The 121896-nt window shown below is 44.1% G+C and overlaps 1 protein-coding gene across 1 annotated transcript; it reads left to right on the top strand.

The window, feature by feature from the left end:
* Nucleotides 1-1128: 1128 nt before the first annotated feature.
* Nucleotides 1129-82671, top strand: Plpp3 (phospholipid phosphatase 3). Its single transcript, XM_027944993.2, has 6 exons — nucleotides 1129-1938; nucleotides 41512-41669; nucleotides 55351-55631; nucleotides 56042-56099; nucleotides 67038-67214; nucleotides 80862-82671. Exons 1-6 carry the CDS (start codon nucleotides 1800-1802, stop codon nucleotides 80985-80987), a joined length of 939 nt encoding a protein of 312 aa, XP_027800794.1. The 5' UTR covers nucleotides 1129-1799; the 3' UTR covers nucleotides 80988-82671.
* The last annotated feature ends 39225 nt before the right edge of the window (nucleotides 82672-121896 follow it).

Genomic DNA, 121896 nt, shown 5'->3' with positions numbered 1-121896 from the left:
GGTATATATGAGCCAAGATGTAGGAAAGCAGGCGTGTGGAGTGTGAAAGGACTGTTTTCAAGAAATGGAAGTAGTTGCTTGATGGTTAGATGTAGGTTAATGAACCCCCTAACAAGTCAATGTAAGGAAGAAGATATAATGCATCAAAAAGGCACACTTATTTCTATTTCTGGATCACAAAAAGAGACTCTCGGAAGAAATGTCTAGTTATTGCCTTCCATGTTTTCAGTTTGGTTCTTCTAGATACTACAGAAGATGTAAAAGAAGGCCTTTTCCCTAGAAATCTTCATTATCTAGAAGGAGAAGGAGAAGAAGAAGAACTCATACAAAATAAGTAAAAACAATATGGCAGCCTCCAGAGAAACTCATTAGATTGCTTGAAACTGGAGCCCCACAGCATTCCTGTTGTCCTGGAATTCCCCTTGGTGGCACACAGAGCTGGAAACCAGCACAGCTTGCAGCCAGCTCGACTGGCAGCTACTGGAAAAGCTTGGGAATCCTCTGCCCTAGAATCAGGAATAAAAGTAATGACTAACCTTCACAGAGTACTTCCTGTGTAAGAGACACTATCCCAGGAGCATGTATGGATTAAATTTATGCATATGCTAATTAAATTTCTAATGTTGTTGTGTTGTGTTTGGGAGAAACAGTTATCATCTGTAGTTTACAAGGGGGGAAACAGGCACAGAGACCCAGCCAGCTTTCAGGTCCAGGTATGTGGCTCCAGGGTCCGGAAGTCTTTTTCACCATAGTTTCCTCCTAATCAAGGCACTCAGGACCTGGCACCGAATGAGAAGATCTTGAAAACAAACAAACAAACAAACAAGCACAAACAAACCCAACTAGTTTCTTTTAAAACTGTAATACTCTAATTCAAGTCAAAATAAAGACTTGGAAATCCCAAATTCATAAATAAGGAGCAGTGCATTTTGGTAGTACAATCCTAACTTTTGTATCACCCAAGGCCAGCAAGAAAATGTTTCTTTTTATTTATATATTTTTTCCTTTTGTGACAATTTGGTGTTTCTGAACGCTAGGGGCTCCCGGATTCTCTGGTTTGAGAGTAACTTTTCCTTTTAGGATTTTTTTTTTTTTTGGAGGGGGTGGGGGAAAATGTGGCCTTAATTATCCTACGTTTTAGGCAGCTTAGGAAGGGGCTGTGCTTTCGGAGTCCCATCAGAGCCAAGTAAGGAGGGCCCTCTCTCTCTCTCTCTGCCTCTTTTTAAAGGAGCTCGTGAAATAAAAGTGCAGAAAACAAACCGAGCGATCACAGCAGCAGCCGCAGCGACAGCAGCAGCAGCAGAAGGAGGAGGAGGAGGAGGAGGAGAAAGAGGAGGAGGAGGAGGCAAAGTTGGAGTGGGGCAGGCGCTGCGGAGTTGCAGGGCTCCGCGCAGCTCCCATTCATTAAGTAGCCAGCTGCGGAGGAAGGTGGCCGGGCGCCCGCGCTGCCCACTCGCTACCTCGCGCGCGCACACACACATACGCCAGACCCGCGCTCTCCGAGCAGCGCCGCTCTGCAAAAGTTCCTGCTCGGGATTTGGCTCTCTTCCCTCTTGGACTTTCGAACGACTTGGGAGTTGAGAGAGGAAAGCAGAGGCGCCCAGGGGGAGCAGAAAACACCACCGTGTGCAGCTGGAAACAGGCAGCCGGGCTGCACTCTTTGCCGCCGCTCCCCGAACCCTGCCGATCCGCCACTCTCCGGAGCAGCCCTGCCAGAAAGGCGACCCGGGCGTCTGAGTGTGTGGCTGAAGTCGTGGGGTGTCTTCACGGGGCTGGAGGCTCGCGCCGCAGCCAGCGCCATGCAAAACTACAAGTACGACAAGGCGATCGTCCCGGAGAGCAAGAACGGCGGCAGCCCGGCGCTCAACAACAGCCAGAGGAAGAGCGGCAGCAAGCGGGTGCTGCTCATCTGCCTCGACCTCTTCTGCCTCTTCATGGGTGAGCTCAGCCCCGCTGCCCCTCGGCCCTCGGCGCGCGTCCTAGTCCCTCCCGCGGCCGCGTCCCAGGGCCGCGCCGCGCTGTCAGCAGTGGGGCCCCGCAGCCCTCCTGGGCGCCCGGGCTGCTCTGGCCCACGGTCCCGCCCTCCGCGATCCCACCAACCTCCCGGCCTGTGGATTAGTGTGTTTGGGCATGCTGTGCGCTCGCGGGCCACGGTAAACCGGCCCCTTAAGAGCATGTCTTCTTCTGGAGCCCGGGCACAACCCCACCGGAGGGGTGGGCTCCATCTCTAGCAGAGGGGAAGGTGGTTGAACCGTGATCCAGAGCCAGCATATACTTGTCGCCCTTCATCCAAGTCAAATGGATCTCTGGGCGAGCCGGGCTCCTGCCTGGAGCCGCGCTGCCTGGCCCCGGCTGTATGTAAACATCCAGCCCTTCCGCCGCCGCTGCCTCGCCAGGCCAGATTTGCAAGCTCAACTTTTCACTTGCTGTTCTCTTGAATGCCCCAGGGTTGGGACAGTGCTCTCCCCGGGCTTGTTGCTGGGTTCCATTCAGTAAGCACCTCTTGTGTGCCTACTGTGTGCCAGGTGGTAGGCAGTTTCGCTGGCATCCGTTTTAACTAACCCTTTCTCTGACTTGGTGCCATAGGGGCCAGGAACCCCATTTGGGACCACAATTTAATCGCACTCCCGGAAAGTAGAGGAGATGCTCCATTTTTGTTGGGAGTCGTTGGAAGCTACCCCTTAAAGGGCGGTGGGAGTTAAAGGAATTGGGAGTGGGAGGGGGTGGAGGATTTATGGACTCTGTTGGGGGAGGGAAAAGCTCTTAACGCGAATCTATAGGAGTTCCAAGGTTGAAGTCAGCGTAGGATTTTTATTTTTTTTTAAGCGAATTATAGTGTAATGGAAAGTGCATAGGACTTGTCATCAGAACACTGCCACTCTGCCACTTGCTGGGTGTGCCACCTAACTGCCTCTTTGGCCTCAGTTTCCTCCTTAGTTGAATGAGTGAGTTGAAGTAGATGCTCTCCGAGGCCCCTTCTTGCATTAAGAACTCGGATTTGGTCCAGGAGCTGTTCTGCCAGCTCTGCTAACTGAAGAAACATCTGTGTTCCCAGTTCAGTTCCCTTAAAATAGAACTCCTGCATGGAGACTTAAGTCCCCTTTGAAATGGATTTGTCCATGCAGATGGTGCAGACCAGAGACTTCTTAGGCAGGAGTTCTACTCCCTTGTGTTCAGGACTCAGTGTAGAGAGTATAGCAGTGTAGGGAGTATACAGTGTCCTCTAATCCTTGGCTTGGCTGCCTGTGTAAAATCTGAGAACCAAAGAAAGATGGCATTTTTAAAGTTTAAAAATAAGAATAGCCCTCTTCAGATAGGGAGAGACCTTAGAAAGTAAAACTGTGCTCTGCAGGCAGGGAGAAAGGTCATCACAGTTCAGGTGGCATATCTCATTTCCAGCTCTCTTAGTATTAATTCAACATTAGAATGCTATGTAAAGGAATTGTCACTGGGGGGCCTACCTTCCTGGTGGCAGTTGTCTTATTATCATGCACAGTGGGACAGATTAGTACCTACCATCTTGTAACCAAGCTATTGAATTTTTAAAAGACCTTCCCAGGTCCTGGGGGAGTACACTGGCCCTAAACAAGTTGAAGCTGTTCCCTGTAAACTTGCCTGGGGCTTCCCAGTGTTCACTCTGGCTCTCGCTGGTGGTAGGGTAAAATCTAGGCTGCTTGTGCAGGGTCCCCCTCCTGCCTCCCACTTGGTGATAAGGAAAGCCCAGCTAGAACATGCCTGACAGCCTTCCTACAGTTTCATTGTTCTCCTCCCTTCCGCTCTTCCAATTTCAGAAGGCTATCCCAAGACATGGCATATTCCTGTTAAATGAAAAAGAAAAAAGTATGAAGGAATTTGGGAAAAGACATACCCTCCAGCTATAGTTTAGCCGGGAACACAGAGGTATTCTGTTAAGCATTCAAGGTGCAGGTAAAGGGTGTGTAGGTGTTTTAGTTCTTCATTGGCTACAACGTTCCCCAAGCTAATATTGTAGACCTGTTTATTGTGTTTATTCACAGTTGGTCTTATGTTTGAATAGATGATTTTGTTTACTTAAAAAATGCAGCCAGATGTCAGGACCATGGGTTTTATTATAAAAGACACATATCTACCTTTTCAAGGTCTTATTATTAAAACCATGGCAATAAAGTCATTATTGTGTTTCCACCTAAGCAGAAACCAAATTACATTTTTCACTAATTCAATGTCTTCGTAATACCTTTAATAGAAAAACTGTAAGATAAACAAATATCTTGAGATATACTTATGCAAGAGAAATCTATTTGGTTTCCAAAGAAAAATGAATAACACAACATGTGATTTTAATATTCCACATACTACAGTCCTAAAAAAAAATTGTTTCTACTTAGTTGCCTTTCTGCCTAAGACTGTCAATATGATTTAATTTTTATATAGTTTACAGATCATATGGTCTGGATTACAGGGCACTAATATATTAAGAAGAGAGACAGTTTTCTGTTTATTCTCCCATAGGATTATATACCAAGCTTCATCTCCTAGTATCTGGAAAAAATAAAAGCTGATGTGCTATGTAAATGTTATGTAAGTGAAAATATGCAAGTAGTTTAACTTGTTTCACATACCTTTTGGAATATTAAATTCTGGGTGATAAAACAAAAATCGCCCTCTTATTTGAAGGCTGAAAGAAAGAATTTGGTGTTAGAAAAGCCCAATGGGAGTTTACTTGCTATTTAACAGCTATCTTTGCCAACTGAGTACTTTTAAATATAATTCTGAATCTTTGCATGGTGGCTTTTCTGAAATTCATTTTGTTTTTGTTTTAGTTAGGTAACCTGTATCCCCTACTGTTTTTTTTTGTTTGTTTGTTTGTTTGTGTGTGTGTGTGTGTGTGTGTGTGTTGGTTCTTGTGTATAAGGTTCTATGAGAGTGGCAGAGAAGATTCCCAGGCAAAAAACTGGAGCCCACCTACTGTTTTTCTAGGCTCTATTATTAGTCTCTTTTCAAAATATAGAATAATTTATATATTCTTAAGTATGACTCCTATGACAATATTATCTCCATTTTATAGACCAGAAAACCAAGTCTCAAGGATGGGGAAGACAGATTCACACTGAGGTTCATTTCTAATTCTCAGCTTAGCACAAGTGGAGTCTTTTCCTCATCTGGACCCCGAAGCTCAGATTGCAGGAAGTCCTGTCTGTTTGTCCACATTTCTTGGTTTCTCATTTGCACCACAACAGATGGATAAAAGAGGTTGATTCTCCTGAACACTGGATACAGAATTTAGGTGGACAGCAATCATGATATTTAATTTGGTTGGAATGTTTTTTGGACACTTTTTAAATTTGCAATGAAATGGTTGAGATAAACTTTCAGAGCTGGTTCCATATGTGGGATATATAGAGTCATCATGAATAATATGAGATTACTTAATAACGAGAGAGGGGCAGTGTATAGAGGAGTGAACAGGTGACTTGGAATCAGGAGTTAGGTTCCAGGCTGGCCAGCGGCCAGGAGCTAGTTGTGTGATTATGGACAAGTTGGTTTTCTGTGGGTTTCAATTTTTTCTATCAGCTAAATGGCTAGTTGAGTGGAATTATGTCTAATGTCTCAGGCCCCCATGAAGCATGCTAATAGAAAGGAAGGATGCAGCGTCTGAAGTCTACCTTATATATGCATGCTCTTCACATACATTAGCTCTGGGAACTATCACAACAACGAGGCGCCCAGGGGCCTGGGTTCCAGTCTTGTCCTGACATTACATTGCTATGTGATTTGGGGAAAATTCATTTGAACTTTCTGGACTTTGATTTCCCGATTATTGTAGTGAAGGGTGGAGCCTGGATCATCTGTCAGTGTTCCAACCCTTTAACAACTTCACCAGTCTATGTTAATAGATATGTAGGAACTCAGTCATTGTTTCTTAGGGATCATTTATCATTAATCAAACTGTTATGTGTTTGCCCGAAGAATTAATGTTGGAAATTACCCTACATTGGTGTTAATTCCAGAGGGAAGGTTAAGTATTGCTTTTATGAGTTAATCCAGTCTGCTGAGGAACTGGCTAGATTTGTCTTTGGTCCAGTGAGTTCTTTTCACCTGCCCCCTGAAATTTATAATAATCACAAGCAAGCAAGTAAGCAAGCACAAGAGGCCTTTCCCCTTTTCTTTGCTCAGTTATCACATTTACTCAGTATGTGCTTTTAATAACACAGTAGGTTTTGATAACTTAATCTACCATTGAATCACAGAACATAGAAACAGATTTTCATTAATCAACTGTTGAGCTGCCCACCCAAATACCTTGCAGGGATTGCAATAAATATGAAGGGAACTTGCACTTAGTTTGTAAGTTCTGCTGGATTTCCTAAGGATGGTGGGAAAAACCTCCATTTTCTTATTGTCCAAAAATTGCTAGTCTCCCCCACCCTTCCTCTTATCTGTTTCCTTTTTCTTTCTTTACATTTTCTTATCTTTGGAGATACACCATCCACCTTCTGTGGGAGACTGCAACAACTCTGCTAGATCCAGAGTTGGTGGCCTTTTTCCACTTTTAGCCCTTTTGAGTGTCAATTTTGGATTTTTTCTTGACCCCTTCCTGTGAGGTTGTTTGGGCTGGCAGGCCCAGTTGGTCACAGCATGATGCTAATGAGACTGTAGTCAAAGGCTTCTTCCCTGCGCAGGCAGTTATATTTATGGAGAGACCGACCTTGTGTGTGGCAGCTCAACTGGATACACATTATTTGAGGAGTAACCGTTAATTTTTTTTGGGGGGGCGGTAGGTGCTACCTATTATGTCAAGATTTCATAAACTTACCTAATAATAGAACCATGTGGTATGAAATACAGATTCTTAGACTCCTTCTCAGGAAATCCCAATTCAGTAAGCTTTGAGCCAGGGCCGAGGATTCTATTCTGTATTTTATAAAATCTTTGGCTGATTCTTATCAGACCAATTTTAGAATCACTACATTGTGTAATAGCTGATGTCTTAAGGGCGACTGAATTATGTAGTGGGTTTTTTTTTTTTATTTTTATTTTTTTTGCCCTGCACTGAATGTTCTAGCACTTTTTGCATTGTTAGGTTGTCTGTACTTTTTTTTTTTTTTTTTGGCCAATGCAACTGTCTTTTTCAGTAAGGAAAAATCAAACTTGCTAGAATTATTTCCAAAGGAAATAATACCTCTGCTACAGTGCTGGAAGTTTCCTTTTGGTTTTCAGTGTGAGGACTTGGTGGTGTCTCTGAAGTCTGACAGGCTAGATTCCTTATTTTCTGGTTCTAAACTGAGTTCTGTGTAGTCAAAGTTGCCAGCCAAGTGACTACTTTGGGAAAATGAGATGTTAACTCTGATTTTATATGTATGTATGTACATATGGATGGATGGATAGTTAGATAGATACATATAAATAGATAATGAAGTTTGTGCCTGAGCAAAGAGTGAAGTGGGAATAAACAGAGTCTTTAATAGATCAAAGTTAGTTTGGCACAGTGTTGTAGGAACGACACAGAATTTGGACTAAACCCAGTTCTGGGTTCAAATCCTGCAGTGAAGCTATGTTAGGACACATAGAGATCAATCAAGGATCGCACTGGGCAGTGAAGAAGACAGACTTATCATGGATAATCGTGAAATAGTTTAAAATGTGATGGATAAGCCTCTCTGTGGACCTAAGAAAGGTGTAACTTGGGCAAAAATTGTTGAGCCTCTCAGGCTTGTCTCCCCATTTATAAACTAGCAAATCTGGAAACACCCTTGTGTTGTGTAGCCCGGGAAGGCGAGGCGATGAGTCTGAAAGCACTCTGAAAAGTGGAGGGCACTTGGTCGTAATTCACAGTCATAGTATTTTCAGTTCCTTCCCAGTTTCCTTACTGCTCAACGATTATATGAAATCCTCTTTCATTTTTTGGCAGCAAAGTTTCCTGAAATATATCAAGGGGAAAAATAACATCAGAGGAGAATCCTAAGAAAACCAGGCAGAGTGGACACAAGTGTTTTCCATTAACTGGAGAAACGCAGCAGCAGGTTCCTGACCCTGTCTGGGAAGGTCGGAGTGCAGGAACCCAGTCATCTTCGGTGGCTCCTTCTTCCTCTTTGAAAGGGGACAGCCAGATCAGGTCATCCTGTGGGAAGGCACAGACGGAGGCAAACAACACCTTAGGCAAGGGTGGGGAGAATTTGGGCCATCTCTTGTCTGTCATGTGACTGACTGCCCAGGTGGAAGACCTAAACTAAAAAAGAATGGTAGTAATTGGAAATGACCCAAATGCTCCTTATCCAGGACATTCTTATTCATTAAGGAAGGGTACTGCTATGCTCCATGTATTTATTATTCAAGCCAATCATGTGGCTTATTTGTTTTTGTGTGTGGTACGAGGGATTCCACTGAGGGTCTCAGGCATGCTGGGCAAGCCCTCTACCACTGAGATACACCCTCAGCCCTTTGAATATTTTATTTTGAGATAGGGTCTCACTAAATTGCCCAGGTTGGCCTCAAACTGGGGAGCTTCCTGCCTCAGCCTTCCAAGTAGGTGGGATTACAGATGTTCACCACTGTGCCTGGCCAGATGAGGAAACTGCAGCTCAGAGAAGTTAAAATAATTAATGCAAGTGTACTTAGCTTGTAAATAGTCAGTGAGTTTTCCACAGCTCTTGTCGTTTACCTCGTTGTCCACTCTTCAGTGCAAATAATGCAATGAAAACTTACTCTATTCCATTCCTTTTCACAAATTTCAATTTTATTGAGTCCATGTATATACACTGTGGTCTACAGGGTCCAATGTAGGACATAGACTTAACACAAATACTTGTGAAATGGTTTAAAATGTGATGAATAATGTAGACATAAGAAAGAAAATACCATTAGAGTAGTTCTTTATTGTCTAGATTCATGGAATCTTTAGAATTTCAGTATCAACAATATGAAGGTTTTTTTCCTTTTCTTTTTTTAACAATCTCAGTCAAAAAACACACCATTTTGGGGGTGGTGGTACCGAGGATTGAACTTAGGGGCACTTGACCACTGAGCCACATCCCCAGCCCTATTTTGAATTTTATTTAGAGACAGGGTCTCAGTGAGCTGCATAGCACCTCACTTTTGCTGAGGCTGTCTTTGAACTTTGTCTCATGATCCTCCTGTCTCAGACTCCCAAGCTGCTGGCATGCAACACCAAGCCTGGCAAAAAAAAAAAAAAAGAAAAACAAACAAACAATAAACAGACCTTTTTGAGTGAGTGGAGGAGGCTGGGAGGTATGAGAGGAAAGGCACAGGCTTTGGAGACATAAGCGCTTACTCGTGTTACCTAATCCCACTGAGGGCGCAGTTTTCTTATTTGTAAAATGGGATAATACACACATGTGTGTGCAGTTTTGAGGACTTCCCTGGTATGGTGCAGACATATATACCTAACAGATGGTGGTTGCTGCCATCATTGATTGCATCCTGGCCAAGGCCCTTGGTGCCCAGATGGGGACCTGAGGCCTAGAGAGAGCAGACCTAGAACCAGGGTCTTACCTTGCCATTTGGCTTTTCTGATGTTTACTTGGCAGTTTGGAATCAAATATCACTCACGCGGTACAGCTCTTCTGAGAGCGTCCTCTTTTCTTTCCTTTGGCGGTGTCAATGAGCAGAGGAACAAGATGAACAGGTTTCACTTTTAATCTAAATCAGTGGATTTCAGCTGTGAGACCAGGGATGCATGGGGAAATAGGAAGGACTAGGCAGTCTTTGATATGTTCCTTCAAATGGGTTCTTGTTCTAGAAAGTGCTTATTACCTAAGGTCACTGCAAACTGATTTCAGTTTGAATAGGCACCACCTTTTAAAAATATATCTATCCTAGGAGAGAAGAAAGAAAAACCTTTGTTTTCAAAGGTTTTGCTTTTTTAAAGCCTCTCAACAACTCTTGAGGTAGAAATTATTCTGGTCTGCTGAGAACAAAACTGAATCCCACTTTAAATAATTTCTTAAGGTCATGCATTACTTGGTGGTTCTTACACTCCAAAGAAGGCTAGCCAGGATCTTGAACATCCTTGTGAAATTATTTCTTCCCGTAGGTCCAGGTTAAACTACAAATTATGTTCTGCTCTAAAATCTCCAAATTTAAACCCAAACCAAACGGAACAACACATGTAGGACTCAGTTGGAAACCTTTGAAAGGAACTTGCTGATTCCTCTGTGCTTTAAAAGTATACATTGCAATCAGGGTATCGGTGGTGGTTACGTGTGTTTTTGAGGTTTGTCACAAATTAACAAAATTATATGCCTAGAGAGTTTTGCAGAGAAATGCAAATCAATGTAAGCGCCTTATCATAATAAACAGCAGCCTTTGGTTCCTGTTTATGTATCCTTAAAGCACATGATTACATTGACACGAAGGAAGCTATCCTCATTGATGTTTTCTTTGTATCTGGCCCCCAAATTAGTTTGTGGCATCAGTATAATTTCTAGAGAGTATATTTAATTAAGTCTATGTTTGTATCTGTCTTTCAAGTGTGAGTCTTGTCTTCCTCAGATGTTTCTGGAATACCTACTGTGTGCTACAGCCCCAGGTTTGCTCTGGAGGAATTCCTAGGCTGGTGGATGGGAGACAGACTTTTGCTGGTGATCTGTGCTCTAAGGGATGACTGGGGAGCCTGCAGGGGGTGGATAGCCACACAGGAAAGAGTAATGGAGGGACAGGCATGGAGCTGGATCTTGCAAGATAAATAACAGCTCCAGACCCAGGAAAGGGGAGGATGTTGGAGGCTAGAGCTGAACCTGGGTCCTGGGGATGGAGAGGAGAAGGAGGGTGGGAAAGGCGTCATAGGTCATTCCTGATCTCCTGGTTGGAAGCCCAGGGTCTGTGATGACGCCATTCCCTCCCAAACACTTAAATGTGGTATTTATGGAAGACTTAGGAAACTCATGTGATAAGATTAATAGATGCTTCTTTATGTGCATAGCCTGATTACAAAGATGAAGTTTAAGTTATCTCTTTTAAAAACTGTTTAAATTTAAATATTTAAATTCCTCAAATGCCCCCTAAAATAAGTGGACTGGAAACCTTGGTTTAGAGAAAGGGTTGTTCTTGGGTCGTAATCGTGTATTTTTCAACAGCTTTATTGAGATGTGATTCACTTACCATACAATACATCCCTTTGAAGTGTGCGATTCACTGGTTTTGGGTATATTCACAAGTTTGGAAAAGTATCACCACAAATAATTTTTAGAATGTTTTTATTACTTCAAAAAGAAACTGTGCCCTTTGGTACTCAGTCTCCATTCCCATCCACCTCCCCCATCCCATGACAAGCCACTAATTGACCTTCGTTCTCTACAGATTTGCCTCTGCTAGACATTTCATATAAATGGAATCATTACATAATGTGTCTTTCTGTGACTAGTTTATTTCACTCAGTATAATATTTTCAAGGTTCATTCATATTGTCCGATGTATCAGTACTTCATTTCTTTTTATTGCCAAATAATATTTCACTGTATGGATATACTGCATTTAGTTTATACATTTAATACTCAATGAGTCTTTGGGTTATTTGGGGGCTATTATAAAGAGTGCTGCTGTAAACATCCAGATACATATGTTTTCAATTCTCTTAGGTCTGTATATTTCAGATTGGAATGGCTGGATCATATGATAACTACATTGAACTGTTTGAGGAGCCTGTAAACTGTTCTCTATGGTGGCTGCACCATTTTAGAAATATCTTAAGATTAAAGTATGTAAGAAAAAATACAGAAGTTTTACTGAAGATCTTTGGAATTAACATATTCATGAAACCACTATGGTGTTACTTTGTTCTTAGAGGTATTTTGCACAAAGAAACAAAATTTTTAATCAGTTTAGTAGTGTCACTGCTTTTAAAAGGAGTGCACAGAGAACAATAAACTAAGAAACACATGCTGGGTGGTCAGCTAGACCCGTGGAGTCACACTGCCACAGAGGGAGGCATGACACAGAAATGAAAAAAGAAAAAGGATCTTCACTGTACCTTAAAAACTGCATATATATATAAAATACATATATATAAAAATGTAAATGTTAATGCATATACCTCTCCCTACCCCCTCTCTCCTTCTCTCTCTCTCTCTCATATATATATATATATATATATATATATATATATATATATATATATATAAAACCTGTGTTACTTATTCCTAGGATATATTTTAAAATAATTTTTAAGTCCATGCAATAGAAATCTTTCTATTTAGTTCCTGCCAAGATTGATGATTCATCCTTTTCTCTCTCCCAGGATGCATGGCTGTATGTATAATTATCATCTCAGGAGTTAAAATTATTATGTATCTTTTAGACTTCTGTACTGAATGTCAGGACATATTAAAGGGTGTAAGACAAGCACACATATTTAGAAATTAGTTTGATCACCAAGCTAAATTGCACTAAAAATCAAGCCTAAGTGTGTACCAAATTAAATGACAAGCACTAAGAGAGAGTGAAGAAAGAGCACTTACTTTTATTATTAGATGCTTTACATAATATCACGCTTAATTTTTCCAATAGCAGAATAAGCCAAATGCTAATAATGGTTTTGTGGCTCAGAGAGGGTGAATGATCTGGCCAAGTTCACATAGCTTATATGTTTGGGGCGGGGATTTGGGTTGAAGCCTGCCCATGTAATGACTATTGCTTAGGTTTATTGAATGCTACCTCTCATCAGGTTAAGCACTGTGCATACATTCTCTTATTTAATCCTTTAAGAAGCCAATGAAGTGCTGATCACTATTATCTCCACTTTACAGAGTTAAGGTTCAGAGAGGTTAAAAATAACAAAGGTTGTGCAGCAAGTGATTGAGAGCTGGGATCCCCAGTCTGTCTTGTGAGGCCATTCTTAACCACCAGGCTCCTGCTTGTGTTATCAGAGTGTTTCTGAGGCCTAGACATTTCCCTACTTCCCCATGCTGGTTTTCACAGCAACAGCAAGTGAAGAGTTGTCCCAATTGAGTTAGACTTGTCATTCCCACCTGGGTTCTCTGGACCTAAATAGGTCTATTAGGGTAATCCTGGAGCATCCTATGCTATTTTCAGTGCTTCAAAAATATCTAATGGGCTGGGCTATAGCTCAGTGGTAGAGGCTTGCCTAGCATATGTGAGACACTGGGTTCGATCCTCCACATAAAAATAAATAAATAGATAGATAGATAAATAAATAAATAAAGGTATTATGTCCATGTACAACTAAAAAAATATTAAAAAACGTATCTAATGTTTACTTTTACTAGTGATTATCTTGCCAAGATTAACTCAGAGCATCACCATCTGCCAAAGCATGGGTATTCTGCATTTGTGACTGCATGACATTAGTCATCATCAGACTCTATTGATCTTGCTCACTATTTTTGCTAATCAGGAGATGTGCTTGGCACTTTCTCTGTCGTTTTTTTTTTTTTTTTTTGTGTGTGTGTGTGGTGCTGGGGATTGAACCCAGGGCCTTGTGCATGCAAGGCAAGCACTCAACCAACTGAGCTATATCCCCAGCCCACGCACTTGCCACCTTCTAAGCTTTGATTACTAAAAGTGGAGAAGTAATACTGGGTGCAGTGACGCTTGTCTGTAATCTCAGTGGCTCAGGAGGCTGTGGCAGGAGGATCACAAGTTCAAAGCCAGCTTCAGCAGAAGTGAGGTGCTAAGCAACTCAGTGAGACCCCATCTCTAAATAAAATATTAAAAAAGTGTGGGGTAGGGTGTGCTGGGGATGTGGCTCAGTGGCTAAGTGTCCCTGGGTTCAATCCCTGGTACCAAAAACAAAAACAGAAACAAACCTCAAAACAAGCAAACAAAAAATAGAGGGCTTTCAATCCTAAGGGAATGTCTTGGTTTTAGTTTTAATTTGTCCAAGACCATGAGGAACCTTTAATTATAATTTTTGCCTTAACTTGTTTACAACTGTGCTTGTCCCAGCTTGTGAAATCCAAGAATTTATTATTAATTATCCCTTCCATTGAACAATTGTACCAAATGATAATGTGTGCATTTGAGAGTTTGAATTTCAAATTTCTTTCTTGTCTCAAATAATTTTTCTCATTGTAGATCTTCCTAACCCTAAAAAGCAAACAAAGCTGCAAACCCACCACACCCAGAATTAGCACTCTGCAGGCAACTGGGAAAACTGAGAAAAGGCTGGGAAATGAACATTTTTGAACACTTACACTATTGTCAGGCACATTCACAAATCCCATTGAATCTTACAACCCTGAAGGAGTGGTACCCCCCTAACTGATGTCACAGATGAGGCCATCACCTTTCAGAGAGTTTGAGTGACTGGCAAAAACTGAGGAGCTCCTGGATATGAAACTGAGGAGCTTCTAGATATGAACCAGCCAACACTGGTGCTCTTTCCTCCAAAATGAAGATTACCATTTGAATTTTCACTGATTACCAATTTTTTTTTTTTTTTAACCAAGGATTAATCTCAGGGGCACTTAATCACTGAGCCGAATCCCCAGCTCTTTTTTTGTATTTTGATAGGATCTCACTGAGTTGCTTAGCACCTTGCTTTTGCTGAGGCTGGCTTTGAACTCATGATCCTCCTGCCTCAGCCTCCTGAGCTGCTGGGATTACAGGCACGCGCCTGCGCACCCAGCGGATAACCATTTTTAATAATGAGCATATAAAGCAAGCAAGTGAGCTAGAATGTTTTAAAAAGAAATGATCAAGTATTGTAGAGTATTTAAGTTTGATTTGGGGTTTAAAGCCTTTTGACTGTATCAGTATTTCCTGTTTTTCTGTAAATTCTTAGGGGACAGAGGTTAGACTCAAGATCTTTAGGCTGGAAGGGAAGGGCGTGAACTTTGCAGGATACTTCCTACGTGGCAGGCAGTGAGCTGAGCATTTCATGCATTATTAACTTACTTGAATTTCACAACAACCCTATGAAAGAGGAGGTTGGAGTTCATTTCAGTTTTCTCAGAAGCTGGTCAGCAATGCCTGTCTCAGTTCTTACAGGTGGGTGGTGACCCATTGCATTAATAATTCAACTAGTTAATCTCCAGCAGAGATCATTTACTACGCTTCCAGGGAAAGTGCTTCTCTAGAATCTGCCTTGAGCAGGTCATTGGACCCTATATCTTCTTTTATTGCAAGTATCTCGGCTTCAATTTTGTAGAGCCTTTGAGGAAAAGTATAGAAGCCATGATAGGAGAACACTTTGCAAGTGTCATCCAGGAATGGAATGGCTTTCCTGCAGAGGGATAGCAATTTCAGATTGTATTGTTGATTTTTATCAGTTTTCTCCAAAGGAGTTAAAAAGCCAGGGGTATGAAATGGCCTGAGCAAGGACCCTGAACTTTGGAAAAGGCTCCATGCATTTCCCAGGCTATTGTAGGGCTCCTATTCAACTGAGATTTCAATGGTGGTGTGATTAGCATGAGACCATGTGTATAAAATAGGTCTTTTTCCCTTTTCCTAAAAGAAGTTTTGTGGCATTTCTTTTTCTGACAGAGTTGGCATGAAGCTTTGACAAACACAGACTCATGGAAAAGTTAAATAGGACTTACAGCAGGCCCATTTTGCAAAGACCCTTCATGCTTAGAATGCAGAGCAGCGAAGCCACTAGCAGGAGGTGTCTTGGGCAGTAGGAATTTTAGCAAGGCTGTTCCTGCACCCTGGCCCCTGGATGAATAGAAAATACCCACAAGGCTACCAGGAAAGTGGATTCCAGGCTGTTGACCATTCCTGTTGTCAGACAACCACAGAGAACATTCCTGAGAGTTGGCTGTCTATCTTCTCTTTCTCTCTCTCTCTCTCAGTATTTTATTGAGCTAAATACAAAGTGCTGAGGAAGATATAAAGAAATATTCAATAGGTGGATCCTGCCCTCAAGGAGCAAGTGAGAAGATGGGCACTTGAACATTTGTTGGAAAAAAACAAAGTCAGATGTCTTGAGCTGATAATTAAATGAGATTATGAAAACATAGAGTCTAAGAGGTAGCTCATTGCTGATCTGGGCTCTGGTCCCAGTTTTTCCTGTGCAAGCTGGGTGACCTTGGGCAATGCTGCCACTTCACGCATTATAAAATCAGAATAATTAGTTCCCTGCCTACCTCACAGAGCTGTTGAGACCCAGTGGTGTGGTATCCCATATGCAGAGGAAAATACTTTGTAACTGTAAACTCTTATTTGCATAATTGAATAGCAGTGTGCTCTCTTCATTCTCCCCAGAAGCTTGCTGTCACTCACGCAGATCTGAGAATTTTCTTTGCAGATTCTTTTTCTCAGGTGATAATCTCTGCCTCTCCCATATAACCTTTGTGCAATTAGTATACAGGAGTCACTTCTCAAAACTGCAACTCTGAGCACATAGGCACTTCTTCAGAATAGGATTTTTATGAGCCCTGGTTGACTATGCAACACGTTGTCAGTATATTCAAGAACCTTCAGAATAGGGCTCCAATCAGCACTCTGTCTTCCGTCTCTTTTTTCTCCTATCCCCTTCCTTCCCATCTGTCCTCCCTCAAGCCACACCTTTGCCCCAGACATCTCCACTGTAGCTCTTCTAGATGGTTCCCTGCCATGTTCTTTACCTTTGCTTGGTCCGTGCTGTGCTGCTCAATTCTTGTTGACCACTCCGGGTGCTACTGGAGCCTCTCTGAAGCCTTTCCTGGTTTCCTCTGTGAGGAATCAGCTCTTCTTTGGGCTCCACACTATTTTGTGTTGACCTTTCTAATGTCAAAATTTTCGACGTCTTTTATAGTTTTGTACAGTTCTATTTTGCTAGATTTTGTGTTCCTAGTATATTATGGGTGTTCAAAATTTTTTTTTTGTTGAAAGTAAAAAGTCTTTTAGAAGTACAGACAAAAAGCAAAAATAATATTAATAATAAATTTTTTGTTGCTTATAATCCCATAATCTTGAGGTAGCCACTGGTAGAATATCTCTTCTTTGTATACATAGCTGAGTAGTAATAACTAGGCATAGTTATGGAGCTAAAAACTAGGTATATCATTAAGTCCGTGTGATGAAAATGGGAAAAAATCTTTACTTGCTAGAGTTTGTGATAGCCCCTAATAAAGTATTAATAAACTTGAAAGAATTGGGAATATGCAACTAACTTAAGGGCATCTAATTATTTTAAATTCAATTTTGCATTCATATAGTGTTTTGAACTTGGTCAACAAATTGAATTCATGCCAACCATGATGGCTTCCATTAAATTTTTTTTTTTTAACTACCTTCCAGGTTAGGGCAGTATTTAGGAGTGATATTTTTCATCTGAGTCTTGCCTCATAGAGGATTCTGAATGGATAGAGAGAGAGAGAGAGAGAGAGAGAGAGAGAGAGCATGCACTGCGCAGGAAAACCTCCAGTAGAGGGTGGATATCCAAGCTGGGAGGCAAGAAATCTTGTTTTATGTCCTAACTGTTGCTAATTGCTGGGCCACCCTGGCCAAGTAACATTCCCTCTCTGTGACTATTGAATCAGCTGTGAAATGTGACAGTTAAATCTTCCAGCGTGAAGAATTCTCTAGTTCTCTTGCCCAAATAGGGGGGCGGTGTGTGTTCTTCCTCCCACAATCCTGTTCCTTAAAATAATGTGAGGGTCACACTAGGAGGGAGGAGGAAGGGGGATAATTTTCTCCTTCACTTTCCTCTGTTGGACTGTATTGTCATGCTTGTCCTTACTTCTGTCACTTTGAAAGGGTTTATTGCTTTTTGGCCATTAGAAAGCCCTTTAAAAATGATCCTGTAGTGTAAACCTTTGTTATATTTGCCTTTTTTACTTATTTGGGTCAGCCTTGCTTCTTGAGAGGACCGAGACTAAAATACTCCAGTATCTGACTCAGAAAAGAACTCAGGCCACAGAGCATCTCCTGGGTTCCCAGTGCTTCATGCTGTTTTATCCGATCCGTGCTGTACCCTGGTGGAATGGGCGTATTCCTCTGCTTTTACAGATGACAAAACTGAGACATAGCAGATTATTAGGAACGACCTTGGGGCTATATTTATTTCAAAGCTTAGGTTTCATTATTACTTAATCAATATCCACCCCCCCGCCCCCCATGTAGGGCACAGCTCCACAAAACCATCTTCAGGGGTTCTTTAATATCGAACCCCTGCTTCATACTTCTGAGAGGTCATGTTCATTCCTTGCAGGCAGTTCTAATTGTTCAAAAAAAGGTTATGGTGACCGAAAATCAGGCTTCTATGATTTTAACCCAGCCTCTGTGGTTTGGTAGGGTATCAATTGGTAAAGTAATTATTAGCCTCAATAATATTATCAGTCCATTTATCATTAAAAGGGCCTGAATTAGTGGTGGTGATGAGCCGCTTCAATAAACATGCACTGAGAACCCTGAGTCTTCCGGAGCAGATGCTAGACCACTGCAGGTGTAGAAAGACAATGAGCACTCTGTGCGCAGGAGCAGCGTGTCGGGGGTGGCTGTCGGAGAAAGGCTTCTGAAGGCAGCAGTGGCAGTTAGGCACCATCGTCAAGGAAGGGGCTGTAGTGAAGGATCCGTTTTAGCAGAGTGATCTTCCTGCCTCTGATCTGCCCCATACCAGTGACCAGTCTTTAGAACAATCTTAGAATGCAGGAGGTGGAGGGCCCAACCATCCAGAATCCTCCCCTCTCCACCTTACTTAACAGATAAGAAAACTAGGCTCAGAGATATTAATTGTCTTAGCAACTGGGGAGAATCCAGAGGAAATACACTCTTCTCTTGTACAGGTTCGATTTCAATTCAAGAAAAACATAGCGTCCCTTTACACTAAGGAGATGGTCATTCTGTAAATCAGATGTAGTCCACAAAACCTTTTAAACCCTAATAAAACATCATAAAGCACAGTAGTATATTATTGTCAAAAATATTCCAAAAATATTTTAGAAGGGAATCACCCTCGTGCACCATCCTTTCACATCCCACAACCCCAGGCACATCTATTTTAAGAGTTTTGTGGTTCTGAGTGGGCTCATTTGGAGTAACGGGCATTCTCATTGACATCCACCTTCGTCCACACTAGGCTCATTACTTCCTGGAGATAGCACATCTGGCCTTTGTTCACATTCTCTCCCCTTCTTCCCCATGGGAAGGCAACCTGTTTGTTCTTAAAGTTCGTTTCTGTTCACCCTGCCTCTCACTATTTCAATGCAGAGTCCTTTCACCTACTGATCTCAAGCCATTACAACTCTAGTGCTAGTTAGTGACCCTAAAAAAGTCACTTGCACTCTGTTGACCTAAATTTCCTTTCCTAAATAAGGGGAAGTTGAGTAACGAGGTCTTTGATATCTGCAGAGGTTGTTAGGGAGTCACAGCAGCATGCTTGGGGGCACTGCCTGTTTCTTGGAGGTCTTGATGTGTTGAATTGCCGAATGCTGTCACTGGGCACTGCCCAGAACAGAGGACAAGGTTGACCATAGTCTACTCACAATGTTAACCACACTCACAGAGTTCTAAACGATGTGCCCCAATGGAAAGATGGGTCTTAGAAAGTCAGTTCAGTTCTGGGTTCCTTTGATAGCTTATCACTTGAGGCAAGTGCTGTGACCTTCTCAACTTGAGTTTCCTCATCTGTAAAGTGGGGGCAGCAATTCCTATTTTACAGGTTGTCTGGAGATCGGGAGGTGCCTGGCAGACAGCAGGCTCTTTGACATTATTACACCCTGGCCCCTAAGTGTTTGGAAACTGTTATCTGTCATAGATAATTGGCAAGCTTCGGGACAAATGAGTGCCTAAGAGAGCTGCTACCTGGATTTACGGCTTGTGTGTGGTATACAAAGTTTGGATTAGACACGGTTTATCTGATCTTTGAAAAGTGACTCTGGAGTCCTTCCAGAGAATCAGGCGGTGGCTGCCCAGATGTTGTTACCTTTCCAGCTGCGTTTTGCTGAAGGTGTTTTCCAATTGGGAGGGGAACATGTTGGAAATTTGTCTTTAATGCATTCCAGCGTTCTGAGGCAGAACCTGCCTGAGAGATTGAGCAGAGCGTATTAACCAATATCATTTAAAGTTGATTAAAACTATCATCTTAATTAAACACAAGAGAACAAGAAGTTCTCAGTCTTCTGGTAGCAATTAAAGACTAAAGAGTCAATTCGAAGTTGTTTTTGCAACTCTTAAAATAATACTCCCTCCCCTCCCTCCCATGAAAAGAGTTTCTTAGCCATAGACATGCCCTCACATTGAGGCTTGTGAAAGCTGTTAAGGACCACAGACCTGCTGGCAAAGACCTTGCTGCCAAGGCATCTGAATGCTCAAAAGCTAGGGGTTCAAGCTCAGGATACGCTGGTTGGAAAAGAGAGCTCAAACAAAGGGCCTTTTGAGGCAGGAAACTGGGCTTTGGCTTCAACACAGAGCAATGTGGGATTGGAAAAGTGCCCTGGGACTTGCTGAGGAGAAGAGGGACTACGAGATCGATGGAGGAAGTATAAAGTTTCCCCATAGAGTGAAGGGTTATATTTCAAAACCTTCGAAAGTTGGTTTCAGAAGGAGCTATCTCTTCGCCTGTCAGCCTAATCAGCATGCCTGTAAAACGTGGGTTTGACAACGTAGGTCTTCCAGCAGAAAAGGGGACTGATCCATGAAGACACAGAGACATGACCTTTCTAATAAGGACGTCTGACCTGAAGAGCAGTGGTTTTGATACAAAGCCCGAAGCAGCTCCCGTAATCCCTGCATTCATCCGCCCACTTTAGCTGCAACGTGTATTGATTGCGTGCTCTCTGCTAGCTTGACGCTGCTGTGGGATTAAAAAGATACAGTTCCTACTCAAGGAGCTCAAAATCTAGGTAACCAGAAGGTGGGGACTGGAAGGGCAGGAGATGGCCCTGTGGGATGAGCTCTTCATTCTGCAGTCACAAACACACGACCCTCTTCCCTCCACCTCCCTAACTGGTTATTAGAAGTCAAACTTCTAATCCTCGTATTCTAAACAGCAGCAAATTGACCATCTAGAGGAGGCCAGCAGGGAGACAAGGGCTAGCTACAGGGGAAAAGACTCCATTGCACAACTTTTTTTTTTTTTTTTTGGCACTGCTGGGGATCAAACCCAGGGCTTGGTGCATGCGATGCAAGCACTCTACCATCCTATATCCCCAGCCCTCCATTACACAACTCAAGGGGGAGAAAATAAATCCTGGTGGATTCTACTTTTTAAAATATATTTTAATATAAAAAATTCTATATTTTTATATGTCTAAATTTCACTTATCATGCAGAGACTTCCTGCCAACTGCTTGGTAAGATGGGGATGGGGGAACAATAGGGATGGCAAGGAGAAGAGTGACTTTGGCAGAACCATTAACAGTGTGAGAGGGCACAGGTCAACTCAGCATTGTCCCTAAAGAAGAGCAGTGATGTCGGGTAACATATTTGAAAATTGATCCCTCTGAACAGATGGGGCTCAGGAGATATGAGGCAGGGAGGGACATCTTATCATAAATTAGTGATGTTACACGTTTGCTCTGTGCCTCAAGAATATTTCCTCCAATGAATGCACCTGCATTTCAGGTTCCTGGGCCTTCTTGAATCTGCAAACAGATGGCTTAACAAGTTTGATTTGTCATGAGATGCAGGGATGGCTTTTCTCTTAGCTAGGACTCATAAAATGCAGATAGCATTTTTAATGACTATATCTAATCAGAGAAGACAATGTTGATTGGTTTATTGAATAATAATTTGGAAGAAAAGTTTCTAATGTGTTTGTATAGATTTAACATAACTTTTTTGTGGTGCTAAGGGCTTCATCCATGCTAGGCAACTTCTGTACCACTGAGCTACATCCCCAGACCCCACACAGTTGAATTAGAGTATTTGTATAATTAAAATTTGGAGAAAATGTTACGTTTGGATATTTGAAGGGACATAGATAATAAGTATGGGTCTATGTAGAACAGTGTAATCTGAAGCAGGGAACTCAGTTTTTTACTATATTTGTAGTGCCTAACATGAGGCCTAGCACATATACATTTTTCAATGAAAACTGAACAAAATTTAGAAATTCAAGTCATTTTGATGCTAGTATATATACATAGTGTGTATGGGTACATATGTGTATGTATGTTTATGTGTACATATATGTGTGTGTGTGTGTGTGTGTGTGTGTATATATATATGCCTTTTTTTCCTAAAAGGTAAATTCATTTTCTGTTAATTGGTGCTTTAAACTTATTTACTCAAGATCTGGAAAAGATGGGGAAAAATCACATAGATCACACTTGATCTACTGCTTACTGCAAACACTATTGCTATTTTTAGTGTATTCCTTTTTATTATTTTTATTTTATTTCCTTTATTTAGGTATATATGATTTTCTAGTTGCTAGTAGTCATAATTAAAATTATTTTTACTTGATCAAATAACTCTTTTTTCCCTTTCTTTAGGACCAGAGATTGAATTTAGGGGCACTTAACCACTGAGCCACATCCTCAGCCCTTTTCATTTTGACAGAAGGTCATGCTAAGTTGCTTAGGGCCTTGCTAAATTGCTGAGGCTGGCTTTGAACTTGTGATCCTCCTGCCTCAGCCTCCCGAGTTACTGGCTTGTGCCACCACACCTGGTATCTAAATAACTCTTTAACATCATTTAGAATTAAGCATCACCCTTTATTTTACTTCCTTCGCTGTATTCTCCCAAATCAAGTCTTTAAGTGGATACTCTTGCTTCTTATATTAGTTTGCTAGAGCGGCTACAATAAAACAGCATGGCTTAACAGAAATCGGTATCTCCCAGTTCTAGAGGATTAGAAGTTCTAAATCAAGGGGATGCAAGGAGATTCCTTCTGGGGTCTGTGAGGGAAACCTGTGTTCCAGGCTTCTCACCTTGACTTGTAGATGGCTGCCTTCATACCTACATAGTGTTCTCCCTGTTGCCCTTTATATATGCCCTGTGTTCAGTTCCTGATGACATCATACCCGTTCATGAGGATGCCAATCACTTTGGATTAGGGTCTACCCTAATGACATCGTTTTAACCCTGTAAAGACCGTATCTCAAAATAAGTTCATACTCTGAGGTACTGAGAGTTAGGACTTGGGCATATGAATTTGGTGAGGGGACAACACAATTCAACCCATTAACCCCCACCCCCTGCCATTTATATGTGAGGAAATTGAAGCCCAAGCTAAGTTGCTTGAGACTGGAATTTAGGCCAATGAGGAAATGCTACATTTTCATCTCATCCTGTTTCCTGCTCATCATTGAAAACACTATGAGCAGGGGAGAGAGAGAGAGAGGTCTCCCTTGACCTGAGTTTGCTTAGCGTGAAACAATGTTTGGTGGTTATTAGCTGCTAAATTTAATTGAGTTTGACCAGTTGAGACTTACATTTTGATGTTATTTAAAAACCAAATCTTGGGGCTGGAATTGTGGCTTAGTGGTAGAGCACTTGCCTGGCATGTGTGAGCCCCTGGGTTCGATCCTCAGCGCCTCATATAAATAAAATAAAAGATCCATTTACAGCTAAAAATATTTTAAAATAAATTAAAAACCACATTTTATCTAACTAAACTTCATTGCCATAAAGCTTCTTTTAAGCCAGTTGGACCAATTGTTCCATCGGTATTTGGAAGTTCGTAAAGGCTAATTGGGATCAGTAACTCCTTGGATATACAGCCATATTCCATAGTTAGTCAATGTTAGATATTGAGCATTGATTTCCTTCTTCTCTCTCTCTCTCTCTCTCTCTTTGGCAAATTGCTTATTGTAGCTTTTAGTTTCCTTCTCTTGCTAAGTGACAATAGCTAACTACATTCATATTATGCACACGCATGCACACACACATATGGATCCCAGCAGCCCCAGGGAAGGCTAGAACCAGTATGGCAATAACCAGTAAATGTAGTCAGCCAGTCCCTGGTCCTTGGGCTGACCTTGTTCCCAAGGAAGACAAAGGCCCTGCCAAAGCTGTTGAGCAAAAGGCGCTAGATGGTGCCTGCTCAGCCTTCTCCATTATGGGGGAGTGGGAGTGGTGTTATTCTTCATTTTAGACCTAGCTAGAATTGAAGCCTGGGAATAGCACCTTCCAAGCTGTGCTGTTTGAGATCACTGGTGTCCCCTTCCCACTGAATACCTTCAGGCGAATCACCACTCCTCTTTCCTTACATGAATAAAAAAATGAAGGGTTCGAACTATGATTGCTCCATGTCCCCCATTGAGTCTATGCTCCATTCGTTGTAAATGCTTAATAGATACTTATTGGGGAAAAAAAATGAATGAAGAGAGAGTGAACCAATGCATTATGGGACAGAGATGGAAACTGATGATATGAAGTGGACCAGGGAAGTTCCAGAGGACATTCCATTCAAACCAGCATGAAGTGCTAAGAAAAGCCCCAGTTATTTCCCTTTGGCTGGAAATAATCCAACATTAAAGAGGCTTTTTCTTTTTAAGTTCCATGTATACTATTGCTTTTGTCTGCTTTAAAGGTTCTGTTTCGCTCTCCCTGGGGGACATCTTTCTTCTTTCTAGTGTATTTTGTATGGAAGACCATGAGCAATAACAGTAGTGCCCATGAACTGAGAGCGCTCTACATATGGCATTGCGACGTTAAGCTTCACAGTTACCCTTCAACATTAGTTGTATTAGCTTTGTTTTCCCTGCAGCCTAGAGACGTAAGAAACTTGCTCAATGACACAGGACTAAAGAGAGGCAGATCCAGGCTTCAAGCGTGAATCTCCTTCACCCCAAAACCTGTGCTAGTTCTGATCTCTCTCTGTTCAGTCACTCCCTCAAGACCCACAAAATAGCCAAAGGCTGTGGACTTTCATAAAACATATTCAGTAATTATCTGTGAAATAAAATAATGGATCTCTTTATGGGGCAAGATAACACTTGTGTCTCCTTATCTCCTCGTGCCATCCCAGATTCATAAAAGCAACAGTAACCAAGTGTTTTCTGTGGGCCAGGGATTGTTCATAGCCTCTCCACATACTCTTTCTTATTCCTCCCATGTCGGGGTGAGAGGCTAGGTGACTTGTTTAAGGTACAGACTAGGACCTAGGTGTGTCAGGTACATCATGCCACAGTTTCCCTTTCTGCCCCGTTAGCCCCTCAGTTCTACTCTAGACCTAGGTACACTCTGGCATTGTGCTGTTAGGGTTACCTGGGGAGTGTGCCTAGGGAGATTGCACAGTCAGTTTAGACGGGTGTTTGCAACCCTGAAGGAGTCAGCCCCAGATGCTCCTGGAGAGCAGACATTATTTGAGTTGTGCTGTTCAGGACCTAGTGTGGCGTCACAGCTGGGAGAGGCCCGAACACATCTCATTCAGGGTGGATGGGGATGTGTCTAGGAATGTAGAAGGCTGCTTGCTCCTCAGTTAGCAGGAACCAGCTGACTGCTGCAGCCCATCTCTCACAGGATCACCAGAGTGACCTTGCTCAACATGACCTGGCTGGGCCACTCCTTTCCCCAGGCATATCCACATTTTGAGTGTCTTCTGTGTACCCAGCACTGTTGAGAGGATAAATATTAAACACTGGCCCTTCCGGCTAGGGAATCGGTCATGTTTGAAAGCTGCACACACAAAACAGAATTTTAGAACTGATTAGAGATTGCTGAGCCTGGCTTTTCTTACAGAATGTTCTGGATAATCCAAGTTCTTCTGGGTTGGTCATCTCCCTGGTGAAACTGGCCGTTGAACTTTGATGGAGGCCTCAGGGGAGATGTTTGTGCTGAACTTGCTCTGGTGTGTGGCCAACTAGTCCAGCCTCCTCTCCTTACTGGACAAGGAGCCTCAGAGAAAAAAACGGGACTTTCTTAAATCACCAAAGGGTCCAGTGTTGGGCTCTCAAGCCCCAGCCAGGGCTTTTCCTGCTGTGCAGAGGGCTTTCCAGTGTTTCTCCCCACCCTCGATTTGTCTGAAGAGCTGATAGTCCTAAGGCACGTATTTGCTCTTACATCTTGAATTCATGCGATTCCCAGACTTTCCCTCCTGAGACAGGTCTCTGATGTCTGGCATCTGAAGTCATCTGATTTTCTTTCTTCAAGTTGTTCTGACAGAGATATTGGAAAACTATGTTCACGATGAGGGAGAAGAGAAAGAGTGAGGGGAACCGCAGGCTCAAGACCTCATGTTCCTTATGGGCTTTTCCTTGGATGGGGAACTCTTTGAGGGCAGGAACACCCTGCTTTGCTCATCTTAGTATTTCCCCCCCCCAGCACACATCAGGTGCTCATTAAACATTTGATATTCATTGTGGCTTAAAATTTTGTTGGTTTTGCTGTATACCTATGCAATTTCATGACGTGCATAATACATATCAGTGTTTTAAATAACCTTTTCTTTCAGAAGTGAAGTTTTTACATTTTAGAGTAGGGATTCCCAAATCACCTTGAGATAGAATCACTGAAGATTTTACTAAAAACGAGAATTCTTGGGTTGGGGATGTACCTCTTCTTGCCCAGCATGCTCAAAGTCAAGGGTTTGATCTCCAGCACTGCAGAAGAAGAAGAAAAAGAATTTCTGAGCCCTCCCTGGAAATTCTAATGGAGGGAACCTGAAAATCAAGGTCCAGAGGAGAAACTCGTTCAATTCCAAATTTTACCCTTTAAGGCTGACATGAAAATAAGCACTAGCCTTCAGGTCTGGAATCTTAACACAAACAAACAAAATACAGTCTGTATAGAAATATAGCAAAGATCTATCCAGAACAATTGGCCAGTATACCTTGTGTCAGATTGCAAAGGGTGATGGAGAGAAATGATTCGCAAGCCTAATTAGACCTGCTCCCCAGTTCTCAAACAGCAACTCTAAGCCTCCTGCTAATTGGCAGTCCCTTAATAGATTAGGACTTGGCATCAGGTTTGCATGTTATTATAAACCACACACAGAAAAACCCAGTGGCTGAGGAACTCCTGCCAAACCCAGGCCTGGGTTTTTGTGAGGCTTTTGAAGTGCACTGGTCTTTCAGTGTTTTGTATAGCCAGTGTACTGAAAGGCATCAAACCATTCCTTTGGATGGGATTTGTGAAGGGCAAGTTTGTTGAATAATTAATTCCCCAAGACCCATTCTGTCATCTTGATGGACAAGCTGCAGCCCACATATGCAGCCTCACTCTCAGCAGTCCCTGGAGTATGACAGAGAGATTATTTCTCACGGATATTGTCCTATTCCTAGGAATCACCCCCTGCCCCTTTGTGCTTTTGGGGGGAGAAGGAAGCAACAGTAGCACGTACCTGCTGTGTGTGTGGCAGGCTGTTGGACACACTGCGTCAGGGAATCTTCAGGGCAGCCTTACAAGACTGCAGGATCTGTTTTGCAGACAAGGAAGCTGAGGTCCAGAGAATTCACTAGTCGAGAGTCGCACTGCCATGGCTTGGGCAGAGGTGGGAGGGACGTGTCTGCTAATTCCACACTGCCACAAAACCAAATCAAACCCAGGAAACCATCCTTGATTTTCTTTCTTGGAGCTCAGTGGAAGAATACAGGCTGTGACACCACTTTGTGTGATTCCCATCTTGCACTGTTTGCATCTGGGATAAGCTGTGTGCTATGCATTCCCATTTCCTCACCTTGTTAGATAGCAGAGCCCCTATTTCCAAGGTGGGGCTGTCCAGGACTGAGTAGAATATCACGCAGAGGGACAGAGAGGAGTTGGGGGATGTTGATTTGCAAGTGATCCCAAGGCCTTTTGGCTCCCAAAGGCACATCAACTCTTCTTCAGCCTTCGAGCGGTCTCTTCCCTGTTGTCCTTCCAGTTAGGTTCCACTTGGGAATCCTTCCATTTCATTTTAAGTCCACTTCCAACAAAAGGGGAGCTGTAGTGGAGGCTGAGATTTCCATGAAAACCTTGCATTTCTCAAGCAAACATACCAGGCAGCTCTCATGGCAATGCCATGGTGAAGGGGAATAATGTTATTTGGCATTTTGCCCTTTAAAAAAGTGTATGTATGGGGGTGGGGTGGGAGGAGGAGGATGGGCAGAGGGAACAGTGGGAGCTTTGTAATTGGCTGCAATAGAGGGGTCAGGTGGGCAGGGTCACCAGGGGAAGGAGGGATAGTGAAGGCTTCAACATCCCCCCCGCCCCAGGGCCTCAAAATCCTCTCCCCACCACTCTGCCTGATTCACATAGTTTGAGAGGTGGTAAAGGGGAGTTAGGGAGATTTTATGTTTTTGATTTGGAAGAAGGGCTCTAGATATTCTGTCCCTCTGGGGGGAAGATGGCCTCTTGCTGCTTTGCAAAGATTAAGGACCTGGCTTCCAGAACCATTGGAGAATGTCCTAGGAACTACCTTTTCTCTCAACAGCTGAAAAATGATCACAGTACAGTGGCTTCCTGAGGAGCTCTGGCATGAGAACCCAGCTTTGGAACAATGGGGTCCCTATAGCAAGCCACCTAGGAGTTATGGACTGCACCAGCTCTCCCTGGTGCATCCTAATGCCTACATTTTGTTGTCCCCATCATGGTGGGGGAGGGGCCACGTGTCAGAGCAGCTAAGAGTAGCCCCAGAGCATCTGGATTTCTATCTGCAGGAAGAGGGCTGCCCGTTGCTGAGAAGCACCCCTCCCAGTTCCACTTGGGAATCCTTCCAAAGAGCCTCTTAACGATGAAAAATGTGGAGGTGCCCACTTCTGTGGAAGATCAGCTGGACCCTGCCGCCGCCTGCACTGCTGCTCTGGGACCTTTGCCTCTGACCCTGTTTGGGCTCTTGTGAAATCAAGCTCCTCCTAATCACCTGAGAAGGATTATTGGGAGAGATAAAGGGACACCACCTACATACCAGGTGGAACAGTGTCACAGTTGTAGCAGGGGCTCCCTATGATCCCCCTCCCCATTTTTTTTTTTAATGATGCCTCCTACTTTGACAGAGCCCAGTGCTGCAGATTTATTTAAATTTTATCTGAAAGTCTGAAGACAGGGTGTTTTCTGGAGCTGTTCTTTAGGAATGAACATCTTTGAACTCTGGAGGTCTCTGCTTGGCATCTGTGTTCGCAAATGGAAAAGAAAACTGTGTGTTCTGTTACCTCAGCTGGGATCAGGGTGGGTGGTGAAGTCCTCCTGCTTCATAGAAATGCCCTGGGAACCCCACACCTCGAATTAAGATGAAAACCCCTAAAATAGAAAAGCCCATGAGACACCTGGTGAGACCGGGTACCCCTTTCATTTTACACATGAAGAAAAGGAACCTGAGACAGCAGAAGTGAAAACACAGTCCTGTGATCACGCTGTTGGTTCTCAGGAGAATGAAGACTGAGAAACACAGTTATTTATTTTTTTTATCAATTATTGTTGATGACTATTTATTTATTTTTCAGTCCTGGGGATTGAACCCAAGGATGCCCTACCATTGAGCCACATCCCTAGCCCTATTTTATTTTGAGATAGTGTCTCGATAAATTGCTCAGGCTGGCCTTAAACTTGGAATCCTCCTGCCTCAGCTTCCTGAATAGATAAGATAACAGGCGTATACCAGGGTACCTGGTGCCTACTTCTTAAGATACATTGGCAACAAAAACTTCACTCCTATTTTCAGACTTACTGTGTAATCTTCTGGATGTCAAGATATTTCTTCTACTCAACCAAAAACTGGTGTTGGGTGATTTTTTTTTACCCTCTAGAATATTGATTAAGCTGACTCCTTGCTCAGACCCCTAAAGACCCCCTATACTCAGAGGTTGAAAGGCTGACTAATTTTCTAGACTAGACACAACTTAGAATGACTGCAGCACATCTACTTGGCTTCAACTTATTTCATTTTAATGTAATCCTGGTGGTGATTAAAATAGAAACTAAGAAAATTCTTCTGGATTTAAGAACATTTTAAACTGCTTTTTTTAAAAAATAAAATTACTGTGCATTTTTTTAGATGTTTCAGATGTTTATGTTTTAGGAACTAGATGAGCTCCCTCAAATTCCTCCCCCCCACTCCCCGCTTCAGGGAGAAAAGTTGGGTGGGGGCGATGAGAATGGAATAGCAGTTTGTTAACTTCTTGTGAAGAACACTTTTCTGATTCTGAATTTTTCTTTCTTCACTTTATATAGCTTTGAAGCTGAATGTGGTGGCATTTTTTATGCTTCGAGCTACTCTGGAGGCTGAACGGGGAGGATCCCAAGTTCAAGGCTAGTCTGGGTGACTTAGGAAGACTCTGTCTCAAAATAAAATAAAAAAGATTGGGGTGTAACTCACTTGCCTAGAGTGTACAAGGCCCTGGGTTCGATTCCCAGTATCTCAAAAAAAAAAAAAAAAAAGGATGTGTGGGTGCACCCTGAGTACATTGTTGATATATCTAATGACAGCAAGAGATTTTTAAAATATATTTATTGGGCTGCTGGTCATTTTCTGATGGGTGTTCTCATGCTGCCACTTGAGTAATGCCACTGTAGACGTTCCTCTCTCCTTGCTTATGGGTCTCCGTCCCCAGAGTATGCATTTTTAGAGAGCAGGGCTGAATCTTATTAATGTCTGTACCCATAATTTTCTCAGTGAGGAGTTTTTCTCCTTCAAAGCAACTCTTTTGCTCTCCCCTCCTTTCTTGCTCACCCAGTGACATTTGGAAAACTCAGTGAGGCACGGACCAAGATTTAGCTGTCTGGGAAAGAAGTTTGAGTTGTACTTTAATCAGGTGTCTTGTAATGCCATGCACTCCCTGGATACTTCTAAAATGAAAATTTAACCTTTCAGGACAGCACATAGAGAGGAAATCAACTGCAAATTAAAAAGTAATTAGTGAGCATTTAGGCAGAAGGTCAAAGGGATTATTTTGGACTTCAAACTTTTCAGCTTTCAGGCTGTATTCAGTTACAAAATTACATCCCCGAATTATTTGTGCAGGTGGCTGCTGTCAGATTCGAAGAAGGTTTACTGTATTTCACAAAAGGAACATTGACAGGGCTGGGAATGGGAGTGTGCTCCTGGGTGAGGGTTGTCTTCTCCGCAGCACCCTGGAATGGCTCCAGTCTTGCTCAATGCAAGTGACAGTCCCTGTCCAGGTTAGTCCAGCCACCTTACTGAGGAAACCAGTTAAGCCAGTTGATTGACATCTCGTAAACAGAGGGATAGTAGATTTTCAGGACTGGGAGGGAAGAGAACTAACCTTTGTTAAATACCTACCATAAGGTATTTCACCTCATGGTTCTTCGGAGTGGGTATTGGCATTCTTTTTACAGTTGAGGCTCAGAGAGGTTAAGCAACTTGCCGAAGATCACAGAGATTACAAGTGGCAAAACTGGTTTGCAAAAGCAGGTCTAAATTACTTTCTCAACATCTGTGATCTTCCTCTTACTTGGAGCTTTCTTCCAGGGTGGTGAGTCCTAAGAGAGTCTTAGCAAATGGGTTTGGGGTGTGCAGAGATGGATCCCTCAGCCCTCGGGGCAGCTGAGTCAGATCTTCAATTTGCCTCTCAGAGGCTACAAAGCCTTTGCCATAGTTTTACGGTGTAAAAGGGACTTGGAAGCTGAAGGTGAAGAGTTTCAAAGGTCATCCAATCTGAAACCTGAACCTGGTTAGGTTCCTCACCACTAATCCCTGACTAGCGTGCAGTGTGTTGTTTGCAGGGATTGAGCCTTTGAGATGTGAGCGATATCAGATTAAAATTCAGAACAGGAAAGAAAGGATCCACAGATCACAGAACGTATTTTATGGGGAGCCACATTTTCTGAATTTTGAGTTGTTTCCTAAACATTTATTCAACACGTTGGTTGAGCACCTACTAAGTGCTAGAAATTACTCTCTCTGCTGAGGATCCAGTTGTGAATAACAGGAGTTCTTTTCTGAAGAAACACTTACAGTGCTTGGGTGGTGGGTCTCTGTCTTCCCATCTAGTAAATGGAGTAATGACCTCTAAGATCTCTTGTGCTTCCAAAATTTTATCATCGTATTCCTGTTATATATATGCCTAACTATTTAGAGTAAGATTTGTAATGCCAACAGACATCTTATGGACTTTCATCCCTTCTCACCTGGCTTTTATTCTCTAGGATTAATGATCTTCTCTCTGGAGGCTGGTTTTTATTATTTTAGATAACTAGTGCCTTTAAAAATAGAGCTCTGTGCTAACACCACTTAGTGTTACATAGAGAGCTATAAGTTGGGTCTGCTCATGTTTTCTGAAGCAGAGCCATGCAATGTATGAGGATGCACAGTGCTTTCCTGGCCAGTAAAGCAGGTGTTCTGCTGGCCCCACCACCAGGCGCATGTAGTACATGTTCTAAGGGTTTTATAGTTTCTATAAGACTTAACTTTAGATCCTTGTTCATTTTACTAACTGTGGGACCCTTGGCAATTCATTTAGCCTCAGTTTCCCCATATCTAAAATGTAAAAATTTAACTGCCTCCCACTGGTGACTAGACTTAATTCTTGGATTTAGAATTGAAAACATAGTTAAGGGGCTCAGTCTTGAGTTACCATCAAGACATAAACACATTGCACACACATGCCTGTGCACACACTCACACGTCTAATGTGACCATTATTCACTATGGAAGATATTGTTGCATCAAGAGTTACAGTTATTTGTGCCGGGCGTGGTGCCGCAAGCCTGTAATCCCCGTGGCTCCTGAGGCTAAGGCAGGAGGATCATGAGTTCAAAGCCAGCCTCAGCAAAAGTGAGACACTAAGCAACTCAGCAAGACTGTGTCTTTAAATAAAATACAAAATAGGGCTGGGGATGTGGCTCAGTGGTTGAGTGTCCCTAAGTTCAATCCCCAGTACCCACCCCCACCAAAAGAGATAATTATTTGTATAGTTCATCAAAATACTCCTGTATTTTCTAGTGCAGGGATCAAAAAGTCAAATGTCTATAGAGCCAGGTCCTTAAATGACCAAAGTGACAGGGTGGGAGAAAATTGACAGTTTAGGCTCCATGGGAAAGGCCAGCAAAACACAGTCTTAGTGTCAGGGAGACTCTGGAGACTGGTGGCCTTTTGGGGGCATGTGCTTCATTTGAAGGAATGGCCCTGGTTACCACTGCCCACATCACTACAGTCACTAGAGCTGGTTAAGAAGCCTCGATATAGGGGCTGGGGTTGTGGCTCAGTGGTAGAGCACTTGCCTAGCATATGTGAGGCACTGGGTTCGATTCTCAGCACCACATATAAATAAATAAAATAAAGGTCCATCAACAACTAAAAAATATTAAAAAAAAAAAAAAAAAAGAAAAAGCTGGATAGTCTGTGAGGCTGCTGCTATTAAGTGTTAATTACTAATTTAAAAAGTTTAGACATTTAGACATCTTGGCCCTTGGATGGGCCAAGCAGAACATCTCTGTAGGCCAGATTTGGCTGTGGGCTGCCTGTTTGTGACCTTGACCCCAAGCTTGAGCACGTAGTTGATAGGTACCTTGGAGTGCCCTGACACCTGGGCTGCCTACTCGCATGGTTTTGTTTCTTCCAATAAGACATCAGCGCTTCATTTTTGGCACCACATCTGGCTCCAGTCTGGCCTTTGGACTGTCTTGAGCTCTGGCCTTTGCAGGTGTCTGATGTCCTGCCAGTCCATGGGCTGTTTGTTCTCCTGTCATGTGACCGGGTGGCTTTGTGTACACCTGGGTGGCATGGCTTGGGTGGGAGGTGCTGACGAATGCATATTTACTTGTTGGAGAAATTAAAAAAAAAAATGTTGTTTCTTCACTTTTATTATGGCCTCTCTTAAAGCCTCATCATTTTTTGACAATACGTGGCCTGATTCCCGTTAGGATGCTGCTTCCCTGGATCAGAGGGCGGATCCTGCTAACCACTGTCAAAGGCCCATCTGTTTACCCAATCCTAAGAAGTCCCCAGAATTACAGGATTTTATGATCATGTTTTCCCCTTGGGATCAGATTGCACTTGGGAAGTAGCCAGTGGCTCTATGGCTGCTTGAATGAACTTTGGACAAAACTCTGCTCACCTCCTGACCCAGCTTAAACCTCTCAGTGGTTTTGTCATGTCTAGTTGCAAAAAATAACACATTTACTAATATTTACTATATATTTTATAAACTATCTCAGTCTTCACGATCAGCTGTGTATCCTGAGAACTATTATAGAAAGTCCTGTTGGGTGATAATAAAAATGAAGTTCAGAGCGGTAAAGCAACCTGCCCAAAGTCATACAGCAAACATGTCAGGGGAGAGAAATGGGGTATGAAAGCCCATTTGCCTGATTCCAAAGTTCATGGTTAAACCAGGAAAAAAATGAGCAACTAACCCTGCCGGAGTGGATCACGTGGCTAAGTGGATCCTCTATCAAAGAGATACTTAAGGTCTTAAAAGATAAGTAGGAGTTTACCAGCGGTACTTTAATACAAATGTTGGGAACAGTGCAGAGTTGTTAGGAAGACTGAATGTGATTGTTTGTGTGGGAGCTAGGACATGCTGTGCACACATGTGATTCTTGCAGTGTCCTGGTTCTGGGTAGCCATGCTATGAACAAATACCCTTGGTTCCTAAGGGAGACCAAGGCAGTGAGAGCAAGTGGGCCTGTAGAACTCCATCTCAACATCCGAGGAGGAAGTGTATTATTTGTTCAAGGTTAAATGCACTTGGAAGAGCTCTGTAGTTGACTTTTTAGATTGGTAAAGCGTGCACAGGCATTGCTCGTGTGTACTCAGCAAGAAAGGCTAACTGTTTGTCCCCATCTCTGAATGAACTTTAGAGTCAGATGGTTCTATTACTATTCTAACGGTTCCTCTTTTCAGCAGAGTGAACACAGAAATTGCAACTTCTCTGACTCTTTGTTCTCGGATGTGTTCTAGCAATTAAGTTAGAAGATTGTATTGTATTAAGAGTTAAATCAGCTAATATAGCCAAAGGTCCTAGCACATAGTAGGTGCTCAATGAATGCAAATTCATGCCCAGCCTTGAAAAAGAAGAAGGAAATCTCGGGAAGAGACTCAGCTTTACTAGAGTGGAGGTGTTACCAATCCTGTTGCCGTGGTAGTTGCATATTACTAGAAATAAAATATTTTATTTGTGACATCTTTAATGGAGACAAAGAGGTCTGGGGCTCTCTCAATGAGAGGCATGGACTAGGTCAGTTGCTGATCAGTTCATTCTATTTCCAGGTATATGTGATAATCCTTTTAAAAATCTTAACTGAAAAGGTCCAAACAGCCAAAGCTAGAGATTTCAAGAAAACTGATATTATTTTAAAGCATAAAATGTTTTCATTGAAATCACTTTCAAATAAAAAAAAAAAAAAAGTTCTTCACAACCATGAGAAGACTAAAGGCAAGTTTCTCTTTGTCACGGAACCTGAGGCTTCCTGAAGGTGGGAGACGCAAAAGCAGTGTGGGGTCTTGGTCCTCTTTGTCCCCAGCACCTAATGCAGCGCCCACCTTTTGTAGATTGTCCACGTTTGCTCACCGAATTGAACTAAAGGAGTCAGGAAACCTAAGCACCAGGTTAGCTTGGATCTGCTGGCAGTTCCTTCCTTTGTACCATGTAACTGCTGTTGGTTTCGACAGTCTTCTTTTTGTGAGAAAGGGCCTGGACTTTCTAGCATTGAAGAATGAGCATTTGTCAAGGAAAATCTCTAGCCCCAGAATATTCCTGTTCACACCAGCCAGCAGCAAGTGTTTTTCATGGCAGTCTGTTTCAAAGGTGAAGAAATGCCTTCATAGGAAACTTCATCTTGGCTGCTCTGGATTGTGTCCAGTCTAAAAATCTGGACAAATATTGTAAACCAAAGAAAGTTTGCACTCTTCTAAGACCAGTAGCAATTAATTACTTTAAATAGAAGCGCTGTCACTTACAAGCAACATAAATATTTGTATTTTGAACCTCTAAGTAGTAGCTGGGTTGACCATTCTGACCTTAAGTGATTAAAAAAAAAAAAAAAAGGCAATTGGTCATATTTGAACAAGGAATACATTTATAAAGAAAGGGGAAGGTCAGGTCAGGGAGGAAGAAAACATGCACCAAAAGAGAGGCAGACCTGGGTTCAAATCCCAGTGACCCATTTACCCATTTGGGGACTTTGGAGAAATTTATAAAGTTGCTGCCTTCAGTATTCTGTTGGGTACAAATGAAAACAACGGTCTACAACTTCTTGTAGCTATTATAGAAATTAAATAAATCAATTCCTAACTAGACTTGAAAGTAGAACTCCAGTGTCTTCTGTCTGTATTTCTGATTTTGACCTTAATTGGTGCTATTTGCTTGCTCTGCATTTTAGTTGACCTGCTTGATCTTTCTGATCCTCGGTTTTTCCATTTGCTAAATGGGTGGAACTGCACCTTCTCATTACTCTGCGCTGTAGGTAAAACATGTAAAGTTCCAGTCATGGAGTCCGACTAGCGGCCTAATTTGAGCAATTATGCTGTACCAGATGCCTGCACATGTACTCTGTATCCTGTATTATTTTGTGGGTAGGTACATAGGCTTTCTGCAGATGTTAGTTTAATTATTGCTCTTGCAGATCCTAGACTTTGCTCATTTTAAGGTACCTACAGATTGGTTTAAGTGGAAAATTGGAGAACTCTCAGAAAAGGCACTTGAAAGACTGGGTACACAGGAAGGATGGGAAGCCCCCTCTCTGTCGCTCTCTGACTTTGGTCGTGCAAAGACTGGAATCATTTCTCTTCATTCTCTCCCATTCTCCCCTCTCTTTTCGACCTCACCGAGGGCTTTCTAAACAGCACCTTGAGAGAAGGAGGCTGTGTTTAATTTTGTGCAAATGTGAAGCTGTGGCTGCAGGGAGTAGGGCTCGGGGCTGGGTCACTCTGGTAACACTTCCCACATGACTTTATCAATGGGTGGGCCACGAAAACTTAGCCTGTGTTTTCTTACACCCCACCCCCAAACCACCCAACCTGCCCAAGTGTTAGTTTTTCAAAGCCAGAGAAGTTTCAAAGGCCTGAACCCAACACAGGGGCCTTTCTTCCTGCTTTGATTTTCTGCCCATTAAGTGTTTGTCAGTGAGTTCGTATTTCGCCTCCTCTGCAGCCTACACATCCCAAGAAGTCCCTGGAGGTATAGGAAGTTAATTGATCTTGATTAAAAGAAGAAGAAAATGCTTGAGTCTGGTTTTAGGATCACCATATTATTATTATTTATCTATCTCTCTCTCTCTGTCTCTCTTTCTGGCCCTGCTCTGCAAAAAGCTCGTAATGCACAGTTTATTATCAATAAATCTAAAGTCTAGGATATTGGCTTCAGAGTTTTGATTGGATTAGATGTGTGTGTGTCTAATCAGCATGTGTGTGGTGCACGGCAGTGAACGTCAGCACGTGTTATTGCCTTGATGGTTCCAAAACATTTTCTTTTTCTTTTTTTCCTTCACAGGCCATGAGAGTTAACTGAGCTTCAGTTAATTTATGAACACTCAGGTGCCTCCTGCTCTCTGGTTTTAGTGACTCACTTTAGAAAGTATTCGACATTTAGAGTCGGATCATTTGAACCTCATCCAGCTCCATCGCTTACTCTGGAAAGTCACTTTAATCTCTTTTTGAACCTTAGGGTAGCTTAATGTATTAGTTTTTATGACAGTTTCTCCTATTATCCTTTGGGCCACTGGAAGGTTGGGACTTGGCATCTTTTCATCTTGGTAGCTCAGCCAGTGCCTAGGACATAGGCATAGCCAGGTTTGTCCGACTTGCAGTGGTTTATGTGGGGACCCTCAACACCGTGTAGGCAGAGAATAGTTGTCAAGTAAGTGCTGGCTGTTGGGAGTCTTGGTGCTCTTCTTCCCTGGCTTTCCTTCGTTTTCTATTTGTATTTCTCCTCCACCCCTGGAGCAGAGTCTAAACTTGTATTATAAAAACCATCCGTTTTGTGGTTGCCAGTATTGGAATCCTTAAACTGCATGGATTTTTTTCGAGCATTCTTAGTCCATAGCTCCCAGAAACCTCTCTGATTCACGTCAGGGTCAACTCAAGCCTCCCATTCCTTGTGGGACACCTTTGCTGATCCTGGTAGACTGGACTTAGTGCCCTTGCTGCAGTCTACACAGTGGTCTTTCCTCATACTGGAGAGATTTGAGTGCACTTATTCTGTGACTTTGTCACACCACCACCACTTCTCCAGAGTAGCTGCTGTGACAAGTCACCTTCAGCATCCCCAGTCCAGCACTGGAGATTTTCTTTAGGCAAAATGGCAAACGACTGTAGTGATGGATAATAAAGATGGTACCCGTGTCGGAAATGGAGACTCTGCTTTGGAAAAGGACAACTTGTTTTTCTGTGTCCTCAAAGCAAAGCATGGGCTTGTGTCTCTTGAGGACTGCCCAGTTGGGGACTGTTTATGCATGGCCTGTCAACTGAAGGCAATCTGAGGTTACCGCTTTCTGGAGGGAAGTCAAGATTTGACTGGCATCACTCCCCCCACCCCCTGTAATACTGCAAGTTTGGAGGGGAGGCAGAAAAAGCCTTTGGGTTTTCTAAATGCTATCTCCATGCCTTTCAAGCAAATAGGCAGAATATGTTCAGATCCAGCTTCTTCTCCGTTTGTGGTCATCATCCACATAATCAGAACCGGAACCTCTCCCCAGCCATAGGCAAAGAAAGAAAAGGATTTGGATTGTTCCAAAGAGAAGGCAAAGGAACTGAGAGGACAGATTTTTTTTTTTTCTAGCCATCTCTGCGGGACTTTTTTCTCTTCTCCTTTTTTAACATTTATTCACTGTCCTTGTTAGGTCTCAGACTTGGTATTGACATGACCCAGTGTCATTCCCTTGAATTTCTTCCACCTAAAATTTCCTGACTGGTTTTGATGATGTCTTCCAGCCTGGACTGTAAGCTCCCTGAGGCCGGGGTCTGGGTCATGTTTGTATTCCATAACTTAATACACACAGTTAAGGGTCAATGAATATGTGTTGAGTAAGTAGATCCATGAATAAATGAACCCATCAGCTTATCATCTCAATAGTCCTAAAGTTGGATTTCATCCTTCCCATGGAGCATGTGGGAAGGGGAGACTTGGAGGTGGGAAATCATTTGCTCAAGTAATAGGGAACAGAACTGAGACCATTAACTGAGTTCTGTCAACTCCAAAGCTCCTTACACGTGTTTTATTGTCCTTAGAAACATATGTTTTACAGGCCTATCATGTGAACACTATTAAAAATAGAAGCTGGAGGCCTAGAGCATAACACAAGGGTAAGAAACTCAGAGTCTATTCCCTCCCTGAGTTTATTAGCAACGCTTTGGCTCCCAGACACCATGGAGGCTGCAGCCGGCTCGGACTCGAAGCTAAGCTTTTTTTTTTTTTTTTTTATCATGATGTGTGGAACTTTAAAAGTGGACTATTAATATCATACGGCTGGCTTCTCAGCTACTTTTCATAGCCAGTTGGGTCACATTTCAAAATGTTTGGGCTGTGGATTGAAGATGGGGTTTGGGCCCATATGTTATCTCTTCCCAGGCCCCCCCTGGACCCAAAATGGTCTGCTGACTCCTGTCACTTTTGAGCCAGAGCATTCCTCCTTTGCCGCCCCCCTCCTCTGCTTTGCGGCACAGAGTTCCAAGAGCTAATGGTTATTGCCTTTCAGGGCCCCTCCGTGTTTACTTTGAGAAGGTCAGGCACAATACTGTGGTGTGTCGCTGTTCTTTCTTTTCAAAGCACCAGTATGAATTTGATAAAGTAAATTGTTGTTCTAGCAGGAAGCAGTTAGGGGTCACAAAATAAATAGCTGTAGAATTCAAATAAATCCAAAGAATAAAACCAAATAAATCCATGTGCGTATGCATGGTGATACATAAATACACTTTTAAGAAAGTGAGCATTTTTATCACTGCCGGTCTGGACCAAAGTAATTGAAAAATTGTGGAGTTCATGGTACATTTTTTTTTTTTTTTTTGGAGGCGGTCAGGGGCTTTAGCAACGTGGCATGAATTTAGTTCTTTTAAGTAAGTGCTTATCTCGAGATTTTTTTTTCAGCTAATGAATTTCACATTTGGATGAAACCAATTTGCAAAGTTAAATTAGGGATTTAGGCATTTAGTAAGGTGGACTGAGGAACCCTAAATGAGCTAACCATTCTGAGTCTCTGTTCTTTTCACCTGGAGATGGGAGAGACTAGTGCTTAAATGGTGCTTTAAAATGACCTTTCAGGGTTATTGAAAGAGTCAATGTGAAAACACTTATAAAGTGTCTAACACACTATTGGTGATCAGTCAATGATGGTTGTTATCACCAAGATAGTTTTTGTGGTCTTTTTAGTCCTGAGGTTCAGTAAAACCCCTAGTCCTCTTACTTTGTGAGGTGGCGTTGGAACCTGGTGTTGAACTTGGGCAGTAGGAGAGCAAGAAATATTTCAGTGTAGAGAACAGCAAGAACCAAGATGGTCACTGGGTGTTCTCTGAGGGGTGTGTGTGTGTGTGTGTGTGTGTGTGTGTGTGTGTGAAGTGGGTGGAAGAGGAGAGGAAAGGAGGGGAGAGGAAACTACGAAGCTGAAGAGGAGGTTCAGGTCATGGGCAACTCCTGAGGTCAGGCTTAGGGAATTTATCTCACCCTGGGCAATGAGGAGCCCTTGAAGATACTCGTGGTCAGAGCCCTTCAGGAAGTAAACTAGTGGATATGTAGGAGACATTAGGAGCCAGGAAACCAATTTGGAGACTGCATTAGTGACCTCAGAGTTATTATGGGCATGTACCTTTTGCTTCAGGGTTTTGAGGGACTTTTCTGGGCCGATATTAGAATCCATTGGCCATGACCTTGGAGAGAATGGCATCTGAGCTGGCCACTGATTACCAGCAGCAGCTGCAAGAGCCACCTGATTTTCCAGTGCCCTTGGGCTCCTCTCCAGGACTGCAGACGATGAGGCTGAGCTAGACTCTGCTGTCTTGTCAATGACTCTGAGCATTGAAAGAAAAGACTTGAAAATAGCATTCATTGAGCAGCTACCCTGTACCCGACACTGTGCTAGAGCTTTTATGTGTGTGATCTCATTTAATCATTGTCACAACTCATTTAATAACTGTGAGGAAACTGAGGCTCATGGAGATGGAGTGAGGGCTAGAGGTTGCACCCACCACAAGGAAGTGGTGGATTTGAGATTCACATCTAGGTTATCTGATTGCAAGGCAATTAGCCTTAGGGTGAGCTGCCCAAGGGGAAGTGGGTAAGAGCAAAGAAATGATGCCTTTGGAGGCATAGTGGGCATCACAAGGTTTGACTGTATTAGTAATTATTGATCCTTAGGCTGGGAATATAGTTCAGTTGGTAGTGTGCTTGCCTCGCATACACAAGGCCCTGGGTTCGATCCCCAGCATTACAAAAAAAAAAAAAAAAAAAAAAAAAGGTAATCATTGATCCTTAATAATTAATGCTGGTCATTATCACCAAGACAATTTTGTGGACTTTTTAGTCCAGAGGTTCAGTAAAACTCCTAGTCCTCTTACTTTATGAGGACCATTAATTAATCCTTAATAATTAATTGACCTTTAACTGTTAGCAGGGTGTTGTGGAGCAGGGTTGTGGAAGAACCTGCCCTGGTTCTTCCAATACCCTCCTCTGAGTTTGGGGGGTAAGAAAAGAGGATGATCCCTATCATGGAATCTTCTTATAGCCCATGGATTGCTGCAAATGAAAGGAATTAACATTGCTATCAGTGTCATTTGGAGAGGTTTCTGCTGTCCTTGTTCCTCTTTGCTACCTTGCACTGATTCTTCTTTTTCCCCCTTTCCTGTTCTTGTTTTTCCCTGTATGTGCGTGGTTGCAGCGGGACTGCCCTTCATCATCATCGAGACAAGCACCATCCAGCCTTACCACCGAGGGTTTTATTGCAGTGATGAGAGCATCAAGTACCCACTGAAAACCGGAGAGACGATAAATGACGCCGTGCTCTGTGCAGTGGGGATTGTCATTGCCATCCTTGCGGTAAGTGTCGGGTCTCCACCAGGTCCACCTTGTCTTGACACTTTCCTGTGTTATAGTATTATAGGACGTCTGCGCCAACAGAGATGTGTATACCAAGCCAAGGGAGACTTCCTCCAAGTACAAGCCAACAAAACCAATGGAGAATTCTCCCAAGTAGAATTTTACTGAATGCTGTTTATTGCCTGCCATTGATATTATTACTAAAAGCCCACATTTACTGTGCAATATACACTATGCACCCTTTTAAAATATTTTTCACACATTATCCTCAACAATCCAGTGGAGTCTAAATATTATTCTTATTTTTCTTCTGCAAATTAAGAAACTAAGGTCCACTGAGTAAGACTAATTTGCTCAAGATCACTTGGTTAATAAGTTGTAGAGTTGAGATTTGAACCTAGTTATCTCTTACACAGATATGAGCTCTGGGCCACTGTGCGGGAAGTACCTTACCAGCTCTCTCGGATGTTTTCTGTGTTCTTTCCATGCTTTTTCTGCACTTAGCTTCAGTGACTATGCCACTGGTGTGCTCTGGCATAGTGTTTAGTTTTCCTGCCAGTGGCTGTGGCACCAATGTAATAGGATTTGGAGCCCAGACAAATAGCTTCTAAACCTGGTCCCCCGATAACAAGTCATAGACCTCTAAAACCAGCAATGACCATCTTGCATCATGGTGCTGCAGTAAGGTATAAAAGGGATTATGAAAATTGAAACACTTTACAAACTCTTAATTGCTGAGCAGGTTACTTGCGTGCAGGTGTAAAGTCCAGGCTTACAGGTCCAGGGCCTCCAATAAAGGGTGCAGTCCTCATTGAGGACGTTACAGAAATGAGCCGTGGACTTTGACAAGATGCAGAGTTATTTTGAGCCATGGTGACCCCACGAGAATAGGGGTATGGCCCACATGGGCCCTACTTGGAAGGTCACCACCCTATTTTAGTGTGTCCATTTAAGGCAGAAAAGGAGGAGGATAATTGAAATCCAGTCTTGTGATTTGCAAGTCCTACATTGTCACAGCTTCCAGAATTTCCTAAGCTTGTTTTCTGCCCTTGAGCCCTGGCCATGTGGGTGAAAGGGATAAGTGACACATCCATCAGGTTTATAAATCCCTTTTGCAGATCTTTCGAATCACGTTACTGTTGAGCATAGTGTGGTAACTCAACTTTGGCCTGTATTAGAAAGCTAAGCATGAAGAGAGATAATATTTAGAACACTAAATGTGAAATAAAGGCTCTTGTCCTCATTATGGAGATGGAAAATCCAAAGCTTAGAGGGATTCTGTGGCTTAAAGTCTGTAGTCAGAAAAAAATCTGGTTCAAGCCTATGCTTGGCTTATTTCAAAGCCTCTTTCCATCATGAAGACTTACATTCAAGATGGCTGCCCAACCCTAATGAGCTGCTCCAGGGGATAGGCGGTTGGCTTATCTTGCCTACTCTAGATCAGATGTACTCTGCTGATATTACAGGAACCACATTGCATGAAGTTTTTCTCCGGACTTGCCCACTCTGGGGGTTGGTTGTAAACTTTTGAGACCCCTCTTTGTTTTTTAATAACATCGTAAACCAGGCGCACAACCAACAGTTTGAATTTGGGGAAGGGGAAGGGGCCTAGTAGAATTCTTTCCAACCTTTAAAAAGAAAAACAGTCCATTTGGCAACTGTAGTAGTTTCTCAAAGGTGGACTAAGGATCTTTGTTGTGTTCAAAAGCTGAAAAATGAAAGGTTTGATTTTACCATTTGTTCCAAATTGGTGGCTATGGAGTTGGGCTCTTTAGGAAGAATGGCTGTTCCCGAAAAAGGTGTTTGTGGTGGAAGGCAAATAATTGCACAGTATCTTGGGATCAGTTTGAACAGGTGCTTTTGACAGCTGGAGGATCAGTTAATTGAATGCTTCAAAGGAGCACGTTAGACTCCAGGAGTGTCCTGAGGTAAGAGCAGCACCAGGATGGCTCTGTCACATGTCTTCCTATCTCTACCTGGTCGTGTTCCAATCTTGCCTAGTGGTCTGCTTCCAGGCACATCGCAGTGGAGAGGTAAATTAGGAGGCTTTCTTAATCCGAATTAGGTGACTCATTGGTGCCCCTGACCCTCAGTTTTCTCATCTGTGAAGTGGGTGTGGTGTTGGTAGTCCGGAGGGGAACTGGGTTGCTGAAAGAATTCATGCAATAATGCCTGGAGACACACAGGTAGCCACGTGCTACCTGGAATGTGTGTGGGGAGGTGTGGTTCTGGGTTCTCACCTGACCCCAGCATGGGCAAAGGAAATGTTAAAGGAGCTCCTTTGAGGGCCACGTCTCTCTTCCCATCTTTCCTTAATCCCCAAGCAAAGGTCCCAGTCAACAGCTCCTCACCTGAGGCTTGTCAAGGCCAGTCTCCACCTCCTCCAGTGACACCAGTAGGTCTAAGAAAAAAAAAAATCTGCTTTTCAGAGCTCAGCTGTACCTGTCCTCTTCCCTCATGTCATGTTGATGTTTTAATTAAAATGCTGTCTGAGGCTGGGGATGTGGTTCAAACGGTAGCGCGCTCACCTGGCATGCGCGGGGCACTGGGTTTGATCCTCAGCACCACATACAAATAAAAATAAAGATGTTGTGCCCACCGAAAACTAAAATATAAATATTAAGAAAATAGATAAATAAATAAAAAATAAAATGCTGTCTGAATTCTCGGGTTTCCTTGAAGCAGACCTGTGCTCTGGGCCTTGGTTATAGGACAAGCAGAGGCATTGCTTCCTTATTCTATGTGAGATCAGCACGATGGTTTGATGGTTTTTCTACACCTTGGGGAGACACCAGGCAAGACAATGCCACACTAATTGCTTTCCCTTGTTGAGTTCTGCTGTGTGCCCTGGACTATGTCCATGCATTTCACCCTGGAAGAGACCCCAAAAGCCAGGTATTGTTACGTTTAGCGTGGGGCAAAGGACATACAATCCAGGTCTGATCTGAGCTCTTGTCCTATGGGACATGTGTCAAGTTCATGAATTTCTTCGAGCCTCCGTAGACTTATCTGTTAAATGGAGAGAGTATGTCTACGGACTAAGGTTTTGAGAATAAAATGAGCTCCTGTCTATAAAGTGACTCAGTGCCTGGCATATACAGTCTACCCAGTAAATATTAACTATCTTTATCGTAAATGAGTAAACAGACTCAAAAAGTGAGGCGACTTAGCCACAGCAATATATCTGAGAAGAAGAGACAGAAAAAGTCCCAATCTTTCCTTGGAGTTACTGAATTAGAACCCAGGTCATTTGAGTCTCCCTCCTTTGCAGTAGGACTTTTGCCTCCTGATCTAGCTGCAGTTGCATGTCAGCTGGAGGCATGGGTGGACCGTGGCCCCTGATGATGTCAACTAGCCTGCTTTCCTGCCCTGCCTACCAGGAGAAAAATGCATGCAGAGGCCTCAGAGGCCAAGTGCAGAATTTGCTTTGGTTTGCTCAACTCTGGAAAAGCTATACAACTTAACAACAGCGACACCACATTTCCCACTTTTCCATCCTGGCCGTAAGAGCCTGGCTGGCTTCATCCAGAACCGGCTTCTGATCAGAGGACATGAGTGACCCTCATAGTGGGGGCAGGTTGCGGGGCTGGGAATCTCATCATCTCGCTACCTGCTGTCCTGGGCCTTCTGCTGCCGAATGTCAGGTCTGTTTGAAGCAGCAGGAGAAGACTTGCCTGATTTGGAGGTTGTGGATCCAGGGTGAACAGCCCCCACAACAAAGGAACGGAATGGCAGCGGAGGCCAGGGTGGTGCAGAGATGCAAATCATCAGAAGTTATAGGGAAAGCAGACACCTTTCTGTGGCAGGACTTATGGAAAAACCCGGTCATTTTGACCTCTTTTTCAGATGTATCTCAGATTCTGGAATTATAGCATAATAGGAATTCCTTCCAAATCCACAAAGCAATGGTTCCTATCCCTGCTTTGCAAAAGCTTAATGACTCTAGCAGCAGCGAGATTAGAAGCAAGCAATAAAATCCCACCTCCTATCTAGCCTCCCTTCAGTTGTGCCTTGCACTGTGTTATGAAGATTATTCTAAGCAAAGTTTTTAATATGGCAAAAATGCTCAGTATTCTTTTTAAATAAACACGGGCTCAGTACTTGCTTTGGTCAGACCCCAGAAGGGATTTATATAGATTCTTAATACCTAGGAATTGATGCATGGGTGAGTCATGGATGAATCCCCTTCTCCTTCTCGCCATAAAAATGCTACTTTCCCTCCAGGACCCCTCGGCCCCTTGAAACTGACTTCTGTAATTATTTTCCTAACTAAAGAAAAAATCTCAGGCTTTGGCATCATCCGACTGAGGCTCAAGTCCCAACTTCTGTGCTTACTAATTCTTTTACTTAGCCTCAGGGCAACCATTGACCCACCACCACCACTCCCCCACCTTGGAGCTACATTTTTTCCTTTTCTCTAAATTCGTGGCAGAGTTCATTTTGGTCCATCAAACGGATGATATTATATATGTGAGATCGGTGAGACCCATCCTTTCTTTTTGGAATATAGCCGTTTGCAAAGTGCACACTCTCTTATTTGCACCTGGAAGTCATTCTGAGAGGTGGATTGTTAGAGCTGAGACATCTGGGACTCTAGGTTATTCAGTGACTCTCCCATAACTGGCAAGGCCAGACCAGGAATCCTCTGATTCATAAGCCAATGCTTTTTAAATAATGGTGCCACTGCTGCCCTCTAAGCCAGCTCTTGACTAGGCATCTGTGGCATGCTAGATACTGGGAACACAGTGGTGAGGCTTAGTCCAATAAACTGCATGTTGTCTTGTGGCCCTAAACCCCATCTCAGCAGGCAAGTAGCACCTGTAATAGGGTGTCTTGTGATGCATTCCTGCCCAGGTCTTGTCTCCCCAGCTAGATGACAGTTCCTAGGAGACAGAGGCCAGTCTTTTCCTCTGGCACACGGTAGGAGCTAAATAAAAACCAAGTAGACATCTTGAGGAAGCATTCTGCTGCCTCCTCCCAGGCTTCTGAAGATTGTGGAGAACCCTGGGCCCACCTCTATTCTTGGCAGTGTCTGTGCTGAATTGTCTTATCTGTTTACTGGTCTATTTCCTGCCCATCCTGTTAGCTGCACAGGGTAGGGATTGATCTGATTTGATTTTTATTGCTAGTGCAAGACAAAGGCCATGGTACTCAATATCATGTTTGCGAAAATCACCAAAGAGGCCTAAAATTATGGGCCAAAAACCAAAAGCATTTGGCCACATGGATGTCAGAGGCTCTGTGGAGCAGGGGCAGGTATCCTGTTTGCTTCCTGAAAAATCTTAAATAGGTTCCATGAGGTGCATGGGAATACACTCTGTGCCACATGCAAATTTCTTGCTGGAGAGACAAGAAGAAGAGCTTAATACCTCCAGGACTTGTTTATTCAGGATCAGGCTTCGGTTTGCCCACATCTGGAGTTCATTAGTCCCCCACCCCCATCTCCCTTTATCTGCAACAACTCTGCCAAGAAAACAAGGCTCCCCAACATTGCCTCCTCATTAAAGGCTGGTCGATTTTCAACTCTGCAAAAAGTGAAGTTGTGCTGGCCCAGCAGTGTGTTAGTGGGAGACCCAGTCCCCTGGTTTACAATCCACTACATCTGTGCAATTACCAAGACCACCAACAGAGAGAGGCCACATGAATCCTTCAACTATGTTGTCCCCTGATCAGATGGCTATGAGTTCTTCTGAGACCTTCTCCCTGGGGGATGCTGGGAGGGACATCTATTTGGGATTTAACAAACACAGGCATTGAGGTTGTACTGTCTGGGATCTCGTGTGTTCCTTTTCCTGCCACCCACACTCACTCCTATCCCTGGGAAGAGGTGACACTGGCAGCGATTCTTAGTTATGTACAGCTTTTAGGGGTTCATGACTTTTGGGAAAATGTGTCTAGTACCAAGATAACAATAGTCTCTATTTCAATTGATAATACTCATGAGGCTGGGAAATATGTTGTGTGAGTCAGTGTGTGTTGGGGAAAGGGGTAGACCATCCGATTGATGGACCAAAGACTAGTTTACCTTATCATAAATCCTCTCAACAGCTATGCAAGGTAGGTATTATATTTATTTCATTTTATAAATGAGAGAGGACACTGGAGCTTGAAAAAGCAAAGAGATTAGTCCAGGATTACTCTGCTTACAGAAAGAGGGACCAGGAATCAAAACTCAGGTCTGTCCTGCTTTGAAGTCCATGCGTTTTGATGGACAGTTATTGAAGACCCATGCTGTGCAGAGTGCTCATTATTTAGTTAGCTGTAAAGCTTTTTGTTCCTTGGGTGGGGAGGGTTCAATGTATGGAGGAAGACAAATCATACACAATACTGGCAGACGACCACCAGAGATGGACAGTGTGGTGCTATCTGCGATTTGTACAGAAGGTGAACCTGTGGTGAACAGCTCCCTCCTAACAAGCTGATGTAAAATATATAGAATTGTCCTTGGAGCTTAGGGTCCAAAGGGGATGCAAGGCAAGACTAAACAAGACAAGCTGCACTATTAGACCTTCAAGAAGAGGAAAGAATTGGTCAGCAAATAAAGACAGGAGGAGGAAATGCACAGCAGGGGGTCACAGGGAGGGAGAGTTTCAGAACGTTGAAACTTCTTTCCTTTGGGTTTGAGAAACAAGCTGAGAAAAAAATGATTCTCCTTGTAAGATCCTTCATCCCCACATGGTGTCACGTGAGAATACAGTGCTGTTGGGAGTTCAGAGGAAGAATGCTTAAGGCTGTTTTCATCTAAAGAGGCCCGCATCAGTCATTGTTTAGTGAGAACTTGCCTCATTCAGTTATCACAGCAACCCTTATGCTCCTGATACTGGTATCAACCCCATCTTATGGATAAACAACTGGAGGCTTGAGAGCTCAATCGTCCAAGAGTCATAACTGGAAAAACCAGAACCCTACCCCGGCAGAGTGCTCCAGTACCCTGGTTAGACTTGAACTCTGCTTTGAAGAAGGGGTGGCATTTTCTCGAGAGATCCTGATATTCCAGGCAGAGGGGATTGCTCCACCAGTGGGAGAGACTTGGCAGCAATAGTGCTTGCAGGAAAACTGTCAAGCAGACCCGGAAGTGCACAGTATAAGGGAACTGACAAAGTCCAGGCAAGGAAAAAAAGATGGAAGTAAGATTGTGGAAGTCTTTGAATGCTGAGGATTTTTTACTCCACTTAATTGCTAGATAATGATTAGAGTATTATTTCAAGCTATTGTGCTTGGTTTTCTAATGATTGTAAGACTGAGACCTGAGCCACGAAGGTAGGAATGTGGGGTAGGCTGGAGCTAGAGAAACAGAGAGGGAGAAGGAGGCATCTTTTGGAGGTCATCTTCCCAGAAGGAATAATTGAAGGTATTTCAAGAGGCTGAGATCGAAGCAGAAAGCCAGGGGCACAACTTCAGGGAAGAGTCACATTTATGGGGTGGAAGCCAGATGTGGAAACTCAAGAAGAAGGAGAAATTAGTTTAGAAATAACAATAACAACAACAAAAAGAGCAATATTAAGGAAGCTGAGCAAATTCAATGTGAAAAAAGGAGTACAAAGTTGTGAGCAGGCAATGTCACAGAAAGAACAGCCAGGAGACTCTCGCACGGACTACAGAGCTGGTCACCCAGGAGCCTACGGCTCTGAGTCCCTGAAAATATTAATGGAAAATAATAATGCTCCATGCTTCAAACTGTTTTCTTCATAAGACTTGTGTGATCAAGTCAGCCGTTGCTGATTCCAGACATAAATATTTTCTGAAGATTCTGTCTGGCCTCTTGCTGCCCATGTTCTAGATGGTGGTCTCTTGTCATTATCTACAGAGCCCAGAAACTCCTCTGATGGCCTTGGACAAATCTATGTCCTCATTACCTTTCCCAGGCACTGATCTCCTGCCAAGAGGCTGAAGATGACCAATTGAGAGAGGAATCAAAGATTAAATTTCTAATCGATTTCCAGTTACAGATGAGACTGTACTGCATTGCCCTCAGTAGAGCAGTCAGCTTCAGAGAAAATGTAGCTATGCTTCTGTCTCCAGGCTTAGGAGCAGAACCTTGAGACTGAGAAAGAAACTGAGATGATTCTTCATCATCAAAGATTTGTCGAACGACTCTCTTATGGGTGGAAGGAACTTCATCCGCCTACGTAACTGAGATGTGAAAAATAACTCGGCTCTTTGTGGTCAGCAAGGCCTTAGGTGTGCAAGGTCATCTATGTCTGTCTGTCTCTGGAGACTCTGCTGCCTGCCAGGGCATCTAGGAGACAGCCAGCTTGGCACAAGCAGTTAGAACCTTTTCTTTTTCTTTCTTTCTTTTTTTTTTCTTTGAGTACTGGGGATTTAACCCAGGGGGGATTTAACCCACGGGGGCTCTGCCCCTGAGCTGCATCCCTGACCCTTTTTATCTTTTATTTTGAGACAGTGTCTTGTCAAGATGCTTAGGGCCTCCTGTGATCTTCCTGCCTCAGCCTCCAGAGCCATTGGGATTATAGGTCTGGGCCACCATGCCCTGCCATGCCTTGTTTTTGATTGAGGGTGACTCACTGGCCTCTCTGTTCTAACTTATAAAGTGTCAGTAATAATTTAGTAGTTCATAGGGTTTTGTGAGAAGCAAACACAGTAGATATAAAAGTGCTTTGTATTAAAGCAGATTAGAATATAGGGAAGCTTGTCCCTCAAACTCAGCAAGGGAAGAAGATGAGTTCTCAGAGAGAAATTGTTGGGACACTGCAAAAACGTTACCTTTCTTGGGGTACTTTCTAAATAGAGTAGAAAGTCAAAAATAAAACAAGATGGTAGTGTGGGTTATCCTTTCTGCTTTGGCTTTCTTTCCATCTGTTTAGTTCCCCTGAAAAAGACATCCTAGATGAAATGGTCAAAACTCTGCATCATCTGCAGGATGTGGTGGCGCATGCCTGTAATCCAGTGGTTTGGGAGACTGAGGCAGGAGGATCGTGAGTTCAAAGCCAGCCTCAGCAGTGAGGCCCTAAGCAACTCAGCGATACCCTGTCTTTAAATAAAATATTATAAAAAAGGGCTGGGGATGTGGCTCAGTGATTAAGTGCCCCTAGGTTCAATCCCCACTACCAAAAAACAAAAACAAACAAACAAAAAACCCAAAACAGTATTATATCATCCATACACACTATGTGCTTCTACCCTGGAGGAGCAACACTTCCAAACTCTTCAGTTTGGAATGCTCTCTTTCAAGGAACTCTTGGAAGTATCTTGGAAGAGATATTCCCTAGGAAGTACATGTTAGATTTTGTTTTGTTTTTCTTTCTTTCTTTTGTTTAAGAGAGGGAGAGAGAGAATATTTTTAATATTTATTTTTCAGTTTTCGGTGGACACAACATCTTTATTTTATTTTTATGTGGTGCTGAGGATCAGACCCAGCGCCCCGAGCATGCCAGGCGAGCACGTTACCGCTTGAGCCTCATCTTCAGCCCTGTTTTGTTTTTCTTGTCTCCAGTGGAAGGAGGAAAAAAAACACACACACACACACAGTTTTGGAAGGTGTTAGGTGCCAGGCAGTTGGCATATCACCTTATTGAAGATGCAGTCCTGCTAGGCAGATATTGTTAATCTTATTTTATAGGTAGGGTCCCCTAAACCCAGAGAGGTGAAGTCACTTGGCCTAAAGTAAGAGATGGGACTCAGACAGATTTTTCTTTCCCAAATCAGTGCTTCTCTCACCATCCCATGTTCTGTCCTTTCCAAAAAAATCGCTCCTAAGTTTCTTCAAATTTCCTTTCCAGAACAGTTGAGTATTTGTAAATATGTGGGCAGCTGAACTCTCTTTCACCAGAAGAGACAGGAAGAGCAGCTCCTCACTCCAGGAGACAGGGTCCCCACCAACTGCAGCCGCTGGCAGGCAAGGACGGGTCCCGTTCTGTCCCCTCCTAGCTGAACTGCTGTGCTTCCCCACTTTATGAGTTTCCAGCCTCTGTGCCAAGGGCTTTAACAGGCAGGTAGGGAGAAGCCCCGCTCGCCTGGCAGCCTGCCACCACCCCCAGATCTGTGGCTGGCTGTTCCTGAAAGGCCTCCACATTGAAGGCATTTTTCTCTGCAGTGAAATTTACATATCAGAGCCTTGCTGACTGAGGCAGAAATGAGGGCCCTGGGGGGTGGGGACAGAGCCTTTGGAGGGGGCAGAGGAGGGAAGAGTTCATTTTATGACCCAGGAATAAAAACATTGTGAGTAATGAATAAAGTCCGAAAGCTATAAATCTGGGACTCCAGCGTTCAGTGTGTAACGTGTCGGAGAACAATTTAAGCCCTCGCCTCTCCTGTAGGCTAGGTGCGGTGTTTGGGCTGCCTTTCACAGCCCGAATTTCATTAAATGGGCTTTTAAAGGTTAGGATTACAAGAAGCCAAGTCCGGCTGGTTCATAATGATGATTTATGGCTGTGTTGCCGACTCCCCGACCCTTCTGTACAAGGGGATAGAGAAAATACATAATTTGTTGCTCATTAACTCCAAAATCTGTCAGGGCTGCCCCAGAAGCCATGTGGTCCTGGAGTCATGTGTCTGCTAAATGGCTTCAGCCTGGCCCTGTCCTCAAACGCAATTGCTGTTCTTCCCGTGGAAAATGGTTTTAAAACATTAGAAATAATAAACTTCTCTTGATGGAGACTGCTGGGGATCTTTGCATCTGAGAGACAGACAATACCTGGACTTTTCCTCTTAACTCCACCATTGACAAGCCTCACATCCTTCAGATCTACCCAAGCGCTTAGAATAGATTTATCTTCTTCGCAGAGTTGCAGACCAGATGAAACTCAAGTGCAGAAGAACTGTAATAAGAGACTGCTATCAATGTCCTTAGGAACCCGAGGTGCCAGGAAATGCACTCCTTTTTACCTCTTTATCTCCCCAGGAGAGGAGAAAGGGTTTTAATTCACAATTTACTATTGAAGACTGAGGCTGTGATGAGGGAAGTTGTAGAATGATGGGAGTTTAGAGCTGGGGACAGCCCTTGAATTGTCATTGATCCCTCCTCCCTGAGGTGACTGAAGCGGAAAAGTGACTCATCTGAGATTAATCATAAGTGCATGTGAGATGTCAAGGTGCCATATAAACCCACGTGTCCTCTCTCAGCATCAAGCTGGAAATCATGCTGGTGGCTGCTCAAGCAAGCCGCTTAGAAACAGTTCCTTCATCTGAGCCAGCAGCTTGGTTCTGGGAACTCGGGAGCAATCCTGGGGCAGGGGTGGTGTCCGGGCTGTGGTTCTGTTTTCCTGCCTGTGCTGTTATTCATAAGCAACCTTCCTCTGCTGTGGTATCACCTTTGCCTGGTTGGGAAGCTCGTGGTGGAGGGAGGCCCGGAGAGTTGAGAATAAATGTCACTGCGGTGATGAGGGGGATAAGTCATGGAATCCAGTGCCATGATCCTGCAAATGAAGGACCTGATACCCTGAATTCACTCAAGGAGTGGGGACACCACCCCTGGCCACTTGACTCCTTCAGGGTTCTTGCCTGCATATAAGACACGCGAGGATGATTTATAAATAAAGAAGAATGAGAAGGTAGGGGAACATGATTGTGGAAATCAACATCTGGAACTCGTTAGCCTGTAAGGTTACATAGGGTAAAAGTGTAAACAGGTTCAAAAGGGGGTTAGATCATGAACGGTAGGAAAGAATGCTGGACAGGGAGTCAGTGCACCTGGGTCTAATCTTTAGATGTGAGTTAATTTGGACCTCAGTTTCTTCTGAACATAATGGTCCCTTTCATTTCTGACTTGCCATGCTTCTCGGATTTTAATCTTTGCAACGTGTTATCAAAGGGCCCTTGGTAACGTTCAGAGGATATTTCCAGTTTCTCAGGGAGGAGCTCTGGGACTCCTCTCCTGCTCCCCTTTCATTCGCTCCTTCAGTGACAGTCTGTGAGCACTTTGTAGGGTTAGATATTAGTTGTCCTGTCTTAGGGGATGGCTAGGCCAGGATGCTGGTTGGACTGGCCTCTGCCCATGTGCCCATCATAGAGAATCACACTCAACGTGACCTGGGAAAACAAAGTGGCGCTTACAGATACCACCCATGTATCAACACAGCCTCTCTGTGCCAGCATTTGCAGTGGCAGTTACTGTTCTCACTTCTGCACCTGCTGGTCCCTGGGACCAGCTGGTGTTTCCGTCCTACATGCTGCTTTCTTTCCACAGACTTTGGGGCCCTTGAAGGCCTTGATCAGACCTCATGACACCTTCCCTCAGTGTGAAAACCTAACGGGAGCCTTTGCAAAGGAGTGCCCGGATATGCCAGTCTATTGCTTCCCTTGTGGTCATGAGCGGCTCTCTGCTGGCTGAAAGGGCAAGTGTGGCCCTGGGAGGAAGTGGGAAAGGATCTCTTGTGGTGAGTGATGAGTTGACCAGTGCTGTCCTCAGGCTGTGGTTGCAACCAGGAAGTGGCCACAGCTGTGCTGTGGAGTTAAGACCAAGGGAGCAGGCTGTGTGGTGTGCATCAGCAACGTCAAATAGGTCCTCTGATATACAGACCTATGCACATTCACCTTACTGAGCAGAGCTGCCCCGGTGTTGCACGGAAGACCAGGCGGTTTCAGGCAAGTAGCAGACACCGTGGGACGGAGGAAGGTGTGCAAATTTAGACACACTTGCTGACCTTTGCGACCTGAGGAGACAACACAGGCTGACTCAGAGACATTCATGAGCATCAAAGGCATTATACTGAAAGTCTCTTGATTTTTAGACTGGTGTTCCTTTTGCCATACCATACTTCTGAAAAGTAAAATAAAAGCATCTCTTTCTATAACTTGGTGCATTTCCCATCCATATTATTATTAACCCATTGTTATTGTGAACCTACTGCTCTGCAAAGGTGAGAAGCATCCTCTCATGGAGAAGGATTGAGGTTCAGTGAGGTTAAGTTAGTGCTAAGGACACCAGGCAGGTGGCGGAGCCTGGATTCAGACTCAGGACCTGCCTGTGGGGTACTCACTGCTGTGTGCAGAAACCCCCACCACAGTATAATGTTGCCACTGGGGCTCAGGCCCTCAGCAGAGTCAGTGCTGTTGGTGACACTTTACCCCATATCTCAGAGACCTCCGATCTGTAGGTCCCCTGACATTCTGGCCACCCTGAACCATGTCCTTGATTCTTCATTTACTTCTTTTTTTTTTTTTTTCTGTAGCAGAGCCTTGTCTCTCTCTCTCTCTCTCTCTCTCTCTCTCTCTCTCTCACACACACACACACACACACACACACACACACACACAATTTTCCTGCCTTAACCTCCTGAGTCATTGAGATTTTCTCAAATACATATTTGATTATAAATCTTTTCTTGTTACAAAGTATTATGTGACCATGTAGGACTTTATATTTTTTAGGTGTTTTTATTAGTTATTGATGGATCTTCATTTATTTATTTGTTTATATGTGGTTCTGAGAATCAAACCCAGTGCCTCACACATGCTAGGCAAGTGCTCTACCACTGAGCCCCAACCCCAGCCCCACGTAGAACTTTTTTTAAAAAAAGAAATAATGATTGTGTTATCAGTATGATTTTTCCTCTGGTGCATATTTGTGTCTATATACTTCTTACGTAGAAAATTGGACTTTTATAGATTATAACGGGTATGTAAATACTGAATATTCTCCTATGTCATTTAATACTCTTTACACCATCCGTTTTGAAGATGGGTCTTGATACTGCCTAAACTGCTTCTTGTTTCCCTTTAGATCATCACAGGAGAATTCTACCGGATCTATTACCTGAAGGAGAAGTCTCGGTCAGCAGTTCAGAATCCCTACGTGGCAGCCCTCTATAAGCAAGTGGGCTGCTTCCTCTTTGGCTGTGCCATCAGCCAGTCCTTCACGGACATTGCCAAAGTGTCCATAGGACGTCTGCGCCCTCACTTCTTGAGTGTCTGCAATCCCGACTTCAGCCAGATCAACTGCTCCGAGGGCTACATTCAGAACTACAGATGCAGAGGCGATGACAGCAAGGTGCAGGAAGCCAGGTGAGGCGCCACCTCAGCACTTCCCAGTGGCCACAGCGTGCACCCCCTTCAATGCAGAGCAGTTCACAGAGCACCCACTGAGCACCTGTAGTGCTGGGCTCTGGTTTCAATGGGTAAATAAGGGCCCAGACCCTATTCTTGCAGGATTCAAGATTGAGTCACATGATTGAGACAGATATGTAAAGAAACCATTATGATACAGCATTGCTAAGTCCATTCATTTATTCTTTCTTTTATTTATTCATGCATGCCTGCTATGTTCCAGGCATGTGTCCAAAGCACCACCACAGATGCAAGAATGAACAAGACACAGTGCCTGCTCTCAAGGTCACAGTCTAGGGAGGGAAGACAGACAAGCGAGTATCAGGGATGTGAATATGCCCTTTCATGGCCCTTTCTTGCTCTTGCAGGAAGTCCTTCTTCTCTGGCCACGCCTCCTTCTCCATGTACACTATGCTGTATCTGGTGGTAAGTACCTACCCTCTGATTAGCACCGAGTCCAGTCCTGGCTTGAATCCCTCAGAATCATTAGGGACAGACTTCACTGTGAAGTCCTGGAAAGAGAGGTTTGCTAACAAAGTTAGGTTTTATTCTGGGCCTGGCCACTGCCTGAGCAGAAGTTATTTTATTTTCCAGGCTTCTTCCACTTTTCACATAAAAATAGCATCTGCCATCTTTCTTGGTAAGGATTGCGAATCCATTTTGAAATTATAAAGTGATGAAGACGCTCATATGCTTTCATGGTACAAGCCCTGCTTTCTGGAAATCCATTAACTCATTTGATCCTTAGAAAATAACTTTATGTTATAAATAATATCCTCTCTGTTGTGGGAAAAGATAACTAAGTCAGGCTCAGAGAATCCACCAAAATTTGCATAAACACCAGAACAGCTGCTCAAATCCAAGCCTTGTGATCCAGCTCCTCCCAATATTCCCTGTATCAGTTCTCCATCTTCCTTAAAGATCATCATCATCATCTGACCACAGAGAGTGGTTTTGAGTTTTACTCAAAGCATCGTTGAGGACACCTGGCCTCCTCACAACACTGTCAAGTACAGAATCCTTATCCCTATTTCTTGAATCCAGAGATGAAGGTCCAGAGAGACCAAGGAGCACATTTGAGATTCTTCAGCCAGGGGTGGAGCCATGGTTTGAATTCACAAGCTGCCCTTGCCCTGGCTACATCTGCCTTGATTTCCTGGGATGCTTGGGCGGTGCAGGAGGAGCACCCTCCTCTCCCCAGCTGCCTGACAGCAGGCTGTTTGTTTTTCTTTGTCAGTTAAGTTTGGTTTTCTCTGCCTTTCCTCTCCCCTCAATGAGGTCTGTGTGCCAGGGCACTTCCTGCTTCCAGCTGCCTTGGTGGAGTTCAGAGTGAGAAGGTGTTGAGAAGTCAGACAGAGCGCTCCGAAGAGCATTAGCTGTTTGAAAACAGATCGTTTTGATTTCAACTTATTTAAAAAGCATAATTAGGAATTGGAAAAACACAACAGAGAGATTGTCTCGTTCTCTTTTGCTTCCCCCTGTGACCCCCACTCTTTTCCAAGCCTGGAAGCCCAGGCTTTCAGGTACCTAGGATACAAAGCTTAAAGGTGGCCCCAACCTGTGAAAACATTACCCCTGGATCTTTTATTCATGAATAGCACTTCCTTCCATTCTTTTTGTTTGTTGGTTTGTTTTTGTTTTGACTTTAGAAAAGATAATTTAGCAAAGTATTTATGTTCCTGCTGCATGTGTATATTTTACCCAGAGCTGGAAGCAATTTTACAAATGTAATTTCAGTGTTTTGTAAAAGTGCTTAGAAGAGTTGGGTATGGGTTCATTTTTTTTTCTTTTTAATGTTCCTTCATTTTATTCCAAGAGAAAAACATTGGATTATTTTGAAGCCAACATTGGGCAGGATGTTCTTTACAGCTGCCCCAAAGGTGAAGATGATGTTTTGGGGGAGCCTATTTTGGGGGCTCCCGAAACCAGGGGACTGTATCTAGCTTATATGGTAACATGCTGTCAGGAGTCTGATGAGATGTGTTTTGATTTTCCTTTTTCTGGAAACAAAGAAACCCAAATCTAAGAAGTAACAAAATTCTGCAGCCAGTAAGAGACAGAAAAGCTACCTGAAGTTTAGTCTTGAAATGAGTCCACATTGTGGTCTATTTTTTCCATTATGTTGTGCTACAAAAACCAAAACCAAACACAGACAAATCTCATCAGGATAAGCTTGGGGAAGATAACCTCTTGATCCTAACTCCATTTTCAACTGAAGGAGACTTGCTTTTCTACACAACTGCTTTAATGGTTGAGACGTCCCTACCCTCTCCACCAGGCCCATGTACCCCACTCCACCATCACCCCTTTACCAGCTGAGGTTATGGCAAAGAGTCTCTGTATAAATCATGAGTGAGGAGTGATTTTCTGTCTTCTTCTTTCACCTCTTCCTCTTTCTCTTCTTCCCCTTCTCCTTTTCTTTCTTCTCCTTTTTTATTCTTTTCTTTTCTGTACTGGGGATTGAACCCAGAGGCACTCTACCACTGAGCTCCATCCCCAGCCCATTTTATTTTTTATTTTGAGAAAGGGTCTCCCTAAGTTCCTGAGGCTGGTCTCTTTAACCTGTGATCCTTATACCTCAGCCTCCAAAACTGCTGGGATTACATGCATATGCCACCATGCCCAGCTATAAGGAGTGACTTGAAGATTTATTTGCATGTCTCTGAGGGAGGAAAAAATTCTGACACCTTCCTATTGTTTGAAGGTAACAAGGAAGAAAGGAAAGAAGGGAAGGAAGGAAAGAGGAAGGAAGGAAGGAAGGAAGGAAGGAAAGGAAGAGAGAGGGAAAATGAGATGAGACCCTGATCCCTCATCTCCTAATAAGCCTTTTATCACTCCTCCCACGTCGTCATGCCACAGTGCACACTCTTAGCAACTCTTGGGAACATGTACCCATTCAACATTTACAACCCTCAGACACCCACATGTACACGTCCCTACACACAACTCATTTTTACCTGTAAAGTCACCTTGGCCTGAAACAACCTCTGAAGCAAAAGGCTAAAGATGAGAGTGGTACTGTTTGCCAGGGTGATGTGACACAGAAACCTCATCCCTTATAATAACCAATTTGCAAAGTTTTGTAAAGAAAGTTCCAAGGCACTGTAGCTGCCTGTCAGAGGAGGTGGAAGATCCTGTAGTCAGTTAGAGAAGCCCTTCCACCCTCCCTGATGCTTTTATGTTGTGTTTCAGGAAGTAGGAGTTGGGCAAATGGACCCTGGCCTCCTCCAGTAAGCCCTATGCTTTTGCTAATGTGACCTTGAAGGGTTGGGAGACCACTTCTGAACATACAGAGAGAATCCAACAGGCATTACTATAGAATCAGGAACCAGAAGTGGGAGATTAGCTTAGAGACTCGGGGCACTCATCTATCAAGTGGAGATTGTCCTGTCTGTTCCACAGCGTTCTTGCCACTTTTCCTACCTGGACTTCACTTTCCTCATCTGTCAAATGAAAGAGTGGGATTAGATGGTGTCTACACATCTCATCTCAACATCTCTGTGGTTCTACTAGAAAGAGTTTTTTTTTTTTTTTTTTTTGTCTGTGTGTAGTGCTAGGGCTTGAACCCAGGGCCTTGTGCATGTAAGGCAAGCACTCTATCAACTGTGTCCACTTTGCAAGAGTTTTGAAATGCTCTCTGTGTTAAAAAGAAGATGGGAAGCTCTCAGGGACAAACACCTACATTGCATACAGTTTGAAGACAGCAGGAGATGAGAAACACTAGCTGGCCCCACTCCTGCAGCTGCCATCTATGGCCTCCCTGGCTTTGAAGGGCACTCCATATTAGGTTTTGATTTGCAAAATGGGTAGCTTGGAAAAACCATGCCCCAAACACCAAATTATATCTGGGCACAGAAGCTTAAGGATGAGGTTAAGGTTTGTTAGATATTAACGTGAATTCGAATATGAAAAACCCCACAGCATCTATAAGCATAAATTTTGCTTCCTGCCTCTGAGCCTTGGCCTGCACCCCAGGGGACCACATCTGGATTGGTCCTGCACCTCTATGTTTAGGGGTTGAGGATGACTTGGCAGTCTGGATAAACTACAGGGCAAATCCCAAATCGTGTAGCACACCTGGTGTCTCCTCTTGTGCCAGGTGCTCTGCTACCTTCTGGGGTTACTGAGATGAATCAGACCCAGGCCCTGCCCTCAAGGAAGTCACCTATGCATTGAACATTCATGATTTGTCAAGTGTTTAGTGAGTGACTATTATGCACCAAGCACCATGATAGGAGTGGGGAGATGGAGATTAGTAAGGAGCAGTCAGCCTTTGGAGAGTTCAGACTGGAGGCGCGTAGATAGACAATAGCAGTCTGATGCATTGTGCAGAAGGGGCAAGGGGATGTGTACTTTATCATGGGAATTGCGGCATCCATGCTAACCTGGAACAGCAGGTGGCACAAGCCAAGGAAGGCTTCTGGTAGGGTTGGTCCCATGAAGACAGGAGACATTAGAAGAACTTCCTGTGTGCAGGTGAAAAGAGGATAGGGATTTGGGGGATTGGCTTTGATGGCTGGAAGGACACAGGGAGTGGAAGGCACACTTGAGAGTTGATCACCAGCCTTTGGGATCTTCCATCCCAGCTCCTTCTTTTGTAGCAAATTTGTGTCGAGGCCTTTCCCCAGCTGCTGTGTTTTTCCCTCTAAGTCTGTCTCTCACCCCTTGCCTTTCCCCAGGTCACTTTTTCAGAGAACTTTACCCGACCACACTGTTTAAAGTGACAGCCCCATCCTCCTTTGTAGCCTTATTTTATACCTCTCAGTGTCTAATCAGCTACCTATTATATATTCATTTGCTTGTTTGTCTCAACTAAATTGTAAGTTCTACTAGGGAGAACATTCTTTGTCTTCTTTTAAAAAAAATATTTATTTTTTAGTTTGAGGTGGACACAATATCTTTATTTTACATTTATGTGGTGCTGAGGATAGAACCCAGTGCCTCCTGCATGCTCGGCGAGCACTCTACCACTGAGCCACCACCCCAGCCCCATTTTTTGTCTTTTGAGTCACTATTGCATCCCACTCCCCAAAGCAGTTAAGTACGCAGTGAACATCACACGAAGGAATGAGTGAATCCCAGGCCATCTGATGCTCAGAGGCTGTGCTCCTTTCCATTCCAATCAGAATTTTCTTTTGCCTCCTCATCACTGACCGATAGACCACAAAGGGCCGATGTGGTATGGGGAAGACCTTTTCTGCCACTGCTGAACACTTGACCCATTGGATTTTCTGTGCTGCCCCATGAGAACTATTGATGTGTCAGAGGGTTTGTTGGGTACCAAGGAGACAGGGAAGGGGCTGTCCTCTGCCAGGCATGTTCTCTAGCCTGTGGTTGTTAGTCATTGAGGTTTTGTTCAATATGTTTGGAATCCCAGAGCATGGGATCTGGTGTGCCCATGAGATGTACCCACACATATTGGGAGTGTCTGTTGAAATCCTTTGCAGGAACAAGATTGTTGTTTCCAAGGGAAATAAACCACTGTATCAGATGTTTTTCCTCCCTAACTCATGCATCTCTCCACCCCTCCACTCCTTTACCCCTCATCCATCTATTCACCCATCCATCCATCCATCCATCCATCCATCCATCCATCCATCTCTTTCTGAGCATTTGTTCTATGTCAGACCCTGTTCACACAGGGAACACAGAGATGTTCATAATATGGTGGAAAGTCATAAAAGTAAATAGTTGTAGAATAGTTGGAGAACTTTTCTGATTCTGGATGGGAAGGGATGGAGCATGAGGTAATGCTTCTTTTCTCAAAGATCGAAGAGACTAGTACAAAAGATCAAGATTTTGGGTGTAAAGTAGTAATTTCCTTAAGGAGACCGGGTAGTTCTGTACTTAGATCATGGACTCATTTACTTTCCAAGTAAATCATGGTTCTCTTTAGCCTTGATTTCTTCATTTGTGAAATGGGCACATTGATGTCCACTTAAAAAGAGATTGTTGTGGGCTGGGGATGTGGCTCAAGTGGTAGAGTGCTCACCTGGCATGTGTGAGGCACTGGGTTCGATCCTCAACACCACATAAAAATAAAATAAAGATATTATGTCCACCTAAAACTAAAAAATTAATATTAAAAAAAGAGAGAGATTGTTGTGACAGTTGCAGGAATTGTACTTTGAAACATCTAGAGCACTGCTCAGCAAACTGGTCATTTTCTTTCCTTCTCCTGACAATGACTGAAGACAAGATTTGATTAGTTTTAAAAGGAGGAGAAAAGTCACCTAAAAATTCTTCTTTGGTCCTCAATGCAGATAATTAACTTTACAGAGAGAAATGCTAGTTCTCCATCACGTGAGTGAGTCACTAAGCTCATGAATCACAGCCAAATGGGAACCATCAAGGAGACTGGAGAAAGGAGAAAGTATTTTACTATGGGAGTTGGAGATCTGGATAGGCTTCCAGGAAGAGGAGAGGCAGGGACATAGGAAGGACAAAAGCCTCCTTTTCACTCTTAGCTCAACTGTCCCTAGAGCAATGGAAATGAAGTGAGAGGACAGTAGAGACCTGTTTCACCAGTATGCAAATCATGTCATGAAACACAAATGACTTAGCAAGAATGAGAGTGTGACTCACACACATACATCTGACCCGGCTGGTTCAAACCAGAGGAGCATTCAATGTAAGGAGGTTTTGTTGGAATTCTGCAGGACTCCAATTTTGAAGCTGGGACCAGGAAAGAGAAGGGAGAGCTCCATTGTATGGGTGATCTCTGTATTGCAAGGACTTTTCACCTGTGATTCTCATCACATCCACAGTTCTTTAGCAAATGGAAACAGAATCTTGGTACACGAAAAGGACTTTAAGATTGTATATAGACTTATATATACATGTGTGTATACGTATACATACATACACATACGTGCACTTTAAATTTTTTTTTTTTAGTTGTAGATGGATACAATACCTTTATTTTATTGGTTTATTATGTGGTGCCAGGGATCAAACCCAGTGCCACACACATGCTAGGCAAGAGCACTACCACTGAGTCACAACCCCGCCCCACATACGTGAATTTTTGTGAGAACTTATTTCATTCAATCTGTGTCTTTCAGAGTTTTGAATATAACAGATGCTTGCAGCATTAAAAAAAATAGAAAAATCTTACGAGCTGGAGATATAGCTCAGTTGGTAGGGTGCTTGCCTTGCATGCACAAGGCCCTGGGTTCAATCATCAACACCACAAAAAAAAAAAATCTCATGTGATATGTGAGAAAATAGATGACTAGTCAGGGACATTCAGCTGCTATGCAGTAGAGTAGAGGTTCCACCCTCGTTGTTCTGATTGCAAATCTAACCCTGCTCCCAGCAATGTCCAGGAAACGATTCTGCCTGCTGATGCTGCAGCATGGCCCTGGGGTCTTCCTCCACAGAGATGGGGATGAGAACATTGGACAATCTGTCGGCTGTGGACTGTGGGAGGTCCGGTGATTTAGGCTTTCTAGTTTAGTCCAGCTCTGCTCATCCTTTTCCTAACCAGCCTTTGTGGGCTGCATGACTCTGCTGAAACCCCTGCAGGCATTCTGATTCTGATTCTGGGAACATCTTGCTGTCTCCTGGCATCTTATGGTCAGCAGGGTTGACTTCCTCTCTTGAATAAAATGTACCTGCCCCTTTGCACTGGAAATGGATTGAAACTCCAGTTATTATTTTTTTTTTTTTTTTGTTCCCAGGTCCAGAATGTATTCAGCCATCCTCATGAGGCCCAAACTTCTGGCCTGGAGTGACTTGTGTATGAACCTGCAAAATTCCACCCAGTCAGCTCTGAGATTACTGAGAGATACAGGGAGTTGCTGAATACAACTCAAAGCATGATCAACCTCAAAGCCTGCTGCCCCTAGCTTAGATCTCAAATCAGATGACTCCACTGGGTGGAGGGGCTATTGCACAATCTCCCTCAGTGGTTTACTTGCTTTGGTGAAATCGCCACAGTCATTGAGTACATCTCATTTATCAAGGCATAGGCAACTAGATTTCTCAAGAATGTTTTGTGTGCCTGTCCTCTGCCCACCAGGCTCCTTTCTATGTTATATCCTTTGATCCTGAGAGGGAAATGTGGTCCATCCTGCTTTATAGATGATACTGAGGTGCACAGAGGTCAATGACCATGCACTTGAAATGTGCAGAGTGTCATGGACTCAGAGCTGTATTACCCCCCCCCCCCAAATGCACTTGACAGTTGCACTGTCTCCCCGAAAGCCCCAGCTGTGGATCCCAGGAACAGTCCTGCTCCCGAGTGTAGTCATCACTGATGGAACTGGGGGAGCAGCTGCATCTCTGTCACTAGAATGACGGCTTCCTTCAGGAATTTTCTCCTCATGGCGCCTCCTCTTGCTCATTCATAAGCACTCTTCCTCTCTTCTGGGAGCTATTCTGAGGCCTGTCCTCTCCTCCATCCTCAAGTTCCTCTCTTGCATGAATTTTCTTTTAATGCACTCCAGCCTGAGAAGTCTCTGAGTCAGTGGCAGGGGAGATGTGGGCTTTGTCCGGTTGGGAAACCCACCCTTCCTCTGCCCCACCCTGGATTCCAAGGCCTGAGACCTGAAGTCCGTGCAGCTAGCGAGGGGAAGGGTGGAGAATTTCAAACAAGTCTTTTCGGAAGACCTGCAGCTTTGTTCAGTGTGGGAAATAGAAATATCTCGGGGCTACTTTAAATGTTTGATGGACGAAGTTGTTCTATGTATTGAGTGGCATGTTGTGCTGTCCTCTGTCTGCCTTAGCAGTCAATCCATACCACAGCCTTTGTGATAGCAGCTATGACACTTTTATGGGGGAAGGGAAGCTAAGGTTCACTGAGGGTCTTCTGATTAAGACCCACATCTTTCTACTATCCACCCGCCTCATCCACTGCCCACCACAGCTGGATCAGGGCCAGACCACAGTGGGCACAGGGTATGCAGACTTTTCCTTCTTCCCTGAACTTGCCGTTGTTCTGAAGACTTTTTTGCTGAGCAGGAGCTGGACCAACATCATTCCATCCCTACTCCCAGAAGGAAGGGATCTTTTGATCCATGATGGCACAGTCTGCTGAAGGTCCTTTCAACAGAAAGGAGGGAGTGGCCTTGTGGACTGTAGCTTTAGATTCACTGTGATTTGGGCATTGCTTATATTGAGCCAGCCCTGCCTAGAGCCCTTAAAAAGCATCCAAATTATTATTTTGTTTTCATGGTATTGGGTGCCTTGCTCAAAACCGTATGTTTTTCACCATTGCATACGGTAATATTCTCTGTGATCCAGTAGGTAGGTGTTCCGTAAAAATAGTGACTTAAAGCCAAATAAATCTTCTTTTTTTTTTTTCTCTGCAGGGCTTCTCAGAGTCTTTAGAAATCTCATAAGCATTATCAGTGACAGAAATAAGGATGTATTACAGAGTAATGAGCATTTGCCAGTTTCTTTTTTATTTTATTTTTTTAAATAGTCCTTTTGTATTCCATACAAAGTGGAGAATATGGGTCTTCTGAATAAAGACCAGGTTCTTTAGTTTGACATCCAAGGTCCTTTGAGAACTGACCCTTTCTTGTCTCTGTGGCCTTATTCCTTTTCATGGACCATGTATCCTCTTTTCTGAGGTGCTGAATGACTTGAAGTTCCTGGGGACATGGATGGCAGAGCTCAGCCATCCCTCTGTGTGGAATCCATACCCTCCCCACTGCTCCCTTAACCCCCAGCAAATGCTCCTGTTCATCTTTAAGGTTCAAGTTGTTCCTTCCCCTTAAGTCATGGACCCTGTTCCCCCAGCTTCCTTCATGGGACCTACAAAACACATTAGTACAGTTTTTTGCATCCCCTAACTAGGCCTGGCCAGGCAGGAATTTAAACTAATCGTTTCTGTACATTTTTTCACCTGTCATGGAACCTGGCTGACACTTTTGATCTCAATCTCTTCTGGCTATAGGTACAGGTTTTGTCTTTAAGGATTATTTTCAGCATAAGTTTTTTCTATTCTTTCCCCCTAAATTTTTCTATGATGTCCATGGGAATCTATTTGAACGTACATATGAACTACTGAATTTGTAACAGGATGATTTTATTGCTTCTTTTAGATTTTTAACTGGTTTTTAATTACATATGAGAAGACCACTGATTTTTATCACTGGTTTAGTGGCCAATGACATCAGTACAGCCTCTTATGTTTTTCATTCATTACTCTTAGATTTTCCAATACTACGCTTACATAATTTCAAAATGGTTATGAAGCTGCCTGCTGTTTTCCATGCCTGGCCTTTTTGGAAATAGTTTTCCAAGTCATTGAGGGTTGAGTCCTAGACGCTATTCCTGCAGCCAAGAGTGACTGAGCCCTTCCACTCTTCTGGCTCCTCGGAACTGGCTGCTTCTTGCTTCTTCCTGACCCCAGAAGGAAGGGCAGAGCCCCCCTTTGCCACTGCCACAGGTCTGCCGGAGGCCAGCAGCCCCTCCCTCTGCGCTTCCCCTCTCCCCTGGCCTCTCCCAGGGCTTTGATTTGTAGTCGGAAGTTCCCCTTGTCCCTTTGCCGCTTCCCCCCCTCATTTCCCAAGTTCCCACAGGAACCTGGGAAGTAGGTTGTGCCCAGAGGTTAGAACGGAAACTGCAGCCAGATAACTCTGAGGGGACAATACCCAGTTGACGTCATTTCAACTTCTTTCCTTCAGCCAGAGGTGTTTTTAGTTTTTTTTTTCCCTTCCATTTTTCTTCAGGTTACTCTTCTACCCCCCCACCCCCACCCCCCATCCAGTGTCCCTCAGTCTCTTCTTGAAAGTTCTCTGGCATTGTCTGGCTGGTTTATGTGTTTCCTTCTATGCTAATTCAAAATCCATAGCTCCTAGTGGTGACTTAGAAACTTGTCCTTGGGTAGAGTGCTTTGTTTTGAAGCAGAAGCATCCCTCTATCACGACCACTTCCCCTATCACTATTGTATTTCCACGACCTTAGGGGTGGGGAGAGGCAGGGAGTATAGGGATTGTCCATCCGCTATCTCCAAGGAAATGCACAAATGGATTAAGTGGGTTGTTATCAGTTGTAAAATAAAGTCTTTACTGACCCATTACTGGTCTTAGTCTCAGTCAAGAAGATGTTAAAAGGAAACAGACGTGCCAAACATAATGTGAAATTCATTTGTGTGTATTATCTTTCTCAGCTTTCCCTAGTTTATCTCTATTTTTCTTATTTTTTTTTTTTGTTGTTGTTCTTGTAGAACTAAGGCTTGGCATTTAAATAACTGGCTCGAGGTCCTGTCCACATTGAATGCTCCATCCACAACCTACTGCCCCAAGTCTGGGGAGTTCCATTTAGCAGGAACACAGTGTGATTGGAGTTGGTGTCACAGGGCCTGCAAACAGGAGTCACTCAGTGTCTGCTTGTTTTGTCTCCTCTCTCCAGCTATACTTGCAGGCCCGCTTCACCTGGAGAGGTGCCCGCCTGCTTCGACCCCTCCTGCAGTTCACCTTGATCATGATGGCCTTCTACACGGGACTGTCCAGAGTATCTGACCATAAGCACCATCCTTCTGATGTCCTGGCAGGATTTGCTCAAGGAGCCCTGGTGGCCTGCTGCATAGTAAGTAGCCTCTTGGCCTCAGCACGCAAGCGGAGGCCTTTGCTTGTTAAATGTTTCCAGCTCAGTGACCAAAGCCAGAGAGCCCTTATTCCTGTTCTCTTGGTATCTGAAGAACCACCTCCTCCCCAGAACCCCATTGCTAAGTGCAAATAATTCTTGCTTCCTTCCAGACTGTGAGTTTTGATCTGACAGGATCTGTAAATCCTCTTCTCCATAAACACAGAAGGTGTGAGTTTATAGAATGTTGCAACTGGAAGAGACCTTAGGTATTGTCCCATTTACTCGCTTTATGTATGAGGACATTTAGACCAGAAACTTGCCAAGGTCACATGTCACATGAGTTAACAGAGTTGAAGTCTCCTGACTCACAGAGTACTCACGTGCTGCTTTGGTGGATGGTTACTCTTCAGTTGAACTCTGCTTTTTGGAAAATGCCTACTGTTTCCACTGTGACCCTTGAGGGCCTCACTCTGGCTGCAGCAAAGGAGGTTTGCTGAAGCTAAGTCCTTCCCGGGCCAAAGGGCTCTCTGCACATTACGTCAGAGTTCCCTGGAGACTGCACTTGGGAAGGGCCACATGCTGATTTGCCCCAAATGGTTGGGCTACCCCTTGCATACATTTCATCCTGACTTGCAGAGAGGGTGGGATAAAGGCATTCCACCCCTCTGAACTCTATGGGGTGTCTCTGTTTTTCCTGCCCACTGCAAGGTTCAAGGGGCTTATTCAAGAAACATGGCTGAGCACCTGTTCTGACATTGTGATTTCCTGGGTCCTCTTCAGAGGAGCTGCCCCCAGTGCAGCAGGAGACCCTGAGCTCTATAAAGGCTTAAAGATGTTTAAGCAGCACCCATGACATAGGCTGAGTTGTTGTTAGTATTGTCCCTCCTCATTCACAGACAGGATTATGAACAATAGAGAGATCCAGAGCTTTTCTCCCTGTTCCTGGCTTCTAAGCCTGGCTGCAGTCCTGCGTCTCTCTGCAGTCACCCTCTCCTTCTCTGTAATAGCATTTGTCACTCTGTTGCGACGTTAATGTGTCTCCCTTCAGACAGGCAGGGACGGGGACGGTATGTAACATAAATGTTGGTCTCTCTGTCTTCCCGAGGCTCTCAGGGTTCCTAGCTCCAGAGGTCAATGTGTACTTAATAAGCAAAAAGCTCAAATCAATGAGTTGACTTGGCCTTTCTTGAGATCACTGTAGGGAATAGTCTCCTGAAGGCAGAGGGATGAATAAAGGCTGAGCCCTTGCCCTTAACGAAATCCCATTCTGGCCACATGCACAGCCAAGTCAAGCACAGGAGCTACAGTACCACGTGGGGCTGTGGTGGACACATGGGCAGGATGCTCTGGCAGGTGGGCGACAGTCTGAGGCACTGTGGGCAAGAGGAGGGAGGATGGTCAGGTGCTCAGAGTGGACACCACCACAAAAGTAGGATCGGAACCACTAGACAGCCTTGACATGGCCTCCTGCCTAAGAGGCTGGCTGTCTAGATGGCGGTCTTCCCTGCTTTCTGTTTCCTTTCTTTCTCTTTTTTTAAGTGAAGAGCAGAAGGGAGAAAGATTGGGAAACAAACTCATTAAGAGAGCAGCTGTCACCGTCCAGCTTGTCCTCTGGTGCCTGGCCCTTTAATGTGAAATGACAGTGGGGGATGGGTGTTTGCACTGGAGGGTAACCCTGTGCTGCCTGTGCCCTCTGAGCTTTGCTCCCAGCAGGAGCACAGTCCCCTGGGGGCCTGCTGCTGTGTTTCCTTCTTGGTGGCGCCACTGCCCTAATTGGAGCCTCCTGCACCCCCAATTAAAAAAATTAAAAGGTGTGGGGATTGTTCGGGGCCTTCACTCTCTTTTATACTCTAGAGCACTGGCCGGGAGCAATTAGACAGTGTTTGGAGGACCCAGGCTTATTTTCAATAAGGAAATGAGGGTCTGACTCTCATCCTGTTTGACTCTTGCTGTCTTTGGGATGGCATAGGAATTTGGTCCCCGCATTGAGAAAGCACCTTCTGTTTGCTGGCACCTTTGTAGACATTTTACCATCGTGTCTCCTTTTAGCCAAGTGGGACCATTTCACAGATGAGGTAACTCAAGTTCAAGAGTCATGACTTCAGTCATCCAAGGTCAAAGAGCTGGTAGACAGCTGCTCCCAGGATTGGAACGGGCTCACAGCCAGGCCTTCTGCACTTGGCACTTGGCAAGGAGGGCAGGCCACCCAAGCTGGAGACCAGCGGAGGTAACCCGAGGCAGAAGCTGCATTGACAGCTGCTTAAAGAGTGCCATTTAAGTGTGTCAAAGGGTCCTTCCCACCCCCGGGCTAATCCAGCCACCACTTTGAGTTTGAGAGCCTGTTTTGCCATATACAGATAGTTTGGAAAGGGGTGATAAATATTTTTCCATCTTCTGCCCATTTAGCTATGAATACACAAGGGCAGGGACTCAATCTTTCTTATTATTTTTCTCCAAATTCCTAATACAACCAGATGCACAGTAGGATCCTTGGTTACCGTTGTCTTGGAATCACAGGACGGAGTGGTCCGTTTCAAGTTATCCAAGAGGCCAGGGCGAGGAAGGGCCTCATAGTTGTGGCTCCTGAGCATAGGAGTGTGGGAAGCTCTGCTGAGAGAGAGAGGGGCAGTGTGTCCTTAGCCTCTGAAAGCTATCAGGGCTTCGTTTTCCTGGTTGTGATCACAAAAGAGACAGGATCGAGGGCCGGCCCTGAACTGAGCCAGGGATGGTGATCCAAGAGGAGGTATGGGGACCATGAGGCCGTCTGGTGAGGACACCGGGCGTCCTGGAGGGAGAACAGTGAGGAGGAGGAAGGCGTGTGCCTCACAGGTGTTGCTGCTTTACCAGTCTCCTCCCTAGTTGTGCAACGTGGCTCTCACGTGGCTCTCACATTCTCGGCAGGAGTGTCTGGCCTCTGCTCTCCTTGTGCGGTGTAGCAGAACCCCACCCAAGAACCAGAGCTGGCGTTCCAGTGAGTTCCACAAGAAGCCCAGTATGCTTCTTACCCATGAGCATGGCTCCATTGAGTGGTTCTTTTTTTTTTTTGTAGGGGGGCTGGGGTACCAGGGATTGAACTCAGAGGCACTCAACCACTGAGCCACATCCCAAGCCCTATTTTATATTTTATTTATAGACAGGGTCTCATTGAATTGCTTAGCACCCCACTTTTGCTGAGGCTGGCTTTGAACTAATGATCCTTCTGCCTCAGCCTCCTAAACTGCTGGGATTACAGGTATGAGCCAGGCTATTGAGTAGTTCTTGAAACACAGAGACAACCCCTGAGGTTAGGAAGTTTCACAAAGAGGCAGTACAGAGTGGTAGAAATGCCGTGGTGCAGGGGATCGACACGCTCATTCCCCCCTCTACCCAGATAAACCTCCTGAGCCAGGCCTCTGTGGGCCTCCGGTTCCCTTAACAGAGATGTGACATGTGTTGACATTTATCGAGAGCTTACCTTGTGCCGCCACTAGGGTAAGTGCTTCACCTGGATCTTTAGTCCCCCAAAATCCTATATCAAAGATTGTCCTTGTCTTCACTTGAGATGAGAGACAGAGTCCAAAGGGATTAGTCCAACAGAGAGGAGGCAGAGAAGCCACAGTGGACTCAGGACAGAGTGAGACAGGGCCAGGACTGCACAACCCCAGCTTCCAGGGCCTCACCTTCATGTCCCCCACCTGCCCCTCCGGGTGAGCCAGACTTCACCCTCCCCAACACGCTGAGCTCTTAGCTTGGAGAGCTGGCTACCTTTGATGGAGCACAGCTCCAGTTCCACTTCATTTCCTTCTACCTTTGTTTTTTATGGCTGCTGTCCTGTAACAAATCACCACAAATTTAGTGGCTGAAAACAACACAGATTTGTTTTCTGACCATGGGGGAGTGTCAAGAGGGAGATGGGTCATGCTGGGCTGAAGCTGTGCTGGGAGGGCTGCATTCCACCCAGATCCCTAGGTAGAGTCCATTCCTCCTGCCTTTCGAAGCTCTTTGGAGCTGCCTGCATTCCTTGGCTCTTGGCCCCTTTCTTCATTGTCAAAGCTGGAAGCATGGAATCTTCTGGTCTTTTTCACACTTTCTGGCCTCCACTTTATTGTTGTACCTTCTGTGACTCTGAGCCTTCTGCCTCCCTCTCCTAAGGGCTGTGTGATTTACATTAATAACCAAGGTCATTACCATTTTAAGACCCTTGGCTTAATCTCATCTGCAAAGTCTGTTTTGTCATATAAGGTACCATCAGCACATGTTCTTTTTTAAATTTTTTTTCTTTCTTTCTTTTGTGGTGCTGGGGATTAAACCCAGGGCCTTGTGCATGTAAGGGAAGCACTCTACCAACTGAGCTATATCCCTAGCCCAGTACATGTTCTTGAGAGAAGGATATGGACATCTTTGAGGGGCCCTTGTTCAGCTCATTATACCTTCCCCGGTCCCTGGAGATAGAACTGTCTACCTTTCTTCTGTTGCTCCCACAGCCCACAATGATTTCTTCCCACCATGATTTTTGACCTATTCTGTCAATTACCTGTTCATATCCTGATTACCCCAATAAGACTGTGGGTGTCTTAATAGCAAAATCTATGCTTAACCTGGTTATGGGTTCTCAGTGCCTACTATGGTGCCTGGCATGCAATAAGTTCTTGGTAAGCATTGAGTAAATTGTGAATGATGAATTGGCATGTGGCCTCAGGCAAGACACTTCCCTTCAGTCTGATTTCCTCATCTGTGAATTAAAGTTGGAAGCCCTGCTGCTCCGTGACCTTTTGGCACTGAGATCTTATGATGTGGCTCTTTGTGTAACTGAGCTGGACTTGGGTTTCTCAGGTGAAATTGTCTTCCTGCAAAAGCCTGTGAAGGTGCCCTGTACTGGGGGATTATGACCTGCCCTTAAGCCCCGAGTAGTGCAGTGCATTAACCTGGAATATTGGGTCAGCCAAGCACTTTAACCCAAGTGTGTTGGGGATAGTTTTGTCACAGTAAGCAGACTTGTCTAGACAAAAAATCACATGCCAAATGGGGATGGGTTATCCCCTACAGAACTGCTCACTACTTGAATGCTTCCCAGGAAGGGAACACAGTAGAACTTGATACAGATGGAAAATCTTCAGTGTGGTGGTTCAACCCCAGGCACAGGCCCTTAGGGCCAGGCAGACCTGCACAGCTCCACAGATGTGGACAGAGGTGCACAGGCCTAGGGCAGAAGGTCACAACCCAGACACACCCAGATGTTCCCAGACACACAGACATCCATTCTCTCTTGCCAGAACTCTGAACCACAGGCATACAGACACAAACTCAGGCACACGCTGACCCTCACAGCCCTCCTCCCACCTACACACCCTCAAAGTCACCCCTAGCAAAGATGCAGACTCCAAAGCTGGGCTCACCCAGGGACTCAGATGAAGGGACCGACATCAGTTCATTTCCTGTCTAGTGATAACTTGTATGTCTGCTCACCTCCTCGCTGACCCTCTAACAGATGGCAAATGCAGGGCCCTGGGAGGGGTCAGGGGAGGGCCAGGCCGCCATTGCTGTGGGTTCAGTAGAGGAAGCAGCTGCTCCTGAGTTTCATAAACACAGGGCAGTCTTTCCTGGCTTTCCTCTTCCCAGGGTGTGGCCCAGCCAGCAATTGCTCTTTTGTGTGCTGCTATCTTCCTCCAGGATGTAGGGAAGGGAGAGGGCATTCTTTGTCTCCGCCCTAGTGCACTGACCTTGGGAAGAGAGACCAGCCAGAGTGCTGGTGGAAGAAGAGTTCAGTGATGGCGACCTTGGAGAGGAAACACGTGAGGAGAGGGCCACACCTGGCCCAGCACACTGGTGGGGTTGGAACCAGATTCTGGTAGCTCAAGCCCATCCCAGCCAGCTACAACAGCCATTCCAAGCAAACTTGGTCTGTGCTGGAGTTTGTAAGGGACTTCCTCCTCTCTCTGGAGATTCCCATCTGCTCTCTTTGGGTGTATTCCATGTCTGGGTGCAGGGGAATGGTTGAAATGGCCTCCCAAATCTCTTATGGCCTTGCCAAAGCCTAGCTCTTTGCCAGTGGTTCCTGAGGCTGACCTTGCCACCACAGAGCCCCTGCTCAGGCAGGTGGAAACATGGATGATGTGGGATGTGGTGGAGAGAAGGGAGCAAAGACAGGCATTAACTTTGGCCCCAGGCAATGATAACAGTGTGGTTCCAGTCCCCTACTGTTTGCAAAGTACTTCTCAAGTCTCCTTTCACTTTTCCCTGCTGAGGTGAGTGGGGTGTGTGACCCTGTACTGACTCCTAAGGGGGAGCCACATTCCTGCCACTTGCCGGTTGGCCCTCTTGGCCAAGTCATTTCACTTCTCAGCTGCCTTTTCCTACTCAACGAGTGGGTTTATTGTATTTACGTGATTTTTAGATTGAGGATTCAATGCCAATGAGATGCATTACATCGGGCACACACAACATGCTGAGTGGATGGGCATTATGTGGTACATGCTGTGCTTTGTCTTAGGCATTCAGAGCTAAAAGGAGTTGGTCCTTGAAGAACTTAAAGTGCAATATATGTTTCCAAGACTTGATCCTCATCCATAATAAGAAATACATTGTACATCATAACCCCACAGAGGCATCCAAACACAAAGTAAGGCTTACCACTTAATGTTCCTAGACGCACAGACATCCATTCTTAGTTTTTTCCATTTAACTCTTAAAAATGCAGATGGTGACCACCCAGTAACTTACTGAGGGCTTGAGACCAATCTGATTGGAACAAACACGTGGAAAAGCAAGTACAATGGAAGGGCACAGCTGTTGGCATGGGGTCCATTACTGAGGACAGCAGAAGACAAGAGTGGGGATCATTAATTCTCCTTGAGGGTTTCGGAGGTCTAGAACTCCTAAGGAAGGTGATTCTTGAAAGATGAGTGGACATTTGTTATGACATACAGAAGATCAGCCAGGGATCTGTATGTAGAAAGAATAGCATAAGACATAGGGATGGATAGAAAGAATGCCTCATTTCTCGGCTCAGAGGTGCAAACCATTGGAGCTTGTAGGATAAAAAGGAGAGGCCAGCTCAGTGAATAATAGCCCCCTTCTCCCTTTTAGCTTCTAAATTGGAGGATTTCTGAGGATGGTGGCCCTTGTCTTTGTCCATTCTCTGTCATCTCTGGGTGCCACATTCCTGAGCACCAGCTCTTGCTGAAACTAGCGCCCCATTGCAGGGCCACCAGCCCTCAGGGTCCTCCCTACTGGGTGCCCTCCTTTGTGCTAGCCGAGGAGAACCTTCCTGCAGGCTCCTCAACAGGGCACTTCTTCAGAATGGCCCGCGACACTCTCCTCTCCTCCTCCAAACCCACTTTCTTCTTTTAGAGAAGGTTAACTTCTTTTGTGTTCCTCAGTAGCAGTGATGATTCTTAATGATGATAACTGAGATAAGATGTGAAAAGTCCTTTACAGATAGGAAGTGTTTTCACATGTATTATTCATTTAAGCTTTACAGTAAATATAGGAAGTTAGTTTTCTTTTTAATAATATTTGCACACAAATCCAGGGCAGGAAGATCACCTGAAATCATCAAACCTTTTCATTTTGTATCAGTTCAAGATGACACAAGAGTGTGACTTGGTCCCAGTTCCACAACAATAGCCATTTGGGGACTGGATCCTGCTGCTGGACTCCTGGGGTGACACTCTTTCTGCCTCATCATGTTTCCTCTCAGATGCATCAGGAAATCACTCACCACAGACACTGGCAAATGTGTCAACAGCTGCTGAAAGCCCTTTATTGAGGACAAAAAATAATGATTGTAATTGAGTAATGCCATCTCCAAAAGACAAGGCTGCCAAAGATAACTTTCGTCTAGACAGCACTTACTATATAGTAGGGCAGGAGGGTGAGTTGATTCCCAAGGCTTTCTCCTCCCAGGAAATTTCTCCTTTCCTTAATCTGGAGAGTGTTGAGTAGGTGGACCAGAAAGCCCAAAGGAAATTTCAGGGCCAAGACACACTGAAGTGCATGCAAAATCAGCAGCAGCAACCAGGATCTCTGTTGCACATGGCAGTGGGATCAGCCTTCATTGGGGGCTGCTGTTCCTGAACTGTGAGCACAGAGATGACTCAACACAACCCATGCCCTTGAGTAGCTGACAGTCTAGAAGGGGAAACATGACATAGCATTGAAGGATCATGCATCCCGGCCTGTGGCCTAATGCTGAAACGGAAGGTCATTAAAAGTTCAGTAGGGGAACCAAAGAGGGAAGAGAAGGCAGCTCAGGGAGGCATCCTGGTGTCCAGGGTGCAGATAAAAGAGCCTGTCTCAGAATATTAAAGCCCAGTGACACACATCCACGCAATGGTACATCTATCATTTGAGTCCATCCATTCATCTTCATAGACCGCCCACTGAAGTTCTCTTGTCTGTAGTCTGCACAACAAATACCTGTGGTGTTGTTGAAATGCAGATTCCAGGCCACTCTCCAAATTGGTCTGTCGTGTGCCTGGAAATCTGCTTTTTCAAGAAGAACCCAGGTGATTCTGAAACAGATAATTTGAGTGCTGCACTCAAACCCAAAATACCAGAATAGACAACTCTTGTCTTCTTCTGCTTCTACGATTCTAAAATCCTTTGGCTTTTATAGTTATCTGCTCTGTGCTGGTATCTAAACTCAGTGGGAGCTTATAAAGAGTCTCCGTGGCCAAGAGCATGATTCCTATCTTCAGGTTCACTCACACACTGTCAGGAGTTGAAACACTCTTGGACTCCAGGAACTTTTAAAAAGACAGTTTAGTTGTCATACTCTGCCCTTCACAAAATGGCCCTCAAAATGTGCTGATCCAACCGTCCATGGCCCTGGAGGTAGAGACCTGGCCACCACCCAGACTTCCTCCTTCTGGTGGACTTGGTTCTTGGTGAGCTCCAGCCAAGCAGGCCCAGCAGGACCAGGCCATGTGTGCTCCAGGCAGGGCTGGCATCTCCGCAGCAGGTGAACGCTGGCAAGAAGACTCCAGAGCATCTTTTCCAGTGTGACTCATTTCCAAAAATAGCCCCAGAAATTGTAAGTCTTTAAAAGCAGATCCTATCTGCCTTATGGAAAACTCCAAGTCAGCACACGGTCCCTGGAGCTGTCTTGAGTCAGCATCCACTTTCCCAAGTTCATTCATGTTCTTAATGGCTCCTCTTTTCCCCTCTCCTTTCTAGTTTTTCTAGTTCTTTCTCTTCTTCCTTCTTTTTCCACATAAAAGCAAGATACAAAGAAGTGAGTTTGCGTAGACAGGCACTGAACCCACAAGCCAGGGGTAGTGACTTCTGTGTGTCATGGTGCCATACCTGAGATCCACATTACATCCCATAATCCTGATGGTAACCCCCAAGAGATAGGCATTGTATCCCTCACATGGGTATTTGGCTGAAAGTGGCAAACCTTGGATTTGCAAACAAGTCCATCCCACCTTAAAGAACAAAGCTTCTCAGCAGCGCTCTGTGGTTGGATGGGAATGGGGGAGAGGGCGGTGGTGCTAGAGCCTTAACAGCCATTCATAAGGAGCTGCTCCCTGCATATTTCTTATCTCTTCATCATGTGGTGTGGATGGGGTTCCTACAGCCTAGAGCTGCTTTGTTTGTGTGTAGTCCTGCTCTTGAAGGAAGAGCCACATTGTCCAGAGTGTTTGGGTAAATCAAATCGCCTTCCGCCCTGAGATCTGATCACAGAATAGCTTGACATTCTGACTCAGCAGGAGGTCAGAATCACTTCCCCAAGACCATATCAAAAGGAGCCAAAATATTAGAAGGTGGAAGGGAGCTATCATTTTCCTCCTCGCCCTAATTACCCCAATTTTAAGAGTTTTCAGTGGGAACCAATGTGGAAAAAAAAATTCAGTAGTAGAAAAACAGAACTAGCAAGAAAGTCATGGCTAAAGTCACACCCACCCACACAGACACATCGCATCTATCAGCTACAGGCCTATCCTCGGAATTTCAAAATCACTCTCTTCCTCTTTGTCTTCATAGTGCCATCCCAGGACTCATCTTCTCCTAGACTCTGTAGTCCCCATTTTGGGGCTCCCTGTACCTTCTCTGACTCCTTTGAGTTATTAGCACGACCTTGTTGCGAGACTTTCCAGTGCTTCACCCTTGACAATGATGTCTAGAAAGGAGGGGGTCTGAAGTGCTGGACGTGTCCAAGGAGGCCTCTCAAGTTCAGGCCCTCTGCTCTCCAGCTTCACTGATGGCTCTGTCCGGCCACACTGAGCATCAGGAAGTCCTGAACTTTCTGTTCTCCCCGACTTCTGCACCCCAGTGTGCTGCTCCCTCTGCCTGTAACAATCTCCAGGACATTCCCTACCTGGGGAACCCCTCCTTATCCTCCAGAGTTAAGCCCCAGTTGCTGTCCCCTGGGGAAACCTTCTAAGGGTCACTCCCCATCCCTTCAGTCTGAGTTTAAAGCCACATTCTCTGGGCTTCTTTTCCACTCTGGCCTCTTTCTGTCACACTCCTCCAAACACAATATTGTGGAGGCCATCTTCCTACGTGACTCTCCCTCATTGGCTTAGACTTACCTTGAGGACAAAGAACTGTGTTTTGTGAATATTCAATTTCATATTCTTGGGACTTAAAACACAGCAGGGGTTTAATAAATGTTTAATAATTGCCTTGATTCTTTTTTCAGAAAAAGTAATTTATAAAATTCAAAAAATCAGAGAAATGAAATTAAAAGCCAACGTCCTGAGCACTGTAGCTTAGACCTCCTCTTGGTATCTAGCGTCTAGTTTTCTTGTTTGCTGAGACAGTGCTCATTGTGGTATATTCTTTTGTACAGTGAGAAGACCTGTGGAGCTGGGCTGTGGACTGGGAGTGGGTTTGTTCTGTGGACCTAAGAAAGGTCCACTAATCTGTGTAGAGCCTTTCCAGCCTCGGCCTCCAGGTAGAGATCACCCAGGAAGTGGAACTGTTCCAAGCCAAGAAGTTTACCACTTTTATTTACTAGAGCTTTTTGTGTTCTGTTGTTTAAGCATTAGAAAGATGAAGCCCTGTTTGAGTCTTTATAGGATCACGTTTAATGATCCCCCCTCAAAAAGTGTTTGTGTAACCTCAAGCCATACTGAAAGCAAGGAGGTGGGATTCTGCCTGACCTCACTCAACCCTTCGTCTTGCTGCCTGGCCGTGTGCATTGTGGCATCTGAGTATGCGCTTCCCCTGAAGTCTGTTGGTCTTGTATATACTGGTAGAACCCAAGGCCAGAGCACTTGCTTTTCATGAACTAGGGGGAACTTTAGAAATTCAACAACAAACATTTATTGACCACCCGGTAGGTGCAAAACCCAACTTAGGTGTTGAGGGTGATCCAGGGTGATAAGGACTGGGTCTCCTCTAGAGCCTCCCATCCAGGAAGAACAGCCAGCTAGCAAAGCTTTGAAGACATGAGGGAGCATCACTTAGTCTAGGCTCAGTAATTACTGTGGCATCCACAGCATTAGAAAAAGAAATGCCTTGTTATTGGCACAATTTTAGGTCTTCTTGAGTTCACTGTGAGCTTTAACCTTCATATTATTTCCACCTTGCAGTTAGGCAACACAAACTCTAACATGCAATGAATATGAACCCCAAAATATTAGATTGGGAGATAAATCAGTAGATTGAGAGGTCAGTGGTTCAGGTGTTTGTTGGGGATGAGGGAGTTGTTCTCTGTCTGATTTGCCCTCACACATGGAATCTAGGAGAAAGATCTCTAAGAAACTAGGACTGGGAGAGCCTGCTGAGATAGTGGAGGTAAGAGCCAGTGATGGAGAGATGGATTGAGACCTTTACCTAGAGACAAAGCAAAAGGGAGGATGATTTTAGGTAGAGAAATGGATACAGAATCTGCACCTGTCTGATGATAGCATCATTTTAGTACAGTAGGAAGGGAGGGCATGGGGGAGAGAAGGGGCTGGGGTAGGGAGGAGTTGAAAGTTTCATCATTGAACACATTGAACTTTGATCGCATCTGTTCAGTTTTTCTTATACTGGGGGCACTTGAAGACCACCTCCCCAGATGCTCCTAATGGATTCCCTTGCTGGGAAGCCCGAAGCCCCCTAGCAGCTGGCACACAGGGCGTTTCCTTCCTTCCTCTCAAGTTTGACCTTGGCTGGGAGACAGACCTTTCTGTCCCAACCTTTTCTCTGTTCAAACTGCCTTAGAAAAGACAGGGAGAAATGACTTAGATTTTTTCCCCCCTTTGCAAAAGGGTACTTTCAGTGGCTCTCAAGCTAAAAATGTATTAAAGGGTGACATTTCTTGGCTAAGATCCCCTTTTCTTGTAGTAGCCAACAAAATGAAATGTTTATAATATGTAACAGGCTCAAAATTAGAAGATACAAAAGAGTTTTGTGGGTCTCCAAATTTATTTATCTTCTGGCCACTCCGTTCCCCTCTCCTGGGGTAGCCAGCATTACTAGTTTCTTTATGACACTTTGTTGATTGCTGTGTTACTAGAGAAGTGACATTTTGGAAATCAGTTCAACAAATAATCCAAGGCCTTACCATGACCAGGCCCTGGCTGTTAGAGTCTTAGTTTTGGTGAAGTTTTCTTTTTTTTTTTGGCCAGAAAAAAGTAAGGTGGCCAGAATGAAAAGGCAGTACCTTAATTGTTAGTGAGCACTTTACCATCTGCAGATATTGCATTTCAGTTCTGAAAGCGTGGGATGTAGATTTTGAGGGGGCAGTGCTAGGGATTGAACTCAGGGCCTTGTGCATGCTAGGTAAGCGCTGTCCCATTGAACTACATCTTTTGCCAGGAACTTTGAAAGTATTTTATTCCCCACTTCCATTCAGCTATGTATTTTCTATTAAATTACACAATTGACAGCTGCCACTTATAATTACTTAATACAAACCCCTGCTGCTAAATGGCTCAAGTGGAAATCTGTGTATTTACTTTGCTTATCTAATACAAAGCACAGGTTTTTGTTATTCCAGTAGCTCATCAAGTTCTGGACTCTTGCATCATAGCTCCTTGACACAGCAGCTACATCTGAGCCATCCTTATATGCTTGCCAAAGGGTTTTCAGCACTCAATGATTCTAGGACAGACTCCTAGGTCACATGCCCAGAGGAGGAAGAATGCTGGGTATGAGGATAGGAGATTTTTTTTATTGACCTTTTTCCTCCAAGTTAGTTGCTGACTCCCTCTGCAAAAAGACCTGGCTTCTTGTCCCCTATGAAATTATTGCTATCATGGGGTTTTTAGGAAAAAGTGGTCACTGCTGCTTCCTTACTTCAGCTCCTGTTGTCAGGAATTCATATTGGCCAATCTGACTCGGTTACACCCTGAATTCCTTTGTAAGGAAAGGGAAAGTAGCGTGGATTACTGACTAATTATGACTTGCTTCCCTTGCTTAAGAACTTCTCTTTCATTGCTCATTTGCCCTGAGAAATCAGGAAGTCTGGGGTTGCAGGTACAGAGCACTGGACTGAGTCCATAAAACTGGATTCTACTCTTGCACAACCTGGGCCATGTCACTGTCCTCCAGACCTTAGTTTTCCCATTCAAACTATGTGATCTCTATGGTCCTTCCGGATTTAGAGAACTATGGTTCAGGGCTCTCTTTTCCTAAAGTTTGTGTACCTCCCACCTTCCTTCCATTTGCCTCTGCCTGTCCCCAGATCCCAGGTGGCAATTACTAATTCGGATCTCTGATTTGTTCTCCTAGGTATTCTTCGTGTCAGACCTCTTCAAGACTAAGACGACACTCTCCCTGCCTTCGCCTGCCATCAGGAAGGAGATCCTTTCACCTGTGGACATTATTGACAGGAACAATCACCACAACATGGTGTAGGTGCTGCCCGCCTCCTGAGCTGGTTTTTTTTTGTACAATGACTGCTGACAGCAAGTTCTTGCTGCTCTCCAATCTCATCAGACAGTAGAATGTAGGGAAAAACTTTTTTGCCCAACTGATTTTTGAAAAGGAAAAAAAAAAAAAGTCTTACCTTGTGGCCTTCCAAAATAGGTAGCGTTCACCTATGTGGAATCAACAGCAAACTAACACCAAGTGCCGGAGTCCTGGATGTGCAGTTGGTTTAAGTGTTCATGTTCTAGTGAGCACGGGCCTGTCCCACCACAAACACTAAAATGATTTGAGTCTTCTGGTCACCTTCTGTGACCTGAGAATCCCAGGCCTGTGAGAAAAGTGCAAATTCAATGTTGTAGCACATCACACCAGAATTAGCACTGAATCCACAACCTAGCCTTGGGGGACTCCCCTCTGGCATTCCCCCTTCTCATCCACTCTATTCTCTACTGTGACTTTGGTTCAGGAAATTTTGTTTTCTTAAATCTAAGGAATGAGCATATTTGCTCAGTCAAGTGGTCAAGATCCCAAATCCAAATCCCTAGTCCTTAGGATTTTCTATCACAGCTCCTGACCCCTGCACAGTCCACAGGCCCACAACCATGGTCCCTCACTTTAGAGATTAGAAGACTCTTTGTGGGATGAGTGAACTTCACAAATAGCACAATTTCAGAAGAACTGGAGGGTCCAGGCCTCCATTTGTCTTCTTTTGACTCATCGTCCTGTGATGTTGTGATGTCGATCACAGGATGCTGATGTTGTACACGTCAATCACCGGGCACTTGCACACTCTTAGAAACGGTTAGACTTCGGTTACTGCCATCTCCCTTGAAATCCGGGGTTTCCTATGAGTGTCCAGAGATGAGCAAGGGCATGGTCGGCCTCTGGCTGATGCAAAACAGCCTTCTGGACAGGAGACAGGGGAGGAAAAGGGCAGAATGAAAGATGAAACAACCTTTCAGCTACTCCAATTCGGAGGGAGCCAGAGTAGCAGCCGGTCTCCTGCCTGAAAGGCTACCCTTCAAGATAACGGAGCGGAGAGGGTTTCCGTGGGAGTTGCTCTTGCTAAGCTGTGTAAAGCACTGTTGTCTTGGGGTTGACCCCTAGGGCAGTTCTTGGTAGGTTCTGCTGGGCAGAACACATGGGTTAAATCTCCGTAGAGTTTTCCTCATTCTCTATCCATAAGTGTCCTTCCAAGCAAGGTCGTACTCTGGGTGGTAGATGGGGACCCCTTCTACTGGACCTTTGAGGAAAGGAGGAAGAAAGAAATGCTTCTTGATCTTGGATGCAAACCTTTCAAAGGGCTACATGTAACCATATGGATCAACCACATGCACATCCTTGTTACAGAATCCGTCCTTTCATTTCAACGTATAGCAAGCTATGATTTTTATATATAAATATTATATAAATAATGTATAAAACATTAAAAGTTAACTATGTAAAATATTATTTCTGAAGCAATTTTAGCTATATCCACTATGATTATAAACTGTGTCTCGACCTGTGTTATTTACTTTAGCTGCTTAAAAAAGCAATGAGTTAATTTTTTTTTAATCTCAACTAAAATATCAATAGTTCTGTGGTAGCCATTGTTTTACAATGAGAGAAATAACTGCAACTAGAGAAAAATGTATAAAAACATTAAATTGTCAGTATTTTTGTAAGGTTCCATTTTGTAAAGAGAATAATATTCAAAGACTTTTGTAGCATACAAAGTGAAAACTTGTATCTGCGAAACTATACTTGTATTAAATGTGCTTTTTAAATAAAAGCTCATAACACAACTAATTAAGGAATCGGAAGCTGGAATGTTGGAGGGATGTTTGTGTTGGGTGCGTGGGTAGGAGGAGGGGGAGGCAGGCCAGCCTCTGATTGGCCCCCCTCAGGGCACCGCCTTCTGATTCTGTCAGTGGGCAACATGGCAACCAGAGGAGAGATACCAGTGGCTAAGCTGCTCTTTCATCTCCGAAAGCCTGTTTGCAGAGTGAGGCTCTGGCTCTGCTCTCATCTCAGGGGCTTCTAAAGAGCTTTTGTATTCTAAGAGGGGTTTTCAGTTAGGGAAGTGGGAGCTGTGAGGCCCCCCCCCACCAAGGCAGATAAGGAGCCAGTGCTCAGATAAGGTGGGTTTGGGGAGCTGACTGGGGGAGTCCTTCACAGGGTCCACAGCAAAGGAAGAAGACACACTGCTGAAAACACTGTCTCCTTGCCTGTGACCCTCTTCTTGTGCTTTCCAACCAGGAAGAAAAGGGGAAGCTAGAAATTCACATGTTCTATGTGCCTGTTCGCCAGGTAGTTCTGCCTCTTTGTTCATTTTTACCCTGAACAGTTATTATTTTGAGAAGTAAGGAAAGCCTAAGAATGCAAAGGTGAAACCACTTGTCTAAGAGTAATTGCAGGACAGGTCTTATATTAGTTTCCTATGGTCATTGTAACAAATTACCGCAAACAGTGGTTCAAAGCAACACAAAGTTGTTAATTTCCCAGTTCTGCAGGGTCTGGCGGAGAAGTTCATTCCCCATCTACAATCCCTTGCCTGTGGCTCTCTTCCTTCTTATTGTGCTGTCTCGGGTTCTTCCCCTCTGCCACAGCTTCCACATTCGAGGACCTTAGTGATTATGTGGGACCACTCAGATAAATTTTAGGATAATGCACCTATGTTAAATTAAAATGATTGGCACATTTAATTCCATATGGCTAAACCTTAATTCCCCTTAGCCATGTAAAAACAGTCAGAGTTTCCAGGGATTTGCCCGTGGACATCTTTACAGTTCACCCTCTGGCTTCCAAAGCAAAATAGATTTACTTTATCTCCAAGTTCTTTCCCTCTCTCTCTCTCTCCCTCCTTCTTGAGGTAAGTGAAGTGCTCTACCACTAAGCTACATCCCCATTCCTAAATGTAGTTCAGTGATAAAGCACTTTTGTAGCATGCAAAAATCCCCGGGTTCAATCTAGCACTGCAAAATATATAAATAAAATACATAAATAAACATCTTAAATCTCATCTAAAACTAACTTAACAATCCCAGATCTCATTTTCTAAATCAGGTAAGGATAAGCCTCTATGTTCATACCACCCTGAGGTCTAATTGTTCTCCATCTTCGAACCTGTAAAACTAAAGAAACAATTATCTGCTTCTAAAATTCAGTGATAGGACAGGCATAGGAAAACAGAGTCATTCATATTCAAAAAGAAAAGAAGTGGAAAGGAAAAAGGAACCATCAACCCTAAGCAATTTCCAGATCCAGACTGACAAAATCCATTTGGTTCCAAGGCCTGGAAACGTACTCCTGTGGCTTACGGCTTGCTTTTTTGCCAGAAAGACCAGCCTGCTTGCTCTTGGTTATTAGACAAAGTAGGACCATTCATGCCCTGGTATCAGCTCAGCAACTTTTTTGTGAATTGCGATATACCTTTGGGCCCCAGGGGCAGCTAGGGAGAACCTAAGGCCACACTTCAAATTTTTACTTCAATTCTGAGGATCAAAGATCCAGAGAGAGAAAATAACTCCTGCTGGTGGGGGCAGAAGAGGGGAGAGAAACTGGGAGGGGAGAACTGGGTGATTCCAGCACCAAAGCCTCCTGACATGAGTCCCCTAGTCAGTCCATTGTGCCTATCTACAAGTAGTTGACAGCGTACCCACAAGAGACATAGCCCCAATTCATGTAGACTTACAGAGAGATGGAACTGCAGCTCAGAATAGCCATTGTCATCACCATGATGAGCCACCCAGCAGTGCAGAAGGATATGTGGACTTTGGGACTCAGGTCCACATCACAGTCTTGGCTCTCCCCGTTACCAGCTATGAGATGTGCCTGAACCTGAGTCTTGGATTGTTACTTTATAAGGATGGGATTTCCAATACCTGTTCTTATACCTCTGTCATTATGGCATTCTCTGAGTCTAGACCTTGATTCTCAAAACGTGGTCCACAAACTAACAATATCTGCATCCCCAGAGAGTGTGGTACAAGTACAGAAGTGGAAGCCCCTGCCCCACCTAAAACCATACCACCTGAACCTTCCTATGAACAAGATCCCAGGTTGTTCATGTGCACAGGAAGGTTTGAGAAGTACTCCCACTCTATACTTCATAAACCTTCAGCTTCTGATCTGGTGTTCACTGCCCCAAGCCACATTTCTGCTAGGCTTGGCTCAGTGCATGCTGGGCAAACATCAGTGACCTCTTAGCTTTATGGACCAAAATCCTATGTCTATCAAGCTTATAACATTCTAACCTGGCACGGTGATGCACCCCTGTAATCCTAGCTACTTGGGAGGTTGAGTAAGGAGGATCACAAATTAAAGGTCAGCCTGAGTAACTAGAAACACCCTGACTCAAAATTAAAAAGGGTTAGGGGAATAGCTCAGTGGAAGAGTGACACTGGGTTTAATGGCCCGTACTGGTGGGGTGGGGAAACCCACAAAGGTCTATAAGGTTCTCAGAGACAAAAGTTTATCTTACCTTCTCTGCCAAGTCTTGCATCCCTGTTTGGTATAGTTCCTGGTATTTATTGAGCCAATTAACCAGCCCCAGATCAAAAAGTCACATGACTCTTGGTAACCAACCAATTAAACAGACTGCAGGGATATGGAGAAGTGCAAACCTTTTCCTCTTTCTTTAGGAGTTAGTAAGGACATGTATTTTTTTCTGAGATAGAGATAAAAAGCTTCACCAGTCCCAAGTCTGCGTGACTTCTCCTAGTTAGAATGGATTCACATATCCATTAGCTTATTCTAAAATATTTCCAAAGGAATATTTATGGACAAATGACTGACATAGCCATTTTACATGGTTTGTTTCATTTAAATCTCCACAAACAACTATTAAAGTAGATATGATTAGCTCCCTGTTGCTGAAAGGGAAACCAAGACTCAATTAAGAATCTTAGTTCACACATCTAATTTGGGATAGAAATTGGGATTCAGATCCAAACAATTTTGGTTATTCATTGAGTAATATTGACTCTAATTACTTCCTATGTCCCAAGCCCTGGTAAACACACCAGGTAGAGTAGTAAATAAAACAGGTGACATTCCAGCTTCAAGGAGCTGTGTCTAGGGTTGAGGATGTGGCTCAAGCAGTAGCGCGCTTGCCTGGCATGCGAGCGGCCCAGGTTCGATCCTCAGCACCACATACAAACAAAGATGTTGTGTCCGCCAAAAACTAAAAAAAAATAAATATTAAAAAAAAAAAAAAGGAGTTGTGTCTAGAGGAGAATGCAAGAGATTGAGTGACAAATGTAGGGATTCAAATAAGTATTATAAAGAAAGAATGCTAGAAGCTACAGGAACTCATCCTACAGAGGACTCATCCTACAGAGAGCCACACAGGGCCAGAGCCTGTTGACTTCACTCCTATGCTCCAGCAAAATGAATGAAATGCAGGTGCAGAGAAAAAACAAAGGAGTAAATAAATAACTAGGGCAGTGGGGTAGGGAGGGAGTCCTTGGTGAATGCTGAGGCCGCAGGAACAGAATGAGTCAGAAAGACTGTTCTCTATGGTGGACTTTCTTCCTAACCCGTGTAAGCCCGTCCTCTAGAGCAACCAACTCTGGGGAAAAAAAAAAAAAAAAAGCTAGTTTCTTACACAAACCTGTCTAATGATAAGTATGTAGAGTTTTCAAAACACTTAGATCCATACAGTCATGTGTGAGTTGTCGTGCCTCCTTCTAAAAGAAAGCAGTGAGCAAAAGACCCCAGAATAGGAGATGAATGGCAGGAATCACAGACACCTCAGTCATTTTCTTTTTTATTTCAAAATGGTGTAAATGACAAGAAAAGGAACGGTGACCTATTTTTAAGACTTTATGACAGAGGTATATAAATGAAAGGTAAACATATAAAAGCATGCTCAGCTTTTGAATCATGGAAAATTGCAAATGGAAATCATAAAGACTTATCATCGTATACCTAGTGCATTCTTGTCTAAATTAAAACAACAAAACAATACCAAGAGTGATTATAGTTGGGAAACAATTGGAACTCTCATTTAGAGCTAGTGGCCACGTAAATTGGTACAAGCACTTTGGAAAGCATTGCCAATATCTACTAAAGCAATAATATTATACCCCATTGTTCAGTAATGCTACCACTAAAATTTATACCCAATGGAAGGCTGCATGTGGACTCAGCCAAAGATGTGTATAAGAATGCTCATGGTAGCTCCATCTAAAACTGAAAATGACTCAAATCCCCATCAACAACCAAGCAGACAATTAAACAGTAGAATTAAATACTCACACGCGAATACTATTTAGCAATGAAAATGAATAAATGAATGATATAAAAAAATTGAGTGACTAAAACCAAGTAAAAAAAGAGATTTCATATTTTATAAATTAATTTTTATAAAGTTCAACACAGGCAAAATTAATCTAGATAAAATTCACTAATCTAGTGATAGAACTAATCATTAATCTAGTGATAGAACTCAGATTTGTGATAACCTTTGGGAGTACAGAGAGACTGGGAGAAGATGATCTGGGTGGTGGTCATTATGTGAAAATTTGTTAGGCTGTATTCATGAGGAATGCTCTTGTCTATTTGTCAAACTTCAATTGAAAAGGAGAAAAGAAGGAAGCTTGTAAAAAAATTGTTTATGTACCTCAAGAAAAAGGAGACTGACAGTCGATTGGCATCTTTACCTCCCCCAATAGCTTTCCAGCTCATCTTTTCCCATTTCTCCCTGGCCTCCCACTTATGCCAGCCTCATTAAGTCTTTCTCAGCCTACATTGCCTCTTCACCAGGTCTCCTTGCCTCTCTTCAGTCGCTTCAAAGATCCTCCACGCAGAGGCCAGAGGGAGCTTCCTAAAGAACAAAGCTAGCTGTGCTACTCCTCTGCTAACAGAATAAAGTCCTTAGCATAGTATTTATTCTTATTTTTAAATTTTAATTCATTTTGAAAATATAATTTAGAGGAGCTGGGGATGTGGCTCAAGCAGTAGCGCGCTCGCCTGGCATGTGTGCGGCCCGGGTTCGATCCTCAGCACCACATACAAACAAAGATGTTGTGTCCGCCGAAAACTAAAAAATAAATATTAAAATTCTCTCTCTCTCTCTCTCTCTCCCCCCCCCCCTTTAAAAAAAAAGAAAATATAATTTAGAGAATGAGACCCATATACCTATAGTTGACATAACAGATTAGCAATTTGCCTCATTTTTTTCCAGATCAAAAGTGGTTATCATTAAGAAATAAGCTAAGATATCAATTAAACCTTGTCATTCCATTCCACACAGTCTGTTTCCTGGTCACAGTTACCCTGAATTTTGACGTATGTCATTTTATGTATGCACCCATGAGCAATACATAGAGGAGTTTTAAGTATATGTATATACAAATATTATAAAAGTAATGTGTATTTTTATCTTTAATCTTTCAATGCTGTGCTTTTGCAATTTAAACACGATGGTACACAGAGCTAGAACGTTTATTTTAACTCTGTGGCATCACAGTATATGGAAAAACCATATTTTCATATTGATGACCACTTATTGTTTCTAGTTTTTCACTACAATTAACAGTGAAGCAATGATTGCTGTGTTTTTTTCTTCTTGAACAGTAAGTAAGAATTAGTGTTGCTGCACAGAGAAATGAAATCCTTGGAGAGTGGAGTTCATCTATCTCAACTTTAGTGGAATTAAGTAGTCAAAATAGCTATATTAAATTGATACTCCCACTAATAGCATAGGAGTTTGCTGATTGATTTCCAAATCAACAATTGGTATTGTCTGTCTTTTAACTTTCCACACTCTGACAAGTATGAACAAGTCAAATTCCTTTGGGTCTTAATTTTCATTTTGATACCAAGTAGTTTGAACTTGTGTGGTTTTAATTTTTTTCTTGTAAGCTTGTTTACAGTAGGGCTGGTATTTTCAGAGTGTGTCCTGATCTCTAGAAAGCAGTTTTATGTTTGCTCCTGACAGGAGGAAGACCCCAGGGTTTCATTAGCTCTTGGCTAGGCAAATCTAATCATGTCATTCTCTTTTTAAACTCTCTAAAGAAGATTTCAGAAAATAGTTCAAATTTCTTAGGTTAATATACCAGACTGCATGATTGCCCTCTACCCATGTCTCCAACTTCAACTTCAGTCTGAATCTATTACCTTGTTTTTATAGTCCTCTTGCATATCTGATGGATGAAACCTCTTTTGCTCTGGTCCATATGTTAATGGGGGGAGAAAGTAGTTATATTTTATTCAGTGGGGGGAGCTGTTATATTTATCAGTATTTCTAACTGTGTGTGTTTTGTTTTTTTCTGGAGACGATTTGTTCTGCAATAGCTAATTTTGCCATGTTGTTAGCTTTGGGGTTTCAGAGTAGGTTGCTTTCATGAAATTGGACTTGCCTATTTCTCTGCCTCTATTTCTTTCCAGACGCCTATCCTTTTCCCTTGTCTCATAAAATCAAGCCATGGGGAACAATTTACAAATTCCCCAAACTCATACCGCTTTCATGTTGCACTGTAGTTTCTTCTTCTTGGTTACCTTCAAGGATCAGATCTGCTTCTGCCTTCCCTGGAGAACTGAACCCTGAGACCAGGTAGGATGGCTCTGCAGTCCTTCCAGGGCCTTCCTATTCTGTGACTCACTCTGCGTATGTCTATCTCACTCATCTGCTGCTTGAGGGTGATGACAATGTCTTATCCTTTATTTTTTCCCTTAGGATGGAGCATCATGGCCAGCACAGAGCGGGTCCCTGATAAACACTAGTAGAAGATCAAAGAGTCCTTCCTTTAGTTGATATGTGAATATGTGTGTGTGTTTAATTATATGTGCAAACATGTATATGTATCTTTGAATACATGCTTGTATATACAATTGGATATGCACGCAAGTTTGTGTGCATGTGTGTGTGTCCAAGTACAGGCAAGGACGTGCTCTTCACTCTTCTCCTGAGTGGGTGACACAAACCATTAGGTGGCATTTGTGGAGATGCTGCAATGTTTGCGGTGAAATTGGAGAGGAGGAATAAAGGATAATTGCCACTTTGGTGACCAAACTGTGGAATATGTGGTCCAAGCAACACTCAGTCAGAAACTCTTGCTATGGAAGGTGCCTGTTATAAAGGGCGAAATCCATGTATCTACCACCACACTGCTTTGGGGTTCAAATCGTTGGGCAAAGAGAGTGGAGTGAGGTTTGGCATCAATGGGACAGCCTAGGTGGACAATGGTTCTTGTTGCTCTGATCACTTCAAGTTCAAGGGAAACCTGAGTGCCAAGTTCTCACTTTTCCTTTTTCACCCTGGGAGGCCAGCTCTTGCCACACAACAGAGGCCCCGTCCTGTCTGTATCTGTGTTCCCTTTCCTCTCGCTCTCTGGCATGTATGGGCAATCAGAGACTTTCTACCGGCCCACTCCCTCAGCCTCTTTCTCTTTCTGCTGGTTTTATGGGATGCTGTCTGGGGTCCACCTTTATTGGCAGAGGAGTTCCATGGCCATGACGTCACCTGTGCTCTGTTGGAAGACCCCAGCATGAATCGAGACATCAGAGGAAATGAGCGGTGATCCCCCAAGGAGACAAGCTCATGAAGTCATCATTGGTGACAGCAAAGGAAATGAAGGAAAACTCAGGTCAGAGTTATAAGTGATGTTTATTCATTCATTCATCATTCATTCAACGAACATAGGCCGAGCCTGACTTTGTGGGTTAGACACGGTTTCTGCCCTCCAGAAATTATGGTTGAATGAGGGAGACTAACACAGGGGCAAACAGAAAAACAAAGGTAAGCCCAGGATGCTCTAGAAAATTCAGGAATCTAAATGATAGGAAGATCAGTGGGGAAGTGAATCACACAGAGAGAACGGGGTCTTAGAGTTAGAGGAACTTGACCTTTTTTTTAGATATACCTGACAGTAGGGTGTATTTTCACATTTTACTCATACATGGTATGCCACCCATTACAACTTTGATCCCATTCTTGCGGTTGAACACGATGAGGAGTTACACTGGTCGTGTATTTGCATATGAACATAGGAAAGTTATGTCCGATTCATTCCACTCTCTTATTCCCATCATACCCCTTCATTCCCCTTTGTCTAATCCAAAGAACTTCTATACTTCCCCTCCCTCCCCTCCCTTGTTATGGGTTAGCATCCACATTTGGCCTTTGGTTTTTTGGGACTGGCTTATTTCACTGAGCATGAAACTCTCCAATTCCATCCATTTATCGGCAAATCCCATAATTTCATTCTTCTTTGTGGCTGAGTGAAATTCTATTCCAATTCCATTTATTGATTGTTTGTTTGTTTGTTCTTTTTGATGTTTTTTGAGTTCTTTGTATAACCTGGAGATTAATGCTCTGTCTGAGATGCAGGTGGTAAAGATTTTCTCCCATTCTGTAGGCTCTCTGTTCATGTTCTTGATTTTCTTTGCTGGGAAGAAACTTTTTAGTTTGATGCCATCCCATTTATGGATTTTTGTTATTACTTGTTGTGCTTTAGGAATCTTCCTCAGAAGTCTTCCTGAGCTGATGTGATGGAGAATTGGGCCTACTTTTTCTTCCAGTAGCCTATGGGTCTCTGGTCTAATGCCAAGGTTCTTGATCCACTTTGAGTTGAGTCTTGTGCAGAGTGAGATATAGGGGTTCAATTTCAATCTACTACATATGGATTTCCGGTATTCCACCACCATTTGTTGAAGAGGCTACCTTTTTTTTTTTTCTCAGTGTACATTTATGGCATCTTTGTCTGTTGTGAGATAACTACATTAATGTGGATCTTAAGTCTCTACTCTGTCACAGGACTACTTAAATCACTGACTAATGGAGCATTTTCTTCTTCTGCTGGAAGTTGGACACAATATATCTATGCAGACATTCTTGATGATTAGATTAAGTGACTTTTTTGTGGAGTCTGACTCATGGCAAGCACTGACATGGAAGACATGTAATTATGTGCTTCATATAACTGATGCTTGATGATAAATTTTAAAGCAACAAGTAGGAATTGGCTAGCTGAAGAAAAGTGTGAGGGTCTAGGCAAAGAATTACACTCTGATACATTCCTTGAGCTTTCCATCATTTGATGTGGTTGAGGGAAGGGCTCAGGTGCCGAGGCAGTGGGAGCTGACATTAGAGCTGTAAATAGAGGCCAAATCCTGCAGCATACCTAGCTAGGAGCTCTGAAGTATTTTCTGAAATCCATCTTTAGAAACTTAAAACAAAATAACATGATTTGATTTGAATTTTAAAAAGTTACTTTCAGGCAACTTGGCAAAAGTATCCAGAAATTCATGTAGCTTGGGTTAATAATTGTACTTCTAGCAATTTATAAGGGGATAATCAGAAATGAAGATAAAAATTATGTACAAAATGTACTTTGAAGACTGTTTTATAATAATGGAGTGGGAAACAAATAAATGTTAAGTAATTGAAAAATGATTAGGCAAATTATGATATATTCAATTGATGTAATGTTTTTAAGTGAAAGGATTCAAAAATATTTAAAGGTGTAAAAAAACATTCATAATAAAATGTCAACTAAGAAATTCAAAGCTTAAATACAATTATTCAATTTGAGTTTAAAAGAGAAATAAAAAGAAATGTATATGTGTATACCTGAACTATTGGGAAGAATTATACCTCCAAAAACCCAAATGTATAATTGGGATTATTAGTGATTTCTGTTTAAGTTTTTTTTTCCCCCATAGCTTCAGAAGGAGTAAATAACTTGTTTTTTTTTTTTTTTTTTTTTTTTTTTTTGGTACCAGGGATACCTGGGGTACTTGACCACTGAGCCATATCCCCAGCCCTTTTTTGTATTTTACTTAGAGGCTTGTTTATTTAGAGACTGAGTTGCTTAGTGCCTCACTAAGTTGCTGAGGCTGGCTTTGAATTTTTGATCCTCTTGCCTCAGATTCCCGAGCCCCTGGGACTACAGGCATGGAGAACAAATAATTTTTATAATTAAAAATATTTTTTAAATGATCTCTCTGGAAGGTACTGTATGGAATATATTGAAGAGGTTTCTATATAGAAAAGATTGAGATAGTTAAATGATGATTGTAACCATTCAAGGAAGAAGTGATACGATTTTTAGCCAGGGCATGGTGGAGAGGGCATGGTAAAGTCAGTATGAATTTCAGAAGAACCAGAATTAAGAAGAGTTTTTTTCCACCTCCTGAACGTGGGTTAAAACATAGAAGAAATCAAGCATGATGCTTTCATTTCTGATCTGAGAAATCCAGAGCTGTGTACTGATCTCAAAGAACAGAAACACAGAGAGAGGGCACTTTGGAGAAGAAAGTGCTAGAGTTCTGTTTTGGATATGTTGAACTTGATGTGTTTGCAGAGGAGGTGGCCAAGTCTAGTGAATAGATAAATAAGCCCGAAGTCCATTCAACAAATACATACTTAGCATCAACTCTGTGGCAGAAAAGGTCTGGACTTTGGACACAGCAATGTACAAAACAGAGAGGAGCTTGCATACTGGGTGGGGGGCTACAACCTCCATCTTAGCCTAGACATCTGGGCTGGAGATGTGTTTATAACACATCTCAACAACCTGGAGATGGAGGGTGGAGAAATCACAAGCAGTGGGTGAGACAGATAACTTAGGAAGTGTAGGATAGGAAGAGTGGCTGTATTTTGGTTTAGTCAGGTTATTTCTTTCCTATAGTTCAGAGAATTCAATTGCTTTGATAAATGCCTGCAAACCCCTTGAATGTGAGAGTTACTTTTTGATGGTATTCAACTCTAAACCTAACTACGTCTTCTGTGAGAGTTGGGCAAACCACTGTATCTCCTAGACATGGTTACCACAAGTCTAAAATAGGAATAAGGTGGCCTTCACCTGCTTCAGAGCCTGTGTACCTTCTGCCTAGAATGTTGTTCCCTGTGACCTTTCCCTTCTTGCTCCTTCATGTCATTCAGATCTCTTTTTAACTAACACTTTTGCAGAGGTCTTCCTTGGTCCTCTAGTATAAAGTAGTGTTGGGATATTAGGATATGTATATTTTTGGTTTCCATCCATGGTTCCTGACTCACAACCTTCTACCCAAGGCTGGCCACAGAAACCCGAGTTGCTTTTTACCCAAGGGAGTAGATAGACACTCATATCTTCCCTCACCTCTCTGCCTTGGAGGTGTCATAAAGAAATTCTCTGACCTACCCTGATCTGATAGTAGGTCATGATCCTTGGTTGGGTCCTGCTTTATGCCCATGAGGAAGGAATGCTCTACAGAGAGGCCCAGAAGAATGCTGAGGCAGACAGGTCTTGCTGGGCTTCCCCACCAGGTCTCTTAGTATTAGATTGTGTCCTTTTTTTGTCCAATCACATTTTGACATGATTGTCCCCGCTTCATTCATGCTATGCAATGAATTCTCCATGCAAATCCAAAAGGACAGGGCAGAGAGCTTCCGGAGAGTCCGCCACTGGAGGTTCCAGAAGGGTGGCATGCCCAGAAAGGGCAGGGAGTATTTCCCTGGGTTCTATGAACTGCTTGAACAAATTAATCAAACCAGGGGAGAGGGTGCAGGTACCTCCATTTATAACTGATGCACCTGAAGGTTTGGAGGCCCAGACTTGTGACTGGTTCTGAAGGGAGGCAATCGTGGGAACTGAACCTCCAACCTGTGGGGTCACAAGAGAATTGAATTAGAGGACCGACATCTGGTGTCCACTGAAGAATAGCTTGCTTGCTGGCTGGCTGGTAAGCAAGAGTCCACACTTTCTGAGGTCACAGATGTCGTGTGTGTTGATAGTGTGTGAGAGCAGAGGAAAGCATGGTTTGTTTTTTTCAACGCAGTACAAACCCAGGTCCCCATGCTAATCATTGTCTGATGTGTCTGGTATTGTTTGTACCTTTGTTGTTTCCCCTACCTGCCAATTGGTATGTATCATCAGAGTATGGACCCAAATTGTCTTGTTCTTTGTTATGGCCCCATCTCCCACGACAGAGCCAGGCACAGAGCAGGAAAGCAATGATTATTTTAAATTATTTAAATAATTCTGAACAAATGAAGGAAGGATTTTATAGCGTCAGGGGTAAATATTAAAAAAAAAACAATGACTGAGCATTTCTATGAGCTAAGCATCTTAAGTGCTGAGAATACAGAACTAAATGTTGTCTTTTTTTTTTTTTTTGGAAAGAGGCTTACAATCTCAGGAGATATGCAGACATTGCAACTAATAAAGGTGAAGCAGAGGTTTGAGTTGGTTCAAGGAAGGACCTGAAAGTATGTTATAGTCACAGAGGATGGAATTAGTGAGTCTCAGGCTCTGGATTGCACTCCTGGAACTGAAATGTCAACTTGTTATTCTCTGACCCAGAGACTTGATTAACAAATGAAAGCTAGGTCAGGAGAATAGGTCCACTTTTAAATCTATGCAAGGCTATGAAAGTTATGTCTTTATGGTTTCATATGTTTGTAAATATATTTTTACAAACACAGTAGGTACTCAGTACATATTTGTAGAAAAATACAGCCCCATTTCAGTGTGAAATAAAGTTCAAAGTTGGTATTTGTATACAATGGAATATTATTCCGTCTTTAAAAAGAAGGAATTCTGACCTTCTTTTTTTGGATGAACCTTCAAGATCTACAAAGTAATAAAGTCAGCCACAGAAGACAACTATTATGGGATTTCACTTATTTGAGGAATCTAGAATAGTTTAACTCATAGAAACAGAAAGAATGGTGGTTGTCAAGGGCTGAGGGAGGAGAGAATGTTGTTTTATGGGAATAGAGTTTCAGTTTTGCAAGACGAAAAAATTCTGGAAATAAGTTGCACAACACTATGAATGTATTTAATACCTGCTCAACTGTATACTCAAACGTGGATACGATGGCAAATATATGCTGGGTGTATTTTATCACAATGAATAACAATAACAATAACAATAATGATAATAAAATTCCAAGTGTGTAGCTGGTGATTCAGCTGCACCTGGATCTGTGTTAATTTTGTTCTCCTGAGAGGCTAAAGCACTCAAAAAAGTCTGCGTTTCTAGTGAAAGAATTCCTCTTGCCTTCAGACGCTGTTACAGCTGGATGATGTGAGGACCAATAGGAGAATTTCAATCATATAATCTACATTGAGCTAAAATTCTGAGGTGGGGCGAATGGAATGGAAATTTAGGTTCAGGGAATAAAAAAGAACTATGTAAACTTTCTAATTGCCAAAGAAGAGCTCCTCCATGTATTTGTTAAGCGAACAGTAGGTATCTGAAAGGTATTTAGATTCAACTAGGTATATTTTAAAATGTACTTTTATTTTAAAATTTCAATATGGACAAAACTGCCATAAATTACATTCTTTGCAATTATTTAAATTTATAATGAACAGCTGTAGATGCAACTTTAAAATGTGTTAGAGTATGTCATTTTTTTCAAAATTTTCTTCCTCTGCAGGTGACCACCACTGGTATGGACAATTCTTGTCCTGAATGCGAGAGCTGAGAAATGGGGAGGGAGCTGAAGGAAGACTCGAAGACAAAAGAGCGTTGATTTTGGTTTGGTTTGGGTGTCCTTTTGTTTCATTTTTATTTTTAAAGATGTGCCGAGGACAATGACCCTAGATGGGAGAAGTGGTGGCCCCGATGGAAACCGGAAGGATGCTGGAGGCGAGAACCCGGTGGGCAAGCAGAGCCAGCAGAGGCTGGGCCCATGCGGGGCCAGGGGCGCCGGCCTGCGCACATTCATGGGTGGCAGGGCAGACACCGCCCCGCATAGGGGCGGGCAAGGATATAGAATGGATGGGTGGAGAAGGCTCCAGGAAGTTCCCCGTCTGCTGGCGTCTATTTCCCCAATAAAATAGGAGCAAGATCAGCAGCTGTGAGTAAAGAAGGGGAAGGAGGTGATGGGGACTGAGAAGAGAAAGGGGTAAAAAATTCATTTTAAAGCAAGAAAGAATGTACCAGCAAAGTGTCGTTGGACATTAGGCAGAATTAAAGACCCACTTGGGGTTGGTGTCAAGAACTTTTTGGGTCCACTTAGCAAGTCTGTGTGTTTTCTGATGACATTTTCCAAGGAAGGCACAGGTGAGGGTGGAGGGAAGACTTGATTTAACTAGAATGGGGTTTGGCAGGTGTGCAGGAGGGTCAAGGCAGCTGAGAGTACTAAAACCGAGGAGCAAGGACCTCAAGCGGCAGAAGCAGAGAAAGGTGGGCCTGGGGCTGGGCCCCAGGGGAAAGGCGTTAGGATCAATGGATTATTGAGTCCCCGGGCAGTAGTGATTTTTCTTTTGTAAATTTCAGTAAATGCATACCCCCCCGCCCTCCCCCCAGCACTTCCCGACTCTTCCTTCAATAGTCCCTGCATCGTTTTCGTGGGAGGGATCTCTTCTTTTCGAAGGAAACCCGCGACGGTGGTTTCCTCGGGTTACTTCCCCAGCCGGTGCTGCCGGCTGGGCCAGTTCCCTGCGCCCTGCTTTCCCTATTTGTTTTGGTCTTGGCTTTCCGGCCAGTCCTCATTGGAGGAAACGGAGCGCAAAATTGATTGGAGGCTAGCGCACATTCAGGGCCTGTCCCCCAGGATCCTGGGGAGAGGGGGACCTCGCCGGCCGCGCCTCTCTGCCTTCTGCCGCAGGGCTCCTCCCACGCCCAGGGTCCCCGGCCTGCGCCCCAGCCTGGCTGCGAGGCTGAGGTGGCGTTGGCGCAGAGGGCCTCATTGTTCCCGGTCGCTTTGACATCATTTTCTAGGTTTTCATTCCAAGCCAGGACGTTTTAGAATGCAAATGCCATTTGCTTTTGTAGCAGTGCATTTGTCTGGCAGCCGTGCGTTTGTTTGGGGTGAGATCACAGCAAAAGGGTTTTGTTTGGCTTTTTTTTTTTTTTTTCCTTCTTTCTTTTTGGAGAGCCAGAGACACCCGGAGCAGCGCAGGGCGCAGAAACTTTCCCGGTGGGCGGGCGGGACAGGCAAGGGCCCAATGGGAGCAGCCTTGGGCTTCTGGCAGGCCTGAATTTGAAAGGAACCGGGTCAGAAGGGTGGCAGAACACGAACTCTTTGTGGCCGTGATTTATCCGTGGGAAAGGCCCAGCCGATCACCTCAAAGCACGCAGTCCTCCAACACTTTATTTCGTGTCTCCTTTGTGCCACAACCCAGAGATGTTTCTGGAGAGAAAGGCAACCTTCCAGGGTTTTCTTGTCATCAGATTCAAGTCTCCTGCCTGAGTGCTTGGATGGTCGGGCGTGTCATCTTCACATCCTTATGATAAAAGTAATACCGTCTATATTTTTATTTCTTTATTTTTTATTCTAATTTGTTATGCACGACAGCAAATGCATTCCAATTCATATTACACATATAGAGTACAGCTCTTCATATCTCTGGTTGTATATAGAGTATAGTCACACCATTGGTGTCTTCAGACATGAACTTAGGGTAATGATGTCCATCTCATTCCACCATCTTTTTTTTAACCCTCATACTCCTCTCTCTTCCTCCCACACTTTTGCCCTATCTAGAGTTCATCTAACCCTCCCATGCTCCTGCTCCCAACCCCACTATGAATCAACCTTCTTATATCAGAGAAAACATTCGACATTTGGTTGTTTGGGATTGGCTAACTTCACTTAACATTATATTCTCCAACTGCATCCATTTACCTGCAAATGCCATGATTTTATTCTCTTTTATTGCTGAGTAATATTCCATTGTGTATAAATACCACATTTTCTTTATCCTTTCTTCTACTGAAGGGCATCTAGGTTGGTTCCACAGTTTAGCTATTGTGAATTGTGCTGCTATAAACATTGATGTGGCTGTGTCCCTGTAGTATGCTGTTTTTAAGTCCTTTGGGTATTGACAGAAGAGTGGGATAGCTGGGTCAAATGGTGGTTCCATTCCCAGCTTTCCAAGGATTCTCCATACTGCTTTCCATATTGGTTGCACCAATTTGCAGTCCCACCAGCAATGTATGAGTGTGCCTTTCCCCCCACATCCTCACCAATACTTATTGTTGTTTGTGTTCTTAATAGCTGCCATTCTGACTGGAGTGAGATGAAATCTTAGTTTTGATTTGCATTTCTCTAATTGCTAGATATGTTGAACATTTTTTCATATATTTGTTGGTTTATTGTATATCATCTTCTGAGAGGTGTCTATTCAATTCCTTGGCCCATTTATTGATTGGGCTATTTGGTTTTTTTGGTGTTTAACTTTTTTGAGTTCTTTCTATTCCCTAGAGATTAGTGCTCTATCTGATGTGTATGTGGTAAAAATTTGCTCCCAAGATGTAGGCTCTCTATTCACCTTACTGGTTGTTTCTTTTGCAGAGAAGAAGCTTTTTAGTTTGAATCTGTCCCATTTATTGATTCTTGATTTTAATTCTTGTGCTATAGGAGTCTTATTAAGGAAATTGGGGCCTAATCTGATATGATGGTGATTTACTTTTTCTTCTAATAGGCCTAGCTGATGGAGGTTTGGCATTTCCAAGGAACTGAACAGATACTTCTCAGAAGATGATATACAAAATGTTCAACATCTCTGGTGATTAGAGAAATGCAAATCAAAACTACCTTCAAAACTACCGTCCCTATTTTTAGATGAGGCAATCAAGACTTGACTTAACATCACCCAGATAGTAGGTAGCCAAGTTCTGTTTGGACACAGATAAATCTCCAAGCCCATCACCTAGGTCATGCCCTCTCCGGGGTGCGTAGCATGGTGGGTAGGGAGACAGGAAGGGAAACTAACGATATATCAAAATAGAAGTTAGATTGAACCTTGGTCTACAGGATGAGGCAGAGGCCAGCATTTCTGACCCAGGGAGCAGCAAATTCTAAAGGGCAAGGAGTTCTGGTACCCACAGAATGTAAGTGCTAGAAGGCCCTTAGGGAGATCCCACCCCTTCATTTTACTGAAGAAATAAGTGGGGACCCAGGGAAGGTAGCTAATTATTTAAGATCACAAAACAAGAGAGTGACAAAATGAATTGGAACCCAAGTGCCCTTGACCTTTAATCTGTGGCCTGTCCTTAATAACTTAATAGTCATATTTAAAATTTAAGAGAGTTCACACTTGTTTAGTACTTAATCATGGGCCAAGTACCTCATATACTTTTGCCTCTTTTAGTCTTTGTAACAATCCCATGAGGTGATGCTATTTACAGATGAGAAAATGGAGACACAGAGAAGTAACTTTTCCAAGGTCACACTGTGTTGACTCCAGAGCCAGTGCTCTTTCCTGCTCGGGCTGTAGTGCTGAGAGACAGGAGGCCCAGAGAGGACAGTTAAGGATTTAAGGTCACAAAGCAAGGGAGTGGCATAAAAGCAAAGCAAAGCAAAAACCCATTTGATGTAAAAATTTGTAAATTATTAAAATGAAGAAACCAAGGCTCAGAGATATATAGTGACTTGCCCAAGGCCACCAACTGCAAAAGTGGTGGGGCTGGCATTGGAAACCATGCCTGGTTCTCTCCATTCTGTCTAGCCCTTGACTTGGATGGATAAGTAATCAGAACTCTTTTCTCTCTATCCTCCAGCCCCCATTTTCTACTGGAGATTGAACCTAGTGGTTTGAACAGGTAGGCAAATGCTCTACCACTGAGCTACCTTTCCAGCATGTTTTGCTTTTTATTTGGCGACAGGGTCTCACTAAATTGTCCAGGCTGACCTCAAACTTTATTCCTCCTATTCAAGCCACTAAGTCTCTGGGATTATAGGCATGTACACCACACATGGCTACAACTTTTTTCTTGATAGTCTTTCAAATATTTCAAAGACAGCTCTGCCTTGGGACTGTTGGCCCCTGCAGGCAAAGTTGCTCTAGTCTCGATCAAAGCTCCTCTCTCAATGAGGAATTTCCTATACAGGTGCCCTGCAGTGTGAGCGCAGAGCAGGCATCAGAACCTGGGTCTCCCTGCTGCCCACGGGTGACTTTCTACCCTTCCCCTCACTTTCTCCTGGGTGACATTGGTCATTAGGGGATCAGGATCACATGATCCCAAAAGACCAAAATATGGGTTGCTTTTGGCTCTGGGGCCTTTTAGAGAAGCTACTTGGTAAAGCAACTGTAGATTTGCAAGGGTAAGAATCGAAGGGGCAAAGCCAGGTCAGTACAGCTAGCATTAGAGATTTAAGGGTTCTCACATCTTAAATCTGAGTGAAGAGTGTGACAAGTAGACAGAATTATGAAATTGGGGGTGGAAAAATGAGTGTCCCCAAATATTTCTGTATGCCAGTAACCCACCCTGACCTGGTGAATAAGATGCATGGGAGAGCTCAAAATTAATGAAGGTCATCTGGTTTGTCTCCATGGCTAACTAAGGTGTTTTCGAGAGTGTGGCTTCCAGAAGGAACATTTAGAAGGAGGGCTTCCTCTGTAGAAAGAAGCTCTAAACTCGATTCCAGGAGGGTTCTCAAGCCAGCTCTGCCACCTCTGTAGGCCTCAGTTATCTGTCATTCATTCCCTCTGCTATTCAGTAAACATTTCTTGAACTCTTTCTGTGGGCTGGCATGGTACTGATGGATGAGGCACTTTTAACAAGGTAACCTTTGCTGTTGAAGAGCTCACAGCTTTGAGGGGGCAAGAGTCAAGCACAGAGATTTTGAGTAGACACTACTCAGGGGTATGAACAAAGAACCCTGGAGGAATTATGTCAATAGGACTACAGTTAGCACTTAGGGAGCCTTGTGAAATTTTAGAAAGGCACCTCTTTTTCTGGACCACAGCAGCTTCATGACAGAATGTCCAGCCTGGCAAGCTGAGCACAGATTTCCACCCACCCTAGATTTTTTCCCTAAGGCCGATTGCTCTTGCCTGATGAACAGTCTACATCCCTGAATGTCAAGATTGCGACAGAAAGGGTTGAAAGAAGGACAAGGTGGAGGGATCCATTTTAGGCAGAAGAAAGAATATGGACAAAAACCAGAGGCAAGGGAAGGAGCTCCCCACACTTGGGCACGTGCCCCTGGTTCAATGTGACTAGAAGGTAGAGTGAAATAGAAGCAAATGAAACTGACAAAATTCCTTGCCTTTGAGGACATCCCTGGAGCTTGATAGGCCTCCAGTATCAAGTCAATCTATCAGAGGGCACATTGATTTCTGTCCCACCTTCCAATATTGAATGAGCTCCTAGATGAGATGTGCACAAAAGCCCTTTGAGAACAGGGTTCATTCTGATATCACTTTTAATCCTAATCCAGGTGAACAACTATAGTGCCCATGATTTGGGGGCCTGTTTCTGTAACCAGGCACCTCCCTGACCCTTCTTTGTTGGAGATAGAGATTTCAATAATAATACTTTAGGAACTGTTGGGGTCAGCTGAGAAGGCTGGGTGGCCTGTGACTTCCTGGGGCCTGATCAAGAATTCTCTACCTCATGCTCAGGCTGTGGTACCTGCTGCAGTCAAAAGCTCTTTCTTTTCTGAGTGAAACGGGAATGGATACAAGAAAACGACTCTAAAAGTCATGAACGAAAAGGAAACTCTGCCTATGGGGTAAACACTCCTGAGCTCAGGAAGGCCTTCTCAGGTGGTGCCTAGGTTAGAAGCTGACAGAGGCTGGGCCCTAGGCTTGGGGGAACTTGCTCCTTGTCACTGTGTGACTTCAGGCAAGCCACTTCCCTTTTGTGGCCATGAGTTCCTTCCTCTGTTAGCCAGGAGGTTGGGCCTATTCACACTTGAACAGCAGAACCCTTTGAACTTCTCTATGAAACAAGTCCACACACAGGGGATGCTATTTTAAGGCAACGGAGGGGTCCTGGGGTTCTGTTTATTCTGCTTCTATCTTGTCTTCTCAGAACTTCTGACACTACTGTATATTACTCTAGAGGGACGGAGGAATTTAATTTGAACTGATCAGATTCACTTTTTTTTTTCTTTCTTTTTTCTTATAGGCCAGCTCTTCTAGCTCCCAGCTCAGGGCAGAGGCAAGGGCAATTTAAGAGTTCTGTGGGCTGGGGATGTGGCTCAAGCGGTAGCGCGCTCACCTGGCATGCGTGCGGCCTGGGTTCAATCCTCAGCACCACATACAAACAAAGATGTTGTGTCCACCAAAAACTAAAAAAAAATAAACATTAAAAAAATTCTCTCTCTCTTAAAAAAAAAAAAGGAGATACTATCATTTAAAAAAAAAAAGAGTTCTGTGATAATTTTCATTTTGTGTTTACATTGACGGATCATCCATCCCTTCTCCCAATCAATGTGAACAATCTGAATTATCTAGATGACCCCTCCCTCCCGACTTCTATGTATAGGTATGAGGTTTCTGTGGCCCCGTTTGAATCTGTATTTCTGACTGTGGCAGCACCATGAGAGTGTCTAGACTGTTACCCTTGACATTTCCATGTGGTGTGTTTCCCAACTTAGAAAATCTGTGATTGTTTTTTTTTTTCCTTAAAAGGATGTATTGTTAGAAGACAATGGCATAAATGAAATAGGAATCTCAAATATGAAGTCCAGGTAAGTGGCCCAGGGCCAAATGATGGCTCCCAGTTGTCAAGGCCTCGGTTCCTTTCATGGTGTCACTCTGTAGTCCTCAATACTTGCCTTGGATCTTGTGATCTAAGATGGCAGTTGCATATCATCCTTCAGGAAGGGAAAAGTGGAAGAGCCCATATTTTCTTTTGGAGACAGAAGTTGTACACAGCATTTTTTTTTTTTAAATATCTCATAATTTGGTCATATGGCCACACTTGGCTTCAAGTGGGGGAGGTCAAAAAATCTCTAGCAGGAAAATCTTGTGATCTACTAAAGATTCTAATGGAACAGAAACAGGAGGCAAGTAGCTATCTCTAGCGCAAAGGTGTACTCATTTCTCAAACTTGAGAGACACTTTTTTCCTACAGTGCTTTCCAGATGTGAAATTCTGGGATCTGAGTAGAATCCAAGGCCTTCAAGCTGGATGGGAGCACGGGAGTTTAGTTTTTCCAGTCTGTATCACAGGATGAAGAGATGATAGACCCATGATTTTGCAGCTAAAGCAACCGGGTTCCCCAGAGAGTTTAGGTGACCTTCCCAGGGTTAGCAATGGGAGGAACTAATCCCATGTCAGTGGTCATGGAAGGTTGGGATTCACTGGGCGCCTGGAAGGGCTCTTACCTCTGCTTTGTATTTCTGTACTCCCACGATGTGCTGGTTACTGCTCTTGAGGCTGCACCTTGCCCTACACTGTTGTTTTGGAGAGTAAAGCAGCTCTTCTCTGGTGATCAGGGTATCCCGAAAAGAGCAAGAGCTGTGGAATCCTGCTTCTGCTTCTTATTTTGGTATGGGCGCGTACAAGGCCTTTCCCCTCTGTTTAAAAAGAGGATAACATCCACCTCACAGCTATCTCCTTTTCCCTCCATCTCTGCTTTCCCCTCCTCTCCATCTTTCCCCTTCCATTTCCGGGCCTACTCTCCTGTCTTCTCTCCTCTTTTCATTCCTTCATGGGATGACATCAATGAAAGACCTGAGATGGGACCTAGAATACAGAAGGGTAAGCCAAAGGTAATTTCCTTCCCTTCTTCCTCTTTCTTCCTTCCCCTCCCTTCTTTTCTTTTCAATCTCATATGATATTGCATATTTTCCCACCAAGCTTAATAATCACAGGACCTAGAAAACTGGATAAATTTAGTGGTTACTCTAGATTCTCTTCTAAAAATTGGGTGCCCAGAAATAGCATGCCCGGATTGGTGAACTTCTGCTTCCTTTTAACATTTTTGCTTGATTTAAATAAGACAAGAACTACAATACTTACTGGGTTTCCCCCTCTGACTATCTCATTGCTGGCCCCTGACCCGGCGATTCCCCCTTCCTCTGCATGACCTCAGAACTCTTTAAAATATTTATTGCCATGGCTGTTTTTCCCCTTGTCTTCTGCCACAGGATTCTATGGGTTCCTTGAGGACAGGGCATGTACATCTGCATAGCAGGCAGCCGAGCCCAGGATCTGGCCAAGAGGAAGTGCTCCTTAATCTCTGCTGAATACGGGCAAGCATCTGTTACCACAGAGAAGCAGGTCAGGGGAGGATGCAATGGAGAGACCATCTAGTCCCACCTTGACACTTTATAGATGAGAAGACTGAAGCCCAGTTGGAGATCTACTTCCTTGGAGCTCCGATCTTTTGCTAGGCTTCTTTGCCTTTGTCACAGTGCCTAAGAATACAGGAAGAAAGGACTGGGGCCAGGGAGGAAGGAAGGAGAGACTAATATTTATTAAGCACCAGCTTTAAGTCAGTGCTATCTCACTTTATCTTGGTAGCACCCGAGGGAGGTCCGTGACATCCTCCCATCCTGTGAGAGACGAAAATGAGGCTCAGAAAGGTGAAGTCATTCCTCCAGGTGCACACAGTTCATAGGAAGAGGAACTAGAAACTGAAGCAAGGTCCCTGAAGGCAAGGCCAAGATCTTCATTTTCAACCATGAGTCAGTCACTGAATGGTCAAGTGTGAGAATGTGTAGAAAACTAGAGCAATCTATGGGATTCTTTTTAGCAACAGTAATCACAAAGTTATATGGCCTCAAGAAAGTCCCCCGATGTCTCTGAGCCTCAGTTTCCTCATCAATAATGAAGGATGGACTTTGAGTGTTGAGGTCTCTCCAAGCTTTCCAGTGCTGGGACACAGCCTGACTCTCCCTGAATTCCTGGGCCGTCCTGCGAGCCATTTAAAAATGATAGATGCTTCCAGGAGGAGCGATGTCTCTTTAACTAGAATCGTCAAGGTCAGGCCAAGAAAACTTATTTGGGGGTTTTGATGGGATTTCACTTAATTAATTGGGGTGAAAAGTTCAGCGCTAAGTTGGAGGATTGGCTTTTCAGCTCTAAGTTGGAAGAGACAGGAGCCCTGACATGATTTGAGGTTGTGAGATGACAGCTCAGGTCTTAGGCAGCAGAGCCCAGTCACTCTCAGCTCCCTGGGGGAGGAGGGAGCTGCTGGGCAAGAGTAAATATGCTGTCTTGGTCACCAAGAAACCATGTCAAATTTCTGGGGTTTTCCTATGCCTACTGCCAGGAGGGTTTTCACAGTGGTGTGTGTGTGTGTGTGTGTGTGTGTGTGTGTGTTTCTCTCTTTTTCTAAATATGTTTTGTTATTCCATATTTAAAAACATGTAAGCAACAAGAAAAAAAATTTTTTGGTACCGGGAATTGAACCCAGGGGTACTGAACCACTGAGCCACATTCCCAGTCCTTTTTATGTTTTTAAAATTTTATTTATCTATTTATTTGTTTATTTATTTTTGAGACTGTATCTCACTAAGTTGCTCAAGACCTACACTAAGTTGCTGAGGCTGGCTTTGAACTTGCGATCCTTCTACTTCAGCCTTCTGAGTTGCTGGGATTAGAGGCATGTGACATTGAAATTTTTAACCATCTTTCTCTTCAGAGCCTAGCTAACAGTTGTTTTGATCATTTCTGATGTCTGAGTTTTCTTTCTTGTCCTTATTCATTTAACTAAGATTCAGTAGTCGTAGCAAAGGTTATAATTGGGAGAACTTAAGCTACCTGTGGATACCAGACACATTCGAATTATTGAGCATCTGGGAACTTCCAGGCACTACCCTGGACTGCAGGGGTTCAGCAGTGAATAGCAGTGTCTGTTTTCGTGGGAATAACACTGGTGTGGAGCGCAGACAGCAAGCCAGGAAGCAAATCGTTAATATATTTCCAGGTGATCTTATTGCATCTTCAAAACAACCTTAACCCAATAGGTACTATAAGCCCATTTTTACATATGCAGAAATACAGAGACACAGATGAAGTGATCTGCACAAAGTGAGATGAGAAATATGATTTAAACTCAGCCTGCAGACCTTGAGGCCTTTTTTTTTTTTTTTTTTTTTTTTTTTTTTGCATTACATCTTTACTGAGCCTGTGGTCATGAAAGGTCCAGTTCTGATGCCACCCAATGAAGCCAATAACTCCAAAGCAGGGTGACAGGAGAAGAAAGAGTTTGGCAATAGGTTAGCAGGTGGATGATGTAGGGCTGTCACCAAATTCCATCTTGCCAGGGGTTTTCAGGTGCAAAAGTATAACCAAGTGTTTCTGAGGATCTAATTTTAGTCACAGCCAGGTGGGCACCAATTCTTGCAGTAATTGAGTCTTTTGACGTAGTTTCGGTGTTGTCTATAGGTCACCGGGAGTCTCAGGAGTTTCTGGTTCCTGTAAACCTGAAGATAGATCACTGATTAGGAAGGAGGTTGTGTGACTGGTACTGTTCTTTGATGTTTTCCTTATTCTTCTTTTCAGGCAAGGCTGACTTTACTGGTTAATTATTTGGGGAGTGAGGCAAAACAGAAATAGTGAAAAACAGGCTTGCTCATGCCAGGAGCTATTTAACCCAATCATCGGCTTCAAGCCCAGAGGCAGGTGAATGGTGAAGGTCTGAAGCTTAAACTCTGGGGTTTTTGCTTGAGTGAACTGCTCACTTCTAAATTCACTTCATGCCTAAATTTTAACCTTTTCCTAATGAAGACCCACCGTATTTTTTGTAAACCTGGAATCTCATAAAACCTGGTTTGGTTCTCACTGGGCTTTGGATTCAGAGATATTCCATTTCTTTTGAAGCCAGTGGAAGAGACAGACATGGAAACAAATAATCTTAACGTACAGACTTCGGAGTTACAATGGAGGGTTTATGGCTTAATTATGTCCCTTACCTTTGGCCCAAATCACAAGCTGAAATTCTAACTCTCAACAAGTCTATATTTGGAGGTAAGGTTTTTGGGGGACTAATGAAAGTCAAATTTGGTTTTAAGGATGAGCTATAATCCAATAGGGTTGGTGTCCTTAAAGGAAAGGAAGAGGCACTAGAGATGCAGTTCTGGAGAAGAAAGACCAGATGAGGACACAGGAAGAAGGCAGCCATCTACAGCCCTGGAAGAGAGCCCTCACCAGAAGGCGAATCTGCTGACCCAATGTCATGGACTTTCAGTTTCCAGAAGTGTGAGAAAGATACATTTCTAAATAACTCAGACTATGGTAAATTGTTCAGGCAGCCCCAGTGGAGTAATGCAAGAGGAAAAGTAGTCAAAGACTCACAAGGAAAAGTACTTGGAGTTCTTATATTTCAAAGAAATATCAGAAAAAGGCATCTTATGGCCCTAGATCTGTACTCCCAGTAAATTGAGTGCTCTACTGTTGGAAGACAGAGGCCTGGGGGAAGATCTAACCACAGGTCTCATTAGTAACATCATGCTTCTTAGGAGGAGGCTGGTTTTGCTCCTTCTTCCTCCTCTTCCTCCTCCTCCTCCTCTTCCATCCTCCCCCTCCCTCCCCCTCCTCCTACTCTTTTGTAAACCTAAAACTTGGCCAAGGAGGTTGAAATGTCTTGAAGAAAGTCATGTTCAAACTTGATATCCACTTGGCTTATAGCAAAGGGCACTTCTGTCCTGATCCAAGTCTTAGTCCTAAGCTGACTCTTGCTGTGTATCTTTGGGTGAATAATTTACTCTCTTTGGGCCTTAGTCCCAATTTCTCAAAGACAAACCACTTGGGTTAAATGATCTTTTTAGTGCTAATATTCTGTGCAATGATATTTAACCAACTTGTATAAAAAAGGTGTGGAAATAAAAATATGGAGAAGATCTCATTTCTAAAGACAATGTCTGATTCAGTCCTAAAACCACAAGTTTTAACTCCAACTCAAGGTTTAGCACTGAGACTCTGTGGACACTCATGCGAGGCGGAGGTGCTGGTCCTGACCCCCATTCCTGGCATGCTTCTTCCTCCCTTCTATCTGCCTGGTGCAATTCTGTTGACTTCCAAATTCAAAACGAATGTCATTTTGTTGATAGCCTGTTCTTCCCTTTGTTCATACCTCCATGGTTATATATACTTAATACATCACAAAGGAATGTTTCTTATCTCTCCATAGTTGACTTGATAAAAGTGGGAGCCATGTCTTATTGGTCTCAATACTTCTAATATCTAGCACAGGTGCTTAGCTAATGGCCAGGACATGAATGAATCCAATAGAAAGTATTGGGATAGATAAAAATTCAGGTCCTAGAGAATATAGATTCAAACAGAAAAGGCCTAGAAAGCCCTATCCCAAGAGGTGTGAATGAGAGGATGATTTTTCTCTCATCTGGTTTGTTCTTGGCTTTATAGGTCATCACCTTCATTAAGGACAGCTCCCTGAAGCTGCAGGCAGGAAATGCTTCACTATCAGGCTCGATGGCCCATATTGAAGACATAATCCTTTGGCCCATGACTCACCAATGGATTCCAGAAGGCACAGTGTGGGTGGCCTTCCTCTATCAATCAATGGTTGGGCTTCTCAGCTTGTGATTGGAGCTCCTTCTTGCCACCCAAGCTTATAGGTCTTTCAGATGCAGCCTGTATGGAGACCTCTGGCCATCAGGCCTGCTCGATTTCTAACCACCCACCAGGAGACGCAGGAAGCATCCATAAAAACTAGCTTTTATGACCACTGACACCACCTTGAGCATGGTCATTATGATCATTCAGCATTTATGAGACACCCTTCATGCAGTGGGGGCGAGGGAAAGGCGATTTGGCAGCCTCAACACAAACGGATATTTCTATATTACCCCCGCCCCGCAAGGTACGGTCTCCCTCAAAGATTATTCATTCGTAGTTACTTTTGGGAGCTCGCATAGGCCGGGGCAGAAATCCCTCTATGTGTCCCAAATAATATGAACCCCAGTCATTTCCAAGGGAACTTCACTTAACCAAAACCCAACACAGGTGAACTTTCAACTAACCATGTTTTGAGTTTGGCGCTTGTGTTCATTTGTTTTCTGAGTGATGTTGATGGGCATGTTCATTCTTCGTCACTGGGTAAAATATTTAGACTTCTGACTTTATGTCAGACCCTGTGTCTGGGCTTGATATTACCAGGATAGATAAGGATAAATAAATAAATAAGGATAATAAATAAATAAGGTAACCTGTGTCCTCTGAGAACTCCAATTTGGGAGAAGATAGTTATGGAAACAGAAATATGTTATAGGTGGTATGTGAGAGTCATGTTCATTGAAGGGTAGAGGCCCTAGAGGAAGGAGCGGTCAACTCACTCCACTGGGCAGGGCAGGCTAGGAAGGCTTTGCAGGAGGAAAGTTCCAGAAGGTGTTTGAGGGATGGTGACAATTTGAGGGGGTGTGAGTGTGAATCTTATAGGCAGAGGGAATGGCTGAGTAAAGGTATAGAGCCTGACGTGGCATGGCCTATCCAGGGAATCTGAGCCATGCAGAACAGGCCTGTCCATACCTACGGCACGCAGGTGGCAGGGGCTGCCTGAGGAAGGGCCTGGCCTGTCGTTGAGGAAGGGTGGTGGCCATGCCTGCTGCCTTGGGAAGCATGAGTTACTCTCCTTAGGGGGTACCTCCCTGTGGTCTGGGTGACACTTTGTGAAGAGCTCCCACCTCTGGACACTCCACTCTGTCCTTTTCATGGGGTTGTCCTCTGTCCACCCTTCCGTGACAGTGTTCTTCAGGTCCCCTCCACTTTTCCCATGCTAGACCCCCTCTCTGAGGAATTTTTCCACTGTGGTGATTTCTCAAATTATATCTCATCCAGATGCGCTCTGACCGGACCTTGGGCCAGATAGTCACATGGACCCGATGCTTCATGAATGTCACTATCTGATAGGCAGCCATCTGCTCCCGAAGCCTTTGTTGATGCTGTTTCCTATGCTTAGGAAAGACATCCATAGCCAGCCACTTACTGTATCCTCAAAGCTGGAGTTATCCTAGACTCCTTACTTTCCTTCTAAGTCACCTCGAGTCCAACAATTATTCATCCATCCATCCATCCATTCAATGTTTATTCAGTTCTTTCTTTCTTTCCCTCCTCCCTCCCTCAACCCACCCCAGCCCAGCCCAGAGACAGTGATACCTGGAGACATTTCTCAGGTCCTCAGCTGCCTTTGCTCACATTTGCATATGGGCAGAACAGACATGGATGAAGCTCCCAAGTGTTTTCCAGTTGAGTGCGAAGCAGATATCAGTGCTATTTGTTGAGAACGGAAAGCGAAGCAGGCTTAGGAGGATGAGCACGGGCCTTCAGTTGCAGACCAGTTTTGACATAGCCTGTTCCAAAGTGCTTTGTAAACCTAAAACGATAAAAGGTTTTTTGTTTGTTTGTTAGTTTCTCTCACAGGGGACGGGGCTGTTGCTCCTGGATCCAACCTTTACCTATCTGGATTAAATCCATGCCCTTGAAGTGGACCCAAGGTCCTAGGACAGAAAAGTGGACTATTTAGCAACGTGGACGGCGGGCTGGGAGTCACAGCAAACATTGGACTATTTTACCTTCGCCGACCTTCTGACTGTGGCGGGACTTCTGCTCTCTGGCACCTCCTGTGAAGAAGGCTGGGATGTTTGAGACACTCCACAAATCCCCATCCATACCAGGAAGGGGGAGGGGACTTCTGGAAGGGCCTCTGCCTCATTCCCTCCCCCTCCACGTGCTTCTCATTAAAGGGCTGATGGAGGGGGCGCTGGGGTGGGTTACATCTATCATCACTCTGTCCTCCTCCAACGCAACCTTCCAGAAAGCTTATGGTTTTAAAGGGAAAGGAGCTTTGAAAAAGAAAGTGCAATTCAAGAGGAAAACTGGATTTTAGAGCTCGTATAGATGCTGGTTCTCTTTCTTTTTGTTTGTTATTCTGTGTGAAAGGGTAGGTGTTTTCTGTTGCTGTTGGGCAGAGCAGCATCTCTGGCCTTCCTGCAGCAAGTGAAATGGGGGCTGGTCTGGGGATGAGGCTGGACACTACAGAGTCATCACCTGAACCACCTCGTCTGCTGCTGTGGTTTTAGTTTTTACGGTTGTTAGGTGCGTACATTACTGGCTCTGTGGCAATGCATCTTTTCTCTTGGTAGATTTGGTTCACAGCCAGCAGGGCTGACCACTCTGCAGTTTGGACAGGCACCATCCTGTTTACCGAGGCCACATGGCCACTGGCTTACTCAGCAGATCCTTGAAGCCCACGTCTTGTAGGACGCCTTCTAACCTGGTCATATTTTGTTCCTGTGTACTTCAACAATAGGCTGCTTTCTACCCTCTGATAAGGAGTCTATCATTCATAACTGAAATCAGGGATGGGTTGGTGGAGGTTCCGGAATGTTCTGGAACACTTCCTTTCGGGTCACATAATCATTGAGACATAATTTCTGACTAATCAACTCTTGTGATATAGCATGGGCAAGGTAACAGGACATAAATAGCAAAGGAAACCAAGATTAATGTGGAAACGTCTTGAGATATCAGCCTAGGAAATTGTGAAGGAGCCAGAGAGGCTCCTTGGGGAATGAGCGGGAGGTCAGGAAAGATAAGCTCATGGTGGAGTGAAAGGGGCTCTGGTGTTGATTGCCTGACATGAGCCCAGCCTGTGTCACTTACTAGCTGTGGGATTAGCAGTGGTAGGCAGGTCAACCTACCACTGTGAATCTCAGTTTCCCCAGTTCAAAGGTGGGATAATGTGACCCACGTCCTTGTGAACCTGAGAGAGAATGTGTGAGGGTTTAATGCAGAACCTGGCATTTGAGAGCCCAATGCACGATAGCATAACAATAACAATAACAGCTCACAGAGGTTGCGTGCTTAGTGAGGCATTATTTTAAGTGATTTAATTCATGAAGTCAGTATGATCCGAAAACTTACTTTGCAGTTGAGGAAACAGGTTTAGAAGGTTTTGGCAAATGCCCAAGTTACATACCTCCTAAGTAGTAGATCTAAGATTCAGACTTAGGTAATAATCTTATAGTTTCAATTCATACTATGTAATTGGAGGCATAATTATAATTATCATTGATTTTCTTCAGCTGTACAGTAATAAAAATTGGGAGCTTTTTCAACCAAGAAAAAATAGAAAGGTAGGAAAAAAAATTCCCAGGTGCTATGTGATAAAATACTTAAACACTGAGTTTACTTAATTAACCTTCATGTTTGGCCTGGAAAAGATGTATTTGCATTTCAGAAATAAGGAAATCAAGATGCAAAAATATTGCACAGCTTGTTGGGTGCAAAGTTCAACCTCTCTCTATCATCCTGTTGCCTCCAGGAAACCCACTCAATGTCACCATGTAGGGGCCACATGACATGCCAGAGCCCTGTCCACAGGGATGACTAAAACCCTGGGGGTGCTTATACCGACTTGCGTCAGAGCTGCCAGGGAAGGAGGACCGTGAATAAGTTCAAAAGACACTGGGTCCAAAAGGAGTCACCGATCAGACTCCCAGAGGAAGTGAAGCGGGCAATAGGAAAAGTACTGCTGGGGTCTGATGGTCCATGAAGTGCAGAGGAAACATCAGAGAACAAGGAAAATGGATAGGAGAGCCTATATTTAAAACTGGCTCAAGGTAAGGAAGGAAGTGATGGACTTAATTTTAGAAAGCCTCAGACTCTGAGGCTCCTGAGGTATGAGACATGGAAACTTGGGTGAGGATTATGTGTCATTTATATAGTATCCATCCACCGGCTTCCAGTGGAGAAGTGGGGGCCGATTCACTTGAAGGCATCCCCAGCAGGACTGAGAAAGGATGAGATTTGAAGTCAGATAGATCTAGGGTTGAGCGGAATCGGATCAAGTGACTTATTTCAGCACTGTGAGCCTTGATTCCCTTCTCTATAAAATGGGGCAATCATATCTGCCTGACAGAGTTCTTATTAAGAATTAAATGAGGGCTGGGGATGTGGCTCAAGCGGTAGCTCGTTCGCCTGGCATGCGTGCGGCCCGGGTTCGATCCTCAGCACCACATACAAAGATGTTGTGTCCACCCAGAACTAAAAAATAAATAAATAAATATTAAAAAAATTCTCTCTCTCTCTCTCAAAAAAAAAAAGCAAAAGACAAAATTTAAAAAAAAAAAATTAAATGAGAAAAGATTGCAAGGACCCAGTAAACTGCAAGGCCCAGGTTGACACGAGGACATGCTCATTGAGTGAAACTTCATGGGGAAATGAAATGCTTACAAAAATTTTTGTTTACAAAGCAAGTTTTCTGTGAACTGTGATGAAAATATTGTCTGTTCACTCTGATGTCTTCAGATCAGGAAAGAGGTTCTCCGGTCACCTGCGATTACTGAATCGGTGCTGATCACACTCTGAAGACAGGTAGAAAGTTTGACAACTGTGTGATTCTGTTTGTCTACTTGAGCCCTGTCGTAGAATATCATTGCTAATTCCATAATGCTCTCCGAAGTTTACACTTTAACACTGATCTCTCTTTTTTCTTCCAAACTAAAATAGCTCTACTTTTTTCTGATTCTCAAAATTGTAAGTTAGTTGAAAATGATTTTATTAATTCACTGTGATATGAATTTCTGAGACATAACCATTTTTTACATGTACATGGTTCGAGATTTTGTTCTTCATTCATATAAGTACCTGTTGCATTCTTTAGGTAGAATCAAAAATACATTATGAGTTATTTCGAGGCAGAAGGAATCACATAAGAAATATCTTAGTAGTCATTATCCAGTGTAAGAGAGGACATCCCACTGAAATGCCCTGTGTGTATCATTCCAATTGAGTCACCCAACCCTCCTCACCCAGCAGGCTGGTGTTTCTGTTGCTCTTTCAACAACCCTTGTGGCAATTGAGATTCTTTCACTAGCAAGCGATCGACAACCCCAGACCTTCCCTCACTGAAGAATGCATTTGTTCATACAATTTCAGTGTCCTGGAATAAACTGGTTGGCGATGGGAGGACTCAAATATATCATCAGGAGTCTATCTCCCTCCTTCAGGTACCTTTTCCCCACCCTGTTCTCAGTTTCTACAGAGTGGGAAGATGGTGGCCAACAGCCTGTATCCCCTGGTGTTATGGTTTAGATGTGAGGTATCCCCTCGTGTAATGGTTTAGATGTGAGGTATCCCCCAAAATCTCATATATGAGATGAGATGACAATGCAGGAAAGCTTAGAGGAGAAATGGTTGGGTCATGAGAGCATTAATCCAATCAGTGGATCAATCCCGTGATGGGATTAACTGAGAGGGGCCTGAGGGCAGGTAGTGGCTGGAGGAGGTGGGTCACTGGGGGCGTGCCTTTGGGGTATATATTTTGTATCTGGCAAGTAGAATCTCTCTCTGCTCTCTGGTCATCATGTGAGCTGCGTCCCTTGGTCATAGTCTTCCGCCATGATGTTCTGCCCATACTTGAGCCTGAAGGAATGGAGCCAGCTGTCCATGGTCTGAGACCTCTGAAACCGTGAGCCCCTGAAATAATCTTTTCCTCCTCTAAAATTATTCTTGTTAGTTTTTTTTCAGTCATACCAGTGAAAAAGCACACTAAAACACTTGAATTCACATTCAGCAGGAAAAAACAGCACATCTTTCTGGTAGCTCCAACCCAAGGCCTGGATTTGCTTTGATTAGACGAACCACAGTGTCATGCCAATCCTGAACACATTTAACTTCTGCCGTGGTTTTGACATCTGGAGTCTGTCAAACCTTTCTGACGCTCATTTGTTTCTTCCTGCATTAGATAACAAACCCCAGGAGTTGACTACCTTTTCTGTAATGTTTTCCCTGGGGGCAGGTGGCACACAGATAATGTCCTTTAAAATTTACCAAGTGCTCTGGGGTGCCAGGTAGGTACCTTGCCTCAGTCAGTCTTAGCAACATGGGTGCGAGGTAGGTATGGGGCCCATTTTAGACATGAGGAAAACAGAGGCTTAGAGGAGAGAAATACCTGTTGAGTTTCTACAACTTGTGTCTGTGGAGGGGGTGCAGCAGGGATCTAGCCCCCAGTTTACCTCATGAAAAGGAAAAAAGCACCATCTTCTAGTCTAGTGGTAACACAGCCAGTCACACGGTCTCTCTTGCAAAACCCATGTGTTTACCTCATAGGGCTGTTGTCAATGTGACACAAAAACAATGTCAACTGAATCATTCACAGACAGCAGTTCATTGAACTCATTGATATGTCCTAATGTACCTCCTTCAAGGCCCAGGGGAGAGGAAGAGGACAGACTTGGTAGTTGGCCCAGTCATTCTGAGGCAAGCAGATTAAGTAAGAAGTGATAAGTTATACAAATACATCGTTTAAAGACATCTACAATTATTCAGTATTTTGGGTTTTTTTTTGTTTTTGATACTTGGGATTGAACTCAGGGGTGCTTTATCATGACATCCACAGGCCTTCTTATTTTTTATTTTGAGACAGGGTTTTACTAAGTTGCTAGAGCTGGTTTTAAGCTCGTGAGCCTCCTGCCTCAGCCTCCTGAGCCGCTGGGATTACAGGTGTGTGCCACTGCACCTGGCCATTTTCAGGATTTAAAGAATATAAAACACTTTGAAAAAGTATTTATTCAGGGCAAACAACATGGTGGGGGCCCCTGCAAAGTGTAGTGGAAGGAACTAGAATTTAAGAGTGAATAGGTCTGGCTTCCAGTCTGCATCTGGCCATTGCTGGACCTACTGTATGACTTGGAGCAAGGTCCAGTCTCCTCCTCGGCCTCGGTTTCTCCAGTGGAGTATGGCTCAGCCTCCTTTCAGACTTGGTTTCTCTATTGACACAATGAGGATTTTGGATAGAGACATTTCCTACTCTGAAGTTTTTTTTTTTGTTTTGTTTTGTTTTTTACCTATAGAATTAATACAGGGTGAGAATAATTAGGAAGTGATGGTAACCCCACACTAAGCAGGTGTCATCCCTGAGGGTCTCAGGAAAAGAAAAAATTTCCTCCATTGGCTTCAGAACAGCCTCTGTGGGCTGAGCAGGAGCTGAGGAATGGGACCCTAGGGGCTTTCCTGCCTCTGGAATTAGTGTTGGCTTTGGTTATTCCCCAGCCAAAAGCTTTGGGACTCCTACAAGGAGTTGCTTGAAGTCCATGGCCAAGATCCAGTTGGGATGTGAGGAATACAGGTCATTAGCAAGAGACTTGAATGTCCTGAAGACTGGCTTCCTGGAGGGGAGTCTTACCCCAGCACGAGAGCACAGATAGAGAGCAACTCAGCCTCTTTACAGCCAGTGGCAGAGTTTGAGGGGGGAGCATGCAGAGTTGTGGCATCAGGAGGGGGGACCAGCTCTGGCCTGAGGGTCCATGGGTCCAGCCCAGGCTCTGTGGCTGACCTGGTCAATCACTCCCTCCTCCTGGGCCACTTTTCCCTCATTTTCAGAATGAGGCAGAACTGGACGTGCGTCGGGACTTTCCTGCTCAGACAGAGAGCTTTGGAGGGGGAGCGCTGCAGGTGCTGGAGCCACTCTGCCTGGGTTCTGAGCCAGCCCTGCTGCTCACGGTCTTTGTTTCTTTTGATGATTTATTTTATTCTCTCCTCTGTGAAATGGGGATGCTAGTGGTTCTCACTGCATGGGGTTTTGAGACAAATAAAAAAACAGTGCACTTGCAATAGTGCCTGGATGCAGTACATGCCCTACAAGCTTCACCCGCCATGGTGGTTATGTTGTGACAGCACACCGCGAAGGCTTCAGCATTCCACAGCAGTTAGAGAGAAACTCAGCCTCTTTATAGCAGACAATGTTCTCTGTGCTGGAGGGTGGGAGGGCAGACCTTAGGATCCTAGGCCTGCTAGCTTCAGCAGTGCCTGGGAGTTCCTATGGTAACAGGAAGATGGCTTCATGTCCAACTCTGCTAAGGACCCCACAGGAGATGCCTCTGGCAGAGGAACTTCTTTAGGGCCAAAGTTTTAGATATCAGAGTCTGGTAGCAGAGACTGGGGGTAATGTAAAAGAAAGGAGGGATCCGGGCGTGGTGGTGCACATCTGTAATCCCAGTGGCTCAGGAGGATGAGACAGGAGGATCGTGAGTTCAAAGCCAGCCTCAGCCAAAGTGAGGTGCTCAGCAACTCAGTGAGACCCTGTCTCTAAATAAAGTACAAAATATGGCTGGGGATGTGGCTCAGTGGTCAAGGGCCCCTGAGTTCAATCCCCGGTACCAAGAAAAAAAAAAAGGAAGAAGAAAAAAAAAGGAGGGAAAGAGTCTGTGAGCTATATGTACACAGAGTCATGTTAGGGCCAGGCAGACATGAAGGCCTGGGTGCTACAGTTTGAATATGGTTGGTGTGTGGCCTCTAAGGGTTCATGTGTTAGAAGCTAGGTCTTCCCGGTGGTGACATTGGAGCCTAATGCAAGGTAATTAGGTCATTTAGGGCATCACCCTCAGAAAAGATTAAGGTAGTTCTTGTAGGACCTCAGCTAGTTCTCGAGATGTGGTTGCTATAAAAAGAGCAAGCCTGGCCTTTTCCCAGCTTCTGAATTCCTATTTCTTCATGCCATCTTTTCATCTTGCATATATTCTCATTATGAAGCCATCTACTAAGATGCAACATGGTCAGGGTGGCTTTGCCAAAGCCAGTGTCATGCTATTTGAAACTTCAACTTTCAAAACTTTGAGCTAAATAACCCTCTTCCCTTTGAAAATTACCTAGTCCTCAGGTGTTTTGTCATAGCAATGGAAAATGAAGTAATATATGGCTATGTGGCTTCCTTGCTGTAGGACCATTGGACAAATCTCTGAATACATCTGACCTTTGCATTGCTCATGGGCAAGATGAGAACATAGTGCACAGACCACAGGTCTGTGGACAGTCTGAATGAAATAATGCAATGAGGGCACCTGCACACTGTGAGCCACCATGAAGATGCTCAACAGGTGTGAGCTGAATCCGAATTGGAGGAAAGTAGAATATGACCTGAGAAAACCCCAGGGCCAACCTAAGGGTGGGGATGTTGTTTTTGGAAGGTGTGTGTGTGTGTGTGTGTGTGTGTGTGTGTGTGTGTATGCATATGTGTTTAAGGTTGTACTACAGTGGAGGTGCAGGGTATGAAGAGAAAAGGGTTTTTTTTTTCTCTTTTTCCCCAGTGCTGAGGATGGAACTCAGGGCCTCATGCATGCTAGGGAAATGCTCTCCCCCTGAGCTCCATCCCAAGATCCTGTGACTTCTTGAGTGCTGGGAAGACCTTGTTAGTGACCCTCGTCTCTTTATCCTAAATGCCACCACCATGGCTTGGGACCACATCCTCCTACCCAGATGCCGGCATCAGCCCCTTAACTGGCCTCTGCCTCCGTCTCCCATTCGTTCATTCTCCTCCACCTTGTAGTCAGAAGCGTCCTTCTAAAATGGGGACGTGGCTGTGTCAGTCCAGCGGCTCCCCACCACCCTCAGGATGGACCTGAGCAAAGCTGTCTTCGGACTGCCCTGAGAGTCTGCCATCCTCCCTTCTCACCCTGCTGTGCCCCCCGAGACCCTGACCCAGGTCCGGTGAGACCCAGCCAGACGGGGGAAGGCAGGGGAATGTGACTGGAGCCCGTGTCCCAGCCCACGTCCCAGCCTTCTTGCCAGGTCACCGAGAGAGACTGCTTCCCTCTAGCGAAGGCCACAGTTCCCATCACAAGCATCAACCCCCTCACCCCCCCACCCCACTGCCCTGCAGGATGGTAATGGTCACTTTGTCAGTTTTTGACACAAAGCGTGTACTTAATAAATAGAGAATGAATGGCTTCTATTGTACAGGGCTCCATTGTACAATACTGTACTTTCCCATGCCACCAACAGCAGCCTTGGGAGGGAGAGTGTAGAAATTCTATCTGGGCTTTATGCAGGAGGACTCCGAAACATGGAGGGACTTACCCAGAGCCACAGAGCAAGAGGGACCGGGGCACTAGACCCCGCTGGGCTCCTCTCACTGGGGCTGGGTAGCCCCGCAGCTGTCTGTGTGACTCGGCCCTGGTCCCCTCTCTTGCTCTGGGGTCCAGGAGGCTGTAGAATGTAGAATCCAGGGCCCTCCGTGGCCTCTGCTTTGGTCACTTTCCCTGAAAATCTCTGAGTCACCTTTGGGATTTTCCAGGCTGTAGGCTCCTGGAGGGTTAAAAAAAAAAGTCCCATGTGTCGCAAGTTCTGAAACCAGTTGCAAGTACAAGTCCTGTTGGCCCAGGCGCCGTCTGAGCAACGTGGGAGCCAGAGGAAGAACTCCAGGAAGTGAGACTCGGAAGGGAAGTGAGCCTCTTCAATAAGTGGCATTGATAATTTACATAAGGTTCCTAATAACTGTGAAGAGCAGTCGGGGCGCTTCTGGGTGTGCTAAAGTGCCCTAGTGACACTCAGCTCTAGTGACACTCAGCTGGCTGTGTTTCCTCTGCTGCATCTGTACCCATTGTCTGGGGCGGTGGGGAGTCTTATCCAGCTGAGAAGCCCAGAACCCAGCTCAGAGCCTGATACACCAAAGAAGTCCCCAGGTGTAAATGCCTTGACCAAAGCGACACTCCTGGCTCTGGTTCCTCCAGGAGTCCTCTTGGTTGAAAGAAGAGGATCCAAAGTTTTCAAGTCAAACACACCTAGGTTCATATTTCCAATCTGCTGGCTATCTGCTATGTGGTTTCCTGTAAATTACTTGACCTCTCTGAGCCTCAGGGGGCTGCCCTGGTGAAACACGTAGAGTAACAGTAAATATTTCATCCAGTTATTATGGGGATTGCCACAGTGAAGACAAAGGGACCAGCAGACTGCTGCGAAGATAAAGCTGTTTTCACTATTGTTATTGTTCTTATTCTCATTGGGCTCCCTCAATAATTTTTCTTGTATAAAAACATATTATTTTAAAATAAATTTATTTATTTATTTACTTACTTTTTGCTGCTGGGGATTGAACCCAGGAGTATTTAATCACTGAGCTACATCCTCAGTCTTTCTTATTTTTTATTTTTAAGCAAAGTCTGGCTAAGTTGCTGAGGCTGGCCTCAAACTTGTGATCCTCCTGCCTCAGCCTTCCGAGTCGCTGGAATTACAGGTGTGTGACCGGCTGGTATGTCATATTATTGCGTATAAGCTGGCATATGGTAGAACAGCAACAGATTTCTTTCTTTTCTTTTGCGGGGGGGGGGGGGTCAGCCTAGTAACCTCTACTCTAACTGGCAGGTGAATTTTTTCAAGGAAGCTCAGACCTACAGATACGGAGGGGCGTGGAAAAGGATGAAGCCAGTGCCCCTGGGAGTTACACTTACTATAGGAGGTGGGCAGAAAGCTTACCCCTGCTCCCAGGCAAACCCAGGATCACCTCCACCCCCGCTGCCCTGCTGGGGAGGGCTGACCAGGCCGACCTGAGAGGGACCTGTCAAGAATCTGTTGAGGCTTCTTGCCTCCCCCGTCCCCACCTCACTTCCTGGCCCCAGGGGCCCTAGCATCACTTTCTTAGTGAATGGCCTTAACTCTCTGGGTGCCTATTATGTTCCTACTGCAGTCAGCTCAGAGGCCAGCCTCATCGTGTGTACTTACAATCCAACATGGAATTGGGGTTCTGGGGGCCTCAGTTGGGTCATGTCTATAAATCTGGGAGACACTTGAGACTTTTTCATAATACAGAAGGGGAAATTGAGGTCCAGAGAGACAGTGATTTACCCCGACATAACACATTGGCTAGTGGCAGACCTTGGGGTTCAGTGTCAGAGGCAGCGTGTGTGTATGTGTGTGTGTGTGTGGGGGGAACGCAAGCCCACAAGGGCCACAGCTGAGATTGGCTCCTGTGTGTGTAGGGCAAGCATTCTGAGCCCCTGACCTTGGTTTTCTTACCTGGCCAGTGGGCACATGACACCTTCTCACAGGGGCGCTAGAAGGAATAAAGACGACGGACAAGAACCCAGGTGGTACAAAGCAGTCCCTCCTGACTCCCAGTTCTTCCTGCAATGAAGAGGGACTTTGGGATCAGGCAGCACTGGGTTCAAATCCTGTGAGAAGCTGAGGAAAGTGCTGGCTGCCTCTCTGTTTTGTCACTTATACAGTGACATGGATGACCATGCTGGGTCTTGGAGGAGTTCAGAGGCATTAGATGTGATCTAGAGGTCCCCCTGGGAGACGCTGCCTCTTCCTTCACCCTGCTCCAGACCCCGATCGGCATCACCAGGCAGGGCCTGCACCCCAGGCTCCAGTGACAGGGGACATGTGTCTGTGGGTCTCTGGCTTCTCCTCTGGGAGCTCAGCAGTGCCACCCACTTGGGCTACAGTCAGCAGAGATGATGCGCTGGGGACAGGAATATCTTCTCAGCCCTCAGGCCACTTTAGGATGGGTATACCTTGGGGTCCACTAAACCCAAAGAAGGTCACCGCAG

This window comes from Marmota flaviventris, chromosome 10 (assembly GCF_047511675.1).
Source record: "Marmota flaviventris isolate mMarFla1 chromosome 10, mMarFla1.hap1, whole genome shotgun sequence".
Classification (NCBI taxonomy): Eukaryota; Metazoa; Chordata; class Mammalia; order Rodentia; family Sciuridae; genus Marmota; species Marmota flaviventris.
This window is presented reverse-complemented; position numbering and strand designations above follow the sequence as displayed.

Coding starts and splice junctions, on each gene's coding strand:
- Plpp3 (XM_027944993.2), top strand. CDS start 1,800: ATGCAAAACTACAAGTACGACAAGGCGATCGTCCCGGAGAGCAAGAAC. Junction 55,632..56,041: donor AGCAAGGTGCAGGAAGCCAG/GTGAGGCGCCAC, acceptor TTGCTCTTGCAG/GAAGTCCTTCTTCTCTGGCC. Junction 56,100..67,037: donor ACACTATGCTGTATCTGGTG/GTAAGTACCTAC, acceptor TCCTCTCTCCAG/CTATACTTGCAGGCCCGCTT.